The 141,624-nt window shown below is 43.0% G+C and overlaps 5 protein-coding genes and 1 non-coding gene across 8 annotated transcripts; 4 read left to right on the top strand and 2 right to left on the bottom strand.

Annotated features, from left to right (window-relative positions):
• The first annotated feature begins 31,688 nt into the window (after positions 1-31,688).
• Positions 31,689-54,231, top strand: LOC139376794 (collagen, type I, alpha 1b). The gene is made up of 49 exons (XM_071119723.1): positions 31,689-31,944; positions 33,655-33,858; positions 34,559-34,584; positions 35,010-35,045; positions 35,713-35,808; positions 36,488-36,559; positions 37,152-37,196; positions 37,605-37,658; positions 37,996-38,049; positions 38,420-38,473; positions 38,701-38,754; positions 39,027-39,080; positions 39,199-39,243; positions 39,499-39,552; positions 39,832-39,876; positions 40,001-40,054; positions 40,633-40,731; positions 40,994-41,038; positions 41,244-41,342; positions 41,637-41,690; positions 42,022-42,129; positions 43,443-43,496; positions 43,929-44,027; positions 44,272-44,325; positions 44,570-44,668; positions 44,867-44,920; positions 45,117-45,170; positions 45,360-45,413; positions 45,532-45,585; positions 45,846-45,890; positions 46,334-46,432; positions 46,681-46,896; positions 47,101-47,154; positions 47,308-47,361; positions 47,499-47,606; positions 48,147-48,200; positions 48,354-48,407; positions 48,586-48,747; positions 49,086-49,193; positions 49,367-49,528; positions 49,865-49,972; positions 50,309-50,362; positions 50,480-50,587; positions 50,819-50,872; positions 51,194-51,301; positions 51,413-51,704; positions 51,948-52,138; positions 52,302-52,544; positions 52,957-54,231. Exons 1-49 carry the CDS (start codon positions 31,863-31,865, stop codon positions 53,101-53,103), a joined length of 4,377 nt encoding a protein of 1,458 aa, XP_070975824.1. The 5' UTR covers positions 31,689-31,862; the 3' UTR covers positions 53,104-54,231.
• A 1,194-nt stretch (positions 54,232-55,425) lies between these two features.
• On the bottom strand, positions 55,426-66,732 carry LOC139376793 (sarcoglycan, alpha). 2 transcript variants are annotated; one of them, XR_011627961.1, is made up of 12 exons: positions 66,583-66,706; positions 66,064-66,192; positions 64,071-64,219; positions 61,228-61,297; positions 58,741-58,939; positions 57,855-58,023; positions 57,264-57,472; positions 57,104-57,130; positions 56,745-56,924; positions 56,168-56,194; positions 55,968-56,048; positions 55,775-55,936 (listed from the first exon to the last, which is right to left on the bottom strand). XR_011627961.1 is itself a non-coding variant. In XM_071119721.1 (11 exons), the coding sequence occupies exons 1-11, from the start codon at positions 66,617-66,619 to the stop codon at positions 56,042-56,044; spliced, it is 1,203 nt and encodes a 400-aa protein (XP_070975822.1). In that variant the 5' UTR covers positions 66,620-66,732; the 3' UTR covers positions 55,426-56,041. The 2 variants fall into 2 exon arrangements, 1 of the variants encoding a protein (XP_070975822.1); XM_071119721.1 differs by having other exon boundaries at positions 55,426-56,048; positions 66,583-66,732.
• A 2,023-nt stretch (positions 66,733-68,755) lies between these two features.
• Positions 68,756-94,612, top strand: LOC139376792 (neurabin-2-like). The gene is made up of 11 exons (XM_071119720.1): positions 68,756-68,960; positions 69,103-70,700; positions 86,974-87,106; positions 87,436-87,556; positions 87,940-88,044; positions 90,709-90,841; positions 92,022-92,174; positions 92,279-92,332; positions 92,763-92,992; positions 93,250-93,343; positions 93,599-94,612. Exons 2-11 carry the CDS (start codon positions 69,234-69,236, stop codon positions 93,647-93,649), a joined length of 2,541 nt encoding a protein of 846 aa, XP_070975821.1. The 5' UTR covers positions 68,756-68,960; positions 69,103-69,233; the 3' UTR covers positions 93,650-94,612.
• LOC139376791 (histone-lysine N-methyltransferase PRDM9-like) lies at positions 94,594-100,036 on the bottom strand. 2 transcript variants are annotated; one of them, XM_071119719.1, is made up of 7 exons: positions 99,838-100,036; positions 99,437-99,532; positions 99,217-99,315; positions 98,749-99,020; positions 98,243-98,310; positions 97,972-98,162; positions 94,594-97,776 (listed from the first exon to the last, which is right to left on the bottom strand). In XM_071119719.1, exons 2-7 carry the CDS (start codon positions 99,528-99,530, stop codon positions 95,648-95,650), a joined length of 2,853 nt encoding a protein of 950 aa, XP_070975820.1. In that variant the 5' UTR covers positions 99,531-99,532; positions 99,838-100,036; the 3' UTR covers positions 94,594-95,647. The 2 variants fall into 2 exon arrangements, with proteins under 2 accessions (XP_070975820.1, XP_070975819.1); XM_071119718.1 differs by lacking the exon at positions 99,838-100,036 and having other exon boundaries at positions 99,437-99,677.
• Positions 100,037-100,227: 191 nt separating this feature from the next.
• On the top strand, positions 100,228-100,298 carry trnag-ccc (transfer RNA glycine (anticodon CCC)). The gene has a single exon. It is a non-coding gene; the product is annotated as a tRNA-Gly (tRNA).
• A 920-nt stretch (positions 100,299-101,218) lies between these two features.
• Positions 101,219-122,987, top strand: LOC139375666 (F-box and WD repeat domain containing 10). The gene is made up of 15 exons (XM_071117470.1): positions 101,219-101,756; positions 103,567-103,764; positions 104,944-105,189; positions 108,486-108,613; positions 110,119-110,232; positions 110,457-110,563; positions 110,779-110,982; positions 111,263-111,384; positions 112,135-112,289; positions 112,519-112,661; positions 112,777-112,935; positions 119,658-119,944; positions 120,417-120,617; positions 120,764-121,472; positions 121,627-122,987. Exons 1-15 carry the CDS (start codon positions 101,219-101,221, stop codon positions 121,853-121,855), a joined length of 3,540 nt encoding a protein of 1,179 aa, XP_070973571.1. The 3' UTR covers positions 121,856-122,987.
• The last annotated feature ends 18,637 nt before the right edge of the window (positions 122,988-141,624 follow it).

Raw genomic sequence — 141,624 nt, 5'->3', positions numbered from 1 at the left:
TTAAATACTGTGTACCTTTAATTAAAATTTTGTCGACAGACTAGAATACATCAAGAGAACGGGTTTAGAAAACAGGGATCAATGAAAGAATATCATCTACGCATCTTCGTCTCCGTTTCAGCACCAACTGATAGATAAAAAAATACTCTGATCTTGTAGATTATTTAGCCATATTTTAGGGTTAAGAAAGTATGTATGAATCATAAAAAACAAGTTTGGAGAGCACTAAATATATTGATGAATAAAAAATACTGTGTTGTTTGATTCATTCATATTCATTCATATTCAAGTTCAATCAATTAAATATTGGATGGTGTAAAAAAGTGTACAATAGGGGTTGAACTATAGTCCTATAAATCAACCCTAATTTTCACTCATCATGAAGCTGTATGACAACGATCCACTCGTTGTGAACCGTGTGCCAGGCTCCAGGTTTAACCTGCTACGTGTGGTCTGAGTTACATAATGATTCAAATAGGCTACATGACCCAAATTATTGCACAACGTTAGCCTAACATGATCCACTATTGCTAGCGACCCTCAGGAACAACTACACCTGACCTTAGAGATCATTTTTATGTCTCTATTTTGGTTTGGTCAGGGCGTGAGTTGGGGTGGGCATTATATGTTTTGTGTTTCTATGATTTTCTATTTCTATGTTTTGGCCGGGTATGGTTCTCAATCAGGGACAGCTGTCTATCGTTGTCTCTGATTGGGAACCATACTTAGGTACCCTTTTTCCCACCTGTGTTTGTGGGAGGTTAACTTTGTTTGATGGCACATAGCATTGAGCGGCATGGTTTGTTGTGTATGGTTTATTGTTTTTTTGTCGGCGTCATTTGTAAATAAAGTAAAATGTACGCTCAGCACGCTGCACCTTGGTCCTCAGCCTTCAACAACTGTGACATACACGGACGGATATGACAGCGGAAAGAAAGGAAAATGGAATGGAATGAAATTATGCGGAATGGAAGAAAACTAACACTAAAGTGAGTTATAAATGTATGTGGGTATTACTAACAGTGGCTCCCGATAGTGACTAATATTTAACCTGACACAAAATGGAGAAAAGCCAGGGAAAGGGTTATAATTAAAACATTGTAGAACTCAGCAGGTTCAGCCCTACAGCAGCCTATAGCTTGAGTTTCCAAATTGTATCTACGCAAATTGAGGGCAAACAATTAAAACTAATGAATTAAAACTCATAAAAAACATATTTCAACCTATGTGTTGTGTGATAATGGAATTGTTTACTCTATAACCTGTTAATTCAAAGACCGAGACAATAAGAAGACACAGTGGCATAATAAATTCAACCACACCTTTGTTTTATTACAAAACCGGATAGCAACCTCTGTCCAACGAAGTTCATTAAGTATGTTGCATGTACAGTAACAGAAAGTTACATGACCTACAGCATGGTCAAGCAAGATAATGTTTCTGACATTTTCGGTCCGCTAAACAACTATTGCAAGTCGCAAAGAAAACAGGAGCTGCCTCCACTATTCAAGCACCATTTCAACTTCAACATTTCAACATCATCAAATCACCTCTGCTTAATCTAATACAGTGACAACTAAAAGATTGTAAAAACAATTTAGTTCAATCAACGTAAGCTAAATATTTTATTTTATTTTACCTTTATTTAACTAGGCAAGTCAGTTAAGAACAAATTCTTATTTTCAATGACGGCCTAGGAACAGTGGGTGTTCAGGGGCAGAACGACAGATTTGTACCTTGTCAGCTCGGGGGTTTGAACTTACAACTTTCCGGTTACTAGTCCAACACTCTAACCACTAGGCTACCCTGCACGTGTGCGTGTGTGCGTGCGTGTGTGCGTGCGTGTGTGCGTGTGTGCGTGCGTGCGTGTGTGTGTGTGTGTGCGTGCGCTTTCATGCAATTAGAAGAACATGTTGACCCCCCCCCCTACTTGTAGAGAAACGCCAATGTCATCCTCTTACCACTCTGTCATACAGTACATGCTTTTATTTTTGTTGACCTAGGCTACCTGGTTAAAATGCTTGCTCGCTAGCCTAACTTCCATTCATGAGCAACGTTAGCTAGTTAACATTAGCCTTCTACATCTAGCTACATATTGAACTTTCATCCTCTCAGGCCAGGGGCACAACAATGTGTGAATTAATGGTTGAATCTGATTCGCCATTACAATCATTGGTCAGTAGAGAGAATCCCTATCTCCATCCATGGCTAATTCAGGAAAGGGATGATTTTTAGCTAGCTAGCTAGCCACCGGAGGACAATGCAACAATTCAAGTTTTTCTGTCAATGATGTATGCTCTCAATGTGATTTGATAAGAGTGACGCCAAAATCCAAACAGGCTTCCCTTGACACTTTCTTTTTGTGTGCCAGGACCAATCACAGTTGAGCTCGTTCAGTTTAGCTCAACGCTGATTGGTTCATTTTTATACTTTTTTTGTCAAGGGAGGCCAATGCTACGGGCGGCTTCCCTTGGCAGCCATGAATACACGCCACTGCAATTGTTACACTTCCTGGGTCGAGCTAGGATTTCATTTTCATGCAAAAATCACCATGTATTTTCCAATGAGGTTAAATAGTGCACAATAAGTAAAGTGCACTGATTAATTTTACCTGTGAGAATGCAACAAAACAATAATTTTGATAAATCAATCAGGTTCACTGCCGTTACTATTTTTCCCTGTAAATGTTTTGTTACCACAGCTGAAGTCATACAGCAGACCTCTGCTAAAACGGATCCAGCAACATGAAACTAAGTGATTCCAGATGCAGGAGGAATTGAACTCATGTGTCTATGAGAACAGAATGATGCTCTCCTTTCCTTCCTCAATCTGCCATCCCTTTCTCTCACCTATGGTCTCTATTCAATCCGTATCACAGAAGTTGAGGGCTATAGCGTGGTTGAAATGTAAAGGTCATTTCTGATGGAACCGACATATGCAGCGTTTACCATGAATGCAGTTTCCTCTAATGCGGGAACATTGCCTTTAAATGTTCATTCAGGCTATAATACAGAACTTCAGCGCTAACGATTCAATCAAACCTTTTCTCTTCATCACTCGCATGCCTGAACTCAACTTAACAGTACCTGAGTCTGCTCCCTCCTATAGCTGTAGGCATCATGAGGTACTATTAGGGGTCTTTGGTATAAAACAAAAGCAGGAAAACACATGGATGGTAAAGCTGTGTTTGAAACCATGAAGAGATCAAGTTTCAAGAATATGGAATGGAAAAAATGAGACTCATTGGGATGGGGAAAAACTGGAACAAAAGCCAACCAATGACTGGAAATGGGAGAGCCGTTTAAAGGACTAGAAAATTGTTCTATGCTTTTTTCTTCTTCAGCTTCTTGCCTGAATACTGTACTCCAATCCTCTGCTTTAATCAGTAGAAAGTACAGTAACTCAGTGTAACAAACATCATAACATACGAAATAAATCCTACTTAACATGGAATAATAACTAGTAAACATAACAGCTATGTAAGTATTCACAAGTGAGTCACTTTAAATGATCTATAACTCATTTATTGTACATTGAAATAATTCTCAAAGAACCTCAACATGGTAGAAGTACATATCACCCAAACTGTACAGATCACCAGGCCTGGCTGGCCAGTTAGGCTCTAGACTATATCCACAGTAAATCATTCATTCCCTCCAATCCTAATAACATTCCCTCAGTAAAGACAGGGATGGGCAGGGCAGGACAGGGTGCGGCAGGGCCAGGAGGGGAAAGGCAGGGAGAGGCAGAGACTCATTTGGTGTGTGTTACTTCTCCCCTATAGTGAGCTGATGAATGATGTAGAATCATGCACAAGGCAGGTAGAGACAGGAGAGGGATAGAAAGACAGGGGGGGGTGATAGAGCTAGAATGAGAGGGGAAAGAGAGAAGTGGAGAGAGGGAGAGGGAGAGAGAGATTCAGATTTGGAGATGTGGCAGTGAGGGGGGAGAGATGGCTTGTGTATCTCTCTCAGCTCAGGCATGAACAAAGCTAATGAAATGTTTCTCTTTGGGAAGGTCTCCAACTGTCTGTATCTGCATTGAGCTCTGAACTTCTGAGAGGGATGTACAACGGAAAGATTCACTGATGTGGTGGTGAATGGACAACTTTCTATATTAATTCTCCCAAATGAAGATTTGTTATTTGTTAGGCTACATTTCTAGAATGACTTTCCTTCTCACACTCAGCTGTGCGTTTTAGTGATAGTGATGATAGCCAAAGTCAATGCAGGATATGGCTAAGGCCGGGTTTCTTGTTTTAAAGAGGGGCTACTCTGGGAAAGCTGTTTTGTGAAGGAATGCTGTCTGCTCAGTCTCAACATGCTGAAGATTAGAGGGTGCAGGTGTTTATGCTTAATGTTCTCCATTAATGTTCCTACTGGGTCAACAGCAAAGGAGTTTTCTGTGGCTAAAATCAGATACTACCACTGTATGCATAAATAATAACTATACATGCAGGCTAGAATTGATATTTTTCTGCAACATGGCACCCTAATGCATACTGTATATCATAGGCTACATTCTTGTAGTTTAGAATGTTCAAAGATGTGTTTTTGTGAATGTTCACACCCAGACTATAACATTTACTATATACAATTTTCAACGCCCCCCCCCCCCCCAGATGGTCGCTTAGGGATTCTTCCACTGTAGTAGGTGCATTTGAAAGGAGGATAATAGTAGTCATTTGTGTCATTTACAGGGAAAGAGGGAGGGGAGAGGATGCTTTAAATATACATCTCTGGGTGGGGTACTGTAATTCTGAGGTAAAATATTCTGTGCCTATCAGAGGCAAGGAGGAGTCTCACCAAAACCTATGTATCCCAAATGGCACCCTATTATCTAAATAGTGCACTATTTTTGGCTGTGTGGGGCTTGGTAAAATCTATATAGGAAATAGGGTGCCATTTATAATACTAAATAATTTGGTGGATGCTTAAATTTGACGTATTTGAAACAAATGTGTATTGGAAATGTGTTTTTTTGCATATCCCCATGAGAGTGGGGTCACGCCCTGCCATTATCAACAGCAACCCTGGAGAAATTAGGGTTAAGTGCCTTGATCAAGGGCACATTTGCAGACTTTTCACCTTGCGGATTTGAACAATCAACCTTTCGGTTACTGGCCCAACAATCTAACCGCTTGGCTATCTGTTGCTCATTTGGAACTCCGATAATGTCTGTCTAAATAATGAACACGTTGTTATACTTTCGATCCCTTCCAAAGTTCCATTCCTCCTTCCTTCAACTCCACATCTTCATCTGACTTGTATAAACCCAGGACAAAGAGGAGCTATGCTGTGATGACTCATTCCCTGTTTAAAGTGGGCTGCTCAAAAATGTTTTTCCGCTTTCAAATACACATTTGACTGCAGAGTAAAAGTATACTCATAGGCTACATCTTTGAGACAAAAGCATGTCTTTCCTTTGTTTGAACATAACATGTCTGGTTCCCGTAGTCGCTGAAGTGAACATGGAGCATAATTCATGGGACGTAACAATTGTGTAAACATAGGGAGGCTAAAAGATTGTAGGAGAGGAGGTGGGCTAAAATAAATAAAGTTTAAAACATTAATATTTATGTTGAGTCATTATTAGTGGAGCTATTCTCCTAAAAACAGAATAAAACATGATCGACATTGCATAATTATTTGTTGAAGACACAGGAAAGACAAATAAAACATACTAGATAGAATATTTGTTTCTTACACTCTTGACAGTAACAGTGCATGCGTGGCCGTGGATTAATCCAACATCCAAAATGCAACATCCATACAAACTAAAGTTGTGTAAATGCTCTCTTCTGACCCTCCCTTCTCTCTCTCTCTCTCCCCCTCTCTATCTCCCTCCCTGCCCCTTCTCTCCCTCCCCCCTCTCTCTCGCTCTCCCCCCTCTCTCTCCCCCTCTCTCTCTCTCTCCCCCTCTCTCTCTCCCTCCCCCTCTCTCTATCTCCCTCCCCCTCTCTCTATCTCCCTCCCTGCCCCTTCTCTCTCTCTCCCCCCTTTCTCTCTCTCTCTCCCTCCCCCCCTCTCTCTCCCACTTTGGCTCTAAGTGTTGTTTCTTTTTCTCTAGTTCGATCTGAGGACATGTTTTTTCTTCTCTCTATTTGCACCTCAGCCAAGCGTACTCCCTCTGTTGATGTGGCAGGCAGGCCTGAGAAATAAAATGGTGATCTGTATTTGTGTTAGCAAAGCCTCCAGGACAAAAGGTGTCATTCTCTCTTTTCACTGGTGTTTATTTGCATGGCTAAATAGGTGGGTTTAAACAGGTGAAGGCTCAAGAGGCCTCCCTGACCTGCACCTCTAAATATTTTATTGAGCATAGCAATTAAATAGGTGGCGAATTAACTCACTAATTAGGAATCAAAGTCATGGCTGGAATCCCCCTCAATAAGTCAAGTTATTTAAACGTATTGTCACGCCCTGGTCTTAGTATTCTGTGTTCTCTTTATTATTTTGGTTAGGCCAGGGTGTGACATGGGTGATTTATGTGGTGTGTTTTGTCTAGGGTTTTTTTGTAGGTTATGGGATTGTGTTGAGTGAAGTATTCTAGGTAAGTCTATGTTGCCTGGAGTGGTTCTCAATCAGAGGGAGGTGTTTATCATTGTCTCTGATTGGGAACCATATTTAGGCAGCCATATTCTTTAGGTCTCTTGTGGGTGATTGTTCCTGCCTTTGTGTTTGTTGCACCAGATAGGGCTGTTTTCGGTTTTTCACGCTTTCTTGTTTTGTATATTGTTCTATTTTCATCTTTATTAAAGATGTATAAAAATAACCACACTGCGTTTTGGTCCGCCTCTCCTTCACCAGAAGAAAACCGTAACACGTATTCAGTGGAAGCCTTATTTTAGTGAGTGTAGGTGGGCCAGAGGCTGGATCTAGGATTCTGATCTATGCTTAGCGTGTTGCCATGCTGTGATGTAGAGAAAGGAAACAGGCGGCTAGCTTGACCCCATTCAAAGGTCCAGCTGAACACGAAGCTTGGAGAAACTAGCAGCATGGAGAAACTAGTGGCTCATCTAAATATGAGCATCTGTCCACAATCAGAAAACTAGCAATCTTTACATGGCCAATCAGATAATTAGTATCCTCTGGCTTCATCCATTCCTAATTCACAAGTGACTCACTTTCACCTTATCCCTTTTCCAGTTAAACATGTGACGTGGAAACCTCAAATTCAGACATTTATTTATTTACAGTTCTCTTCTTTTTTTTTTTACTCTTGGCTCAGTTGTCAGTCAGTGTGTCTCTCCTCCCATCAACTCCTCCTGTCTCTTCCCATCCCAATCTATCCTCCACTCCTTTCCTCTTATTCCCCTTTGTTTTCCTCTCCTCTCCACCACCATTTCTCCTCGCCTCCTCTCCTTGCAGTTAAGAGTGTTGGGCCAGTAACTGAAAGGTCGCTGGTTTGAATCCCAAGGTGGAAAAATCTGCCATTCTGCCCTTGAGCAATGCAGTTAACCCCCAACAACAACTGCTCCCTGGGGGCCGATGACGTGGACGTCCATTAAGGCAGACCCCGCATCTCTCTGATACAGAGGGGTTGGGTTAAATTCGATCGACACATTTTGGTTGAATGCATTCAGTTGTTGAACTGACTAGGTCTCCCCTTCCCTCCTCTCCTCTTGATTTCTTCTGTGTATCTTCCCTGGTATTTCCTCTGAAGGGTTTCTGGTTCCCAGCTGACAGAGAGAGGGGCTGTTGGCTGGGCCAGGGCGATGGGATGTGGGATGTTTGCAGTGGATCTCTCTGTCTGGTAGGGGAATATGGAGAGACACAGTTGGGCTGCTCCCTAAGTTTTTCTCTCACTCACCAACAGAATACATTTTTACTTGCTCAAGTCAAATGTTTGTCCATTTGGAACAGAAGGTAGGCAAGGGAGGGTGGGGGAGCTTTGCTGGTGAGACACCAAACAAAGACCTCTCCCTCCAGCCTCGTCACCATGACTACACACTGTCCTTATCCCTGATGATTGTCTTCCGTTCCAGTACTGTTTATCTCTTGTGTCCAATTGAAGGGGCAAGTGAAAAACTGTAGCCCGTTTTAAAGCTGTTTATCTATAGCCCATTTTATACCTATTTATTTATAGCCCATGTTATACCTATTTATCTATAGACCATTTTATTCCTATTTGTCTATAGCCAATGTTATACCTATTTATCTATAACCCATTTTATACCTATTTATCTATAACCCATTTTATTTATATTTATCTATAGCCCATTGTCATGCCAGACCTGAGTATTCTTTGTTTTCTTTATATATTTTGGTTCGGTCAGGGTGTGACGAGGGTGGTATGTGTGTTTTTGTCTCATCTAGGGTTTTTGTATGTCTAGGTGTGTGTGACTAGTCTAGGCATATTGTAGGTCTATGGTGGCCTGGATTGGTTCCCAATCAGTGGCAGCTGTTTATCGTTGTCTCTGATTGGGGATCCTATTTAGGTTGCCATTTTCCAGTTTGGGTTCGTGGGTTATTGTCTATGTCATGTTAGCACTCAGTTTCTATAGCGGTCACGGTCGTTTAGTTAGCTAGTTAGCTAGTTAGCTAGTTAGCTAGTTAGCTAGTTAGCTAGTTAGCTAGTTAGCTAGTTAGCTAGTTAGTTAGCTAGCTAGTTAGCTAGCTAGTTAGCTAGTTAGTTAGCTAGTTAGTTAGCTAGCTAGTTAGTTAGCTAGTTAGCTAGTTAGCTATGTTTGTTTAGTGTACTTCGTGTGTTTTCGTCCATTCATTAAAGTATACATTCACACCACGCTCCGCTTTGGTCTCCTCAATACGACGATCGTGACAGAATAACCCACCAACAATGGACCAAGCAGCGTGGTAACGGCCAGCAGCAGCAGCGGCAAAGAATGCAGGACTCATGGACTTGGGAGGAGATTCTGGACGGCGAAGGACCAGGGGAATATCGCCGCCCCAAAGCAGAGCTGGAGGCAGCGAAAGCAGAGAGGCGCCGGTATGAGGAGGCAGCACGGCAGCGTGGCTGGAAACCTGAGAGGCAGCCCCAAACATTTCTGAGGGGGGTCACACAGGGAGTGTGGCGAAGCCAGGTAGGAGACCTGCGCCAACTTCCTGTGCTTACCGGAGAGAGAGAGGAACCGGGCAGGCACTGTGTTATGCGGTGGAGGGCACTGTGTCCCCGGTGCATGTGCATAGCCCGGTTCGGTACATTCCAGCTCCTCGTATCGGCCGGGCTAGAGTGGGCATCGAGCAAGGTCCCATGAAGCCGGATCTACGCATCTGGTCTCCAGTGCGTCTCCTCGGGCCGGCATACATGGCACCAGCCTTATGCATGGTGTCCCCGGTTCGCCAGCCCAGTGCGGGCTATTCCACCTCGCCGCACTGGCCTGGCTACGGGGAGCATTCAACCAGGTAAGGTTGGGTAGGCTCAGTGTTCAAGATCTCCAGTGCGCCTTCACGGTCCGGTCTTTCCGGTGCCACCTTCACGCACCAGCCCTCCGGTGGCAGCCTCCCGCACCAGGCTGTCTCTCCGTCTCGTCCCTACAGGTGCTCCCGTCTGTCCTGAGCCGCCGGAGTCTCCCGTCAGCCAGCCAGGAGCCAGCCAGGAGCCGCCAGAGCCGTCAGCCAGTCCGGAGCTGCCCCTCAGTCCTGAGGCGCTCCTCAGTCCAGTGGGGACTTTAATTAGGGTCTTAGACCCAAGGTCGAAGGCGAGGGTCGCCACTCTAAAGAGGCCCTTGAAGAGGGAAAAGACTATGGTGGGGTCCACGTCCCGCGCCAGAGCCGCCACCGCGGCCAGATGCCCACCCAGATCCTGCCCTATAGGTTTAGGTTTTGCGGCCGGAGTCCGCACCTTGGGGGGGGGGGGGTACTGTCACACTGACCATTATTTGCGTTGTTTGTTTCTATGTTTTGTTTGGTCAGGGTGTGATATGAGTGGGCAACCTATGTTGCATGTCTAGTTAGTCTGTTTCTATGTGTTTTGGCCTGATATGGTTCTCAATCAGTGGCAGGTGTTTGTCGTTGTCTCTGATTGGGAACCATATTTAGGTAGCCTGTTTTGTATTGTGGTTTGTGGGTTATTGTCTATGTGATGTTGCATGTTTGCACTCAGTTTTGATAGCGGTCACGGTCGTCTTGTTATTTTGTTTAGTGTACTTCGTGTGTTTTCATTAAAAATATTTATTCACATCATGCGCTTTGGTCTCCTCAATACGACGATCGTGACACCCATTCTATTCCTATTTATCTATAGCCCATTTGGATGTTTATGGTTTACATGGCTAAAACATGTATGTGCTGTGCCTTGCTAATCAGGTAGACAGAAGTGGAATTTGATGCACTACCTGGCTATCACAAAGTTTAGACTGGTCTTTATGTCAACATAAACCAAACAACTTCAGCCCTAAATTCCATAGAGCATGGGTGTAATTATGACAGCAATGACAGGACCCATACTGTTTATATCATACTTTTCTACCACCACAAATGGATTACAGCAAAATGCCACTGTAGATCCCCATGAAACAGACAGGGTGTGCCCAATTCACCTTAAAAAAAAACTTGCCCTCCCAGCGGGCAAAACTGGTTGCAATGGTGTCTAATGTCTTTAGTGAAGTCATGGTCATGTTGCGGATAGGTATGCACAGGCATGCTGATTGTAAAATGATGTTTTATAACATGCTTTTTCGGGGACTTGTGAATTCCAATTTGAGACACTGAGAAGTTGTTGTGAGAAAGACATTGAGTTCAGGCAGACACGTTTCAGCCTTCGCACTGCCTGTCTGAGCTACTTGGCTGCTGAGTCACAGATGATGTTCTATCTAGTTTCAATACTGCAGTCCAAGGAGCATCTGGTTTTGTCACACATCAAACATTTTCGAGAGTTAGTAAGTCAATGAACTCGCCTCTAGATAGAGGCACTGCAAAATACATTAGGCAGCAGAGAGAGAACAGAACCTGTGAAGTTAAAGAGTTTGGAGTGCTTTCAAGTCTTTTCCACTGAACGGAAATCCTTACCTGTTTTAAAAACTGGAATTGAAATTGTGTATGTCTGCCGCTTGGCATCGTAGAAAACACTGTTAGAAAGTAGCTGCTGAAACAGATAATATCGGCTCAATTTGTAACTTCTTTATGGGACTCCAGACATTGGCATTCACATAAGTGTGAGGTCCTTTAAATCCAAATCTCCTGCTATTCTGATTGGTCAATCGACACTATGGAAGTTTGGATAGCAGCCCAAGGTGATAATATAGCTGTTCAGCTTCTTTAGGGAACAGGGATACAATGCTTGAGCAATTAGAATAAAATAATCCCTAGCTGGCTGTCAACATTAGAATAAACTGAATCAGTATAGATAGAATAAAAGTGGGAGCGCTGTAGACTGAATTTCTAAAACCAGAAAGTTCACAAAATGGCTGCCCTTTAAACATCATCAGTGTATCATCCAACCCTCTGTTCAAACACTACCCAGAGCAGACAGGGAAGGAGGTACCTGGCAGGACACCAGTAATAATAAAAAATGAGAAAATTATATTCAAGGCTGCAATCTGTGTGGTACTAGGCCATAAACCAAGTTACCCAAACCAGTCAGTCCTTCTCTCTCTAAAGCCTCTAATTTGGTGACAAAGTATTTTAGTAGTTTATATTGAATGTGTTCTCTGTGCAGAGTCCACATCACTTGAGGCAATGACCTTGCGCTATTCTCTTTCATATGCCACTCTTTTTGTGTAGTCTATGGTATGCAATCCCAAATGGCACACCCTATTCTCCGCATAGGGTTTGGTCAAAAATAGTACACTAAATAGGGAATAGTGTGCAATTTGGGATGCAACCTATGAGTCATCTGAGACTGATGGGTTGGTTAAATCTGCTCTTTATTTCAGGCGTCTGAATTATAGAGCACTGAGTTATGGGAAATGAGTGTCTCTGTGCTATGAGAACTAAATGGGATTTTCTAAAGAATATGATAGAAGAAGACCATGCCTATCCTCTAGTGCAGGGGAGACATGTCACTTCAAGAAGTGAAAAGTACAGTAGCTCTTCTACTACTTACAGTAGAATCATGTCTATTTATGTTCTGGATAGTCAGCCATTTTGGAACAGATTACTTTTGTGTGAGCCCATTGTTACGTATTTTGCGTATGTCTTTGACCCTGGCAATAGGAAGAGCTAAACAGAAAACGCTCCGTTGATATCGTGTAAAGAAAGTCAGAATTCAAATAAGCAGCCATTCTGTCTTTAAGGGACATTTTAATGACAGCAGTTAACTGAGGAATTGGGCCGGAACGGCCACTGGTTAAAGGGGCAATCTGCAGGTTAAACAACAAAGTGGGCACCCACCACTGATTTAGAAAACAGCTGAGGGATAGAGCTGGAGAAATTTAGCCACTCTCAAATTCATATATAGACCTATGGATGCAAAGACTGACCATCCAGAGATTTAAATGATTTACAGCATTTTCCCCCCCAAATAAAAACAATGGAGTCATTTTTGGGGGGGCTCCTGATGGGGCACGACAGTTGGAACTAAGCTCATGAGGCATAATATATTCTTTGAGAATCGATGGGTATATATCATTATTTAAAAATCCTCCAAAATTGATGTAGCAATCGCAGATTGCCCCTTTAAATTGCAGTGGCCACATTGAATCGTAAGAAATGGAGGTTGAAAGAGAGGACCTAATGTTCAGTCCAGGTGTCTGAGAGCTGAGTCTGAGAATTACAGTTGCATAAACATAGCGCAGGAAATTAAGTGTAACTTGTTTAATATATACCATACATAGCTAAGTACGCACAGCCTCAGAAAGAACCCAGTAAGCAAAATTACATTGAAAATACATATTTTAGAAGTATTTTCCAGACTTTGACATCACATGTACAGTATTTTAGGTGCTGAATGAAAGGTGAAAATACGTATTTTCCAGCCTTCAAAAATATGTATTTTTAGGGATGTTGAAAATAAGTATTTTCCGGACATTGAAAATATATAATTTACAGACATTGAAAATATATATATTTTTTGTCATTGATTCTATGGGCAAATTTCAACTGCTATGCATTCTCAATTAAGTAGGCATTAAATCACAATAATCATTTTCGTGCCTCTTAATGAGGATCGGACCATTTAAAAAAAAAATCTCCTAAAATGACACACCCAAATCTAACTGCCTGTAGCTCAGGACCTGAAACATTGCAGTTAGATTAACAAGAATTGAAGCTTTCTGCCCATATCAGATATGTCTATGTCCTGGGGGGTGATCCTGTAGAGGTTAATAACAAAGAGGACCGAACTGAAGATTGCAAAAAAATATGTATTATTGCTCCCATTTATCACATGGACTTTTTTTTGTTTTTTAAAAAGCTTTAAAGATGTCCTCCAGTGTTTTTTGGACTTTTACTGTTAAAAGTGATATCCCAAGTTTAAATACAATAAAGTACACATACTTACTCTAGTATGCTCTACTGTATTGTACTGTACTTGACTCTACTTTACTCTTCTGTGCTGTGCTCTACTTTACTGTGCTGTACAGTACTGTCCAAAGTTTTGAAACATAGATGTCTATGATTGGTTCATATTTGGTCCGGACCAAATCTGAACCAATTATAAACGTCTATGTTTGGGCTAAATCAAGGCTGGACCGGAATCGATCTGAATGTCTAAATCAAGGCTGGCCCGGACCGGACCTGATCTGAACGTGTAAATCAAGGCTGGTCCGGACCGGACCTGATCTGAACGTCTAAATCAAGGCTGGTCCGGACCGGACCTGATCTGAACGTCTAAATCAAGGCTGGCCCGGACCGGACCTGATCTGAACGTGTACATCAAGGCTGGACCGGACCTGATCTGAACGTCTAAATCAAGGCTGGTCCGGACCTGATCTGAACGTCTAAATCAAGGCTGGCCCGGACCGGACCTGATCTGAACGTCTAAATCAAGGCTGGCCCGGACCGGACCTGATCTGAACGTGTAAATCAAGGCTGGACCGGACCTGATCTGAACGTGTAAATCAAGGCTGGCCCGGACCGGACCTGATCTGAACGTCTAAATCAAGGCTGGCCCGGACCGGACCTGATCTGAATGTCTAAATCAAGGCTGGACCGGACCTGATCTGAACGTCTAAATCAAGGCTGGCCCGGACCGGACCTGATCTGAATGCATATGTTTGGGCCAAATATAGGCCGGTCCAGACCATACGTCTGAGGACCTCTATGATTGGTTCAGAAAAATCTACGTCAGAGGACCAAAAGAAAGACGCCCACAAATACATATTAGCAACTACTTTTGACCAGGGCCCTAAGGTCAAATGAATTGCACATGAGCCTCATATGTGATGAGCCACATGACAAATCATAGTCACAACACTATATTTCCCATGATGGGAAACTTCCATCCATGCTAATTGAGTCAGTGTGTCTCTCACTATGTAACTCAAAGTAAGGTTAAGTCCCAAATCATTTCCTATGTCATGCACTATTTTTGACCAGAATGCACAAAGTAGGGAATGGGTGCCATTTGGGACACAGTCCAATAACATTTGGTAACTCAAATAAACCGTAAAGAGGGTCTGCTGCCTCCAGCCTTGGCATCCTATTGTAGTTCTGCCCACCAATGACCCATCTCCAATCCCCATCCCCCAAGCAACATCTGAAAGCTTTAAGCAACACATTTCCTGGGTGAAATAGGAGGCTCTGCATAAATCTTGGTTCTCGCCTGCCCCTGCGTCACAAAAGAACATGTGGCTGGCACCAGGCGAGCCTCAAAGAGCACCACATGAAATATCCCCCTCACCGGCCTCCATGACAGAATCCTCCCCAAAACAAGGAGAATAGACTAATAAAGAGGACATGGGATCACAGGTCAACGACAGTATAATGTCCAGGTCTGCGTCCAACTAGTGCACTACATAGGGAATAGGGTGCCATTTAGGACACAGCCCAGGTTAATCCCGGCACCCAGAACCAAATCTCTGGTGGTAGGCTATACCACTCACTAGAGGCTATGTTATGACTAGGTTGAAAAGGACCACAATTGTGGATGTTGTGCTGTGCTTTTGCAAACTCTCAGCGTTTCCACAAAGTCAAACCAGTAAAAGGAGACAGTCCAAATGGATCTCATTCTTTACTGAAGAGAGGATTTAGTACAATAAAGAAATAATTCAGTGGATGCAAACATGTGCCAGCAATAACTTCATTTTGATCTCTATTCCCAGTGAGAACAACAGCAGCAGGGAGGAGAAATAGTCTAACGTGGCAACCAATGTTACACTGATCCAGTGGATGGAGGAGGAAGGGGGAGGAAAGAGAACGGTTGTGGCCATTTTAAAATAGGAAAAGGCTTATTCTCTCCCTCCACTAAACAGTGGGTTCAGGGAAGAACACGTATTGAGTTGGATGTTAGGGGAGGGAGAATCAACCGCGGCGCTGAATTCTTTTCCATTGAGGTCACTGCTGCTGCTTCTCTCTCTACCATTCTGATCTACTCAGCGAGCAGAAAAAGCTCCTGGTCTGGTCCCTCTGTAATCTGTTTCAGCACAGAGTTGGGGTGCTGGGCCTCTGTCTGCACAAGCTCAGAAGAGTTTCCGTCTGATGGTGCTCTCCCCATGACCCACAACAGGTAGAGAGACACAGAGAATCTGACTTTTCACAGTATACCCCTTCATATAGGTCTCATTGGTTTACAGTACATTCCTGTACTGTATATACTAGCTTCAACATTTTTACCTTTATTTAACTAGGCAGGTCAGTTAAGAACATGGACTATGTCAAATTATACCATGGCATTGTTGAATACACATTTCTGATTGGCTTGAAGGGCATTATAGGGCGTGCATTATTTCCCAATTATGCACAGTATATTTGCACGGTAGAATTCAATGGCTATAGTTCTTACATGTTCTATGTTTGTGCTGCTTTTGAAAGCAAACGTTGAATTGAAAACATTATTGGCATTGTTGAATTTGATTGTCATAATAGCAAGCTAGGACTGATGGTTTGGTTCGCTAAACTAGCAAGTCTGTTAGGTCACCAAGGCAACTACTGTTACTATCTACTAAACTGTCTAGCTATTTAGTGGATGTTGGACACGTTTCTACCTGCAAATGAAAACATTTCTAGCAGTAAATGTGTTAAATTATAGCCTTGGTATGAAAGGGATAATCATCGAGGGGCTTTGCATTCTCTGGAAAATAATGCAACTCAGTTGCATATAATAATGCAACGTCATTCATTATTTTCCAGACAATGCATAACCCCTTGCTGATTATCCCTTACGTGTTCTCACTGGTTGAATTAGTAACTCAACCAATACATAGGCACTATTCAGGTATATGTCAGATACTGATATTGGTCCATGACATTTCCGTATTCCAGGTGGGCGCCAGCTGACAACATCACATTCACATTTGGCATTCTAGTGAGTTACAGTGATACAAAATTACATGCTATATTTCTTGCTTATTATTTCTTGCTCACACATACGGTTTGCACATGTATGAGCTTGTGGTGCACACAAGTAGACACACAAACTCACTCTCAGAACACAGCAAAATCACTGGTGTACATTTAACACTTAAATTGTAAAAATTACACTATTGTCAGTGTACACGAGTCCCACTGTACTGGTGTTACAATAATACTTTTGAAAGTCTTAAAGCTTTAACTTTGTTGCAGTGTTCCCAATTTTACTCTTAAAGTGTTCAAATTAACTCAATTGTGGTGTTTGCATAGCTCCACTATAGAGTAATACGCAACACCTACAGTGTAAAACATAACACTTGATTTAGAGTAAACTGGACTCACTTTGCTTAGTGCTGACTCTGTTTCACTTTCTCAGTGTAAAAAATGAACACCTGTAGTTTTACAGTAAATCATTGTTGGGTGTTGTTTTAACACTGTATGGTGTAACACCTATTTAGCATATTCCCCATGGTGCCTTTTCTTTTTAAGTAAATTGTAGCGTTAACACCCATGACAGTATGTGTTAGTGACAGAGACTGGTTGTCAGGGCTGCAGATAGCCTAGTGGTTAAGAGTGTTGGGCCAGTAACCAAAATGGCGCTGGTTTGAATCCCTGAGCTGACTACGTGAAAAAATCTAAAGATTTTACCGCAGTGGGCTAAATCAGGGTCACACAGAGTGTTTGTTGGTAGCCTTAAACAAATCTACTTTGAAACAAAAGTATACACCTCACATACATGGTTATGGGCTTAAAAAAAGAAGACACTTGTACTATGTCAGTATTCAATTTTGAGTTTGCATCCCAATATTACCCTTTATATACAGGGCATTTGGAAAGTATTCAGACCCCTTGACTTTTTCCACATTTTGTTAAGTTATAGCCTTATTCTAAAATGTATTAAATAAAACATCAATCTACACACAATACCCAATAATGACGAAGCGAAAACAAGTTTTAGAAATGTTTGCATATTTATTCCAAATAAAAACAGAAATTGAGCTCAGGTGAATCCTGTTTCCATTGATCATCCTTGAGCTGTTTCTTAAACTTGATTGGAATCCACCTGTGGTAAATTCAATTGATTGGACATGATTTGGAAAGGCAAACACCTGTCTTTATACGAACATTCAACCCATGAGTCCACTAAAGGGTGATTTGGTCATTTTACTGCAGGAAAGGGGTAGCTCCTGAATCTACACGAGAAATGCTGCACTGAAAAATTGTCACCGGCCAATTTGCTGTACATGACAGATGGTTCATTTCCCACACTTCCTGCTTAAGAGGGAATACCACCAACACAACACACAGTCAAGGGGCAGGCCTTTTCTCATCATTCATTAACAGCCTCTCGCTGATGTCATGTAAATCTTTATGGCCGTTATGGGCTCTGTAAAAAATAAGTTGGGAGTGAATAGAGACTAACCTTTGAACATTAACCTTTGAACATTAACCTTTGGACTTTAACCTTTGGACTTTAGACATCGAGGCAGAGAGGTATAGTGCAAAACTGGTGATGCACAACATTATTTAGATGGGTGATAATTCCATCCACAGGAGGCTGATGAGAGGAGGATGGCTCATAATAATGGCTGGATGGAGCAAATGGAATGGCATTAAACACATGGAAACCATGTGTTGGATTTATGTGATACCATTCCACTCATTCTGCTCCAGCCAATACCTTGAGCACGTCCTCCCCAATGAAGGTGCCACCAACCTCATGTGACTCCATCTTATACAGTACATACCAGTGCAAACAGTATAGACAGCTCTTATTTATGCTGGTGAACTTTTCTCATTGTTTGTCATTGTTTATGCTGAATCCCACCATGTGAAGTTATGTAATTGCAAAAAGCACTCCAGACTTCTTTCGATACTTGTTTTGATTTCTAATATTTATTGTGAGGATGTTTACTTGTGAGTGAATGCTATTTAGGTTTTTATAAGTTCACTCTGACTGCTGTTGAAAGCCATCTAGGGTTTACAAGACCGATCAGAGTAAATACAAACCATATTTTCACAACAGGAAAATAGACCTGTTAAACTAAGGTTGCTATAACAAAGACAGAAAAAATATTTTTGATTCAGGAATTAATTTACTTGTTCATTGATAGTTTATGTTTCTTATAAATGCATCAATGATTTTAAGCATCAATGTGATATGGTAGATCTGGAACATGTTTTTGTGTGTGCAGTTTTTTTTACATTGCAAGGAACACTGTTTAGTTGAGCCAATCTCAATGGGAAAAGAGTCCCCCTCCAAAGTGCGTTGGCTTAGATACCGGGACAGATGTGTCTGAGGAACCGTCACGCAGCTGGACCGATTGATTTACCTGCTGTTCTGTAGAGAAGCATAGAATAGGGGGCAGAATATGAAGAGGGAAAATGGGAAAGCAGAGAGGGGAGAGAAAAAAATAGTACGCTAACTATGGCTGCCATGTGCTACAGTATCATAACATGCTGTTTCTGTTTGGAAGTGAAGAGAAATATGGGAAAATCCGAGGATAGGGAGGATAAAGTATGCTAACTGTGGCTGCCATGTGAGATGATCACATGCTTGTTTTTGGGCCTTCTTCTCAGTAGCCTGCTGTGAATCAGACTAAACCACATGCCTCTGCTGAGGTAGAGGTATTTCATTTTTTATATAGTATATCAACATGGTAGCAGTCGGTTAATTGAACTTTCCACATGGTAAATTCAAATTCCACATGCTTTTGTGCAGCGCTAACACAAAGAAAGGAAACAAAACCCTTCATATGAATAGCGTGTCTCACAGACTATAAAAGCATCCCTGCACAAAATGAGGTCTTAAAAGGTTGTGGTGAGTTTAGTTTTAGCATGAGGGGAGAGCGTGAGTCATCCGTAAGATGTGCACATTTTCCTCCCAGGGTTCCAATCTTCTCCACTTCCCATCCTGGCTGAGTCAAGGGTGAGGTTTCCCCCATCCCTCTTTCTTTCTCTCTCTCTCGCTCCTTTTTCTTTCTTTTTCTCGTTCTCTCTCTCTCACTTTTCTATCTCCCTTTCTCTCAGTTCCTCTTTCTCTCTCTCCCTTTCTTATTCTTGCCTTCTGCCCTTACCTCTTCTTTCCCCTTCTCTCAGACTATGAACATCTCTCCAGAGCCGCCTCAGGATTTATGAGTGCTTGCTTTACACTGGAGCGTCAGGTAACCGGGGTAACTGAAGAGACTTCCAGACCAGTCTTTCTATGAGCTCATTTCCCCTAATCATTTTCACATACTCACCTGTTGACATGGGCCTCGGTGTAATGTTTGGCCTTGGCGTAATGTACCTCGTCTGAGACGTTTTCCCCCCAGCCTGTACACTGTACTATAAGTTAGGGTTTGCAGTTGAGGACGAACTGAATTCAGTCTAGGAATCCAGACTTAATTTAAACTATCAAGTTTGTAAAAATAAAATAAAAAAAGAAACAGGGAATTTCAAGGCGAGATCTTTATAGATTTCATATAAGTTTTCAAACAACTGACCTCATGCAGAACTTTTTTCATGATCATTAAAGCTAGCTGGACATATAAACAGCAAGACAGCCTCAATAAAGATGATTTGAAGGAATTAAAGGGAACAAACAAAAGATAAAAGGAGTTAGAAATAAACCGTGAAACCCCCTTTTCCCCAGATGTTTCTCTGGCATTGAACCAAGATGGAGATGGACAGCCTGCCAGGGGGAATGGAAATGATGGCTTATGTCGAACAGGCTGAGAGTTTCTGAGTTCCTCTGCATATTTCCAAACCCTGAAACCCTCTGCCTATTTCCAAACCCTGAAACCCTCTGCCTATTTCCAAACCCTGAAACCCTCTGCCACGGATAACAATGACTGCATAATCCATTGATCACATGTAAAAGATACATGACAGCGTCAGCACTCTTCAGGACAGTCTGAATGCCACACAGAAAAGCTTGATTCTAACGTTTTTGGGGCGGTTACATCGGAAAAGCACTCAGCATAAGATTTCAATTTGAACACCTCACATGCAAAAAATGCATTCCTTTTTCTCTCCTCAAATGCTCAAGCCCACCCAAAGCCAGACTCCCCCTATTCTCCGACACAATAGTCTCTCCCTCTGTTTGGGGGGGGGGGGGGGGGTCATAAGTTGGTCATCACTCATATCTGTTGACGGCTGTCTTCATGCTTTGTGCTCCAACGTCTCTCTATGACAAATTAACTAGTTGAACCATCAGTCGGTTCCCTTATAGCAGTGGAGTGGAGGCATTGGATACAATATCTCACCTTTTCATACAAGAAGTCCTTAACTCCCCCAGACCCTTTTTTAGATCAAGAATAATCAGCTGCATGTACAGCCATAAAAATTATGAACAAGTTGGAAAAACTCTTAGCTCTGCCATAGACATTAGGTATGAACAAGTTGGAAAAACTCTTAGCTCTGCCATAGACATTAGGTATGAACAAGTTCCACCATTGCCCAGCTGTGAAGAAGGTTTCAATTGATGAATGTGTCACACTGCGTCCAGACCAGCAACACAACCCCAGAGAAACTGCTCACTGCCTGGTATGCTTTCTTTACCCCTGTGTTTAGTTGTGTCATGCCTGCCCGCAGAGCACCAGAGGCAGCAGCACCAGCCTTGCACATTATCTGAAGTTAGGGAAGAATTCAGTCATATTTTCCATGTACTCAGTGTGTCTGACTCTGAATGTCTGAGTGGTGGTGGAGCGGGAGTGGGATGAGTGGAGAACACAGAGGGAGGGAGAGAGGGCTGGAGGGAGAGAGGGCTGGAGGGCGAGAGGGATGGAGGAAGAGAGGGATGGAGGGAGAGAGGGCTGGAGGGAGAGAGGGCTGGAGGGTGAGAGGGCTGGAGGGAGAGAGGGCTGGAGGGAGAGAGGGCTGGAGGGAGAGAGGGCTGGAGGGTGAGAGGGTGAGAGGGATGGAGGGAGAGATGGCTTGAGGGAGAGAGGGCTGGAGGGTGAGAGGGATGGAGAGAGAGAGGGCTGGAGGGTGAGAGGGATGGAGGGAGAGAGGGATGGAGGGAGAGAGGGATGGAGGGAGAGAGGGATGGAGGGAGAGAGGGATGGAGGGAGAGAGGGCTGGAGGGAGAGAGGGATGGAGGGAGAGAGGGATGGAGGGAGAGAGGGCTGGAGGGAGAGAGGGATGGAAGGTGAGAGGGATGGAGGGAGAGAGGGATGGCGGGAGAGAGGGCTGGAGGGAGAGAGGGATGGAGGGTGAGAGGGATGGAGAGAGAGAGGGATGGAGGGAGAGAGGGCTGGAGGGTGAGAGGGATGGAGGGAGAGAGGGCTGGAGGGTGATAGGGATGGAGGGAGAGAGGGATGGAGGGAGAGAGGGATGGAGAGAGAGAGGGCTGGAGGGTGAGAGGGATGGAGGGCTGGAGGGAGAGAGGGCTGGAGGGTGAGAGGGATGGAGGGAGAGAGGGCTGGAGGGAGAGAGGGCATCCTCCAGCAATGGCAGGTTCCAGAGAAGGAGAAGAAAACTGGACCAAGACAGAGGAAAAAGACCTTCGCTACAACTTGTGTTCAGGCTGAGTTGAGGACAGAAAACACAATGCTTTCAAGAGGTATAGGTTTTTACCAGTATGTGTAATGTCTTCCTAAACCCCTGAACATTATCCATCAAATCTGACAAAATCTGCTCACTAGGTTTAGAGGCAACTTAACCAAATATTCATATGAAATGAGGTTTGTGTCTGAGTGCTGTCTTGATGGCTTATTAAGGATGAAGACCACAGAGGATTAAGGTTTGGAGTCCTCAATACTTTTCCCATGGCCTGTTGGGGAGGTAGCACCACAAGGGGAGGATAATCATTCAAAAGGGAATAGGGTACCTCTTTCTTTATAGGCTATTATTTAAATAACAGCATAAAGTCTTCAAGTTAGTGGTTTTTTTCCATTTGTTTCCATTTTTATGCATTCATTGGTGGTAAATCTGTGATTCAATTATCTGTCAATGGAGAAAGCTCTCATGAAATAAAGAGCTAAGAGATAAGTCATTCCAACGCCAACTAACGACATGGATCCACCACCGTGAGGTGAAATTCATGGCAATACGGTTATCCCAAAATACAATAGAAGCCCCACCACTGGTATTTATGAGTCTGTCCAGAGATATACTCCTACAGTATGATACAGTCCTCTTCCAACATTCCATCCCCAGCTTAAGCAGAAAACTACCACCCTGGATGAAAATGACTAGTATGGAGACGACAAGAGTGGTGCTCCACTACCACCACTCTTGTGGTCCCCTGAAGCCAAACCCATGGGATTTACATGATTACAGTCCATTACGACACCACTGGCAACACAGCCAGCCCCAGGTTAAGTGAGGTGGATTGGGTTAGGTGAGGAGCATCCACCCTGTAATAAGTGTAATTGAGCTTTTCCCATATGCTGCAGATAGACGTACCCTCCTGATAATACTGGACTCTCACTTTGAACAAACTAGTACAGAGCTTGGATGGTTTATTTTCACAGAAGCATTGAACACTCCAGGACTACTAAAACACCATATATTTGACCATGTGACTCTCTCACTCTGAGAGAGAGAGATGAAGAGAGAGAAATGGAGAGAGAAATACTAATGATAAAAATACTTGAATCAGTTACAGAACCTTTTTAATGTGTATAGCATTGCTTACTAGGTGTTGTCCAATGAATTCTGCAACCACTCCCTCTTCAAATCAGGGCTGATTGGAAAAAGCTGTTCAAAAGAGGACATTGTATTATCATTTCTTTGTACTCCCTGACGAAGGCCATGCAGCCGAAATGCATCAGAGTTTTTAAACTTTGTTTCCATTGAACATGCCATTCAAATAAAGGCATTTTAATTCATTATATGAAGAGTGCCTTGGTCCTCCTTTCTTTTTGATGACCAGTTATAGAACCCATTGCCCTTTATGGTTGTGAGGTCTTGGGTCTGCTCATCTACCAAGATTTCACAAAATGGGACAAACATCAAATTGAGACTCTGCATGCAGAATTCTGCAAAAATATCCTATGTAAGATGTAAAACACCAAATAATGCATGCAGAGCAGAATTAGGGCGATACCCGCTTATGATCAAAATCCAGAAAAGAGCTGTTAAATTCTACAACCACCTAAAAGAAAGCGATTCCCAAACCTTCCATAACAAAGCCATCACCTACAGATAGATGGAGAAGAGTGGAGAACGAGTCCCCTAAGCAAGTTGGTCCTGGGGCTCTGTTCACAAACACAAACAGACCCCACAGAGCCCCAGGATCATGAGACCCAACCAAATCATGAGAAAACAAAAATATAATTACTTGACACATTGGAAATAATTAACAAAAAAACAGAGCAAACTAGAATGCTATTTGTCCCTAAACAGAGAGTACACAGTGGCAGATAACCTGATCACTGTGACTGACACAAATTGAAGGAAAGCTTTGACAATGTACAGAGCATAGCCTTGCTATTGAGAAAGGCCACTGTAGGCAGACCTGGCTCTCAAGAGAAGACAGGCTATGTGCACACTGTCCACAAAACGAGGTGGAAACTGAGCTGCACTTCCTAACTTCCTGCCAAATGTATGACCATATTAGAGACATGCATTTCCCTCAGATTACACAGATCCACAAAGAAAACAAACCCAATTTTGATAAACTCCCATATCTGTTGGGTGAAATACCACAGTGTGCCATCACAGAAGCAAGATTTGTGACCTGTTGCCACAAGAAAAGGGCAACCAGTGAAGAACAAACACAATTGTAAATACAACCCATTGTTATGTTTATTTATTTTCCATTTTGGACTTGAACTATTTCCACGTGATATGACATTTGAAATGTCTCCATCATTTTGGAACTTTTGTGAGTGTTAATTTGTATCGTTTATTTCACTTGTGTTTATTATCTACTTCACTTGCTTTGGCAATGTTAACATGTGTTTCCCATGCTAATAAAGCCCTTAAATTGAATTTTGAGAGAGAGAGAGAGAGAGAGAGAGAGAGAGAGAGAGAGAGAGAGAGAGAGAGAGAGAGAGAGAGAGAGAGAGAGAGAGAGAGAGAGAGAGAGAGAGAGAGAGAGAGAGAGAGAGAGAGAGAGAGAGAGAGAGAGAGAGAGAGAGAGAGAGAGAGAGAGAGAGAGAGACTGGACTCAGAGCAGAAATGAGGTACAGCTGTCTGGCTGGCTACAGAGAGTGCAGGACAGCACTGCTCAAGGTCTCTTAGGGTTTCCTTATTACATTCCATGACTCATTTTAACATGACATAGGCCTGAATAAATCTACCACACACCCCACAAGGCTGATAAGGTATAGGAAGATATGAGTTGAAAGCGAAGAAGAAGGCCTGTGCCTACTTGGGGTAGATGGACATTTCGATGCACTTCTCTACTCATTCTTACTCCTGAGAGTGTTGTATTAATCATCTATGTTTACACAGAACATATCTGCTTGTAGGGTGGCTTGGAAAAATAACTGCAGAGATTGTGGAATATGTCGGTTTGTGGCAAGTTGCACAGTATCTAAAGAAAAAGTTGGAGTGTTATCAGGATAACACTACTTAATGTTTTTACGCTTCTATCGCTTCTGACTTCAGAAAGAATAAAGATCTTAGCTACTTCAGATCTATTATGGCAACAATATGTTTTCTTTTACATAATAACAGACATTAACATTTAAAAGTAAACATTTCAGGCAATCATATCCCAAATACAATTTGCCCATTCCTAACCTACAATTTGTCTGGAATGGTTGGGATCACAAAAGATGACTGCCTTCATTTTAGAGGACATAACATGTCTGCATGGAGCCAGGTTAACCCAAAACCTGGGCTCCAAAAATCCTAAATCGTAATGAGCTGGCCATTACATAGTAATCATTATGCATTATGAATCATTTCTTATTCAACTGATACATCGGGGGACTGTTCCGTGCCTCTAGCTATAGATGAACCTTTCAGGGTTCTAAATACGACTTTGTCTTCACAATGATTGATAGTGTCAACCAGATTTTGGCATCACAATTATTTGGAGCAAATCTCGCATAAGCTCCATCCGTTTCAAGTAGAAACACGTGGACAAAGCCAGATGTGTGTGTGTTCTGTGTTGCTGCTTGCTACAGTGTATAGCTCAGAGGCTTGGAGAGGAATGCTCTGTTTTCTGCCTTTAATATTACCTTTAAAACTATGCCTGCTACAGTGCTCCAAAGTCTAATGGGCTTTAGGCTTTAGTTCAGATATTAGGTTCCTATTACAGTATTAAACGTCTTCAAAGGTGCTTTTTTGAGAACACAATTTTATTACATTCACGTCCTGGCTGACTTTCTGTTGTCTTATGTCAAGAGGGAGATGTGTTTTGATAAATAGTGTCTTGGCCACCATTCTCAACCTAGCCTATTCTCTGTAAGGGATGAGTATTGGGTTTCATTGTGGAAAACAGTAAGTCATGTCAGAGTAGACTGTAGCAGTTGCCACTGTGGCATAACGCCTTCTCTCTCACACAGTTACTCTTTGGTTATGACTTCTATGGGCCAATGAAAATATTGGGATTTCCTCTTTCTTCTTAGAGTTGTAAGGATTCTGGGCATCTAATTCAAACGAGGGGGTTTCCTGTTCCTCCTTTCATTAAGATGTGGAGGCTATAAGTCTCCACTGTTGATAACATTACTGTAAGACAGTCATAAAGACGTCCTTCTCCCAAATCCTATTGTCAGACTTTTATTTTACTATAATTCAAAGGTAAGGTTATCTCGTTTCTCCTTTTTAAAGATGTGAAGTCTTCCTCCTACCAAATACTGTAGACTTTTATCTAAAATCCTTCTGGGAGTTTGTGAGGCAGGTATTTTAGCAGTACTTGTGAGAAAAAGGTTGTCCCTGGAGACCATACAGACTGCTGAAACGCCACACTCTCATCCAGTCTGTTTCCATACTGACCACCAGCCTGAACCTTGACACTGTGACCTCAGAAATATAGATTACTATCAATTCAGTCCAACAAAAACACCAAAATCACAAGTTCTGCTTATAACTCCGTCCTGCAGGTCTCCTCCTCGTTTCGCTGGAACGGCAGTGTCTTAGCATCTTTAACGACTATGAATGTTACAGAATAAACTAAAAGAGCAGGGATAGACCATCACAAACTCATCATGCATTTCAGTTGTCTTTCCATTTACTGTAGCATAGCTTTGATGTCCAACGCACTTAAATAAAACATTGACATTCTGATTAAGTGTTTGAAACTCACTGTTCTCACTCCATGAACTTCCGTTCCAACTGAAAGCAAGACCTTTCCCATTGCTCTGGTCCTAAAATTATAAACTTAGTGAGTGATATTAACTAAGAACAGCTGCTTGAGATCACTGTACAACTAGTACACATTTCTGCCCAAATTGAATTTGTTAGTTGAGCCAGACATTGAGTAGTTGGAACAAGCCTGATTTCTACTCCAAGATAGTGACAATGGGACTGCAATAACCAGATATCCCTATTCTGACAGGACACATTCATGATTACAGAGGACTGAAGGACAGACGCAAACACTGTGGGACGGCTGGAAAGAAAGACAGCAAGATTGTGTGTCTGCATTTTTAATTGTAGTTGAAAATACACACGCACACGCGCACACGCACGCACACGCACGCACACACACACACACACACACACACACACACACACACACACACACACACACACACACACACACACACACACACACACACACACACACACACACACACACACACACACACACACACACACAATCATTATCCCTAACATTCTCTCTCTTATCAAAGGAGATTCAGGAAGTGAGTTTGCTTGCATTGTGGCTTGAAACTTCTGCCTCAGGGCACCATGAACCATCTTCATGGGTTATTATGTGTCCTTTGTAAACAATGGCTTTATATAGTAGGCCTGTAGCACGTTAGAAATGAAATTATAAATGTGTAATAGACTGCTTATGAAGAGTATTCACAATATTATCAGGACATTGTACAATACATGTACTTTCTTAACCACAGAGCCACAATGACAGTCAGCACAATTGATCTTAAATATGTGACATAAGATTTGATGAAATAGGTGATAGAATTCAAGTAATAGTACAGATCAACATATAGTACCAGTCAAAAGTTTGGACACACCTACTCATTCAAGGGTTTTTCTTTATTTTTACTATGTTCTACACTGTAGAATAATAGTGAAGACATAAAAACTATGAAATAACACAAATGGAATCATGTCGTAAGCAAAAAAGTGTGAAACAAATCAAAATATAATTGATATTTGAGATTCTTCAAAGTAGCCACCCTTTGCCTTGATGACAGCTTTGCACACTCTTGGCATTCTCTCAACCAGCTTCATGAGGTAGTCACCTGGAATGCTTTTCAAGTAACATATGTGCCTTGTTAAAAGTTAATTTGTGGAATTTCTTTCCTTCTTAATGTGTTTGAGCACATCAGTTGTGTTGTGACAAGGTAGGATTGGTATACAGAATATAGCCCTATTTGGTAAAAGACAACAGCTTAAATAAGCAAAGTGAAACGACAGTCCATCATTACTTTATGACGTGAAGGTCAGTCAATACGGAACATTTCAAGAGCTTTGAAAGTTTCCTCAAGTGCTGTCACAAAAACCATCAAGCGCTATGATGAAACTGTCTCTCATGAGGACCGCCACAGGAAAGGAAGACCCAGAGTTACCTCTGCTGCAGAGGATACCTTCATTAGAGTTAACTGCACCTCAGATAGCAGCCCAAATAAATGCATAAAATAGTTCAAGTAACAGACACATGGCAACATCAACTGTTAGAGAAGGCTGCGTGAATCAGGCCTTCACGGTCGAATTGCTGCAAAGAAACCACTACTAAAGTACATCAACAATAATAAGAAGAGACTTGCTTGGGCCAAAAAACATGAGCAATGGACATTAGACCAGTGGAAATATGTACTTTGGTCTGATGAGTCCATATTTTTGGTTCCAACCGCCATGTCTTTGTGAGAGGCATAGTGGGTGAACGGATGATCTCCACATGTGTGGTTCCCACCATGAAGCATGGAGGAGGAGGTGTGATGTGTGGAGGTGCTTTGCTGGTGACACTGTCTGTGATTTATTTAGAATTCAAGGCACACTTAACCAGCATGGCTACCACAGCATTCTGCAGCGATACACCATCCCATCTGGTTTGCGCTTAGTGGAACTATCATTTGCTTTTCAACAGGACAATGACCCAACACACCTCCAGACTGTTTAAGGGCTATTTGACAAAGAAGGAGAGTGATGGAGTGCTGCATCAGATGACCTGGCCTCCACAATCACCAGACCTCAACCCAATTGAGATGGTTTGGAATGAGTCAGACCGCAGAGTGAAGGAAAAGCAGTCAACAAGTGCTCAGCATATGTGGGAATTCTTTCAAGACGGTTGGAAAAGCATTCCTCATGAAGATAGTTGAGAGAATGCCAAGAGTGTGCAAAGCTGTCATCAAGGCAAAGGGTGGCTACTTCAAAGAATCTAATATATAAAATATATTTGTATTTGTTTAACAGTTTCTTGGTTACTACATTATTCCATACATGTTATTTCATAGTTTTGATGTCTTCACTATTATCTACAATGTAGAAAATAATAAAACTAATGGAAAACCATTGACTGAGTAGGTGTGTCCAAACTTTTGACTGGTACTATATGTTCAGAAGTGTTAATGGAATTGAGAATTAGGTTATTGACAGATGCCTGTCTTCTAATCAATTGTTTGAACAGACAGTCCTTCTCCTCAACTTTCATTTGGTTTTTAACATAACAGACAGTAGAGAAAAACTGTTTAGAGCTACAAAATGGTACCTGCAGAAGGCTGTAAACATGGCCCTGCATATGGAAATGGGGGGCAAACCACCCATAGACAACAGCAGGTGCAGGAAGGACAGAAAAAACACAAAGTACTGCAACTGTATGGATACATGTTGAATCATTTCTGAAATATAATTTATATTTTCTGCAAGGCTTAACCTGTGTCCAGGATACCAGCCCATAGAGTCTATCTTTTGTTTTACAACAGTAGCTCAATAAAGTTTTAATAATAATGCAGCAAAAAATTTCATTTTCCCCTCTGATATGACGTTTTTTCATTGTAATAAGAACGTTAGACATGTTTCTAGGTTGAATGCCCTTAGTGACACACAGCAGAAGAAAACCCGAATGGGAGAAGGAATGAGGTCAGATGTGGCCACGTTTATAGAAGCTGCAACGTGTCCTCTCACGGAGAGTGCAATGAGAGGGCTTTGTAAGACTGCCACATTTTCTTCTCTTCTTGTTCTCTAGCGTCATCGGACACATGGGAGGGGCAACTCAGATTTGGATAAGCTGCATTATGCATGTCATGCAATTACAGTGCATTCAATGCCAGCAGCGATCGTTGTGCTCGATTGTATGCCATTCAACAGTCTTTGTCAAATTTGTGTCAACCATACGCTGCATGTGATGAGTGAAACAAAATCACAAAATGAATGAGCCTTCTAACTCATGAGAATAAAAACAGAATGTTGGATGCACATTTTAGGTATTTAATTTAATATAAGTTTTCTTCAATAGTAACCACTTGAATGAGAGTGTATACAAGTATTCTATTCATTTCTAAACCATCTCAACAACTTCATAAACTCATAACACATATCGTTCAAAACATCAGTATCTCAAGATTCCCCCGGGGCATTTCTATAAGTCATCTATAACTGGGCCACTCACATGCCATATAGTCTATGTCTAATCTCATCCTAATATGATTCAATAATGTTAACATCAGTGCAATCAATCAATACAATGACATGAGGCCCCTGACCCATGAGAGATGGAGGGTTCCCTAGCCAGCCTTGCATAAACAATTAACATCTCTGTGTGTAAAAGTCTGTGCATATAAGTCAATCAACGCTTAAAGTAATTGTCCAGTAAAGATTTCACGTTTAAAAGTTCATATATAATAACTCATACCCAAATAAGGTCCTATACTCATATTTGTGGCCAATGCATAAATTGGAGGAAATAAACAAACACTTAAAAAACCCTACATCATACTTGTATCTCAAACAGATTTCAAAAAAAAAAATGCTTGCTATTTCCTCATAGAGGATGATGTCATCCTCCTGAGGAGGATGAGCTGGCCAATCAGCCTTCTACTTGCATGAATATTTTTTATGACTTGTATAATACACCCACACCATTCCAACACAGAACAGCTTATTTTTAACATACTATTTTAGAAGTTGAACTATTTAACTCAAATTGTAATTAATTGTAGGTCATATTTCATAGAAATCTGGAAACACTGGTGACTTTCTGTGCAATCAGATAATTATTCTGATCTTGCATTTCATGACACAGTCCTGAAAAACATCCCCGTCCAACAAAATCTCAAGATTCACAACACAAAACCAGCTGTTATGCCACATAAAAAAAGTCCTTAGGCTACAACACAATTGAAACAATAAAACACTTAATTGCATCTATCAGATATACAGTGTTGGGGAGTAGTGAACTACATGTAGTTCAACTAGTAATTGAACTACATTTTGCAGTAGCTTGGTGGTAGTTGAACTAAATTCAAATCTAGGTAATGTTTTCAGTAGTTAGTTCATGTTTTATATATGTAGCAGTGTAGCTAACAACTGGAACTACACACTACTTTTTTTTGCAAAATAAAATATGGGTGAATAAGGCAATAATGTCCTCTCATTTTCAACATCAGACCTGCCTAATTCTCACTTGAAACATAGTTTTTGTGTCTACTAGGCTAAATTACACATTCTGTTAACATCTGACTCCAGAGTGATATGTTCTTGCAATTTGGTAGTCTATGACATTTCAGATGTAGATATGATAATATATTACAAAGTAGTTTGGATGTAGTGAACTACTTTCCCAAACTAACTTTAGTTAAGTAAATTATATTTTATTCATTAAGGTTAGCTTTAGTTTAGCTGAACTCTTTCCATTGTAAAGTAATTGTTAGCTTGGTAAAGTATATTTGCAGAGCAACTTCCCCAACACTGCAGATATACAGCAGGGAATATAGCCTTCTGTTTTGGCTAAGAGAAAACAGATTCCAAAGTGTTGATCAAAACGATGGAGTGTTCTCCACACCTTGCCTCAAGTTGAACAAAAGTGGTCAGTGCAAAGACCATCCACCGGTTCGGGTAACCGTTTGAAGATGAAAAAGGAAAAAACCGCACCGGTGTTTGAATGTCCACGTTTTAACCAAAATGTGAACTTGTTTGACACCCTCCTCCCCCCTTGTGAAGGAGGGACTCCTTTCACTTGTACAAGTTATCTTCTGCGCCCAGGACCTCCCCAAAAGTTTGGCATATAAAAACCCAGTTCACTCATTTGTTTAGGCAGTAGGGAGGTTCTGTCAGGGTCTGGATTGGAGTAACAAAGTGCCGGACCCTACTTTTTATGGTTGGAGTCTGAGGAGTTAAAACAGGATTCCCCTTGCCTCAAAGAGTCTACATGTCTAATATTTAGACATGTTCAGCTTTGTGGATATTCGGTTAGCGCTGCTGCTCAGCGCAGCAGTGCTATTGGCAAGAGGTCAAGGAGAGGACGATAGTAAGTATCACTTTATATGAGATTATGGGACACAGGGACGCTCGCAAGAACAATGGATAGCGCGTAAAGGGACCGTTCTATTATGTTTGGGATGATGTAAATAACGCTTACCTACCCTGTGGGACACCTGACGTTATATTGTCAGCAAATATCATCAAAGGGGTTATATCATTGCTTTCGGAGCTCCGAAGCTCGATGCATTGAACAAGGATTGTATATTTTTTTGCTTTCATGGCTGCTGGTTCTCTGGCGTGCAGACACATGTTCAGTGAGCCCCATGCGCTCGTTTTTCACGCGCTATTTCATGTCCTCCGGCTAGGGAAATTCTAGCTGTTGCAAAAACTTGGATGCGCAATGATGACATGATGTTAAAATGGAATTGGAATAAAATACAAATCTACAAACCACTTGAAACAATTATATTACTTATGTTAAATACAAATAAGAAATAGGGAAATGTTTTTCAGAAAAATAATAAAATATTATTGGCATTGACGCCTATCACCAAAATCTAGGAATGATATTATGTACAATGGCAACAACGAATTGTGCCTGGACTGAAACAAACTCCTGAAAGATTAGGCGATAGGAAAGCCATATTCCCCATTAGCCTACTAGTATACATGGAAATGTGTAGCCTATTTAATACACTTCATGGCATCTGCAATAAGAACTTTCCATTGCTTGATTTATAATAACTTTAAACCAGGGAGGCTAATTAAGTGAAAATAGTTGTACTATGACGTCTTCAGGAATGGTCTAGACATCAATTTATCAGATTGGGTGGGTATAGCTAGGGGGTGTGGCTCGGTGGATTATAATGTCATTGTACAGGCTTGGAGCGCAGCTCTGTGGCAGATATTGGAAATGTTGGCTTCATCACCAGAATGACAAAACAAGCCTGGGCCGACTGCCCAAATCACCACACGAACCCTCGCCTGTGTGCCTTGCTTGGCTACATGTAGGATATACAGGCCTGTATGACTTTGGCTATAGGCCTAGGCCTACTTCATATTATTTCGGTTGTAGTTCAAAGTTCAAACATAGGCCTGGGTAAATGTCATTACACATTATGCATGACACGAAGAGTTTCATGTCATTTGGAAACTTTTTTATGTTTTGCATTTTCACCTACCACGTCACAACTCCATTAGACATCCCCATGGCCTTTGGCCAATACTGGTCTGCAAAGGCAACAACCAGTGCAACACTCAGACATTCAGATCATTTATGTCTATAGTTTGGAAAACAATGAAGAGAGAACCCTGTCTCTGTAGGCTACTTTCTCTTAAAAATTCTCTAAATCTATGATATATCAAAAATATTCTCTAGTTGGGCCATGAGCCTGGGATGTTGGTAGGTATAGGCCTTGCTAATCTTATGCCTATGTCATTCATTGGGAGTGGTCTCCTAGGATCCTACATTATTAATACCTGTGGCAGGACTCGAGTTTCACAGCCATGACTGGTTGCTATTTTCGAATTTTTCGTGCATTGTGTCATTCCTATTCAACTAGATTTGGGTCTAACCTACACATTAGAAGAAGTATGCTTAAACAGTTTGTTCTGATTAAATAATGTATCCCATTTTATCAGACATTCAGACAGTATAATTGCAGCAAGCGTTTGCTTTTGAAATGCTCACTTCTGATAGGTCTATTCAATTGCCATGTGACTTACCTTACGTTTCCAAAACTCTCCATCTTCGCAGGCGGATTCGGCAGCTGCTCGTTGGACGGCCAACAGTACAACGATAAGGATGTATGGAAACCAGAACCCTGCCAGATCTGCGTCTGCGACAGCGGAACCGTTATGTGCGACGAAGTGATTTGCGAGGACACAACCGACTGCGCCGACCCTATCATCCCCGACGGCGAATGCTGTCCTATCTGCCCCGATGACTCCGAGAGCGAGGGTAGCCTACCTTTGATGACCACTTACACCTGTGCCTTTTGGTAGCGTTCTGGCGCCCCCAGTGGCACCAATAGGCTGCAACGTTTCCAGTTATAGACAGAGGGGGACAAAGGGAACCGGTCGGGCCTTACACAGCCTTACACGCTGGCCATTACTTAGAATGGACTGTGGATACCTCATTGAGGATAAGCAGCAAAAAAAATCACATCGGATATTACTGTTGCATTTCTTTCCCCCACACCTTCTTTATGAATGGATTAACCCTGTTCAATGCTGGAGATGTGGATGTGCAGATACATTTTACACTCACATCTTCACTAGGCAAGTCAGTTAAGAACAAATTCTTATTTACAATGACAGCCTACCCGGGAACAGTGGGTTAACTGCCTTGTTCAGGGGCAGAACGACAGATTTTGCTCCGGGATTCAATCCAGCAATCTTTCAGTTACTGGCCCAACGCTCTTACCACTAGGCTACCTGCCGCCCCAAGGCAGGTATATAGGCCTAATCAGCATTAGGCCTGTAATGCCTTCACACCCTGCTATATGGGATCCAGCCATACATTAATTGTCAACAGGGTATTATTGTACATTGAGAATCATTGTTTTACAGGATACGTTTTTTACTACAAAGTTCATGGGTGATATTAGTTAATAAGGGGTAATAATAATCTGATCTCTTCCTCTTAATTGATTTCATAGATCCCCAGTTACCAGGAAGTCCTCAGGTATTTATGCACATTTTACAACTAGTATTGATTGTGTTAATTATGTTATTATGTCATGTTTTATATGTGTTATAACACATGTATTATTGTGTTATTATGTCAGTGAAAAATCAAATGATCAATGTGTTAACATTATTGAATAATGATTGAACTCTGGCCTTCTTACAGGCCTCATAAATAAGCCCATATGTTCATTATGGTTCATATTTAATCAAACTGTGATACCTTTCAACTGTGCTGTAGGCCTACCATGTAATCCTCCACCAAAGGTTCAATGCCTTCATTTATGCTAGGCCTACTCTACATGTGTACTGACTCTAGTAGTTCATAGCCCAGTAGGCTTACACCGCTCTCATTGAAGTGTCGTGCAGTGAAACAAGCACTGCAGCACACCTGATTCTCTTCCTCTTGTTGTACATCCACAGGGACCACAGGGAGGTGATGGCCCCAAGGGTGACGATGTAAGTTTTAAACGGTTTATTTTCAGAAATAAAATGAAATCCTACAAACATACATATATATATATATATATATATATTTACTAAAGGTACAGTTTTTCCATGAAAGACATAGGGGGGAAAATCACTAGTGCATTAGTGTCACTGATTCTTTGGACGAAGCATGGCTTTGTGGAAGTGGTGCTTAAGGTTGAGGTTGAGATTTGAATTGTAAATGATTGTAAACACGGGTGGGTATTTCAGAAGGGGAGGAGCTGGGGTTTAGGCAAAGGCTTTGACTTATCTGCTGTTTCTGTTCAGTACAGATTTAAGTACCTCAGCACAGAAAAGCTAATACTATGTCATTTTAACTACTTAACTTATTCCAATCTTTCAAAGTAATGATTGACATTAGTTTCTAGAGACTGGTATGTATTTTTCAAGGATTTGACCTATTGACCTATCAACCTTTGGTGGAACTTTGACCTTTGCATCACAGGTCAAGTGCTCCTGTGGGTGGTAAAATCCAGATGTAGCTTTCTAGCACATGGAGCCCCAGATTCAATAATTTGAGATTTCTGTTTTGTGGGGAAAACAGCAGAGCCAGAACTGCTATTCATGGGATGCTTATCCATCTCTCTGTCTTTGTTACTAAGAACCTATGTATCTGTCTGTCTGTCCATCTCTCCAGGGTCCTGAGGGTGTTCCAGGTAACGATGGCGTGGATGGCCAGCCTGGCCTGCCCGGCCCCCCAGGCCCCCCTGGACCTCCTGGCCTTGGCGGCGGAGTAAGTTACCGCCATGACAAAATCATATCCAAAGGCTATTTCCTGTGGGTATTTACCAGTCACTACCAGTCTAGTACCAGAGTTATCCATATCCATGGTGTTTGGTATGCCTGAGAGGAAATATTAATAGATATCTAAGTTAGAGAGTAGTGAGTGTATCTCCCTGCTCCTTTCAGCACCAGCGGTGTGTGGACAGCTCCCTAGCCTCTAAATCTGGTTTGTGGAGGAGAGGAGTTAGACTAGAGACAGAATACAGAGGCACACAATAAACTGTTATGATTGTTGAGACAGTTGGTAGTAGAGGGAGACTATTCCTCCTTCTTGATGGTGATGATAGTAGTGACTAGCCACATTGTATGATTCATTGTTTCATGTATCAAGCTGCTATTCCCCCCTCTGACTAAGGTTGCATCCCAAATCGAACCCTATTCCCTATATAATGCACTACATTTGACCAGGGTCAGTAGGGCGCTGGTCAAAAGTAGTGCACAATATAGGGAATAGGGTGCCATCTGGGACTCAACCTATGACTGAGTTACAGACAATTTTATAAACAGTTGTAACTAGTTATGAACAGTTGTAACCAGCCGTTTTGTCACCTCTATGCTGTATGCTTTAAGAAACATCCACAACTTAAAGAAATGAGAAAACAATTGATTATTTATTTCCTTTCCTGCAGGTCTTCTCTCCTCAGATGCACCATGGTTATGACCAGAAATCCAGCGGTGGCCAGGCCCAAATGGGACAGATGGTATGAATGTCCTCATCTTGTCTTCCTCTGTGCTGTTTTAGTGATCAAAGTGGAGCCACATTTGCAGGCTAAATTGAGCTAAGAGGTCTGGTCTCAGGCAGTATCAAGCACCATTGTGAACTGTATGCAACACATACTAGATGACAACATTTCTGTTGTCTGGATTCAGAAATGCACAACCATTATGTATGTGGTCTATACCAAGCCTCTACAAAAGCAGTCTTCAGAGCAGTGTTTAAGATATATAGTTTAAGCTACCAATTACTTCACAATGGAAGAAGTTACGCTACACTATAGATACGCACACATCAACTCTAGCTACATGGTATTGCTGTTTTGAAGATCATGGATCCTGTCATGGTTAGGTGACGATTTGCCTATGCAGTGTAGTTTACACTAAGCTGTACAGTACAGTACAACACTTTCAGGTTTGCAGTAGTCCTCTGGTAGTGATTGCTCACAATGATCAGCTATGTATTTTATGCTTTAGATTACAATACCTCACATATTCATCTCAATCAAGGGAGGTAATGTACTGCTACCAATGGTGTCATTTATTAATTGACTAATTGGTTGTTGTGTTTTCCATCAGGGCCCTATGGGGCCCCGTGGTCTTGCTGGCCCACCAGGCAACACCGTAAGTATCCTTTCATTATTTATTTTCATTTTCAACAACAACAACCTCACTCATCTCATGTTTTATAAGGCAAATAACGAAACATTTATTTGAATCTCTTTTTGTTATACCAGGTGTGATATATAGGTGTGAAAATCATTCCAGTTATAACATTTGTTGTACATACATTTATACAGTATACAGTGTAGTATATTTATATTTGACTTAAGTAATATATATCTTATAACAATACTTCTTATAGGGCCGGTTTCCCAGACAGATTAACCTTGATCCTGAACTAAAAAGATAATTCAATGGAGATTCTTCATTGAGCGTTTTTAGGCCAGGAAAACTGGGCCGCATTTCTAATAACAGTAGTGTATATAACCTGTGTCACATGGTTGGATCTGTGTTCCTGTCCTCCACCAGGGTCCCCCCGGTCACCATGGTCCCCCTGGCGAGCCCGGTGAGCCTGGCGGTTCTGTGAGTATCCAAAAATGAGAACTTCCTGTTGATTTAAATATCAACTGACACACATTCTGAAAGCACCACTTCCTGACCATGACCAATAGTTGTAGTAGCAGCCCCCCCATACCCCCCAAAAAGCCCCCCCCCCACACAAACACACACACAGACACACACACTTCATCCAATTGTGTTTACTTTATATTTCACTGAGCCCTGACATGTGTGATGTACAGCAGTTATAGTAACTATACTCATGCACTAGCAACCTTTGCGAACCAACATCGACACACAATATCATCAATTTTGAAAGGACACACACACACATCCACTCATCTTTGTTTGTTCCTTGTAGGGTCCCATGGGTGAACGTGGTGCAATGGGCCCCCATGGCAAGAACGGAGATAATGTACGTCATGTTTTTTGCACAATCTCAATTTTCATTCTATTTCATTCCATTTGTTAGATCTGTAGCTCGAAAGCCATGTTCATTTGTAAAAACAGAACTCAACATAGACTTGTCTAGTTTTCCCCCTTTGCAACTTACACCACAATATTTTCCAAAATGTATATTGTATTGACATGTTATCATTACATACATTTTAATAATATATATAATATAATCATAGTAAATGTATCATCCATTTTTTATACAGTTTTTTATTCCACATTATTATCACTGTTTGTATTAGCGGCAGAATTATTCACAGTGAGAGGACCTCTCTGTCTCTGTGTCTGTCCATTAACCTCTGTCTCCATCCCTCCTCTCTACTCTACAGGGTGAGCCTGGCAGGTCTGGTCGCCCCGGTGAGCGTGGCTCCGCTGGCCCTCAGGTGAGTAGCCCTTTAACCCTATAGATCAAGGGTCAGTAGCTCCTGTGAAAACAGACTTGGTTCATATCAGTAAAGGACCTACAGGGCAGATTTGTGTGTTTGATGAGAACCATTCTAATAGACCAATAAAAATACATTTTAGCTTCAACACTGAAAAGGCAACACTATTTTCTTTATGTCTCTTATGAAGACGAGTCCACAACATTTCTTCTTCTCCTATCCTACAGGGTGGGCGTGGAACCCCCGGAACTCCTGGCCTCCCCGGCATCAAGGGACACAGAGTGAGTAATATAAGGAGGAGGAGGGACATGAGGATTCTCTAGGGTGAAGTTTTTCCTAGGTACAGATCTAGGATCAGCTTTCCCTCCCCAAATCCTTTCCCTAACCATTAGCAGGGGAAATGAATAACTGACCCAAGGAAAGCTACTAAGGGCAACTTCACTCTACTCCCACGATGATATGATGGCCATGACACTACAACTTTCCTACATTACACTCCTAACCATACAGAATAACATCTAACCTAACAAATGCTCTTTGATTTCCTCCTCAGGGTTTCAACGGTATGGATGGCGCCAAGGGAGACGGTGGCCCAGCTGGCCCTAAGGTTAGAAGTCTATCTAATGATATCTATCACCATGTGAGTCTATCATTACCTGTTGTGGAGAACTCATCTGTTCCCTGGTGTTTTCTTCCTATTTTTCTCTTTATCCCTCCGACCACAGGGAGAGGGTGGTTCCCCTGGATCCAGTGGCAACTCCGGTGCTATGGTGAGTATCCCGTTTATATGACAAATACACTTTGATTTAATTTAAGTAAAGCTCTCGTCTCAATAAACACATCAGAGCCCATTAACTCTCAGGAACTTTAAAGATATCAACCTGTAGCAAAGACTAAATAATGTCAGTTTTTTAAACAAAACATTATGGCCCAGTGAAAGTAGCCAGCCGCTGACATTGTTTGGTCATTACTGTACTATCTAGCATTACTGAACTCCCTCTGCCTCACCCTTCCCGTCTCCCCAGGGTGCACGTGGTCTTCCTGGTGAGAGAGGTCGCCCTGGACCCGCTGGCTCTTCTGTAAGTACCACACTGCACTGCCCTCACTTCATTTGATTGATAGATTGTTTGATCACAACATGAATCGCAGAAAAACCTTAGACACTCCAATGACACAGAAAAGTCTGAGACTTGATGTCATGTTGATGTATTGCTGCAATACCCCTAAATATCAACTCCTTTCTTTAATGTGCAGTATGCTTACACTTGTTCACCTGGCCAATATGCTTTCATAAATTGTTCTTATCAGAACCAGAAATAAATAGAATTGATAATAATTTCCCCCGCTTCTTCCTCTAGGGTGCTCGTGGTAACGATGGTAACTCTGGTCCTGCTGGATCTAATGTAAGTATCTTTATTACTGGTGACTAACCTATCAACCTGTCAAAGCAATTCAGGGTACACCATTCAGTGTCATGTGTTGGTCCTGACTATGCGAATTTAACAAGTGTTTATTTGATCTTTTCAGGGACCCACTGGCCCATCTGGTGCCCCTGGATTCCCCGGAGGTGCTGGAGCTAAAGTATGTCATACCCCCCACCCCAACCCGCTAACGCTAACCCTAATCCTCTTGTTGCATCCCAATTCTCCCAAAGTGTGCCCTTGTACCAATCCTCACCATGCATTTGAAAGCACTGGATAGAGGCAGTTTCACCCACATTTCTTACACCAGCCTTTTCCTCTCAAATCCATGATTTAAAGTGAACAAGTACACTCTTAGGGCAGAAGGGTAGAGAATTAGAACCCAGATTGAGAACCTGATCTGATATAGGCAGTGGCCACCAGATGGCATATGTACACCTCGTCAGTACAGATCTCTATTAGAGAGGAAACAATGAGAGGAGTCAGAAGATGAAGTCGTACAGAATATGAATGACATAAAAACAACAAATTATTAATTATCTTCCTACATTCCTATGCACACACACACCCACCCACACACCCACACACACACACACACACACACACAAACACACACACACACACACACACACACAACCCCCCCCCTCTCCGTCCCCCTACACACACACAACTATAACATCCGTCACAAAGACTAAATATCCAGTATCCTCCTAATTCCCTCTCTGCTGCCCCCCTTAGGGAGAGACTGGTCCTCAAGGAGGACGTGGCTCAGACGGACCCCAAGGATCTCGTGGAGAGCCCGGTAACCCCGGACCCGCTGGTGCTGCTGGACCCTCTGTGAGTACTGTTGTGCATGCATATGCTTGCTTATATGATTATTTGTCCTGGTTGTTAAGGCTTATATGTCCTTATCATACATACTGTATATTCTTATCCTTATATATATATATATATGTATGTATGTGTGTATATTCTTATGGTTTCCCTCATAGTGCACCATCTAACCTCTGACCCCTGAAGTTTACTGTAATATAATGTCCCCCCAACCCCTTCCCCTCTCTCTTCCTCTCTTTTCCTCTCTTCTCCTCTAACCAAACAGGGTGCCCCTGGAGGTGATGGCCAAGCAGGAGGCAAGGGTTCCACTGTAAGTATGAGCCATGTGGATACATCAAACTGATTGTTCAGATGATCTATGATAGATTATGTTCAAATTAATACGGGTAATACTTCATATGGAAATGATAATATATGCCATTTAGCAGACGCTTCTATGCAAAACGACTTACAGTATAGTATGTCCATACGGGTACTGGTACACTAACGTTTGTCTCCTCTTGTCTGTCCCAAAGGGTGCTGCTGGTATCTCTGGTGCTCCTGGTTTCCCAGGAACTCGTGGCCCCGCTGGACCCCCTGGATCTGGTGGTGGAAATGGCCCCAAGGGTAACCATGTGAGTACCACTGTTACGATCACTATTTTGTAAATTGGTCAAATAGCATTTAATGTATACGCTCGCTGTGCTGCATTATTTTGTGATGTGCTTGTGCTATTTTGAACAAGCAGTCATGGCGAGTATTGTTTTGTAAATTGGTACAACACAAAATTCAATAGAACACAGTAATTTAATGCCTCTCTATGGGGTATAACTTTTGTAGCACTTCACTCCATTTTGTGATGTGTAATATTGACCAGGAAGTAGTGGTGTGTTACCTGATGTGATTTGTTTGTTTGTTTTCCCTTACAGGGTGAGCACGGAGCCCAAGGCCCCAAGGGAGAGCCCGGTGTAAAGGGAGAGCCTGTAAGTTTGCAATGAACTCTATGATATATCACCTATGGAAACACAATCTTGCACACTGTATTTAGCTTACCATGTCTGAAAACATTTAGAGCCTGTATCCGGGACACAGATTAAACAAGCCCAGTTCTGGACCAACAAGCATCTTCACTGGAAAATCCCAATGAATGCAGCTTTTTGTTCAGGACTATGATCAATCTGTGTCTGGGCCATAGGTGTCTAACCCAGGTGTATAACCTGTTTCTTCTGAAGCTGTTGTTAGACTGGTGAGTTTACTGTACTATGGGTTTGGTCTCATGTCTGACCCCTCCTTTCCACCTCTTTCTCCAACCAGGGTTCCGCTGGTCCCGGTGGACCCCCTGGACCCTCTGGCGAGGAGGGAAAGAGAGGCGCCCGTGGTGAGCCCGGTGGAGCTGGTGGTGTTGGACCCCCTGGAGAGCGTGTACGTTCCCTACCTCTGACTCCTCAGCCCCCTTCTCCTATGTCAGATAACCCTTCCCTGAAGTGCCTCTCCTCATAACAAATGTGTCTCTACATAGACAGATTCATTTTAAAGTGTTTGCGTTTTGTTTTCTCCATATGATTACAGTAAATATGTTTATTTATTTTAGAATATGAAAAACCATAAACCAACCATCAGAGCCTCAGCCACCAGTCTATACTACTTAGAGCCTCCGCCACCAGTCTATACTACTTAGAGCCTCAGCCACCAGTCTATACTACTTAGAGCCTCATCCACCAGTCTATACTACTTAAAGCCTCATCCACCAGTCTATACTACTTAGAGCCTCATCCACCAGTCTATACTACTTAGAGCCTCATCCACCAGTCTATACTACTTAGAGCCTCAGCCACCAGTCTATACTACTTAGAGCCTCATCCACCAGTCTATACTACTTAGAGCCTCATCCACCAGTCTATACTACTTAGAGCCTCAGCCACCAGTCAATACTACTTAGAGCCTCATCCACCAGTCTATACTACTTAGAGCCTCAGCCACCAGTCTATACTACTTAGAGCCTCAGCCACCAGTCTATACTACTTAGAGCCTCAGCCACCAGTCTATACTACTTAGAGCCTCATCCACCAGTCTATACTACTTAGAGCCTCCGCCACCAGTCTATACTACTTAGAGCCTCAGCCACCAGTCTATACTACTTAGAGCCTCAGCCACCAGTCTATACTACTTAGAGCCTCAGCCACCAGTCTAAACTACTTAGAGCCTCAGCCACCAGTCTATACTACTTAGAGCCTCAGCCACCAGTCTATACTACTTAGAGCCTCAGCCACCAGTCTATACTACTTAGAGCCTCAGCCACCAGTCTATACTACTTAGAGCCTCAGCCACCAGTCTATACTACTTAGAGCCTCAGCCACCAGTCTATACTACTTAGAGCCTCATCCACCAGTCTATACTACTTAGAGCCTCAGCCACCAGTCTATACTACTTAGAGCCTCATCCACCAGTCTATACTACTTAGAGCCTCATCCACCAGTCTATACTACTTAGAGCCTCAGCCACCAGTCTATACTACTTAGAGCCTCAGCCACCAGTCTATACTACTTAGAGCCTCAGCCACCAGTCTATACTACTTAGAGCCTCAGCCACCAGTCTATACTACTTAGGCCCACAACCATCTGCATACTGTAGAATACGTTGGCCTCTCAGTGTTTGTCAGTCAAGCCCTGACTTTGTGACATGGTGTACCTGTGCTATGGTCCCATGTGTAATTTTGATCCTGTTTCTTCCAACAGGGTATGCCTGGTATGCGTGGTTTCCCCGGCTCTGATGGAGCTGCCGGTGGCAAGGTGAGTCAATAGTCAGATATAATAATAATAATAATAATAATAATAATAATGATATAATAATAATAATAATAATGATATAATAATATGTGTACAGTGTGTATACGACCAATACACTTTGATTTGATTTTAATAGTTAATAAACCCTCAACTATAAAGCCATAGTCTAAGAAACATGACACCTGGTGTGTGGAGTGAAGCGCCATGTTTGGTCATACATGACCTGAAGGAGTACTGTAAGCATCGTAGCAGAACATTGCATTGAACCTAGAAACACATTTTATTCAGCACATGATCCTTAAATATGCTGTCTGTGTGTGTCCTTATGGTTACCCTCATATAGCACTATTTCACCTCTGAGCCCTGGAGCTTATTGTAATGCTTACCTATCAAAACATGGCGCAGACATCACCAATTGATCTTCCAATGTGATAGGGTGGCCCTGGTGAGCGTGGAGCCAATGGACCAATGGGAGCCCAAGGTGCCACTGGTGAGGCTGGTCGTCCTGGCGAGCCTGGCATGCCCGGATCCAAGGTGAGTGGTACCTGTCCACATCTCTCTCTATTTCTCTCTTTCTCATTGTTAAAAAAATAAATAAAAAAAACGACCATCAATTCACCATGTGACCTTTAACTTTACTGTAAGAGCATGCACAGTTTAGGACATGATATATCATTCACATAGATGTTGTGCAGACTTGTAGTCTTTGAGTATTGTAACCTGTATTCTCAGGTAGAATGTCATCTAATGTGTTTTCTTCTCTCCCTGCCTGCTGCAGGGTATGACTGGTAGCCCTGGTAGCCCCGGACCCGATGGGAAAGTTGGTCCTGCTGTAAGTACTACTGACCTATTCACTGCAAACGCAATGCATACCTAATTACTATATTATTACTATGTATATAATAAACTATATTGGCAAGAGGACATTATCGAGAGGACACGTTTTGTCCTCCACGTCTCTTAGTCGTGATGCAACGACAGTGGATCATGTGGTAGTCATGTCATTTGTTCAATCTGGAAGGCACCAAACCCTTTCATAACCTGTGTGATCCTTCTCTTCTCCTGATGTCCTGTAGGGTGTCACTGGAAACGACGGTCGCTCCGGACCCCCAGGCTCCTCAGGAGCCAGAGGTCAGCCTGGAGTCATGGGATTCCCCGGACCCAAAGGACCTGGTGTGAGTAAACAAACAAGCTAACAAACATACAAACAAATTGACATTAATTTCCCTCCTAAATAGTTGTTACTAACTAATTATTTTCACCATACTATTTCATATACTGAACAAATCTAAATGAATGTTAGGTGTCGTGTGTTCAGTGTGTTTTCTGACACACTGTATAAAATATAAATGTTGTCTGTCTCTTCCGTATAGGGTGACAATGGCAAGCCCGGTGAGAGAGGTGAAGCTGGAGCTGTTGGTGGTCTTGTAAGTAAAGCTATACTTATACCTGAAACAGATAGGATCGATCCTTCATACTGTGTCCTTTATGCGATATGGGCCCAATTTTGGACTGAAGTCCATGTTAAGTCAACTTATATCAAGTCAGAATAGGGCCCTTTGTCTATAGGCCATTTGTGTGTTTTCTTCGGTTTGTAACAGACGCCATCTTGTTTCTGTCTAGGGTGCTCCTGGTAAAGATGGTGACTCTGGTGCTCCTGGACCCCAAGGGCCTGCTGTACGTATTCACAAATATCTTTCTTAGAATGAATGGTACATTTAGCCACACACATCTCCAGTACATTGTCTCCTTCAATATTGGATTGTCTCTTAACAAATTGAGACAGCTTTGTATGAATTCATTCATTAGCCACCCAGACACCATACTTAAACTGCGCGCTGATATAGTTCCCCCCTTGTGTTCCAGGGTTCTCAAGGAGAGAAAGGAGAGGGCGGCCCCGCCGGGCCTAATGGATTCCAAGTAGGTTACCAATCACTAACCTCCACAATCATTACTTGTCTCCATATTCACATTTTCAACCAATAATGTTACATGTTGACCTGAAATCTCAACCACACCTCTCCCATCTTCCCTATAGGGTCTGCCTGGAACTCAGGGAGCTACTGGTGAGCCTGGCAAGGCTGGTGAGCAGGTAAATAGTACCCTCCATCACAGAGGTCCTATAGGTTCTAGATGTAATTCCATGACATTTTGAATTGAAATTGGAAAAGTATATCTTATATACTGCTGGAAAGAAAGTTTTTTACCCAAATGCAGTTGTTGAAGTCTAATCAGCCGCTATCTAGCAATAAATGTCATTATGTGGCTAATGTTGCTATAAAAAGGGCTATAAATACATTTGATTGATTGATTGGTTGATTGACTGATCCTCTCTCCCCTGTCGCTCCACAGGGTGGGCCCGGTGAGGTTGGAGGTCCTGGCCCCAGTGGATCCAGAGTAAGTACAGTACCTTACTGCAGCTCTGAATAGGATCTGAACCCCCAGAAGCTGCCATCTGTCTAAGCTTCCCTCTTCAGTAGCTGTTCCATTACTAAACATGATGTTCACGGTCTTCTCCTCCCCTCCCATCTTCTCCTGCTCCTCTCCCCCCGTCTTCTCTTCTCCTCCTCTTCTCCCCCTGTCTTCTCCTCTCCTCCCATCTTCTCCCCCCGTCTTCTCCTCTCCTCCCATCTTCTCCCCCCGTCTTCTCCTCTCCTCCCATCTTCTCCCCCCGTCTTCTCTTCTCCTTCTCTTCTCCTCCTCTTCTCCCCCCGTCGTCTCCTCTCCTCCCATCTTCTCCCCCCGTCTTCTCCTCTCCTCCAACCTTCTCCTCCTCTTCCCCCCCGTCTTCTCCTCTCCACCCCTCTTTTCCACCTCTTCTCCTCCCCTCTCCTCCTCAGGGTGACAGAGGTTTCCCAGGTGAGCGTGGTGGCATCGGATCTGCTGGCCCCGCTGGACCCCGTGGAGCCAATGGTTCTCCCGGTAACGATGGAGCTAGGGTAAGAGAACACTGGAGAGCACAGATACAGATGACGTCATTGATTAAATAATTCACTTGGTCCTTATGTTGATCCAAGGACTGAGAATTACATTAGGCCCCATACAACCATATCATTAGTCATTTTCTTATTTATTTTTGCACCGCAACAAATATTTTTCTGGATGTAACTTTTTTGTTGATATATTATTTGGCCATAATGTGAAAGGAGTTTTAATGTATGTTTCTCTGTCTACCATATTTGTTCAGGGTGAGAGTGGTGCTGCTGGTGCCCCTGGCGGTATGGGAGCCCCAGGTCTGCAGGGAATGCCCGGAGAGCGCGGCTCAGGCGGCAACTCTGGTGCCAAGGGAGAACGAGGTGATGGTGGCCCAAAGGGAGCCGACGGTGGCCCTGGAAAAGACGGCATGCGTGGTATGACTGGACCCATCGGACCCCCTGGACCCACTGGTGCTCATGGAGAGAAGGTAAGAGCAAAATGCTGTTTGGATGAAACGGTTTTATTACTTAGTAAACAGTGCAATATCATTTGTTGAAAAACTATAGTGTAGCTACAGCCTTGATGTATAACATTCTTTTTTAAAGTATTAAGTATTCAAATGAGGCAAATATGAGATAGTTTTATTCTCATCTGATTGCCACTCTCCCTCTCTTTCGCTCTCTGTGTTTAGGGTGAGGGTGGTCTCGGTGGCCCCCCTGGCCCCACTGGAGGTCGCGGTTCCCCTGTGAGTATCTTCCAATGACATACTACATCTTCACCTGCTTATGACGGTGGTGTAGTACGCCGAATGATGGCACGCCATTTCTCTTTATCACACTGTATAAGCTTTTCATTCCCAACCTCTGACCCTGTGTGTTTTCCACCCATAATCCTCCAGGGTGAGCGTGGTGAGCATGGTGCCCCTGGACCTGCTGGATTCGCTGGACCCCCTGTGAGTAGCATCATCACCCAGCCCGGTCCAGTCCAGAACACTCTGAAGCTGGTCACAGTTCTGTTTCCAGTGGAATCCCATAACCCAGTAATGACCAGACCTGACCAGTCCTTTCCACTTCTCTCTTCCCACTTCAGGGTGCTGATGGTCAGCCTGGCAACAAGGGAGAGACCGGTAACAACGGCCCCAAGGGTGAGGCTGGTGCTCCCGGGCCCGGTGGACCTGTTGGTGCTCCCGGACCTCAGGTATGGCTGTCTGAGGCTGTCCAATCGACCTCCCAGACCCTCCCCCCCAACTAGAACATTTTATAATGTGTCCAACTGATGCATACTTATCATTTGCATTCAAATTTCCAAGATAGATAGAAAAATACATTTTTCATGTTGCTGTTTGTTCCTGAATCAACCAATTCAGGAGCAGTTTGCAAATATACAGGACAAGTTACTTTTAGCTAACAGGGCACCTGTGTACAACATATATATCCTGAAACGTACTTTAATACAGTGACTGATTGAAAAAGTGCTGAGGACTGAATAGGTGATGTGACTGTTAGTTTGTCCTGTGTTTGTTTTTATTTGATTTCATTTCACCTTTATTTAACCAGGTAGGCTAGTTGAGAACAAGTTCTCATTTACAACTGCGACCTGGCCAAGATAAAGCAAAGCAGTTCGACACAGACAACAACACTGTTCTAAATAATATAGTAATGTTCAGTGCATATATTTATTATCCTAGGTTCTATTTATTGTCTTTATGGCCTAACTCCCTGCTGTTTGTGTCCTCAGGGGCCCGCTGGTAATTCTGGTACTAAAGGAACTCGTGGTGCACCTGGATCCCCTGTAAGAACCTTAAACTTCTCCTCAAAGCAACACTTTTAATTGCTTTAAACTGAACAAAAATGTATACAAAACAAATAGTTGTAAAGTATGTGTTTTTTTGTGAAAGCTATTCTGTTATCTCATGCGCGTGTGTGTGTGTGTCCGTGTCCGTAGGGTGCTTCTGGTATGCCTGGTCCTGGTGGGAGAGTCGGTCCTCCTGGTGGAAGTGTAAGTTCACCTAACCAAGGTCCTCCATCTTCTCAACAATCTACCAAACAGTCCCATTCATGCACACTGAAACATATCAAGTTTGGCTTCTTGAGTTAAACATCTTTAACTCACATACTTTTATATTTTAAAAAGTGTTGCTCTGAACAAACTCGCCTCACCTCCTAAATGTTTTCAGGGAGCCCCCGGATCCGCAGGCCCCCCAGGCCCCGCTGGTAAAGAGGGACAGAGAGGTGGACGTGGTGAAACTGGTAACGCTGGTCGCCCCGGTGAGGCTGGAGCCGCCGGACCCCCAGGTCCCTCAGGAGCCTCTGGAGCTAAGGGTAACGATGGTCCAATGGTAAGTCAAGTAAACATATGTAAACAACAACAGCAGCTATAAACAAAGTAGTAAACAGAACAACACATTAAATACTAAAGGGATGAAGGGATATTGGGCCAAAACAACAATTATTATATATTTCAAGCATTACAAAACAAAATAAAAACTATGTACCAGATGGAATGTTAAAAAACAACAACTATAAAACAGAAAAAAATACAAATTAAAATCTGTAATGTTACTTTATTTGTAACATATGTATGTAGTCAAGTTTAAACCATGTTGATGAATCTCTTTATAAAGGCTTGTTCTGGTTCTCCCTGCTGCAGTGAATAATCTGTCATCTTTTTCTCCAGGGAGCCCCAGGAACCCCCGGACCCGGAGGTATTGCTGGACAGCGTGGTATTGTGGGTGGCCCCGGAGGAAGGGGACCCAGCGGTACTGCAGGAATACCAGGAACAGCTGTGAGTGTTCCCATCAACAACAACCCCCCCCCCCCCCCCTGACCATATTACTCTTAACCTCTTATCAAAAGTATTAACTCACAAAAAAAGCACTTTTGTCTTAGCTTTGTCTCTACTCCTAAAGCCTTCACACTTGACACTTAACCCTTGACTTGTCCCTTGTCCTCTCTCAGGGAGAGCCCGGTAAGCAGGGACCTGGCGGCCCCGTCGGTGAGCGTGGCTCCCCTGGCCCCATGGGACCCCCTGGCTTGTCTGGTGCGCCCGGTGAAGCTGGTCGTGAGGGTTCCACTGGTCACGATGGTGTTTCTGGCCGCGATGGACCCCCCGGCCCCAAGGTAAGCTTCCACTATCAAACCACCTGCTACACTGAACCTCTGTTATAAACAACATTGCTGCTGGATAATACATATAAACAGACTATTTGTCTTATAATGTATACACTTACTTCATTTTTAAGTAGAGATTTTCAAGATGCTCAAAGAGCTTTACAATGTAAGAGAGGAAACTCACCTCATCCACCAACAGGAACCTCACCTCATCCACCAACACTTGTCCATATCACTGGCGACATTACCCTGATGGCTCTTTGTCTGTGTGTGTGTGTGTGTGTGTGTGTGTGTTTGTCCGTGTTTGTCCGTGTGTGTTTGTCTGTGTGTGTGTTTTCATTGCAGGGTGACCGTGGTGAGAATGGTAATGCTGGTTCCCCTGGTGCTCCCGGACCTCCCGGTGCCCCCGGTCCCTCTGGTGCTTCTGGCAAGTCTGGTAGCCGTGGAGAGTCTGTAAGTACCTCTTCTCGTCAATTTAGGGGTCGACTATATTAACATTCAGGCCTTAGAATTTTTTTTTTTCATTTTGGACATTTGTTGGACTAGCTCGCAATGTTACCCTGACATACCCTGGGATACATCAATGTTACCCTGACATACCCTGGGATACATCAATGTTACCCTGACATACCCTGGGATACATACCCTGTGATACATCAATGTGCTGTATATGAGCAGATTAGTGAATCACCATTCATTCAGGTATTATTTATATATTTTATTATATGCAGTTATTCTTTACACACTTATCATTATCCTTGATTCTCTCTCTCTCTCTCTCTCCCTCAGGGTCCTGCTGGTCCCGCTGGCCCTAACGGTCCTGCTGGTGGTCGTGGTGGTCTTGTAAGTTTTCTGTCAGCATTTTGGCATCCATACACCTTAACCTAATGCATTGTAAGGCTGTCCGATATTTATTGTCAGTGTTGAATACCTGTTTGACCCCTTGGCCTATCTCTGCAGGGACCTGCTGGTGCTCGTGGAGACAAGGGAGAGGCTGGAGAGGGTGGAGAGAGAGGCCACAAGGGACACAGAGGTTTGAACGGCATGCCCGGTCTTCCTGGACCCTCTGTGAGTATACCAGGCTTATTATATTATACAACTCCTGTCTAATCTAATGCATCATATGTTAAAGTAAGGTGCTACTCTTTATGCTTATGTACTGCTATTTTAAAAGTCTTTTTTATCTGATTTGAGGCATTAAGGAAGCATGCACATTGTCTCTGGGTTGAAGATCTGTTGTTCTCTAGGCTTTACCATGGCTGATCTAATGTGTGATTAATGTGATGTGTCTGGTTCTAGGGTTCCCCTGGTGAGTCTGGGCCTGCTGGACTTAACGGACCTTCTGGACCCCGAGTGAGTGTGACACACACTTCAAGCCCACCAATAGAACATGAATCAAGGCTGATAATACAATATGTCATGTTGTGTTCTTTACCATAACAACACGATTACACACATCAGATTGCGCAGGGATTTCCGATCTATTCCTTTATTAAAGTGATGTTGCCGGTGGAATGGAAGGAATAGGACCCCTAAATGAAGGCAATTGATGAAGGCTGAAATGTCAAGTTGTTAATAGTTGTTTATATAAATAATGGTGAGCGAGTGTTGTGCCTTTTCCTTTTCAAGGGATATGACTTCTAAAGGTGTTGTTGTTTTGTCTCTGTCCTACAGGGACCCCATGGTTCTTCTGGCTCCACTGGCAAAGATGGCATGAACGGCCTGCCTGGACCCATTGGACCCCCCGGACCCCGTGGTCGCAACGGAGAGATGGGAGCAGCTGTAAGTCTCACACTGACCTCTTCCTTTCCTCCACAAGCACACACAGCACACACAGCACACAGCCTTTGAGGCCAGTTTTGACCCCTTTCTATCCTCTTCTTTCCTACCCAGGGTGCTCCTGGTTCTCCTGGTCTGCCCGGACCTCCAGGTCCCGCTGGTGGCGGCTTCCATGTCGCACCGATCTACAACCAGGAGAAGGGACCTGACCCCATGCGAGGAGGAGGAGGATACCACTACCGCGCTGACGAGCCTGACATGATGAACGACCGTGACATGGATGTGGACACCACCCTGAAGAGCCTCAGCCAGAAGGTGGAGAACATCCGCAGCCCCGAGGGATCCCAGAAGAACCCCGCCCGCATGTGCCGTGACATCAGGATGTGCCACCCCGAGTGGAAGAGCGGTAAGTTCCAGGCTCAGTCCAGCCCACCCCACAGACACTGGTCACGGACTAGGCATGCTGTGATCAGTGATTGATTGGTTGGTTGGTTGGTTGAAATTATAAGACACTCAAAACACAGCCAAAAACATCAAAGAGCTAGCAGCCTACATAAAAAAACTCAAAGAATAACTTTACTTTATTTAACTTTTATTTTCATCTTAAGCACCTTGATGGCTTATCTTCTGTTCTTTCTTTAACCCACAGGCCAGTACTGGGTGGACCCCAACCAGGGCTCTCCTCTGGATGCTGTCCAGGTCTACTGCAACATGGAAACCGGAGAGACCTGTGTCTATCCATCCCAGGATACCGTCCCCATGAAGAACTGGTACACCAGCAAGAACATCAGGGAGAAGAAGCACGTCTGGTTCTCAGAGTCTATGGACAATGGCTTCCAGGTATGGACCATTCAGCGTAACCAGGTGACAAAGTGACTCGGTCTTACACTCAAACCTGGATCGCTAGGGACATGGGACTTGACTTGGACTTGAGGTTTAGTGTCATGCCTTCACTACAACACTACCTTCATGATACTAACCCCCATCCTCTCTCCCTCTCCAGTTCCAGTATGGTAGCGAGGGATCCAACCCAGAAGACGTCAACATCCAGCTGACCTTCATGCGCCTGATGTCCAACGAAGCGTCCCAGAACGTCACGTACCACTGCAAGAACAGCATTGCCTACATGGACGAGGCCACGGGCAACCTGAAGAAGGCCCTGCTGCTCCAGGGAGCCAACGAGATCGAGATCAGAGCCGAGGGCAACAGCCGCTTCACATACAGCGTCAGCGAGGACGGCTGCACGGTGAGACGCCTACTACTACTGTCTACTTTTACTGTCCTATACTCTCTTCCGTTATCTTTCAACTCCCTTCTGAGCTCTTCCACTCGCTGCTATTCTCTTCTCTCTTTACTCTCGTATTTAACTGTCTTCTACGGTCTTCTACTCTCCTCTTCTCTCTTCTACTCTGTTGTCTTTATATCGCGCCTCTCTTTTTTGTTTTGTTCATCTGCTATCACATGAGGTGGTGGTGCATTGGCTTCATTTTGAGGTTAGACAGTGTGAAATGCATATTAAGGAACTCCAGATAGATGAAGTGATTAAATAAAAGAGAGGTTATGTAGAGGTTAGTGTGTTATCAACCCCTTTTTACCAAGACTGGTTTTTGGATTCTGACCCATGCTCCCTCCTCTCTCTCTCTCTCTCCATTCCACAGTCACATACTGGCACATGGGGCAAGACAGTCATCGACTACAAGACATCAAAAACATCTCGCCTGCCCATCATTGACATCGCTCCTATGGACGTTGGTGCACCTGATCAGGAGTTTGGCGTCGAAGTTGGCCCCGTCTGCTTCGTATAAAAAAAGAAATGTGGACATGAAATTGTTTTTTTTCTAGCCGTCATCTCTAATTCTATTTTCTATGCATTACCTACAAACTCATTCGGTTGCCAAACAGTTCCACGAGTTTGAAACTACTCTGCTGAAGACGTCGTTTGTGTGTTTTTGATTCTGAATAATTTGTTTGAGGGGACTGCTACTTCAACCGAAACCTACAACAAGCAAGGACACTTAAAAAATAATATTTTGTTTCCACTGGACACAAGAAAATGATTTTAAGTCGTAAAGTGTAAAATCTCCCCTGGAGAAACACAATGAGATACAGGTGACTTTTTTTACCACTGCGGAAGGACAATGAAACCATCAAATGCTATGTACCATTTTCTGGTATTAAATACATCTTAAAAATCGAGTGTCTTGTTCTAAATTCATGACAAAAAAACATCTGAAAGTTCACCTTCACTTTAAATACCTTAATGGCTACCTCAGAGAAGAAGTCCATGTTACCCAACATGTTTCATGAACTCTAGGGCAGATTTTACGCTACAGGAGTATTATTAGAAAGAAAACAACTGTCAAAAGGTGCTATAATATCAACACATGAGGTCCAGTTATTGGTATTTGATAGAGAATTCCTTTCCTGTCATAATTAGCTAACAACCATCGGATCTTTGGTGCTAACAAATCAACACAATGTCTTCCTTGTTGTCAATGTAGTTCAATTGTTTTCTTTGTCGAGTGTTGGTTAATTAACAGTTCCGGAATATGACTTACTGTGGATATAATTCATGCTATGGTGTCTGGTGCAGATTTAAGCAAGTGGTTTTGTTTTTAGTTATATTTCATTACCCCTGCCCCCACCTGATGTTTAAGTGTCAACCCTTTATGTGTGCCTTCCCCTTCCGATTGTCCCTTTCACTGCACCACTCAACCCCCCCATCCTTTCGTTTGTGTTTTGTTTGTTGAAAAAATAGAGTTTCTAAAAAAAGAAAAGAGTAAAAAAAAATCTGAGAAGCAGACACACTTCCATGGTTTTGAAAAAAGAGAATCTGTACTGATGTTGTACATGTATAATAAATCAAGATGTTTTTAATTATTTGGATACTGAATAAAGCATGTGAAGTGGTCTACTCGATGTTTGACATGTCACCTTGGTTTCCTCCATTCATTTCACATCATACCTAAATCAAACCAGCAGCCGACAATCCAGTGACAATGGCTGATTGATTATACAAATGAAATATTTTATATAGGTTATTTTTGGCTGTTGGTAAAATAATCTCCCAAATAGTTTAAAGTGTAACTTCCCTTAAAATCCGGAAATGTGATATTCTAGGCATATTGTCAAACACATCATTCCAAAAAAAAAACCCATGTTGACCCCTTTCTTGGGAAACATAATATTAAGGAATTAACTGTAGCCCTAGTTGTCACAACTGACTTGGTGGGCTATCCATTCCTCCTCATCGAGCCCTGAGTGTGACTTGCGGGACAGATGCAGGATGGTAAGGAGCAATTTGGATAAAAAGTGACGTGCTATTAGGCATAGTTGTTTTGGTTGAAATAAACGAAAAGAAAATTACATCTCTAGTGCTCCAAATTTGCAGCTACACAAGAATTACGCAATAATAAATATTAGTTGACCACAATATACATGACCATCTGCATAGTCAGCCACACATTTTGATTGAAGCTTCTGAGCCTTATCACCGTTTTGTTGGATCCTATAATTAGCAATGTAACCTTGTACTGACCCCTAGTGGAATTCCATGGAACAGTTCTAGAATTACGACAGAGTGGGGCAGGCTACTGTGTGGGCTACTGTCCGTCTACCTACTGCAGGTCTACTATGGAAAGACGTTTTAACATAATCTTCCAAACCAGAGTGCTGCGTGGCAAGACACGTTCACAAGTCCAGTCACAAAACGGAGACATGCTGAAACGTGTGGATGCTATTCTACTACAATGCCCTTTTATGGATCATCTGCATTTTTGTTTTGTATATGAAGCCCAGATGACAAGTGGAGTTTTGATTCTGGTAATATATATATTTTTTAAAGGGAATTTGTCTTCCTAGGGATGATTTGGATCAAATGGAATAGTCGATGCTGCATGCTCCTGTGTGTGGTTCACTTTGAATTGTGTATTTGTTGTAGCCTATTTTTTCTGTTTTTATTGTGTTCCTAATTTGCTTCTCTTTGATAGTATTATGGTAAGTACTGGGCATGTCTTGGCAGCACCCCTCTGAATAAGCAATCAATGGACCAATGTTGTTAAATGGAAACAACATAATTATTACACAGACTATTTGGTGATGGCGCTGACCATTAAAACAATAATACAGTTGGTTAAAGGTTTTTATTAAGGAAAAACATTCAATATATTAATTCTACCTCTACATGTAGGCTATATATCTACCAGGGATTTTGTTTTCAAAAATACATTATGCACTCCATTAGTCCAAACCTATGGCAGAATGAACTAAATCCACTAATGCATAAAACTGTTTAACACACGTTCAGAGGTTACAGTCACTCAACACTCACTCTTACAGAAAACTCACATGATTTCACTATAAATTTCACACGTGAAATCACATTTAAACAGTGTTTTTGGAACACTTCACGTGATCACGTTTTCACATGTTTAACTTTATGTTATCACATGTTACTTTACATCATGTTGTCATATTTTATCACATTGACTTCACATACATGACATTTGATCACATGAAAACATGTGTTTTTTTTGGAACACTTCAAACATTCATATGTGAAATTCATGTGGTTATTCCATAAGGGGAGTCACTCCAAAGTATTTGTAATCAAAGTATAATGTGATCAAGAAAGAGGATAAAGAAATTATAATGTGAAGAGAAAACATCTCAAATCCTACAGCAAACCAGCAGCAAACCCATAATACATTCAGTGGGAGTACAGTATGTCCTGTTTGGATGGCTTCATTTCCTGTTGGAACAAAAACAATATTGTAAAAAATAATCCATGTATGTATTTCATAATCGTTCTTTTCTTGTTGTTGTACAGTTCTACTCATTTATTCAGACACATTTATTTGACTGTGTTACCTGGGTAGTGTGTCAGTGTTGATTTCCCTGCGAAAACAAATGAAGAATTGAACGTTATGGTTGAAATTAATAGCAATGATTGTGCTTTTGTTTTGTTTACTAAACTGCTTATTGATCGTTTAATTAACGTAATAATGTGTTTATAACATACATGTGTTGAATAAAATAAAAAGTAAATTGTATATTGCAATATTAACCATCAACCCCAATATTAACCACCTTTATGCCTGATTTGAAATTTACTGGTTCACATTGAAGTTGCTCCACTAGGCGATGGTATAGGTTATACCAAATATCATAATCCAAGTGGAATACATTTTTATTTAACTAGGCAAGTCAGTTAAGAACAAATTCGTATTTACAATGACAGCCTAGGAACAGTGCCTTGTTCAGGGGCAGAATGACAGATGTTTACCTTGCCAGCTCGGGGATTCGACAAACAAGTTGGCTAAAGCACAGACCAACTAGACCACCAGGCTAGGTTTGAGTAGTAACAGTAGACTACTCACTGCTGGGCCACCAGGTTGAGCTACTGCAGTGAACAATCTACTAATAGTAGTGACAGTAGACTACTCACTGCTGGGCCAGGATGAGGGGGATGCTGGGGCTGTCAGTCTGGAACGGTGAGGCCGTCTCCCCGGTGCGAGCGTTGAACATGGACAGGGTGGAGAGGGGAGGAGGGACCCCACGACACCCAGCCATGCTCCGCAGCTCACTGGTGTTACCATGGATGGTGTGGTGGTGGTAGAGCTGGATACTAAAAGAAAAGACAGAGGGGAGGAAGGTTTATATACATTAGTCAAGTGTGGGGGTGATACTAAGCTTATCCTTGGCAATTATCATTGTCCATCTTCCTTAATCTCCTTGATGGTGTGATGTAATACATCTTCAGTCTCATGTAGTGGGTTTAGATATGTGGAATGGAAGGTTACGTACTCTGGTGTCTTTCCATCTCTTCTCTCACTGCAAATAAAAACAAAACATGTTATGTAACAACTATGAATAGTAATACAAAGTTGCCAAACAGTAAAGATATTTAATAATTGAAGGTTGCTAGGTTTTCAGCCAATCTCAGAGGAGTACAAAAGAAACGTACACTCCCTCTCGTCTGCAGCACATGATGTAGGCCAGTAGGAGACACAGGATGATGGCCAGAGCCAGGGGGACGATCACAGTCACAATGTAGTCTGGCAGGAAGTCTCTGGGAGGGGGGGACTCAGGAGGGTCATAGACCCCCCCAGCATCCAGGATACCTGGGCCCATGGTGGGGGCAGGAGAGGGGATCACTGGTCTGGACAGATCAATCTATGTACAGTAGACACAGGGATGGCAGAGGAGGATACATATTTAGGAGGGAGGGAATGTAAGGTGATGACCGTGTTGATATGCTATTTAATGTTATTTAAATTATTAAAACGCTTGTTCCCACCAATCTACACCTTGAAAATGAATAGCAAAAAACATGTTGGCAATGCTTGTGTGTGAGGCAGATTTACCATTAAATGCAGCTCTGGCTTTGGATGTGTGTAGATTAGCTCACTCTACAAAAATTTGACATAATACCTGCAGGTGATTCATTTCATTATTCATTCAGATAAATGTCACTGTTAGTAATGTTATGTTTACCCCCAAAGTAATCTAATGACAAAAAATGATGTTTTGGATATACCAGTGCTTGTGGACTCACCAGTGTGGACTTGCACCAGGTGACACAGTTGCCTGGGTAGGAGCAGACCTTGCAGTCCCCAGGGATCTTGGCCCTGCCCCCGGCCTCACACTGTCTCCTATGTTCAGCAGTCTGGAGCCTCAACAAGCACTCAGAGAAGTACTGGTCTGAACCCACCTTCACATACACCCTGGGACCCAATGCATGACACTGGCTTAGTTAACAATGACTGTACTGTACCTACTGTATATTATGAAATGTATCATGTGCTGAAAACGTCAATAAAATATTCCCTTGATTTAAATTTCAGTTTGAGTTTGACCTCTTTCATCCCCCCCAAAATGTTTTGATACTGAAAATGCTGAATGTTTTCTGATCATTAAATCTTCACGTTGCATGATTTGACGATTTTTGTTCAGATACACTACCGTTCAAAAGTTTGGGGTCACTTATAAATGTCCTTGTTTTTGAAAGAAAAGGACATTTTTTGTCCATTAAAATAACATCAAATTGATCAGAAATACAGTGTAGACATTGTTAATGTTGTAAATTACTATTGTAGCTGGAAACGCCAGATTTTTTATGGAATATCTACATAGGTGTACAGAGGCCCATTTATCAGCAACCATCACTCCTGTGTTCCAATGGCACATTGTGTTAGCTAATCCAAGTGTATCCAAACATGTTATTTGATGTTAATTTAATGAACAAAACATTTAATGAACAAAAAATGTGCTTTTCTTTAAAAAACAAGAACATTTCTAAGTGACCCCAAACTTTTCAAGGCCTAGTTGGGGAATGAATAGTGTGAATTCATAGTGTACTTCTCCTTCTGGTCTGGGATGCTCTCTGTTGAAAGTTAGTATAGGTGACAGTCAGCGACAGTTGAAATGTGACACTTCTTTACCCTTCGTAGTGTCCAGCCAGAGGCAGAGGGACACGGCCACCTCGGTCCAACGCAGACGTGATGTTGACAAAGTCCAGCCTGTCTGTCTTCCACATCCTCATCATATCCTGCCTGATCTCTTCCTGAACTGTAGAGGGCAGCACCTTCTCAATCTCCCTCAGTGGGATGAAGAACTCAGCCTGGTAGGGCATTCTCTTTGCTGAAAGAAAGGCCAATGGGAGAAACAAACAAACCAGTATTCACTGCTGTCACTGTGTGTATCTGAAATGGCACCCAATTCATTACTTTTGATCAGGCCTCATAGGGCTCTGCTCAAAGGTAGTGTGCACTGTATCGGTCATTCTACAGAACTCGTGTAAATTGGGGTTTGAAAAAAAAATCACATTTGTGTCCTATTTCTCCCAAACTTTAAGCACATATGTCTTCTAACATATGACAGATAGACATATCTACACACTGTTTGTATTGAATATTTAAGCACATATGTCTTCTAACATATGACAGATAGACATATCTACACACTGTTTGTATTGAATATTTGAAATATTTACCTGAATTCCTTACCATCCCACTAAATGTGTCACTACTAGCATAGTGTAAAAGTGGCAGTAAAGGGAGAACCATGCACAGTAGTGATCATTTTGATTAACCTTCTATTACAGATTCATTTTAGAAATCTTATTTGCATACCAAATTAACAAACTTGTTAGTTGATATAATTAATTAGATGCATAAGTAATTCAGTTTTAAAATGTTTAAATTGACCTATCTCTATTTTGGCAAAATAACAGGCGTTTTGGTGTCAAATGCCAATCATAAAGTTAAATACAGGGCTCTAGATGGGACTAACTCGTTTTGGTATAGGCATTGCCATTGAGGGCTTCCACCATTTAAAAGTAGTCAACTGGGTGGGGATTCCTATGGGTTGGGAGGGATCAGCTTATGATCAGAGCGCATTGTCTTCTTCAAATTGGGTTGCTTATGGTTTGTAAAGCAAAGACTATCCAGGAGCCAATACCAATATTTATACCAAGACATTGGTCCCAAGATCCAGACCCAGTGAGTTGAGACCATGACAACTTATAGACCGAATAGATCAAGAGTCCATGGGCCCTTCTTCAATTGTAATAAACTCAAGTAGAGTAAACTTGAGTACAGAACAGTACAGCACAGTACAGCACAGTACAGTAGAACATAGGAAATTAGGGTACAGTAGAGTAGGTTACAGTACAGTAGAATACAGTACAGTACAACATAGTAGAGCACAGTGCAGTATAGTACAGTAGAGTAGGTTACAGTACAGTACAGTATAGTACAGCAGAACACAGTCAGGTAAAGTACAGTAGAGTAGAGTACAGTAGAGCATTATAGACATCTGTGTTTTGCCAAACATATGTCAATGTTTGGGCTTTTGGATGGTTGGAGCCCAGTGCTGGCTATGCATCTCAATACTCTACACTTTTTCCTGAAGTGTGCACTTGTCCACATGGTGGTCCTCTGTAGCTCAGTTGGTAGAGTATAGCGCATACAGCCCGTGCTGTCATAGACTCCATAATGGCACAGATACAAAGATATATATCTCTATTGTGTCAATTGTTTCAGTTGTGATCGTTTCGGTTTGGAGAGTTTTTGGCTGATTTTGGACTTTAAAGAGGTCCCATAGCTAACATATCGTTCATTTGGACAGATGTACATCCCAGCAAACATATACTTTAATCCCAAAACCATACTTTACATATTTCCAACTTGCTCACAAATTCTCTCCAAAATGCTTGCAGTGGCCATAGTGGAGAGGGGTGCAATCCCATCACCTGATATGTGTAGGGTTTAAAGGGACATTAATTCGAAAGTCTTTTAAAGTGTGTTTCTGTGGTGACGTCAAAACTGGGGACAGCATATTTAAAAAAAAAAAAAAACTAAACCACAGGAGCCTGCTGAGGAGAGAACTGCTCATAATAATGTCCAGAACTGAGCAAATGGAATGACATCAAACACCTGGAAACCATGTGTTTGGTACCATTCCACCCAATCCACTCCAGTCAATAACACAAGCCCACACCAACCTTGTGTGAAATAAACAAAACAAATAATTAGATCAGTATCTTTCAATGTTATAATAGAACAACTCAATATGTTCTATTGAAATAATACTGTTAAAAAATAATAATCATGAACTGCTTTATTTTCAAACATAAAGTTTAGGAGTCAGGGTTTGGGACAGCCACCTCTCAATAGATATAGGTGTATAAACAATGAATTTATACTATATCAGTTGAACAATATATATCAGTTGTTATTGCCGAAGTTTGGATACTTTGTTTGGGGCGGGAAAGCAATTTACACCACTTCTGTAGAATCACTCATATAGGGAATAGGGTGCCATTTTGAGCCTTGGTAAAAAAGTAGTGCCATTTTGGATGTTTAGACTCGATAGTATGATGTAATATATTATTTCCCAGAACTGTTCTCCCATCACAGAATACATACCTGGAGGGTCAATCGTTATGATCAGTCTGTCTCTGAATGTGTCATAGCTCCGTTTGTTAGTCACTGTGATCTGAAATGGAAAGAGAAACAGTGAGATGTTAAAGGATGTCTGGGATGTCTTCACACCCCGGCCATCCTACAATCTAAGCTTGATGCCCTCAATCTCACACAATTATCAATGAATCTAACAGGTACAACCTCAAATCCGTAAACACAGGCACCCTCATAGATTTCATCCTAACCAAGCTGCCCTCCAAATATACCTTTGCTGTTTTCAACCAACATCTCAGCGAATCACTGCCTCATTGCTTACATCCGTAATGGATCTGCGGTCAAACGACCACCCTTCATCACTGTTAAACGTTCCCTAAAACACTTCAGCGAGCATGCCTTTCTAATCGACTTGGCCCGGGTATCCTGGAAGTATATTGACCTCATTCCGTCAGTAGAGGATGTCTGGTTATTCTTTAAAAGTGCTTTCCTCACAATCTTAAATAAGCATGCCCCATTCAAAAAATGTAGAACCAGGAACAGATATAGCCTGTGGTTCACTCCAGACCTTACTGCTCTTGACCAGCACAAAAACATCCTGTGGCGTACGGCATTAGCATCGAATTAGCCTCGCGATATGCAACTTTTCAGGAAAGTTAGGAACCAATATACACAGGAGGTTAGGAAAGCAAAGGCTAGCTTTATCAAACAGACACTGTAAAGTCCATGGAGAATAAGAGCACCTCATCCCAGCTGCCCACTGCACTGAGGCTAGGAAACACTGTCACCACCGATAAATCCACAATAATTGAGAATTTCAATAAGCATTATTCTACGGCTGGCCATGCTTTCCATCTTGCCACCCCTACCCTGGCCACCCCAACAGCCCTGCACCCCCCACAGCAACTTGCCCAAGCCTCCCCCATTTCTCCTTCACCCAAATCCAGATAGCTGATGTTCTGAAAGAGCTGCAAAATCTGGACCCCTGCAAATCAGCTGGGCTAGACAATCTGGACCTTCTCTTTCTAAAATGATCAGCTGAAATTGTTGCAACCCCTATTACTAGCCTGTTCAAGCTCTCCTTCGTATCGTCTGAGATCCTCAAAGATTGGAAAGCTGCTGCGGTCATCCCCCTCTCAAATGACTGCCTCGCCTGGTTCACCAACTATTTCTCAGACAGAGTTCAGTGTGTCAAATCGGAGGGCCTGTTGTCCGGACCTCTGGCAGCCTCTATGGGGGTGCCACAGGGTTAAATTCTCAGGCCGACTCTTTTCTCTGTATACATCAATGATGTTGCTCTTGCTGCTGGTGATTCTCTGATCCACCTCTACGTAGACGACACCATTCTGTGTACTTCTGGCCCTTCTTTGGACACTGTGTTAACTAACCTCCAGATGAGCTTCAATGCCATACAACTCTCCTTCCATGGCCTCCAACTACTCTTAAATGCAAGTAAAACTAAATGCATGCTCTTCAATCGATCGCTGCCTTCACCTACCCGTCCGTTCAGCATCACTACTCTGGACGGTTCTGACTTAGAATAGAAATACCTAGGTGTCTGGCTAGACTGTAAACACTCCTTCCAGACTCACATTAAGCATCTCCAATCCAAAATTAAATCTAGAATCGGCTTCCTATTTCGCAACAAAGCATCCTTCACTCATGCTGCCAAACATACCCTCGTAAAACTGACTATCCTGCCGATCCTTGACTTCGGCGATGTCAATTACAAAATAGCCTCCAACACTCTACTCAGCAAATTGGATGAAGTCTATCACAGTCCCATCCGAAGGGCCACTGCGACCTTTATGCTCTCGTTGGCTGGCCCTCGCTTCATATTCGTCGCCAAACCCACTGGCTCCAGGTCATCTATAAGTCTTTGCTAGGTAAAGCCCCGCCTTATCTCAGCTCACTGGTCACCATAACAGCACCCACCTATAGCACGTGCTCCAGCAGGTATATTTCACTGGTCACCCCCAAAGCCAATTCCTATTTTGGCCGCCTTTCCTTCCAGTTCTCTGCTGCCAATGACTGAAGCGAATTGCAAAAATCACTGAAGCTGGAGACTCATTTCTCCCTCACTAACTTTAAGCACCAGCTGTCAGAGCAGCTCACAGATCACTGCACATGTCCATTGCTCATCTGTAAATATCCCATCCAACTACCTCTTCCCCATACTGTTATTCTTTTTCTTCTCCTTTGCACCCCAGTATCTTCACTTGCACATTCATCTTCTGCACATCTATCACTCCCGTGTTTAATTTGCTAAATTGTAATTATTCGCCACATTGACTTTATGTTTGCTTATTCCATGTGTAACTCTGTGTTGTTGTTTGTGTCGCACTGTTTTGCTTTATCTTGGCCAGGTCGCAGTTGTAAATGAGAACTTGTTCTCAACTAGCCGACCTGGTTAAATAAAGGTGTTCTCAACTAGCCTACCTGGTTAAATAAAGGTGTTCTCAACTATCCTACCTGGTTAAATAAAGGTGTTCTCAACTATCCTACCTGGTTAAATAAAGGTGTTCTCAACTAGCCTACCTGGTTAAATAAAGGTCAAATAAAAAATATCTTATCCTTTGACCATTACAAGCTACATACTGTGCCCAGAAATATCCTTCACATTCATGCTTCAAATATGTTTAACATTTTTCAATGCAGAATCATACACATTTCAACCGAGAGAAGTTATAAACTAGATCCTCATGACAGTGTGACTGAGTCCCAAATGGTACTCTTATCCCCAATCTGGTTCTGGTCAAAAGTAGTGCACTGTGTAGGGAATAGGGTGCTATTTGGGACGTAATCTGTGTGTATCTCAGAGCACCCCTAGTTGATGAGTCTGCTCTGTGTACCTCTATCATACTCTTTCCCTGGGCCAGTGGGGTGCCGTAGAGGAAGCCGTTATCATAGTGGTGCCTCTGGGTAAATCGAAGCCAGCCAGGCAGGTCCGGGAAGGACTGCATGTTGCACTTAAACAGCATGGGATCATTGTAGACCCGCCCTGATTTTCAGAATGGGAGAGTGGGAGAGAAGAGAGAAGCATTATGGTTGTTGGTTGTATATCATTTGAACCTTACCGACACCTACCTCATGATACCCGCTGATTTGTTGTATGAATGTCAGTTGGGACATACCAATACATGTATGGAAGCTTTAAGTGTAAAGATATGAAGAAATTACAATAAACAACCAACATTTATATCTATTCATTGGGAAGGCTTTACATTGTTAGATTATTGCTATTAGTAATGACGAGCTTCAACCCACTGGGCACGAACTGGTTGAATCAATGTTGTTTCAACTTCATTTGTCAACGTGTCAGTTTACGTGGAAAAGACATTAGATTTTTTTTAAAGGTTATGAACTGTTGTTTTGAGTATCTACAGTTATCCCTCCAGTCTCACACCCAGGGTTTTAACAACACCCAACCCTGCTTAGCTTTGATATTTTTCAATGACTGTCACCAATGTGCTATCATGGAAACAATTGTTGAAAAATATCCACTTAATAGATTCACTGTTGATATCGAAGTCATTCCAAAGTGTAGGTTCAACAGAGCAAATGAAATGAAACCAAACCTTATCAGTCGTATATCATCAAAGATGCTATTTAGGCCCATATCATTTGGGAAGTCATCAACAGCTGTTATTTCAATTCAACCCAGGATTCAACTAAAAATAGACAATACATACTGTATAGGCCAAGGGCTTCAAGCTTTGGTTGATTTCAAATAGAATCTACATGTTAATAATAAATAAGTTCGATTCAAGTCTCCATCTCAACCAAAAATAAAAGTGCAATAATAGGATTAGGATTAGATCAAATCAAGCTGTATTTAAAGTATATGTAAAGTTTGACTTGATTTAGTCCTATTCTTTCATTTGTAGACAAACTGGATTTAAAACCAGTCTCAGTGGCACAGATGGAGCTGTCCAAGTAGAAGACACATCTCCTTTAAAACTTGATATTTGTTTGCGTTGGCAACCAAACACAACTCCATATAACTTTTGCAATACAGTAAATAGTCTTTTAACAAATTATTTTCTGGATTCAGGTCTCCATCTCATCCAAAAATAGAAGTTAAAGAATAGGATTAAGCCAGTGGCTCAGATGGAACTATCCAAGCAGTAGATACATCTCCTTTAAATGTTGATATTTGGTTATGCTGTCAACCAAACACAATTCAATATTACCTTTGGAAGACAGTAAATCCCCAAATGTTAAGGCTATCTTACAAACTAATGTAACAGTATATACCCAACCTTAAAATAAGTAACACAGCCATGGACATATTTTGAGGATACAGTAACAATAAATGTCTTCTTATGTTCAGGGTCGCAGGTTTGTGGAAATCGTCACAATTGCTCTATTAATCTGCACAGAATCTCAAACAGAATTGATCACTTGTACCATACTTTAATGTAATCTCAACTAACTGTAATCCAGGTAATTTGATTGTGCTATTAGATCAAGCACAGTGAAAACACATTAAGCTTGTTGTATTAAATAAACAAAATACCTGACATTGTATTCCCATTTGAACTTTATAGTGTGCTTTTAAATGGTTGAAAGCTAGATGATAACACAATTAGGTGACAATTAACCAAGAATATGACTTTTTTTTCATTGGAATTTGGTTGTGCTTTTAGATGGTTGAAAACATAATACCAAATTGGAATTCAACAAACTTTTGGCAGTCTTTTTGAGTGGGTGAAAATAGGTTGGAATCTCATTGATTAATGTACATGTATCTACCAAGTATTACCCACGTTGAAATGACGTGGTGTGCCCAGTGGAAAGTTAAACTGTACACTAAGAGGTGACTTACTGAAATTTCAGCCTTACCATAGTGTTTCAGGAAGGGTTCAAATTCATTCTGGAAGGCCTCTCTCTGCAGCTCGAATACAAACAGCTGTCCCACAGGGGTATAAGCCTTGATGTCTGCCTTGACCACTAGTACACTGGTCACACACACTGCGTACATGTAGATAGGAGCACAAGTACCAAAGGATATCACTATTGGATATGGCAAAGTTACATGAGGTTACAAATAGCATGAAACTTGGACAGTGAACTGATTTGCACTTAAACACCATGCCCACAACATTACGCAGCATAGCTGTTAAAACTATATTTTCTGTAATTTCACATGATGTCATATAACTTCAAAATTGTATATATACTGGCAGCACAAATCTCCTCCTCTCCTCACCTACTTTAGTTAATCACTGGTAAGTTCTCTAAAATATCCATCATAAAACATACATTATATTAGCTATAGAAGAAGTGATCTTTGTCAATAATAAAACCGCTTGTCAATGTTGTCATATTCACAATTATAAAGTAACAAATACTTAACCTTGCCTGTTAAAATAAATCTCCAGCCTGTCCAGTCTGCCATCTTGTTTTGAGCTGTGATTGACAGGGCCAAGAGGAGAGGAGGGCTAGGTCACTCCCAGTCAGGCAGGCACTTCAGGGCTATTTCTGACCCACACACTATACAGTAATAACTTCCTGAAGTGTGTGTGTGAGTACATGTGTGTGTGTTTGTCTGTCTGAATGTGTGTGTGTGTGTGTATATGTGTGTGTGTGTGTGTGTGTGTGTGTGTGTGTGTGTGTGTGTGAGTGTGTGTGTGTGTGTGTGTGTGCCTGCATGTCTTTAGGTTTGAGGTATAATAAAAACACTAGCCGTGTAGTCTGCCTTCCCTGTCTAACTGTGTCCCCTAGTCTTCCACCCCTCCTATACAATGGTAGAAAAAACTATACTGAACAAAAATATAAATGCAACATACAACAATTTGATTGATTTTACTGAGTTCAAGTTCATAAGAAAAAAACAACCAATTTTTTAAAATGTATTAGCCCCTAATCTATGGATTTCACATGACTGTTTCACATGACTCACAGACACACAAAAAATGAGCCTCACAATGGGCCTCAGGATCTCGTCATGGTATCTCTGTGCATTCAAATTGCCATCAATAAAATGTAATTGTATTCATTGTTGAACACAATTGACATCGGTAAACCGCTTGCCCACACGACACAATACACGCGGTTTGCGGGTTGTGAGGCTGGTTGGACGTACTGTCAAATTCTCTAAAACGAAGTTGGAGGCGGCTTATGGTTGAGAAATTATCATTAAATTCTCTGGCAACAGCTCTGGTGGACAGTCTTGCAGTCAACATGCCAATTGCACGCTCCCTCACAACTTGAGACATCTGTGGCATTGTGTTGTGTGACAAAACTGCACCTTTTAGAGTGGCCTTTTATTGTCCCCAGCATAAGGTGCGTAAGTGTGTAATGACCATGCTGTTTAATCAGCTTCTTGATATGCCGCACCTGTCAGGTGGATGGATTATCTTGGAAAAGGAGAAATGCTCACTATCAGGGATGTAAACAAATTTGTGCACAAAATTTGAGAGAAATAAGCTTTTTGTGCGTATGGAAAATGTCTGGGATCTTTTCTTTCAGCTCATGAAACATGGGACCAACACTTTACATGTTGCGTTTATATTTTTGTTCAGTGAAGATTGCCATTAATCATATTCAATCAATCCTCCTAATTATCTGGCAATTGTGATTCCACAAAATATATGTGGGGAGAAAATTAATAAAAAATCAAACAAATAAAAGCTATGAAATAGATTAGTCACTCTACTGTTTAATTTCTACTACTGAAACACCCCTTAAAATGTATCTTCTATGTTCTCCAAAAATGTAATTGCTGGTTGATGGGCCTTTCCATATTATTCACACTGATATCACTGACTTTCCAGTGAATTACATCAAATATGTAGCTATGCTACTATATCTAGCCTACACCTTAGACTATGTAATCTTAAACTATATCACGGATCATTAAAAAAAGTAGACTAGGTTAGCCTTATGATGCATTGAAAATGCCACTATGTACCGTATGCGTCAGGGTGTGCACAACATGGCCTATCTCAATGGGAGTCTGCTTCTTGGTTCCATATGTTGTAATTTCGAATAAAAATACATTAATGGTCGTTATGTTAACCGTTATCTGCCTATATATTCTGAGATAGCTCATTTACAGTTTATTCGTAGCTAGGGAAAACGCATTGGACTGACACGGTATGGAGCGCATTATTTAGATGCAGACTACGAGGCATTGTCTACTCTACGCCCTCACAAGAATGTAGGCTATCACCGACTACTGCTAAAACATTGTATAACATATTATCATCAAACGTGTAGGCTAGACAGGCACTGGTGAATGCAGGAAACGACGATATAAAAAGGATACATCATCATTGGACACAGTAATCTGATGCATGCTGGTTTTGATTTCGTCAGGGTCCTAAAGTGCCCAAAAAGTTCCGTGTAAAGAAGATTTCTGTTTATTTGTCTCGTCTACTTGATATCATAATTGTAATTATTTAGAACTCGTGTATGGAGTAGACCTTCACATATATTGATTATCGCTAGGCTAATATTCAAGGACTAAAAACGTAGAGTGAACCCGACCGGTGCTATGACCCAGTTTCGTTCCATCCTCCGTAGCGGTCTGCTTTTACGCGAGCGAGGAGGACCCAGAGCCACAAATCAGCAGTTCAGAAAATCAAGAGATCAAAATGATGATGCTGCTCTTGAAAAGGGATTAAACTGAATAAATCTGTCGTCAGTGGAAAATCCAGCGTTCATTGGGTTACTGTTCCAGTTTTCTGCAGTGATGTTTTTGTAACCAGGGCATTTTCTCCAGGTTTTTCCGTCAGGTTGGTGTTTTAATTACTAGCGAGTTTGACTAATGAATGCATCGTTTTTCACTTTCCTCCATTCCATAGGATTGGGATACTGGATGCACGCGGCCTAAAACAATAACCGTTGTTTTTTTATTCTCCTGCTATTCCGTTCTAGTCGGCACGTAGGTTCACCGTCTCCCCAACAGAATTGACTGTTGGTGAGAACGGACCGATTTGTGCTGACAACCGAGGAAGAGAAAGGGAGAGATGCCGTTGCTGAGCAGCCGTTGTGAAGCTTGACTGATCATGATGAAGACCGATACCTCATCTTCCAAGAGCACCGGCTCTGGTTCGACGCTGAGGAGCCCATCCCCGCACCGGAACGCATACGAGGCGGGGATACAGGCGCTGAAGCCTGTGAAGGACAATGCTGCAAATGGCGATTATATGCAGGAAGGCCCCCGCGGCCGCCGGAGCTACGGCTCCAACGTGCACCGTATCAAGAACATGTTTCAGCAGATGCAAGGCCCAGGGAGCACATCTCCCGGCAGGGAGGGGGAGGGAGGGGAGGACCTGGAGAAGACTACTGAGAGGGTGCGTCTCTCCCTCCCCAGAGCCGGTAGCCTGAATGAGAATGTGGACCACAGCGCCTTGCTGAAGCTGGGATCCACTGTCTCAGAGCGGGTTAACCGGTTCAACCCCAATGCCAAAGCAGAGAACGGGCAGGCTCCCCTAGCCTCATCACCCAGCTACTCCAAGATGCAAGAGACACGGAAGATCTTTGAACAACAGCAGGCGGCACAGCAGCTGGAGCGGGAGAAGCAGGCCGCTGCCACCAACCGGGTCCTGCTGAAGACCGAGCGGACCTCTGGCCTGGGCTTCCATGATGGCAGGCTGGACGTGGTGGCCCGGTTCAACGGCAGCACAGAATCCCTGGACAGCCTGGACACCACCGAGGCCGTGTCCCCCACTGTCTCCCAGCTCAGCGCTGTCTTTGAACGGGCCTCAGAGCTCCGCAACAATCTGCACCGCCTCTCCTCCACCCCTCCACTGCCCTCCCGGGGGGTCAGCACCAAGGTGGGGGTGCAGCTCAACTCCAAAATCATCTCCAAGAGGGCGAACCGTGCTTCTGCCCTCCCAACTGCCAGCCAGGAGGAGGAGGGTGGTGGGGGGCGCAGCCAGCGGGACCTGGATGGGCCTCCCAGAAGCCTCAGGGCTGCCCCCTCATCCTCCTCCACCTCCGATGGCCTGAATGGAGGGCAGAATGGAGGCCACAGTGGCCCGACACTCCCCAAGCCCAAAGAGGGCCGGGATAAGACTGGAACCCAGGCCAAAGCTGAAGGCCAGTCTGAGGATCACTCTGGTGACCAGGAGCCCAGCAGCACCTTAGTGAAAGCTGACATCCACCACATCTCTCTGGAGAATGGGGAGAACAGTACAGAGAGCGAGGCCCAGGTGAGGGAGACCTCTCCCAAGGGCACTAGCAGTGAGAGAGGGAGGCAGGGTGGAGATGGAGTGATGGGCCAGGGGGGTACAGCGGGGGAGGGAGAAGAGAGAACTGTAAAGGAGGATCAGTCAGGGGGAGAACAGGTGGATATCAGAACGTACAGCGCAGTGGGGGAGGACTCTGGAGGGAGCCAGCGGGATGAGGAAGAGGAGGATGAAGATGAGCCTTATGAGCCTGAGTCCAGCTGTCATGAGAAACCTGGTCTGCCTGAAGAGGAGGACCCTCCACCCAGCCGGAAGATCTGCTTCAGCACAGGGCCTATCAAGGTGAGCTCACACTCTAATAGAACATACATGGTCACGTACACACTATTGCACTGCATTCAATTATATTTAACACGGCACAGGCTTCCATCTTTACAACCAGTCCTTTTGTAGTAGTGTTTGACTTGGTCACTACCACGGATTTCCTTCACGCCATACATTACTATACGCTTAGTCACCCCCCCTTCCTCCTCTCCCCCTTTCCCCCTCCCTCTGTGCCAGTAGCCTTGTTCCCAGCCAGTTGCCACTGCCTGCCTGCATTCCCACTGTGCAGCTGACATGGCCCTGAAAGAACCAGTCTGTCGTTCCTTATCTGAAATGCAGCGGGAGCTAGCGGTAGCTCCCTCCCTCTCTCTCTGCAGCTCTCTCTCTAGCTTTCTCTCTCTAGCTCTCTCTCTCTAGCTCTCTCTCTCTAGCTCTCTCTCTCTAGCTCTCTCTCTCTAGCTCTCTCTCTCTCTGTAGCTCTCTCTGTAGCTCTCTCTGTAGCTCTCTCTGTAGCTCTCTCTAGCTCTCTCTCTGTAGCTCTCTCTCTCTGTAGCTCTCACTCTCTCTGTAGCTCTCTCTGTAGCTCTCTCTGTAGCTCTCTCTGTAGCTCTCTCTCTCTCTGTAGCTCTCTCTGTAGCTCTCTCTCTCTCTGGCTCTCTCTCTAGCACGCTCTCTGTAGCTTTCTTTCTCTAGCTCTCTCTTTCTCTCTGTAGCACTCCCTCTGTAGCTCTCTCTCTCTGTAGCTCTCTCTCTGTAGCTCTCTCTCTGTAGCTCTCTCTCTAGGTAGCTCTCGCTCTCTCTGTAGCTCTTGCTCTCTCTCTGTAGCTCTCTGTAGCTTTCTCTCTGTAGCTTGATCTCTCTCTCTCTCTCTCTCCTCTCTCTGTAGCTCGCTCAATCTCTCTGTCTGTAGCTCTCTCTCTAGCTCCCTCAAATGCTCTCTGTCTCTCAGTATGTCTCTCTCTCTGTGTCTGTAAATAATTGTTAGGGAGGAACAAAGAGGCAGAATAATTAGCGTAGCTGCTTTCTTATTGTGTGTCGGGATAATCATGACAGGCTTGACTTGTAAAAGGTCAACAGCAGTGCAGTGGTTGGTTTTATATCGATGGCGGTAATGCACCTAAAAAGATAGGTGTACACTGCCATTAAAATCCAAAGAAGAAGAAGACGGGTTGAGTTATGTTGGTGGTTGGTTCATTCCCATGTGCTTTACTAAGTTACACATGAGGAAGAAGTAATATTGATGATTTCTCTCAGCATGGTAAAGAAGTTATCCTGATATGGCTGTAGCCTCCTTTATCCAGACTTAGCATATTTAATTGCCTGCTTATGGGCCATATACTGGAGATGGCTTCCCATTTTATTCAAACTCATTAGGTAGGTTTATGCTACCAGAATACCTATCCCAATGGGCAATAAACAACAGTTGTCTGGATTTCACAGAGAAGTGAACATTCACACATTTGCAATGTGTTTTCTACAAACCTATATGATATTGATATTGAATAAAAAATGAAACTGATATTGAATTTCCGTATCGTTGCCCATCACAAATGATTCTAGACATAGACGTACGTTATTGTAGACCCCGTAATAAGCTGGAGGCTACATCCCATGTCAGGGCTAGGAGGGGAGAAGTTGATTCAGTGACTCTACTGACTGGGAAGTGTAATGATCCAAGAAGCAGCGTACGATTCTCTGCTCCCCCAGCTCAGTCTCACTGCTCTGTCATGAGCTGTGTCCCAAATGGTAACCTATTCCCTATATAGCACACTACTTTTGACCGGGGCCCACTGTAGGGAATGAGCTCTGGTCAAAAGTAGTGCCCCATGCAGTGCAGAAATACTATTTGAGAAGGTCCGGTCAGTAAAATGTCCTAGGTGTTAAAGGTCCAGATGGATATTGTCATTTATCAGCATAGTAACAAACCCCGCCTTGCAACCCATGTGACCCCAAACTGTTAACACTCCTCTTGTTGGCGGAGAGAAAATGTTGCTTTTTTAAAGCTGAGTTCCTGCAATTCTACTAATTTTTCCATGCATTATTTGTGTTTATATGATACCAGGGGTCAAAGCCCGACTGAGCCACAACCCCCCCCAAATAATATTATTATTTTATTTACATTTTGTAGTCAGGACCCCAGTCCGTATTGACCCAGTTCTGGTTCCGGATCCGGACTGTGGTCCGCCGGTTGAGTATGGGAGATGTAGGGAATGGTCGTTGGTCAAAAGTTGTCCACTATGTATGCATCTCCCTCACTAGCTTTAAGCACCAGCTGTCAGAGCAGCTCACAGATTACTGCACCTGTACATAGCCCATCTATAATTTAGCCCAAACAACTACCTCTTCCCCTACTGTGTTTATGTAGTTATTTATTTTGCTCCTTTGTGCCCCATTATTTCTACTTTGCACATTCTTCCACTGCAAATCAACCATTCCAGTGTTTTACTTGCTATACTGTATTTACTTTGCCACCATGGCCTTTTTTTGCCTTTACCTCCCTTATCTCACCTCATTTGCTCACATTGTATATAGACGTATTATTATTACTGTATTATTGACTGTATGGTTGTTTTACTCCATGTGTAACTCTGTGTCGTTGTATGTGTCAAACTGCTTTACTTTATCTTGGCCAGGTCACAATTGTAAATGAGAACTTGTTCTCAACTTGCCTACCTGTTTTAATAAAGGTGAAATAAAAATGTTATAATAAAAAAAAAAAATGTAGAGAATAGGGTGCTATTTGGTATGTAGACCTGTTCTCTGCTACCCCAGTTCAGTCTCCCTGCCCGGAGGTCTCCAGCATTAACATGGAGAGAGAGAAGCCCTAGCTCTGCCAAGTCAAGTGTGCGTTGATACTATTAAGTCCTACACTCACACATGCAGTGCCAGCTCAAGCAGCTACTGAAACAGCTATCATGACCATCCAAGTTCGCTCTCGCTCTCGAACAGAGTCATGCATCGTCAAATTGTGTTTGACCAATGAAGGAATTGAATCAATGTTGTTTCCATGTCATTTCACTGAAATGACGTTGAACCAAAGTGGAATAGACGTTGAATTGATATCTGTGCTATTTCATAAGTTCTGTTTCAACCAGTTATGATAACCCATAATTCCAGATCACTTCAGTAGAAGTTGTGACCCTATGAGAGTATCAAAAAGAGAAAACTGTGACTTCCTGTAGGGTTTTACATTGGCTCGCCATCTGCGTGGTGTGACAAAGCAGCGACAGCTCATTAGACCTAACAGAGAGCAGAGTGGGTCGGTCTGTGCTGTGGTCTTGTACCCGACAGTAATAACAATAATCTATTGCATTTCTGTCACGCTTTTTTCTAACAGAAATAACACTCAAAGCGCTTTGTGGCTGACTGTCTCCCTGTCTTTTTGATATGTTCAAGTAGAGCTCGGAAAGTAAACCGAAATTTATAGACACCAATCAACCAATCGCAGGAATTTTGCTGATCTCGTTCGGTACAATATATTTCAGAAATGTGAAGTTTGAAACTAAATGTGCTTGCTAATGTGGGTGATAGTTAATGGGATAATTGCTGGCTACGACCATCAAACTAGTGGTAGTAGTTTAAAGGATCATTGATAAAAACACACATGAAGGGTAGAACTTGTCATTCTATTTATCGTCATCGCATCAATTCAAGCTATTTTATCTCAGTATGGATTTTTGTCCATATCGCCAAGCTCTATGTTCAAGAAATCTCAAAGCGATTTGTGGCCGACTGTCAGTCTTTTTGATATGTTCTGTCTACTACTACTGTACACAACAGTGTCTGTCCTCTGAAACCCTCCCATCACACTGACACAGTCCTTCACTCTGTATCAGAGTCTCTTTTGTTATTTGGATTGATATGGGTACAGTGGGAATGCATGGGAGTCAGAGGAAGGACAAATTGAAGGCCCTTTATTTGGTGGCTAAAATGTCATGGTTTAATGACTGCCAGGACTTTGGTCACACAGTATTGTCACTAGCTTTTTTGTTGTTGCTGAATGTCTATCTGTCTCTGTGTGTATTTTTCTTCTGTGTCTTTCTTTCGCTGTTTCTATTTCTATCTCACTGTCTCTCTATCTCTGTGTGTCTTTCTCTCCGTCTCCGTCTTTCTCTCCTTCGCTGGTACAGGAAGTGCTCGTGCTTAGCCATTATTTTGTGAATATTTCCCCCTCATCGTATCTGCGCTCTCTCTCTCTCTCTCACCCAGACGCCCACACATAGGAGTTGTTGTGGTGACAGCCACTGGGGTCTGTGTCAAATGTATTTCTTTTTTTCTCTCTTCTCAAACTGGCACACACAGCATCGCTGGGGTAAAGTTCAGTTCACACTACTGGCTTTGTTCACTCTAACACCCTCCTCTCTCTCACTCCCTCTCTTTTTTTCTCTTTCTCCATCTGTCACCATTCTCCTCTTGTTTTATGATAAGTTGATAAAAATAGCAGCATTGTAATTACCACAGACAGGCCTCTCCTTTGGGGGCTGTCTGCTTGTTTTAAACACAGGAACCTGCTCTCCGGTTCCTCATTTCTTATTTGTTTTATTGTCCTTACTCTATATTACCTGTTTTACATCACTGTATTTCATAACTGTTCTCTCCTATTCTCCTGGTACAAGATGCTTTCAATTATTGATCCTAATGTTGATTGGAGTGATTTGTGTGTGTGTGTGTGTGTGTGTGTGTGTGTATAATCATTTTTTTAAATAATCTCCTTTAAATTTGTACCATGTGTGTAGAAAAAACTATCTGCAACGTACACTCTTTCAACCAGGGACAGAATTCCCCTTTGTCCCTCTTCAACTATCTTTCCACCTCTGTCCATTCTTCACCAATAATCTGATGAATATTTACAGCCTACACAGTGGCATCCCATAATAGTCGGAGCTAGCTTCAGTCATGAATACACATTTGATTGTTTTGTTTTTTTACACTGTCTGCAATTCAAACAAATAAAGAATACAAAAATAGTTTTTGATGTGATTATAGCCCAGTAGACTTTGTTGACTAGATATTGAAATGGGTTGAAAACTTATTTAGCAGGTATGTTTGCAAGCGTTTTTACTTGGACCACAAGGGAAGCCAGAGAGATGTAATGCATCACAATGTGGCCAGGTTTGATAAAACAGGTTCACTGGTAAGGAACAATTGGCCAGTCATCTCACACACTGTACTACCAAGTGAATCTATTGGCCAGTCACACATTGCCCATGAGAGGGGGATGGGGGACCAGACAGATTATCAGCAAGGTCATTCTGTCCCACTTTTTTGGCTGGGCTGCACCATATTATACAGTCTATGGGCTGGACCGTATTATACAGTCTATGGGCTGCACCGTATTATACAGTCTATGGGCTGCACCGTATTATACAGTCTATGGGCTGCACCGTATTATACAGTCTATGGGCTGCACCGTATTATACAGTCTATGGGCTGGACCACCCAACTCAATGCACACCACAGTACAGTCCTGCAGCATGCAGCCTCTGTGTGTCGTTTCTGTATGTGAAGCTAGGGCTGTGGAGGTCATTGCATTTTGTCAGCAGGTGATTGTCAAGCAAATAACTGCCGGCCTCAAGGAAATTGACCGTTAACATTTAGCAGCTCCTGGCTTCCACGCATAGCCTACAAGCCACTGATGCAGACTTTTGGAACATCCTACATTTAAAAAAAGTATAAGAAATCAATTTTAATATAGCCTACACCATCACAATAAAGTCTAAAGAAACATGATATGAAGAAAATGTCATATTTCAGAAGAACAGAATAGCATACTCTGAGTTGACCTTATGTTAGGTCCTGATCTGGCTATGCCATATGGCTGTGGGCTACACTAGTTCATTTAGCAGACAAGATTTGCTTAGAATTCCGTGGCATTATTTTATATTATTTATAGTATGAAGAATACAATCGAACATAAAATAGAAAGGATGTTTTCTCCAAATTAAATCTGAGGGAGTGTGCACATGCAGCTCTTCTGTGTTGAGAGGTTAACTAAGGTACGTGGGACGGTAGCGTCCCACCTGACCAACATCCAGTGAAATTGCAGAGCGCGAAATCCAAAAATACTCAATTCAAATATTTAACATTCTTGAAAATGTGTTATACATCAAAATAAAGCTTAACTTCTTGTTAATCAAGCCGCTGTGTCAGATTTCAAAAAGGCTTTATGGTGAAAGCAAACCGTACGATTATCTGAGGACAGCGCCCCGCATACAAAAACATAAATCATATTTCAACCAGGCAGGTGCGACACAAGTCAGAAATAGCGATATAAAAAATGCATTACCTTTGATCTTCTTCTGTTGGCTCTCCAAATGGTCCCAGTTACATCACAAATGGTCCTTTTGTTCGATAATGTCCTTCTTTTATATCCATAAAAACTTAGATTAGCTGGAGCGCTTCAGTCAATAATCCACTCAATTTCCCTCCATCAAAATGCATAAAAAATTAATTCCAAACATTACTAATAAACTTTTAATAAACTTTTCCAAACAAGTCAAACAATGTTTATAATCTAACCTTAGGTATCCTAATACGCAAATAAACTATAACATTTAAGACAATAGTATGTTCATTACCGGAGATAAATATGAAAGAACGCGTTTTCCTCCACGCGCTTGGAAACACTACAGCCAAAATGGGAGCCACCTAGAAAAACTAAAATTTCTGGGTAATTTTTCCAAAAACCAGCTTAAAACTCTTTTTTAAAGACTGTTGACATCTATTGGAAGCCCTAGGAACTGCAATCCGGGGGACTTGGCCTTATTATTAAAATACTAGCCATTGAAAATAGTGGTAAGCTGAAATGTATTATTTATTTATTATCAATTTATTAGGTTACACCTGCCATATCAGTTCTGTTATACTCACAGACATTATTTTAACAGTTTTAAAAACTTTAGTGTTTTCTATCCAAATCTACCAATTATAGGGGCCTCCCGGGTGGCGCAGTGGTTAAGGGCGCTGTACTGCAGCGCCAACCGTGCCATCAGAGTCCTGGGTTCGCGCCCAGGCTCTGTCGTAACCGGCCGCGACCGGGAGGTCCGTGGGACGACGCACAATTGGCCTAGCGTCGCCCGGGTTAGGGAGGGCTTGGTCGGTAGGGGTGTCCTTGTCTCATCGCGCACCAGCGACTCCTGTGGCGGGCTGGGCGCAGTGTACGCTAGCCAAGGTGGCCAGGTGCACGGTGTTTCCTCCGGCGCATTGGTGCGGCTGGCTTCCGGGTTGGATGTGCGCTGTGTTAAAGAAGCAGCGGCTTGGTTGGTTGTGTATCGGAGGACGCATGACCTTCGTCTCTCCCGAGCCCGTACGGGAGTTGTAGCGATGAGACAAGATAGTAGCTACTACAACAATTGGATACTACGAAATTGGGGAGAAAAAGGGGTAAAATTAAAAAAAATAATAAAAAAAAAAAATAATAAATATCTACCAATTATATGCATATCCTAGATTCTGGGCCTGAGTAACGAGCAGTTTACTTTGGGCACGCTTTTCATCTGGATGTCAAAATACTGCACCCTACCCCAGAGAAGTTAACAAAGAAATGGGTTCTCCTCTATTCTTAATTTAGAGATATTCATGTAACTTTAGTTGCGATACAAACACATGTTTTGATTTTTAATATATTCTAAGGCTGCATGATGCGGCTAATGATGATTTGAGAAAAGTTGAATGAAAGGCATGCTCTCTGCTTTGTTTCTTTCACAGCCTGCACACACTTCATCAATCTCTCATTCACAATTTGACAAGCTCTTGATAATGCCTCGAATTTCCCGGCAGCATCCCCCTAGTGGGGCCATAATGCCTTTTGCGCCCAGTGGACGCTGTGCCCTTGGGCTGAATATAACAATTATAATTGCCGCCTTTCAGCTGCGTATTCCGAAGCACCTCTCACTCACGTCTCTCTCATATCTCAATTCTTATTAGCCAATACCCATAATTTGATTGAGTTCTTCTCACAGGCATCTATCTCCGCTCCGAAGTAGGCTACAAGTGAAGACAGACACATCGGGGGTGCAACTGCGCACGTCCTTTTCGAATTCCGAATTCCGAGGTCCATATTGAAGATTTTAGAAGGACTGTCCACCTTTACTTTTCGTCAGCCAACAAGATGAGTAGGCCCAATGAACAGCAAAAGCCCTAGCCTACGAGACATAAATATTCCAAACATAGTCTGGGACAGTTGTGGGATGCGATAGATCCCAAATTAATACAACTACTCACATCAAAAAAACGTTCAAAAGCAATGATGCTCATGCAACCGATCGAAATGTTTAGGTTGAAATGTTGATAAACTATTAGGCTATTTCTTCACATTATAAGCTCAATAATCCGCACACGGCATAAGGCTAGAAGTGCGAATGTTCCAAAATGCAATCAATTAGCGGGAAAACACAATTTTTATGTAATGCTTTTATTATAAAGGTGCATTTTTATGGTGAAAATGATCTTCCCCAAACTGTACGCCAGTTCAGGCTCAACACCAGTTGCAAAGCGGATTACTGTGCTTAATTAAGAAGTTATTTGCCCATTTTAGTTGCTATACAAACATATCAAAACATATAGGCCTACTGGCTAGGCTACATGAGGTGGGGGACTATGATTGGAAAAATTTGAACAAAAAGAGGCATGCGACATTTCTTGCCTTACTGCACACAAGCTGGGCATCATTCACAAGTGATTAATATATCATTCAGCGCTCCATCACTCTCCTTCTTGGTCAAATAGCCCTTACACAGCCTGGAGGTGTTTGGGTCATTGTTCTGTTGAAAAACAAATGATAGTCTCACTAAGCACAAACCAGATGGGATGGCGTATTGCTGCAGAATTCTGTGGTAGCCATGCTGGTTATGTGTGCCTTTTTTGAGTTGTAAATACATCACAGACAGTGTCACCACCAAAGCACCATCACACCTCCTCCTCCATGCATCACGATGGGAACCACACATGCAGAGATCATCTGTTCACCTACTCTCCATCTCACAAAGACACAAAGATACCAAAAATATCAAATTTGGACTCATCAGACCAAAGGAGAGATTTCCACCAGTCTCATGTCCATTGCTCGTGTTTCTTGGCCCAAGCACGTCTCTTCTTCTTATGGTGTCCTTTCGTAGTGGTTTCTTTGCAGAAATTCAACCATGAAGGCCTGATTCACAGTTGATGTTGAGATGCATCCGTTACTTGTACTCTGTGAAGCATTTATTTGGGCTGCAATCTGAGGTGCAGTTAACTCTAATGAACTTATCCTCTGCAGCAGAGGTAACTCCTTGTCTTCCTTTCCTGTGGCGGTCCTCATGAGAGCTAGATTCATCGTAGCGCCTGATGGTTTTTACTACTGCACTTTATACATTTTCCACATTGACTGACCTTCATGTCTTAAAGTAATGATGGACTGTAATTTCTCTTTGCTTATTTGACCTGTTCTTGCCATAATATGGACTTGGTATTTTACCAAATAGGGCTATATTCTGTATACCACCCCTACCTTGTCACAACACAACTGATTGGCTCGAACGCATTAAGAGGGAAAGAAATTCACTTTTAACAAGACACACCTGTTAATTTAAATTCATTCCAGGTGACTACCTCATGAAGCTGGTTGAGAGAATGCCAAGTTTGTACAAAGCTGTCATCAAGGCAAAGGGTGGCTACTTTGAAGAATCTCATATCAAATATATTTAGATTTGTTTATCTTTTTTTGGTTACTACATGATTCCATATGTATTATTAGTTTTCATGTCTTCACTATTATTCAACAATGTAGAAAATTGTAAAAATAAAGAAAAACCCTGGAATGAGTAGGTGTGTCTAAACTTTTCACTGGTACTATATATGCGGAAGCTTATACCTTTCCAGACCATTCAGATCTGCATACATTGACGAATTAGGGGGAACGGGTGGCAGGCGCATTGGAACTGACTGATTGTTTGTTGGAGCTATCCCTTCCTTTATATTTAGCTTGTTTATGCAGTTTAATTAAGGTTCAATTGTCATCAGGAGACTTAGTGGGATTAGGTGTTTGTTGTAGGTACGTCTGCTTAATTCTCGGAGAGATGTTAAGTCTGTTATACCTGCTAAGATTGTTTCTGCAGTTTGATTAAGGTTTGATTGTCTTCAGGACAGTTAGTGGGAGATTGAGTGTTTGTTGGATGTAGGCCCACCTGAGTGGTTCTCGGAGGGACGTTAAGTCTGTACTGAGCTTGTTGCTGCTGCGGTGTGATTTAAGCCACAAGCCAGCTCTCAGAAACCAATTTATCACACATCTAGTGGGTTAATTGCAACAGATATCCGGTACATTGAAATGAAATGCTCTGAGACTGCAAGTAGCAGATAGTTCAGAACAGGCAGTCTATGAATGAAGATGTTAATAGGACACATAAGACAGCCAATCTCATCACTTTCCATCCCATAATTCTACTTTGGTAGTTGAAGAAAGCTCTGACTAAAGTGCCATTTCAATGGGACATGGGGAGAATCTCAATTGCGTTGCCTTGATTCCTCACTTCCACTCTCCTCGTCTCCTTCTCAAAACCCATTGGGTGAGAATGTCAGAGGGGAGGGATCTCTGACCTTCGCATCCAATGGGTTTTGAGGAGGCCAGGACAGAGGATGCAAAGGAATCAAGAAAAGCCATTGAGATTCTACCATGCATGGAGAGCAAATAGTATACAGTGAAAACTAACATCTTGTAAAAAAGAAAATGTAATAGGAAGAGCGACTAAGAGTGTTATAAAAAAAAGTGTGAAACTCCCCAGTGGTAATGTTAATAGGTTAGCAGCTGAACTTGTGGAGAGACTGTGTGGAGAGGAACATGCTATTTCTGTTGTGAGAAACCAGCTAAACTCACCCGTCAACACCACATCCACACAGCCTATTGGGTTTAAGCCAGATTTGGATTTGTTTTTGGGGAAAGCAACAAGAGGAGGAACAGGGTAAACTGCTTTCTACTAGGACCGTGTTTCCCAAAAAAGGAAAACGTGCACCCTTTAGGGGTCCTGGGGACAGAGGTTGGGAAACCCGGGACCAGGAGGATGTAACCACTTGACCACAATGTTACCCAACCACATCCCTCCCAGCCAAGGGCTGTGTACCAAGTGGCATCCTATTCTCTAGTTCAGGGGTAGGCAACCCTGGGCCTGGAGTGCCGCAGGCACTTCGTGTTTTGGATTTAACTGACCTGGAAGACCAGGTATGTTGAATTTAGGCAATGTACACTGTGTTGATCAAATCCGCTAGTTATTAACCTAGTTTCGACACAATTGGCAGGAAATGCTCAATGCTTCAGGAAGCTTTGTTTCCCCTTCACTACATTTGACCAGGGCCATAGGGACTAGGGTGCCATTTAGGGTGCAGCCAAGGAGCCATTGTGGTAATTGTTGAAAAAATATATAACAGCATGAGGGCATGCCTCTATATACCTCCCATAGTACCAACCTAGTCATTTGTGTGTTGCTGGGGCTTTTTAATATGTGATACATTCCAAGCGGTTTCCCTGTTTGGTTTCCCTGTTCTGACACAAACAGAAGGCGTTAGCTTAGTTTAGCTACTGGCTGCACACACAGCTTTTGTAGGGCGATTGGTGGCAGAGAGGGTTGGAGGGAGGGGTGTTCCTGGCCATCTGTTAGCCACTGTGACCTATTATCTGTCACAACTGGAGCAGCAGCATGTATCCTGCCCCAGCCTCCCCCTGCCCTGCCCCTGCCCCAGCCTCCCCTGCCCAGCCCCCCACCTTAATCCCCATGTTTGTCTCCTGAAAGGGGGAAAGGCTGGCAGGCAGGCTCATGTCGCTCATTGACTGCCACAATGCCACCTTATCTGCCCCGCCCAGCTCAGCCAGTGTTCATCGACTGTGTGTGTGCGTGCATACAGTACAGAAGGGAGGGAGGGAGGATATGAGAGCATCATGTAAGATGATCAGTGTCTGTCTGGCCTTTAGTGGGATACTCCCATATAAGGAAGAAGTAAATCTCTTGACTTTGGAAGGAGAAAGTGTTAGCTTTCTGCGTGTGTGTGCGCCATGTCAGTGTGTGTGTGTGTGCGCCATGTCAGTGTGTGTGTGTGTGTGTGCGCCATATCAGTGTGTGTGTGTGCGCCATGTCAGTGTGTGTGTGTGTGTGCGCCATATCAGTGTGTGTGTGTGCACCATGTCAGTGTGTGTGTGTGCGCCATGTCAGTGTGTGTGTGTGTGCGCCATGTCAGTGTGTGTGTGTGCGCCATGTCAGTGTGTGTGTGTGCGCCATGTCAGTGTGTGTGTGCGCCATGTCAGTGTGTCTTTGCCTTGTCAGTCAGTGTGCAGAGCTGAATCTGCAGGCAGATGATGCAGCCCAACACAAGCAGGTGGTACAGAGTACAGACACATCTGGATGTAGGGGACTTGTTTCCTTTGACACATGTTAATACTCTATACTGCCTGAACTGTAGTTGGTCTCTGGTCACCAGGCCTTGGGGTCAGGAAGGGCCACCAGCTGTGGCCATTAAACTCGAGGAGCGAACTGCCATTTGAGACGGTGGCCAAATCCCAAATTACACTCTACTCCCTATGTAGTGAACTACTTTTCAATGAAATTCAGAAAAGTGGACAAATCAAGTTAAGGGCAATTCTATTAGCACTATGGTGGTGCTTCAGACACAGAACAAACAGGCACAGATACAAGAATAGGGCTTTGGTCAAACGTTGTGCCCATATAGGGAATAGGGTGTTATTTCGGATGCACACAGATAGAGAGCTTTGGGGGACCACTTTCAGTTGTTTTAACTGTTGATGTGCTAATGCCATCTAACTCAAATCTGGACCTCCATGCCAGTTCCACTGCTTCCTGTCATTCTTCCCCTCTAATCAGGGACCTGGGACACCAGGTGGGCTGTACTTAATTACCAGGTAGAACAGAATACCAGCAATAGTCCAGACCTCGTAGGGTAAGATTTGAATACCCCTGTGCTAGTTAGTGCCAGGCTACATCCATTCACACGAAGGCTAAACATATTTTCTGTCTGCTTATAATCCAAATGATCCTAATCCGCCGAGATACAAAGGTAACCTAAATCACACAACCTATTTAGACCATATGCCAAACCCACGCCATTGGTCTACACCAGTCAGAGGTTTACTGGTTTAGGTAGTCATTAACGTGTGTGTGTGTGTGTGTGTGTGTGTGTGTGTTCCTAAATGTATAGCTCTGAGCTGGCATGTACGTGGTCATAGGCTGCGTCGTCAACAGTATACAGTGCCTTGCGAAAGTATTCGGCCCCCTTGAACTTTGCGACCTTTTGCCACATTTCAGGCTTCAAACATAAAGATGTAAAACTATTTTTTTGTGAAGAATCAACAACAAGTGGGACACAATCATGAAGTGGAACGACATTTATTGCATATTTCAAACTTTTTTAACAAATCAAAAACTGAAAAATTGGGCGTGCAAAATTATTCAGCCCCCTTAAGTTAATACTTTGTAGCGCCACCTTTTGCTGCGATTACAGCTGTAAGTCGCTTGGGGTATGTCTCTATCAGTTTTGCACATCGAGAGACTGACTTTTTTTCCCATTCCTCCTTGCAAAACAGCTCGAGCTCAGTGAGGTTGGATGGAGAGCATTTGTGAACAGCAGTTTTCAGTTCTTTCCACAGATTCTTGATTGGATTCAGGTCTGGACTTTGACTTGGCCATTCTAACACCTGGATATGTTTATTTTTGAACCATTCCATTGTAGATTTTGCTTTATGTTTTGGATCATTGTCTTGTTGGAAGACAAATCTCTGTCCCAGTCTCAGGTCTTTTGCAGACTCCATCAGGTTTTCTTCCAGAATGGTCCTGTATTTGGCTCCATCCATCTTCCCATCAATTTTAACCATCTTCCCTGTCCCTGCTGAAGAAAAGCAGGCCCAAACCATGATGCTGCCACCACCATGTTTGACAGTGGGGATGGTGTGTTCAGGCTGATGAGCTGTGTTGCTTTTACGCCAAACATAACGTTTTGCATTGTTACCAAAAAGTTCCATTTTGGTTTCATCTGACCAGAGCACCTTCTTCCACATGTTTGGTGTGTCTCCCAGGTGGCTTGTGGCAAACTTTAAACAACACTTTTTATGGATATCTTTAAGAAATGTCTTTCTTCTTGCCACTCTTCCATAAAGGCCAGATTTGTGCAATATACGACTGATTGTTGTCCTATGGACAGAGTCTCCCACCTCAGCTGTAGATCTCTGCAGTTCATCCAGAGTGATCATGGGCCTCTTGGCTGCATCTCTGATCAGTCTTCTCCTTGTATGAGCTGAAAGTTTAGAGGGACGGCAGGTCTTGGTAGATTTGCAGTGGTCGGATACTCCTTCCATTGCAAAATTATCGCTTGCACAGTGCTCCTTGGGATGTTTAAAGCTTGGGAAATCTTTTTGTATCCAAATCCGGCTTTAACCTTCTTCACAACAGTATCTCGGACCTGCCTGGTGTGTTCCTTGTTCTTCATGAAGCTCTCTGCGCTTTTAACGGACCTCTGAGACTATCACAATGCAGGTGCATTTATACGGAGACTTGATTACACACAGGTGGATTGTATTTATCATCATTAGTCATTTAGGTCAACATTGGATCATTCAGAGATCCTCACTGAACTTCTGGAGAGAGTTTGCTGCACTGAAAGTAAAGGGGCTGAATAATTTTGCATGCCCAATTTTTCAGTTTTTGATTTGTTAAAAAAGTTTGAAATATCCAATAAATGTCGCTCCACTTCATGATTGTGTCCCACTTGTTGTTGATTCTTCACAAAAAAATACAGTTTTATATCTTTATGTTTGAAGCCTGAAATGTGACAAAAAGTCGCAAAGTTCAAGGGGGCCGAATACTTTCGCAAGGCACTGTATGTACGGTACAACGGCTGCTTTGATGCAAGACCTCTTCCGGGTGTTCTATTTGAAAACCTTTGATCCAACTGCACAGACCTAGATACAGTTTAGCCCAGCCAAAGAAATGTGCCTCACCTCAACCTTCCTAGTATTCAATGATGTATGAAAACAGATAATAGTCCATTTAGTTCTCTCAGGGGAGGTTGGTTGAATCATAAGAGCAATGTCAAATCTGACAAGCACTTCACTGTGGTTGCTACGGAGACAGAGACCATGTGATTTAGATGACACTGTACAAGCAAAGAGGTGTGTGTGTGTGTACTGACTACTGTGAGACGGGCACAAACAGATGACGAAAGGTAGCAAACATGAAGACCGTTGTAACAGAGAGGAGGAGGGTTATTCATTGGAGGGAAACGATTAAAAGATGAGGTTATATTGGGGAGTTTGGAGAAGAAGCAAAAGAGGGAGATATAAAAAATAAAAAAAAGCCAGATGAATGAGGAGAGTGAGAGAAGAGAATAGGTTATTGGGGATGGAGAGAGGAGGGATGGAGAGAACAAGAGGAGAGGAATGAGGGATACGAATGGGAGGGTGAACAGTGAGATGGAAAGAGAAGAGAGGGTAAAGCACCGAGCAGGTCCTGTGTAGCTTTAGTAGGAGAGTGGTTATGTGAGGTGCACATGTGACCTGAGCCTCCCTGGAAGACCAGAGAGAAGAGTGGTCGAGAAAGAGTGTGTGTGTGTGTGTGTGTGTGTGTGTGTGTGTGGCAGCTGCAGTGGCCAGGACTGCATTAGAATGCTGAAGGTGCTTATGTATACTGTCATGGGCTAATTCCCAAATATCTCCCTATATAGTGCACTACCAATAGGGCTCTGGTCAAAAGTAGTGCACTATGTAGGGAATATGGTACCATTTGGGATGCAATAATGCTGTTGGAGCTGGGCTAAAGTGGAAGCTCTGCTCTGAAATGGGTCACTATAAATTTTATGAGAGGTGCCTGGGTTTTATACCGGGGTTGATTTGAAGTCTGTTACCTGAATATAATAGCATTTTGGTAGTTGAAACCAGCTTTAACTGAGGCAAATTTGGTGATGGAAATGGTTTGTGTCCATTTTTATTAGGTGAATGACGTGACAGTATATTGCACTAAACACTATGTGGTCACCCTTTTCACTGTGTCCCACCTCCATCCACCCTATCAGAACATAATGGAACTAAGGCCCTCTTCTAACACGGATAGAAACATCCTCATACTCAATGATAAACCTGCAACTACTGCTCAATCAGTAAATCTATCAGCAACAACAAAAATATATTTTATAAAGCCCGGTTTACACCAGCAGCTGTCACAAAGTGCTTTACACATGACCTTCGCAGACCTTCGCTGCCTAGGTAAAAAGTATGTTTAAACAGTTTTGTAATAAGCTACTTTGTGTTCTCTTCATCTGTCAGGTGTTTGCCACCTACCCCAACGAGGACTATGATCGTCGGAATGAGGACGTGGACCCCATGGCTGCGTCTGCAGAGTACGAGCTGGAGAAGAGGGTGGAGAGGCTCGATCTGTTCCCCGTCGAGCTGGAGAAAGGTACGCCTCAGCTCAGTTACCCCATAACCTTAATGTGGCAACCTGTGATTCGAAAAACAACAAAGAACATTCCAGATTGCCCACTTAAGAAAACTCCCCTTCACAGTACTGTAAAGAGGAGTTGTAATCGCCATTCTCTTGAGACAATCAGAGATCAATCCCCTCACTCAATCAGAACGCATCTATCATCCCTCCATCTGCCTTCCAGTTATCCCTTCTCCCAAGAGGGATATTCTGATTTTAAAAGCTATTATGAAACAAAAGAGCATTTCATTTTCATCATGGATTACGATGATTTTATTGTTTTCTCACTGTCTCACTGTCCTCAGATGGGGATGGGCTGGGTATCAGTATCATTGGGATGGGGGCGGGGGCAGACATGGGCCTGGAGAAACTGGGCATCTTTGTCAAGACGGTCACCGATGGAGGAGCAGCGCACCGGGATGGCAGGTACGTTACAAAATGGTGGCCTTCATCTACAGCTTTTCCATCTACACTCCTGGCAGACTTACCTGAACAGGTTCTGCATGATTTAATACATCTAAGAAGCAATCAAGCATGTGAGATGAGCCAAACTTGAATGTCTAGTAGTAGTATTCACATCTCTGTCTAGCTTGCGGATTTTGAAATGTTATTGCTTTTCCATTAATAGGTTTGGAATAATAAAGGGAGTCAATTCGGTCGCATTACGGTTCCTTGCGGGAGCAGGTCTCGCTAGCAAAACAGATTTCTATCTCCGAGACAAACCTGTATGAATGGTTGAATGAAAAAGTAATCATATTATTAGACTGTGGTGCTGATGTTGTTGTGCTGCTTTGTGTTTCTCCACCCAGGATCCAGGTGAATGACCTGATAGTGGAGGTGGATGGGACCAGTCTGGTGGGGGTCACTCAGACCTTCGCTGCCTCCGTCCTCAGGAACACCACAGGCACTGTCAAGTGAGGATATGTTTTTGGCAATAGTGCGCTACTTTTGACTAGGGTCTATAGAGCTCTGGTGAAAAATTGTGCACAATATAAGGAATAAAGGTGCTATTTGGGATGCAACACTGATGTTACAGAGGCTTCTAGTTAACCATTTTTTCATTTTTAGCAGGTTTCTTTTCCTCACCAACTAAACTCAGCAAAAAAATACACGTTTTTTTCAGGACCTTTTTTTCAGGACCCTGTCTTTCAAAGATAATTTGTAAAAATTCAAATTACTTCACAGATCTTCATTGTTTCCCATGCTTGTTCAATGAACCATAAACAATTCATGAACATCCACCTGTGGAAAGGACGTTAAGACACTAACAGCTTACAGACGGTAGGTAATTAAGGTCACAGTTATGAAAACTTAGGTCACTAAAGAGGCCTTTCTACTGACTCTGAAAAACACCAAAAGAAAGATGCCCATGGTCCCTGCTCATCTGCGTGAACGTGCCTTAGGCATGCTGCAAGGAGGCATGAGGACTGCAGGCCATAAATTGCAACATCCATACTGTGAGACGCCTAAGACAGCGCTACAGGGAGACAGGACGGACAGCTGATTGTCCTCGCAGTGGCAGACCACATGTAACATCACCTGCACAGGATCGGTACATCCGAACATCACACCTGCGGGACAGGTACAGGATGGCAACAACAACTGCCTGAGTTAAACCAGAAACGCACAATCCCTCCATCAGTGCTCAGACTGTCCACAATAGGCTGAGAGGCTGGACTGAAGGCTTGTAGGCATGTTGTAAGGCAGGTCCTCACCAGACATCACCAGCAACAACGTCACCTATGGGCACAAACCCACCGTCACTGGACCAGACAGGACTGGCAAAAAGTGCTCTTCACTGACGAGCCGCGGTTTTGTCTCACCAGGGGTAATGGTCGGATTCGCGTTTATCGGCGAAGGAATGAGCGTTACACCAAGGCCTCGAGGTGGAGGGTCCGTCATGGTCTGGGGCAGTGTGTCACAGCATCATCGGACTGATCTTGTTGTCATTGCAGGCAATCTCAACGCTGTGCGTTACAGGGAAGACATCCTCCTCCCTCATGTGGTACCCTTCCTGCAGGCTCATCCTGACATGACCCTCCAGCATGACAATGCAACCAGCCATACTGCTCGTTCTGTGCATGACTTCCTGCAAGACAGGAATGTCAGTGTTCTGCCATGGCCAGCGAAGAGCCCGGATCTCAATCCCATTGAGCACGTCTGGGACCTGTTGGATCAGAGGGTGAGGGCTAGGGCCATTCCCCCCAGAAATGTCTGGAAACTTTCAGGTGCCTTGGTGGAAGAGTGGGGTAACATCTCACAGCAAGAACTGGCAAATCTGGTGCAGTCCATGAGGAGAAGATGCACTGCAATACTTAATGCAGCTGGTGGCCACACCAGATACTGACTTTTGATTTTGACCCCTCCCCTTTGTTCAGGGATACATTATTCCATTTCTGTTAGTCACATGTCTGTGGAACTTGTTCAGTTTATGTCTCAGTTGTTGAATCTTGTTATGGTCATACAAATATTTACACACATTAAGTTTGCTGAGAATAAACGCAGTTGACAGTGAGAGGACATTTTTTATTTTTTTGCTGAGTTTACTACTGCTTTGAGAACAATTAGCTACTGAGAGAGAATAGAGTTGCCTTGATGGACGTCTCTCTCAAACACTTGAATACAGACAGGTTAAATGACTTCATCAAGTCTAATCCCTACTCTATTTTCTTTGTAGTACTGCGTGACGCGAGACTCCGTTAAGGTTTTCTGTACACATTTTCTTCTTAGTTTTGCAGTGTCTTTAGACTCTAGAGAAGACTGTCTAAATGACCACATCCTCCCACATACATACTCTGTAGACCAGGGCATGCAGAGTAGTCAGTCATCAGAGGTCAAATGGGGCCATGATGAAGAGCGAAAACTTCCCTTCGAGATACAGCAACAGAACCACAGACAAAGCTGAAACTCACGTTTGAACCACGGAAGAGCATAAAAAAAACATCACCATCATGCTCACAGCAGGCATCAACACAATTATCATTCTGAAATGCCAGAGGGGTCTATTTGTGGCTGACTGAATGGGGCACCAGAGTCGCCTGCCTGTTCCTCAATCCCCAGCACTGCTTTGTCGTCGTATACAGGCTCATTCATTCATAATTCTGGAACTAGTGATCAGTAGAGCTGTGTGTGTGTGTGTGTGTGTGTGTGTAATTGTTAGTGTTGTGTGACTTTAGAGAGGGCTCATGCATTATAGATCAGTAGACGGGGAAGGAAGGGTTGAGGCAGGCAGGCGGTCAGTTGGGCCTATTCATAAAAATGTCAGCCATGGGAATGGATGGGTGAATGAGGATGGGAACTGTGTTTAGCATTTAATTACCTGATAGTTTACGGGGGGGATTCTAAGGCTGTTGTGGTGGTCTTGATAACTGACTGACTATGGGTACTCATTCTGAACTGCACTACTCCGATTCCTCTTACATAGCTGAGGAGAGTATTACACTGGAGCATATTGGGTCAAGGTTGAGAGGTTATATAATTCAGATTATTTAACCTCTTGCTAAGGGACCATATCATAGAGGTTCCTCTTATTGCAGTCCACATAGAAAGCCATTTTCAAAATCTGTAATTGTATGCAGGTTTCTGATTGGTCGGGAGAAGCCAGGCGAGCAGAGTGAGGTGGCCCAGCTGATCCAACAGACCCTGGAACAGGAGCGCTGGCAGAGAGAGATGATGGAACAACGCTACAGCCAGTACATGGATGACCAAGAGGTAGGTCTACAACCAGTCTGTAACCAACCAGTACATAGATGACCAGAAGGTAGGTATACAATTCGTCTACAGCCAGTACATGGACAACCAAGAAGTACAGTACAGATGGACAGACAAACAGGGGAGTTACTACCAGAACGTGTCCAATAAGAATACAGATGTTTTCTTTATGTTGTGAAATATTTTGCTACTCTGTGGCTTAAAGAACACGACCCTGAACACGGCTAGTTTAGATAGAAACTGACACCTGGTCACTAATTTATTTAAAAAATAATAATAATACGCATTTTTAGATACATTTTTTCCCTCTGTGTGTTCTCTTTTACCCTTTAGGATTAAGATACTGTATGTGTGCCAATCACATCTTTGTCAGAATTGACCCAAAGCCGGTGGCTGTATCGAGTGAGCTGAATGGGCGTGTGTCCTTAGCTATGCTGTTACTGTCCAGTATAGCCTCCAGACAGTATAAACACACGAGTGCTTCCCAAAGGACACCCTATTCTTCCTATGGGCTCTGGTCAAAAGTAGTGCACTAAATAGGCAATAGGGTGCCATTTGTGATGCATAACAACAGGTCAGTTTAGAGAGCATAGGCCAAATAGGATAAATTAAATTCTGTCTCCATAGGACTTCTTTTTCAAAATGAATCAGTGTTTCTGATGTTTTGGCCCCTTCATCTCTGGGTTGTTAGGTTAGAGATTTTAGAGTACTTACAACCCAAAAGGATGATTTTTTTTTTCTCTAACCTCTGTCCAATCAAAATCCTATGAGGATGCAGGACATTCTTATGTTCTCCATCTTATTACGTTGACATGCAGAATGATGGCATAATGGTTGAGGGTTTGTTCTGTGTTCCCTCCCCCAATCTAGGGATGCTCTTCAATTGTGTTATACACCATCTAGTGGCCAGTCTCAGTACCAACCAACCATTTATTATTTTATTTTACCTTTATTTAACTAGGCAAGTCAGTTAAGAATAAATTCTTATAACCATGATGCTGTTATAGTAGCAGCAGGCACAGGCATTTATAAAAATACTGTGAAATGGGATTGATGGAAGCATATTGAATCTATTCAAACCTATTCAAATATGCAGACACTATGGCCCTGTCAATTAAGAGCTGGAGAAACCCCAAACCAAATAGTTACTTTCGGGCTCACCGGTCCTCTCTTTCCCCAGGATGGTGAATATGGTACTGATGAGGAGGAGGATGAGGAGGAGGAGGTCAGCCCCACGGAGCCGTCTGCCATCGAGGTGTTTGACCTGGCTGAGAACGAGGACATCTCTCCCCTGGAGACGGACCCTGAGAAGCTGGCCCATAAGTACCGGGAGGTGAGGGGAAGCATTAAAGATAAAGGGCGGCGTTGCCCTGTTCCTTATATACTGCACTACCTTTTGGACAGATTTTGCAACAACTTCCTTAACTCTCTCCTCAGCTTCAAATAAAGCATGCTGTAACACAGGCAGAGATCCAACAGCTGAAAAGAAAGGTAGGTTAAGTTGTATTATGTTGCTGCTATGCTATGTTGTTGTCTTAGGTCACTCTTTATGTCGTGTTGTGGTGTGTCCCTTTTTCGTGATGTGTGTTTTGTCCTATATTTTTATTTGACTATTTTTAATTCTAGCCCCCGTCCCCGCAGGGGGCCTTTTGGTAGGCTGTCATTGTAAATAAGAATTTGTTCTTAACGGACTTGCCCAGTTAAATCCAGGTTAAATAAATATATATATATATATATATATATATATATTTAAACATTGGGATATATCGTGATTGTTATTAAATGTGATGTCCCAATGTTTAATTGTACAGGACATCTACTACTTAATTAATATTCAGTAGCATTTACGGCCAGTCCGTTTGTCTACATGTGTGTGTGTGTACTTACGCGCATCTGTGTGTGTACTTCTCCACACTCCCAGCTGAACCATGCAGAGCAGGACAAGCAGCGCTGGCGTATGGACAAGAACCAGCTGGAGCAGACCCTGCAGGAGAACAAGGAGCGCATGGAGAAGCTGGAGGGCTACTGGATGGAGGCCCAGAGTCTGTGTCAGGCTGTGGACGAGCACCTGAAGGAGACACAGGCCCAGTACCAGGCTCTGGAGCGCAAGTACAGCAAGGCCAAGCGCCTCATCAAGGAGTACCAGCAGAAGTAAGGCCGGGCCATACACACACACACACACACACACACAGACACACACAGAGGTTGCATTGCTACTAGCGTTAGCGCAATGACATGCTAGCTGTTCCCATAGACTTCCAGTCATGGAGCCATTGACTATCCATTTAAAAGCGCGTCTCTGCAGAAAAATATTTTTGCAGTGGCAACAATTTGGGCCACCGCTGCTAAATTAATATAGGGGAAACACTGAGTGTAATTAGTGTCTCTCTGTGACGTCTCATCTGTAGGGAGATTGAGTACCTGAAGAAGGAGACTCAGCGCTGTGTACAGGACGGGGCCGAGGCATCACTGAAGGAGGAGTCAGGACAGCTCCATGAACAGGTAATAGTGGAGACTGATGGCTGTATGTGTGGCTCCAACACCAAGGTTTGTGTGTTCGATTCCTGCTGGGGCCACCGATACGAAAAATGTATGCATGCATGACTGTCAGTTGCTTTAGATAAGTGTCTGTTAAATGATATATATTTCATTGTGTGCAGCCATTGGGGAGACCATTGGTGAGGCAGAGCATTGGTAAAGTTTCTAGTAGTCTATCATAATACATAACTGTAACCTTCTGTGTTACTTTGGTTGCAGGTAGCAGATCTGGAATGCAGAGTTGAAGAGCTGAAATCTGAACCTTTATAAAAGCCTGGTTTCCTATGTCTCTTCAAGAACATGAAGTGAATACCAGGATGTTAGTGTATTTGCAGTGGACCCAGGGTATTTCTTGCCTCAAACTTTAGTATTGGTTTGCGGTTGCATACGTGTACCCTCAGGCTTTGTATTGCTGCATATAATCTCTTTATCTAACAACCCTTTCAATCCTGTTTTTGTGGTTTGTTTTGTGAATATTTCCCATCTGATAATATTGCCAACGGCTACTGGTTTGTCTGATAGTTTAATCAACCATTTTCTTAACATTTAAAAAAATACTGGCAAGAACTTCTGTGGAGCTCTAACCGTTGTTCCGTATTTGGCCATTCGATAGAAAATAGTGTTTGGGTGAATTAGAAAACCAGGCTTTTGATTTCATGTGCAAAAACAAATTCCCTTTCTTTGTTTTGTGATGTTTTATTTTCTGGGGTTGTCATTTTACAGCTGTAATACTGTGTGGTTTGTATATATTATTTTATTAATACATGTGAAACATTTAACATGTATGCACTAATGGAGTCAAGAGTTGGTGCATATGATAACTTATGTGACTGAGGAAGACGTGTAATTGTAAAATGTTGACACTGAAGAAGATGTAGAATGATTGTGTTGGTGCTTCACTGGAACATAAGAAAATACCGTAGGTTATCCATCTCCTTCTACAATTAGATCAGCAATCCAAACTTTGCAGGGGCTTGTCACTCAACTTCAGTCGACTGCTGCCTACCTCTGAGTTAACAACCGTAGAGCATGTGTATTGTTAGCCAGTCAACTCCGCTACCCAGTAATGGCTACTGATGCGATTCAGTAAGAGCATAGTAAACCCTCAGTAACAACCCCTTAAGTAACTGAACTTACATTAAATAACTCATTGTAAAAAGGACCAGAAGAGAACGTTTCCAAATCTGCTGTGCTACAAAGGGACATGGACAAGATTTGAAATCTGATGTTTTTAAATTTTATTGTGGATGTGTTCAACACTGACTGAATGGGAGACACAAGAACTGGTGATGGAAAGTGTTGGGAAACACAACTGGTGCATGTTCATTAGAAACCAAACAGAATAAAATGGACTGAAACAGGGAGGGACTAGTCCTATCTGGACTTGTCCGTTGTGTACCCTAATGAACACAACCATGGACTTCGAAGGTGATGAAACATCACCAGCAGCTATTGTGCACTCCCCATTCCCCTGACTGTAGCACATGGAATCACTGCCAGGTAGTATTCACCTGCTTCACAGTTTGGAGGGAAACTTACTGTAAAAAAGCCTATTTATGTCAACTCCCATACCAGTGTGTTTGTATAGTTAAGATTACTGAAATATTTGATTGTTTATATGGTAAACGCCATATGTGAGGTATTGGATTAAAGCTGGTAAGATAAGCAATGGAAAGAAAGAAACTGTCTAGAATGGATATTTGTTGAATTTTGGAGGCAAGACCTGGGTGATTTCAAAGACAGTGTTGGATAATTTTATGAAATGAAGAAATATCTCATGAGCATGTTATGTATTTTCATAAGATTTTAGGCTTGTACAGGGCACATGCTTTGCATTGTTTTGTGGAATAAATGGTGAACCGTGATAATGAAGTCAGTCTTTTTTTAAATTCATTTTCTATTTCCCTCATCTTCAGTTTACAAACTGAATTGTCCTCCAGGTACAAAGATACATTACATAACCAAAAGTATGGACACCTGCTCGTCAAACATCTCATTCCAAAATCATGCGCATGAATATGGAGTTGGTCCCCCTTTGCTACTACAACAGCCTCCACTCTTCTGGGAAGGCTTTCCACTAGATGTTGGAACATTGCTGCAGGGGCTTGCTTCCATTCAAACACGAGCGTTAGTGAGGTCAAGCAATAATAAAACACAAATCACATGCTTGTGTTGTAAATAGAATGGTATTCTGATCTGTGAATGTTGCTCTGCTACAGAAATATCAACTTAACCAAGTAGTAAAGTGTGTGGGTGGTGCAGCCCAAATTATGAGTGCATCTTTTCATGGTGTCTCGTCAGGTGATAATTTCGTGAAAACCGTTTGACACACTGATCACACTTGTACAGTTTCTCTCCGTTGTGCAGCAGCTGGTGAGCTTTCAGACTCTGAGGTCGACTGAAGCTTTTCCCACATTCAGGACAGGTACATGGTTTCACCCCAGTGTGTTTTCTCTCATGGCGCTTCAGATCCCCAGACTGACGGAAAGTCTCTCCACACTCTGTACACAGGAAAGGCTTCTCCCCTGTGTGTATCCTCACGTGCACATTCAGCTGTCCAGAGTGGCTAAAACACTTCTCACAATAAGAACAGCGGTATGGCTTCTCTCCCGTGTGAATCCGCTGATGCTGCTTAAGGCTGTAGAAACAAGAGAAACCTTTCCCACAGTCATTGCACAAGTACCGTTTGGCTGTGACTGACTGGAAACACCTGTGAGATTTGAAGCATTTAACATACTTGTAGCTCTTCCCACACTGAAAGCAGAGGTGGACCTCTCCCCCCTCCACGGCCTTCTGCTCTGGCGGAATGAGGCCTGAGCCCAGGCCTGAGGCTTGAGAGACATACTCCTCAGGGTGGTGTCTCTTAACGTGCTTCCTGAGGTACCTCTCCTCGGTGAAGGAGAATTGGCAGTAGGAGCAGGGGACAGCTTCAGAGCTCAGCTGGATGTCCTTACATACTTCTGCCTCCAGGTGGCGCTGTAGACCGGCAGCCTGACTGAAGAACCTTCCACAGCGGGTGCAGCAATAACGCAGATTTTCCTTCGGGTGCTTGTTGAGCTTGTGCTTCTTCAGGGTGGTGTACCGTTTGAAGGTAACCCCACATGTAGAGCAAGAATACGGCGGCGGCCCCACCACGACCTGGATGCACTGATGGGATCTGAGAGACTCTGGGTTGTCGTAGGTTCCCTGACACTCAGTGCAGCTGTACTGGGCCTCCTCTCCAACAGCCTCTCCCTCCATCTCCTCCATGTCCAGAGCATCTGAATCAGGATCTGAATGCGATCTCTTCTTGGTACTGATTTGTCTTTGTTTTGGTGCGTTTGTCTTAGTTTTGGCTTTAGAGGTCCTGGTGGACTTTACTCTGAGGTTCCTTAGTCTCTGAGAGGGAGCTCTTCCAGTTTGGGTCTCTGTAGGTGAATCATTGGTGGAGGGGGGCTCCGGTTCCCAGGCGCTGTCAGAGGGCGGCCGGGGCAGATTCTCCCCTCTGACCTCTACTACTCGACGCTTCTTCTTCGTTCCGTGAACTCGTAGCTGGTGCCTCGCCAGGTCATACCCCTGAGCAAAACACTTCCTGCACTGGGGGCAGCAGTAGGGTCTGACGTTGGAGTGGACAGCTCGCATGTGTCTTTGAAAGTGGCCTTTCTGTTTAAAGCGCTTCCCACACTGAGAGCAGCTGTTGGCCTCCTCACCTCTTTGTGCCGGCTCATCTGTCTGGGGCTCTGTATGTATAGCATCAGAGGGGAGTTCTGGGGATTCAGGTTTATGGGTGCTCTCCCCTCTGACCTCTTCAAAAGCCTGCATTTTGATGACCTTTTCCCTTTGGTCATGGCTCTTCATGTGCTGACAAAGGCTGCTCTCCACAGTAGAAGAGAATGGGCAGTGAGGACACGGGAATAAGACAGAGGTCCCTGTAGGAGGAGCATCGGAGGTGGAGGACTCTGTTTCCTGGGTCCTGTCAGGGGATGGCTGACTCTTCCCTCTGACCTCTTCAGACATAAACTCTTCTATTCCCTGCTTCTTCTTCTTTCCATGAACTCGTATCTGGTGCCTGGCCAGACAAGACAGCTGAGCGAAACACCTCCTACAATGGATGCAGCAGTACGGTTTCACCTTGGAGTGGACATTTCGCATGTGTCTCTGGACGTGGCCCTTCTGCTTAAAGCTCTTAGGACACTGAGGGCACCGGTAGGCCAACTCCCCTACAGAGGACGACGACATAGGGTCTGGCTTTACATTGCCGTTAGAAAGGTGATTGTCAAGCTCACTCAGTTCAGACGCAGGTGATAGGTCCATAGAGTGTGATTTCTCTGTATGTTTTTGAAGGTAGGACTTGGTGGTGAAAGTAAGCTGGCACTGACAGCAGAGGAAAACCTGAGACGACAAATCTGTTCTAAACTCTGAAACAGAGAGAAGAGAAGACGCAAAAGTTAGGTCTTACTAAACATTACTAAAGTGACTGGCATTCTTTCAACCTTTTTGAGTTTCAGAAATGTAATATTCCCTATTATTATTCCTTATACACCCTCACATAAGCCTTCTAGACGCCCAGTGCCTGAGCAAGGTCGTAAAAGGAGACTGGGAACGATAAGTACCTGAAGGGGTGCACTTTCGGAGCCAGATTTGGTCAGAGGGGTCCCTAAACCTTTCGATGAATCTGCCCCCAGGCCAAAACAGGAACTCATCTCCTGGGGGGATGGAGCGGTAGCAGTGGAAGAAAACAATCCCCCTGTACTGGAGTGCTATGAGATTACCCTCCTCTTCATTACGAGCACAGTTAACATACCTGAGACAGAGAGAGAGCGTAATGTGACTTAGACAGACAGACAGACTCTAGAATAAGTGAGGGTACGTCCTACAAGTTACCTCATCCAGTTGGAATGAGTGTCTCGTGCAGCATCGATGTACTCAGATTCACTCTTACTGTTCCAGACCTGAAAAAAAAGAAGCTATGCTTTTTATAGAAAAACATGACAAATAATCTCAGCTGACTCGGCACAACAGTCATAAATAGAGTATAGAGACAATGCTTAAGATTTCCATGGAATAGCACTATAGGTGCACCCAAATATCACCCAGGGTCCTAGGGTTGTGGTCAAGTAGGGAATAGGGTGCCGTAACCGAAACCCAAACTATTGTACAGTATTTTGTACATTATTTAACCTTTATTTTGACAGGGAGTCAAGCTGAGACCAAGGTCTCTTTTATAGATGAGCCCTGCAAATAGAAAAATATACACATATCACTACAGAAAGCAAAACAGATAAAACACATCATAGGAAACAAACACACTAGTCAGTAAAAAGGTCCTAAATCAGCCATCTGAATATCCCTACATATCACAATTGCCCAGTATATCAGTACTCACTCACCTCCCAGGAATAGTCACTTGCTACTGCTCTTTCCCTGGTAGTCACCTCCCCCTCACAGGGGCCAAAGTGCATTCCTGGGGCCACAGCTGGCCCTTGGTTTAGGACCCCCAGGCCTGCCCCTGGGATACTGGACCTGCCTACCACCAGCCCATGGGGTAGGGTGAGGAGGGCCCTCTGGGGTATACCCATTGGAGTGGGAGAGTCCAGCATGAAGGACAGACCACCTTGGACATCACACTGGTCTTTGTTGGAGGTATGACACTCCTCACAATCTGTAAAAATAGAAATACAAAGTGATAGGCCTAAGTAAGCTGGTACAATCATGTGGTAAGCTAAACTGGATATAACATGGCCTTCCACTTACCAACTGTAGATCTAAGCAACTATGATTTGAAAGATGCATGCAAAGATCAATGATGGCCTTGGAATTCAAGATAGTCAGAGTACACAGAATTCGTTCTCACTCACAGAGGTCATGACCGTTGTCATCTAGTAGTTGATGACCCTCCTCTTGGCCTTGTACCACAGTGTTCACCAATATATTCTGGACCAGGCTGTCAGAGAACACTGTGACAACACAGATCCAGTGAGAAAAGGGAGTATATGAGAAATGTTCCTGACACAGAAGTACATGACAATCACTATCTGAAACTGATTGAATTTGGCTACTGCAGCCTGAGTACCACACCTGCAGAGGGGTTGTCTGTAATGATTTGGACTTGGCATCCCTCCTCTGACACACCAGGATCTCCCCACTCCACGACGATCACTTCTTCAGACATCACTGTAGACTCCATATTCGGTTAGTAGGGTAGCAATGACAGTGTTAGCAAGCACAACAGCCATGTATCAGGACAAAACCTTCACCCTGTGTGATAAACTATGGCAAAAGCCATTTGTCCTGATATTATGCCAATTTCACGACTTAATTTAACAGTGCATTAGCGACTAAAGAAAATACAACATCTAAATGTCAAAATGCACAATGTTGTTGGCTAGCAAGCTACATACAAAAATGCTAGCTAGCAATGTGGAATTAGCATTATCTTGCAAGATAGCTAGCTAATGTTCAAAATAATATTGACACACCTGGACAACCTGATCTTCTTGAAACCTGTAATTACTAATAATCTTCGTTATCATTTAGATACTAGTGTATGTCAATTTTGGAAAACGGATTTGACTTTTGAGGAGAAAATTCATGAGTAGCTTCTCCTTCTTCAAGTTGTTTTGATGGCGGACCGCAACCATTCATGGGTAGCTTGTATCGCAATTCCCTTTACATGACCCGGAAGTGAAAATCTTCCACAATGATGACTTGCCTCTAAAATGTGACTTTTTGCAATGATTGACTATGCTTTGATGACCAGAGTATTAGTCATACGCGTTATTTTTTCTTTACAATAACACAATCTTATAAATTAATTTACACGATGAAGGAGATCTTCATATAATCGCAAACTACACTAGCTATCAGCAGCGCCGCTGGTGTAGTGGTATCATGGAAGATTCCCATTCTTTCGACCCGGGTTCGATTCCCGGGCGGCGCACTGATTTTGCTATCTTGACACAGAAATGACTTTTTTTAATTTACACGATGAAGGAGATCTTCATATAATTATGTCAATTTCCATCACCCGAAGAATGAGCACAATATACAAATAATAGTACATGCACAAGACACATGCATACTTGGCAAAGTAACAACAGCGAGTTTACTTGGTTAGTCATCGTCAGAAAAACTGTCTACATAAAAAACAAATCTTTCGACCCTTGGGCTTGCCTGGAAAACAGACGCTGAATTGCATTGAACTCTACATCGGGCAGAAATTGCATTTTGAATCTGGAAAGTTTCCTCTCATGACCCCCTCCAAGCCAGAATTTTGAATAAAATTACATTTGAACGTACTTTACCGGTTGTCCATGCGGTTGGTCAATTTGGTGGTAGGAATATGAGACAATATATCCACAGGAAAGTATAATTATGTCAATTTCCATCACCCGAAGAATGAGCACAATATACAAATAATAGTACATGCACAAGACACATGCATACTTGGCGAGCTTGTGCAGTTTACATGGTTCTGATCATAATTTAATGATCGAAATCTGAAAGCAGTGCTTTGAAAGGTTGATGCGATTATACTTTTCTATATTGTCTCACATTCCTACCGCACAGACAACTGGTAGTGTACGTTAAAATATAAATGTATTTAACATTCTGGCTTGTAAAGGTTGTGACAGGAAACTTTCCTGATTCAAACGCTAATTTCTGTTTTTAGAATTCAATACAATTCAACCTCGGGTTTCCAGGCAACCCAAAAAAAGTTGACAAGCAACCCTTGGGCTAGTCGCATGGCAACAACCAAGCAACAGCGATAAGAAGTTCCAACCAGGTTGCAGTGCAGCCAGTCGGAAACATACCTTTTTTAAAGATTTTGAATTAAACTACGCTTAATAAACCAACGCAATGAAACGCTTTGGATCAAAAGAACAGTGTGGATATAGAGTCGACACAATAGACAGGCTTTGTTGCAAGAAGGAAGATGCGGATTTCAACATCTGTGGAAATTGCCAATCTTGCATCTTCACTTCCAAGCTCCACGATTCGACCCAGTGGATGTCGCGCGCAGGGGACTCGTCCAAAATGAGATTCCTTACTGGCATTCTCGTGCGGTGCCAAAGTGTCGAGATTCTCGAAACCATCCAAAGAGTACTGCAAGTGACATTTGGGAAAGATTTCACCTATACTAGGTCACGACAGAAGTCAAGTGTTTCAGAAGATATGACCACTTGGAGCCAGGACCGAGCGCTTGACACCAAACTTCTTGGGATAGAGATGGTTGACACTTGGGACTGGTTCAGTCGCAGCCACCACTGGACAAAATCCAACTATCTTTTAGGAGTTCTTTCCCTATGCGATACAGGGCTTCTTCACATGCTTGGAAACTTGACAAGTGTGCTTATAGTTAGAGCAAAACGGGCCTTCCTCCAACTTAACGGTACAGGTACTGAAAGTAAAGATTCACCCATTTTGAATGTGGATCTCTGAGCGATGTTCTATCAATTCCCTGTGTCATTTCATGTGTTCATGTATGTATGCTATTGTCGTTCAAGTATGCAGACATTCGTCCTGTATGACGTAGCATTGCGATAAAACCACTCTCACTACACTGGAAGTTAATAGGAATACGACTTTTAGATCGCAAAAACGTATTTCATACATGTCAGATTTCAATACTGGCCGATGTCATAATGCGGGAGGCTGACTTCTCTCGAATGAGCCATTTTTGCGATATTGCTACCTCGAGAAATTTGTAATTTAACAGAGGGTCTAACGTTTCTCCAGTTTGTCTGCTCCTTCAGTCCAGGGTGCATTTCATGGTGCCATTGCGAATATCATACTCCTCTCTGACGCACAGATCTGCAGGTTGAACATGGGGATATTGTAGACTCCTAAATTGTTAGTGAAGTACAATTTGTAGCCGATTTTACAGCTAACTAGCAACTTCACATGCCGACTTTTTCACATATTGACTTTGGTATTATTGTGTATGTAGTTACGCTTGCTAGTAGGTACTATGCAGGTAGGCAGCCCAAAGAGAGAGCATTGCATTGTGGGTGTTGTAGTCGACTTGAGCTGCAACAGATCTCCACAACGATATTCATATGTTGCTACCAACCTTGTCACATATTAGTGTAATGCAACACTGTAAATTATTGGAATTATTGGGTTAATTTTTTCTTTATACTACTAACCCCAGGAATATAATATAATAACTTTTATTTATTGTCTTACTATCTTTCTTTTTATGATATATATATAGATATATAGATATAGATATATATATAGATATATAGATATATAGATATAGATAGATATAGATAGATATATATAGAGATATATATAGATATAGATATATATAGAGATATAGATATATATAGATATATATATATATATAGATATATCTATATATATATATATATCTAGATATATATCTATCTATATCTATCTATATATATATAGATATATATAGAGATATAGATATATATAGATATATATATATATAGATATATCTATATATATATATATATCTAGATATATATCTATCTATATCTATATCTATATATATATATATATATAGATATATCTAGATATATATCTATCTATATATATATATATATATATATATATAGATATATCTATATATATATAGATATATCTATATATATAGATATATATCTATAGATATATATCTATAGATATAGATATATCTATATATATAGATATATATCTATAGATATATATCTATAGATATAGATATATATCTATAGATATAGATATATATCTATATCTATAGATATATATCTATAGATATATATCTATAGATATATATCTATATATATAGATATATCTATATATATATAGATATATAGATATATATAGATATATAGATATAGATATAGATATATATAGATATATATATATATATATATAGATATATATATCTATATCTATATATCTATATATATATATATTTTAAACTCAGCATCGTTGGGAAGGGCCATAAGCAAGCATTTCATGGTAAAGTCTATACCGTTGTATTCTGCGCATGTGACAAATAACATTTGATTTGAATTAGTTTTATGACAACTTACTGACGCCCTCCACTATTTGAGCACCTTTGTAGCCTATATAATGACCACACATGAAATGATATTCCATGCAAAAGTGTGAAAGTTATCTCTATGAATTGTAGGCTAATTTGCAAAACTGCATGTATTTTTAACCCATAATAATCAAACCTCTCTTTTCAGTGCTGGAGGATGAGGATCATGAGGATGACACCTCATCTATCCCAGAATCCACCTACTCTTTCAACTCGCAGGAGAGTCATCCAGACTTGGACCTCCTCATCTGGGCCAGCTCCTTCTATGACCCTGTCAACATGCATCATGAAACTGACATCAACACCATCGATGGAGGCCAGGAGACATGCCATGATCCAGAGCTCTGTGAGTGTTGCTGTTAGAAATGTTTTTGTGTTTTGTTGCAATCAGGAATGAATGTTAGTAACTGTAGGCTTATCTACGGTCAACCTGTAAGGGCAGTGGGGCAGGGTTGGATTGGCCATTTGGCAATTCTGGCATATGCCAGATGGGCTGCACCATTTTTTAGTTGGGTGGGCTGGTTGAAATGTACACACATTTAAAACAATATATACAGTGCATTCGGGAAAGTATTCAGACCTCTTCCCTTTTTCCACATTTTGTTAAATTACAGCCTGATTCTAAAATGTATTACATTATTTTATCCCTCATTAATCTACACACAATACCCCACAATGAAAAAGTGAATCAAAGGTTTTTAGAAAGTTTTGCAAATGTATTAAAAATAAAAAACAGAAATACCTTATTTACATAAAAGTATTCAGACCATTTTCCTATGAGACTCGAAATTGAGCTCAGGTGCATCCTGTTTCCATTGATCATCCTTGAGATGTTTCCACAACTTGATTGGAGTACACCTGTGGTAAATTCAATTGATTGAATTTACCCAGTGACACCAAGGGGAAATGTTGTGATGTTAGTGAATCACATGCAGTCATGTGATTCACTAAAATGAAATGATGACAAATACATTAGTCTGTAGGTCACTCCCATAGAATTCACTCCCACTAAGGCCTACTTTGAATCATTGATATCCCAGACTTACTGTATATGCTCAGTGTGCAATAGCCTGGGGATGAGGTTAGGAGCCCTGTAATAGTAATTAACACTTAGGGTAGGTGTAGAACGAATAAGGGTTAATAAGCAGACAGACAGAGAACAAGAAGAAGCACAGAGTGACAGCAGAAAAGATGCTGAGACTGGGAGGCAAACAAAATGGTGAGCTGGCGGTGTGTGCAGTGATGTGGGCTGGTGTGGATAAAATGCCAGGGCTGAATTCTTGTCCCAGTCCGCTCCTGCAGTGCCTGTGTTAATGAATGGTTATGATAAAAATGTCATATGATAAAAATGTCATGTTTGATTAATAGGACAAATATAAGCACCCAATAAATTATTATTATTATAATCAAAGTAGACTACAACGATCATTGACATTTTGGTTGGTCAAATGTTTGTGCACTCTTCAAAGTTCCCCATATCCAGTCCACTATGAATTTCTGCCTCACTGTGTTTCTTTATTTTCAGCCAATAGCTGCCAACTCCATGTAGCTCCATGGGTGGTGGTGGGTGCCAGCCCTACCTCTGAAGGCCTGCAGGGCTTTGGCAGTGTGTGTATGGGGGTGGTGAAGGAGGATAGTGACACAGACTCCACCTGTTCAGACGACCCTGCTCTGATGGTGGTCCCTCGGTCCTCCACCTCTCTGTCTGGGGTCCGCCGATACAGAGACTTCATCCGGGGTCTCCCTGTTCATCTTGCCAAGAGGATTTTAGGTGAGCCACCATGTACCCCCCCCACCCTCTACCCCTCCAAAACATGTCTAAGCTATCATTCAAAGGACTCTGTGGTGTTACATGAGAATATCTATCCTCAGATGTGTAGTGGAGGGTAAATGTAACTAAACATGCATTGAAAAAAAATGCATTGAAAGTATAGGGAGCATAACTTTTTTCACCGTGATCGGTGATCAGTTAACCCACCTATTTTGTTTACTACTACATCACTGCATATCCCCCTCTCCAGTATTCTACATGAATAATACTGCTCTCAGCAGATATTATCAAATCATATTTGTCACATGTGACTGTGCATAGATAATAAACAGCGAGTAGCAGCAGTGTAAAAACAAAGGGGAGGGGGGGGGGGGGGTGTCAAATAGTCCGGGTGGCCATTTTATTAATTGCACAGCAGTCTTATGGCTTGGGGGTAGAAGCTGTTAAGGTGCCTTTTGGACCTAGACGCTCTGGTACCGCTTGCCGTGCGGGAGCAGAGAGAACCGTCTATGACTTGGGTGACTGGAGTCTTTGGCAATTTTCTTCTGACACGCCTAGTATATAGGTCCTGGATGGCAGGAAGCTTGGCCCCAGTGATGTACTGGGTCATACGCATTACCCTCTGTAGCATCTTACGGTTGGATGCCAAGCAGTTACCATACCAGGCAGGGATGTAACCGCTCAGGATGCTCTCGATGGTGCAGCTGTAGAACTTTTTTGAGGATCTGGAGACCCATGCCAAATATTTTCTGTCTCCTGAGGGGGAAAAGGCATTGTCGTGCCCTCTTCACGACTGTCTTGGTGTGTTTGGACCATGATAGTTTGTTGGTGATGTGGACACCAAGGAACTTGAAACTCTCAACCCGCTCCACTACAGCCTCGTCGATGTGAATGGGTATGTGTTCAGCCCTCATTTTCCTGTGTAGTACAATCAGTTCCTTTATCTTGCTCACATTGAGGGTAAGGTTGTTGTCCTGGCACCGCACTGCGGTCTCTGACCTCCTCCCTATAGGCTGTCTCATCGTTGTTGGTGATCAGGCCTACCACCGTTGTGTCGTCAGAGAACTTAATGATGGTGTTTAGTGATGAACTTTGTCGGCACTATGGTGTTGAACGCTGAGTTGTAGTCAATGAACAGCATTCTCACATAGGTGTTACTTTTGTCCAGGTGGGGAAGGGCAGTGTGGAGTGCGATTGAGATTGCGTCATCTGTTGGGGCGGCATACGTATTGGCATGGGTCTAGGGTTTCTGGGAAGATGGTGTTGATGTGAGCCATGACCAGCCTTTTAAAGCACTTCATGGCTACCAAGATGAGTGCTAGGCTGGTTACCTTAGCTTTCTTGGGCAAAGGGAATATGGTGGTCTGCTTGAAACATGTAGGTATTACGGACTCAGTCAGGGAGAGGTTGAAAATGTCAGTGAAGACACTTGCCAGTTGGTCCGCACATGCATTGAGTACACGTCCTGGTAATCCGCCTGGCCCCGCGGCCTTGTGAATGTTGACCTCTTTCAAGGTCTTGCTCACATTGGCTACGGAAAGCATGATCACACAGTCGCCCGGAACAGCTTCATGCATGCTTCAGTGTTGCTTGCCTGGTAGGCTCGTGTCACTGGACAGCTCGTGGTTGTGTTTCCCTTTGTAGTCCATAATAGTTTGTAAGCCTTGCCTAGTTAAATAAAGGTTAAATAAATAATACAATAAAACAACATCCAACAAGCGTCAGAGCCGGTGTAGTAGGTTTCAATCTTTATATTGACGCTTAGGATTCTATCTCAATATTGACGCTTTGCCTGTTTGATGGTTTGTCTGAGGGCATAGAGGGATTTCTTATAAGCGTCCGGATTAGTGTACTGCTCCTTGAAAGTGGTAGCTCTAGCCTTTAGCTCGGTGCGGATGTTGCCTGTAATCCATGTACGTACAGTCACTGTGGGGGGGGGCATCATCGATGCACTTATTGATGAAGACGGTGACTGAGGTGGTATACTCCTCAATGGCATTGGATGAATCCCGGAACATGTCCCAGTCTGTGCTAGAAAAACAGTCCTGTAGCTTAGCCTCCGCTTCATCGGACTACTTCCGAATTGAGCACATCACTGGTACTTCCTGTTTGAGTGTTTACTTGTAAGCAGGAATCAGGAAGATAGAATTATGGTCAGATTTGCCAAATGGATGGCGAGCTAGAGCTTTTTTCTGTGTATGGAGTAAAGGTGGTCTAGAGTTTTTTATCCTCTGGTTGCACATGTGACATGAGGTAAAACAGATTTTAGTTTGCCTGCATTAAAGTCCCCGGCCACTAGGAGCGCCACTTCTGGATGAGCATTTTCTTGTTTGCTTATGGCCTTATACAGCTCGTAGAGTACAGTCTTAGTGCCAGCATCGGTTTGTGGTGGTAAATAGACGGCTCCAAAAAATGTAGATAAACTCTCGTGGTAGATAGTGTGGTCTACAGCTTATCATGAGGTACTCTACCTCAGGCGAGCGATACCTTGAGACTACCTTCATATTACTCCATACCTTCCCTAGCTGCTAGTTTATCTGGTCGATCATATTGCAGATTCAGTGTGTGCAGAAGTGAACCTGTGCTTGTGCACTTCGCTGACCCCTTATGCAACCTGATATGCAGTGTTTATCTGGCTCTGTTCAGGGACAGCGGTATACTCTGCACTGTCTTCTTTTGTCTAGATTGAAGTACCCGTTGACATTTCCTTGAATCAGCCTCATAGAGAAAGGTATCCGGGCTAAATAGCTATGCCATGGTGATGACTTTGTTTTGCAAGGCTACCCTTTTAAAGATCTATGCCTCTCCTGCTTCACACCTTGAGCTGTTCTCCCTGGATATTGATGAGATGGAAGAGCAACAAACCTTTGCTTAGCAATCAGTACAACAATTCCCTTGGAGGTGTTGTTAAAATGTTGTTATGTAGCCTTCATTTACATTTGAAAGATGTGTTTGCATAATGATGGTCCAATTCTTATATAAAAAAAATAATAATTTTAAAATACCCAAAAGACATTTACCTTTTCAACAACTGTTCAATATTTGAACCACTATCTCTGAATAATTTTCTCATTCCATGCTTTTAAACACAACATGCCTTGTGACATCACCTAGGTTTCCTTGGTGCAGACGGAATAGAATTTCAATCCGAATTCTGTTATGAATAATCGCAAGTAGTCGTCCTTCAATGGACCACATATCGATTAGATCTACAGTATGGACTGCGGCAACCTTTGAGGGATGGCTGCTTGTCACCATACCCTCAAAGATTTAAGTGCAGAAGTTGTTTGTTTCAGGTCTTCTAGACAAGACCTCTCTGTACAGCTGCAGGGATGTCTCCCAACACTGGCGCTACCTGACGGAAGACACTCAGGAGGACCTTAATGCCAAGAAGATGGTGGAGAAACAAGCTACGTTGATGCAGGTACTGTATGGTAACTATTAAAATACCACTCTAAATCCACCAATGACACATAGATTTTTAACATTCGGGACAATAAAGATACTGATTATTGAAGAAAAATAAGTAGCAGGAGCTGCTCTTGAAGGGGAATAGTACTAAAAAAGCGAATGGAAAAAGAATAACTACAAATAAGTGTTAAGTGAGTCTTGCCCTTAAGGCAGAACTGATCGGTTTCTGCTAGATGGGACAGCTGCAAAGTCAAATTTGTCTATATGGTAAAAAAATAAAATAATTAAGTGTTTTTTTTTTGTGTGCTTTTTGGTCTGCATATAAGGTAAGGTTTAGTAAGGTTAGCAGTGGGATTAAGGTTATGGTTAGGTTTCCAATCAGATTTTAGGACTTTATGGCTGTGCTAACTAGTGACCACGATGCAGTCATCTCAATAAATCCCAAATGGCACTCTATTCCCTACATAGTGCCACATTTTGTAACCACCTGATTTAGATTTAATGTGTGCATCGGTATGATCCCCAGAGTATCTTGAGCCACTTTTAAAATCAATCAAACACTCAATATCTTTGCCAAGTGGCATAAAAAAATCAAAGTCAAGGCGCTTGTGTGGGTTTGCAAGTTAAAAAGCTTTTAATGTGTGGGCTAGTTCATTATTAAAATACACCAACACGTTTCAGCTAACGCCTTCACCTTGATGAAACATGTTACTGTATTTCAATAATGATCTAGCCCACACATTAAAGAGTGACTGAACACGCCAATTGGCACTTGTGTTTTTCTGTTTCTCATTAGGAAAACAAGATTTCAGTCTTGGAGATGTGTTTTCTGACCGATTCTGCATTTGGTTAATAATGTTTGTCCCCTTCACACACTGTAGATGCCATACATAAGCTTATTTCACAAAAATAAATATTAAATGAATTTGGACATTTTTGGCAAGGATGTTATAGTTGTGTAATATTAAAACTAAGGTGTTTAGTACAGTGTATATATATAAAAAAAAATTTAAATGCGCAACGTGTTGTTTTGTGCTGGGCAGGTCTGTCTCACTGTCTATGATATTGGATAGAGAGCAATCACTGCAGCTGTTCACACCATTTTAGTAGGTAAATGGACATCATCAAATCCAAACCCAACCTACATTTACCCGTTGTGACACACGGACGTTCCAAACTCCATTTTAGACGAGACTGACTTTATGGCCAAGATTATCCTATTCACACTTTGTAGTATATTTTGACACCAGAATAACTGTTTCTGACTCATATCAATGCCACATAGGCCAATTTCCAAGGGATTCTCTAAAAACTCTTTAAAGGCTTTTTAGCTTGCAAACCCACACAAGTGTTTGGATTTATATTTTTTTATGCCACTTAGCAAATATATTGATTGAATGATTTTAAAAGTAGCTCAAGATAATCTAGAGATCACACAGATGACAGGTTGTCCATTATCATCATGGCATGCTAAGTACATGTTAATATAAACCTGTGTGACTTTTTTCCCCCTCTCAGAGCAACAATACAGGTGTCAGCCCTACATATGCCAAAGTCCGCAAGGTCCTAGTGCCCATCAGGGAGGATGAGAAGCACATGCACCACGTAGAAATCTTCTCCAAAATCAGACAGGTAAACACATCATTATCTACCTTATTATCATATCAATCAATGTCACCACTTATCCCAAATGACAAAACTGCTCCAGGGGATGCTGCTTTCATTGTATGTGTGTGTGTGTGTTTGTGTCTCTTGGGGCTTGTGAAAAGCAGAAGACGATTCTATTCTATTTTCTGATGACTAGAATATGATCCCCTGACGTTTGTACTGGCTATCCGTGGTTGTCTGTCCTACAGGAGAGGGGCTTTGAGGCCATCTATGCTGGCGTTAGAACCCGAGCCATACAGATGGAAGAGAGGAATGTCTACTGTGGAGTGTACAATGTTCTGGTGCTGCTGGACAGGTCGGTAATGGTAACCACAGTGTCTTTGTAACATTATATCACCTGCTGCAAGCAAATAATACAGTAACAAGGCCTATATTTCAAAGTCTGGGAGTGTGTCCGAAATGACACCCTATTCCCTATATAGTGCACTACTTTTGACCAGAGCCGTATGAAAAAGTAGTGCATTGGGGCCATTTGAGACGTAACTGATGTATCTTTGTTGTGGTCAACAGAGAAGACCCCTCCAGGGTGGTGCACTACAGTGGAGGTCAGCTGGTGGCCGTGGGCTCCAAGGACCGCGTGGTGCGTCTGCTGGACGTGCTGACACTGAAGGAGGTGTCCCCGGTGATCCAGGGCCACGCTGGCTCCATCAGGGCCCTGCTGCTCTGTGAGGAGAGAGGACTGGTCATTAGCGCCAGCTACGACCTCAGCATCAGGTAGGAGGATGGTAAAGGCATAGAAATAGAATTACTAGAATGGACATCTCTAGTCAATAAGACCATCATGGTAGTTTGGACCCGTTTTACTCAATTCTATGGGTTTTTGAATTTGGCTTGAAAACACAGCAATGACTGTGATGAAGAATGACTGTGTTTCTAATGCTAAACTTGTGATTTACTGTCAATTGTAGTTGACCGTGCTAATTTAGGTGATGATACTTATTGATTCTTTATGAATGACTGGTTTGATATATTGTATACTGTACATTCACTATAGGTGTTGGAATCTGAAAACAGGCGTATGCCTTATGCTCTTCCGTGGCCACTTGGGTACCATCAACTGCCTGGACCTGCATGGGAATTGTCTAGTCTCAGGGGCCAATGATTGCAAAGTCAAAGGTAAGTAAGTGTCACACGTAAACCTCACCAGCCATGTTGCGCCATGTTGCGTGCGTGAGCGTTTACACATGTTATTTAATCATTTCACCCACACCACTCAATATGTAGTTGACCTTGCTAATTTAGGTGATGATAATTTGTTCCCCTTTAAAAATATGTTCATCTTTTTTATTTTCTAGAGCTTGGTTCTTTCTTTCAATTAAAACATTAATGTAGATGTGTTAGCTTAAGTCAAATTACTACAGGATTTAAACGTTAATGTCACAAAATAACAAGTCTTCAAGAGCTACAGCGCAAATTCTCTGACTGACGGTCTTTTTCCTGAATATGCCGCAAGTTCCCTCCTTGTTGGATATCAGGAAGACACAAACCCACGTGGATGCTTGAAAGACAAACGAGGAATGATAACTAAAGATAACTAACTAAAAAACTAGCTAGGTTTCCCATTTTATCTGTGGATTAATCATTGGAGTAGAAAAACACACCATTTTTTTATGACTCCGGGTCAAAATTCTACAAAGAACCAGATAAAAAGAAGACTATGTATGTCTGGTAAAATAATAACCCAGTGTTCATCTCCCATGACAACAGCAGCTAGCTAGATAAATGTCTATGAATATTTGATGTGTTTCGACCCCTAATTAATATAGTTGGTGGCTGGTGTAGTCAGCATGTCAGGCAGTTTGCTTGTAAATGTATCAACCTTGTTTTGTGTGTTAGTAACTTTGTGTGCTTTCACCTTCACGGCAGTGTGGAACCTGCAGACAGGGCATTGCTATGAGAAGCTGAAGTTCAGGCACCACAACCCCATCCTGTGTGTGAAGATAGACAAGGCTCTAGTGATGAGCAGCTGTGACAAAGGGCTGGTCAAAATGTGGGGTATGGAGACCGCCTCACTCCTCAAGGTAAGATGGTCTGTACTCTGTCAGGTCAATGTCTTCATTGACCTTTTTACACAAAAGGCATCCATATCTATATTTTCAGGAGTCTTATCTAGTGGTCAGAAGAAAAGATGTACAGTAAACTCAAACAAGGGCACATGGAATTGGGTCTCCCATTTCAGTAGGTTTCGATTTGAATGTTTTTTGAGTGAAATGGACACTGTCCTCCCTCACCAAAGTCCCTGTCTTCCAGGTAATCGATGCCCACCAGAGCTCTGTAAAGTGTCTGTTCTTCGACCAGTGGCACATCCTGTCAGGTGGTTCTGATGGACAGGTCATGGCCTGGAGCACCAACTGTGACATAAAGAAGAACCTGATGACCTATCGCCATCCAAAGTGAGCATAAAAAAATGTCATACAAAAAACAAGTACTTTTGTTTTTGGTACTGTTTTTGACTGCTTGATCTCGAGGTTAGTTGAATGCTGTGAGTGTGTGTTTGTCTTCCTCTAGGGAGGTCCTGGCGCTGATCTACCTCTTTCTGCGTGTCATTACCGGCTGTGGGGACGGGAAGATCCGCATCTTCAACTTCCTGACAGGGGACTGCCTGAGAGTCATCAAGGCAGGGGGTCAACACAGCCCTATCCAGTCCCTGCACACACACAGCAACAAGTAAGTACTGTACTGTCCCTGCACCCACACAACAAGTTAGTGATAATTATTTTAACAAGTGAGTAATCATTCATTTAATTCTTACTTTGACAACCATGATTTTACCCAGAAGCGTATGTCTTTAAGACATCTCCCTCTCTTCTCTGCCCCTCCTGGTTCCCTTCCAATCAGTCAACTTCGGTACAAACTACTATGGGGAGTCACACTCTTGCGACTTCGGTTAAAGGATGTAAAATCACGCCTGACGGATTGCTTGACCTTGCTATACCAATTAATAAGATGGCAAAAAATGCAACCTAGACGATGAAGGCTAAGCCGGGTTAGTGTTTGCGACCATGCCCAAATAAATAAATAGATACTCACGATTGTTGTCTTGTATGTCTCGGCTCGGTGCATGCTCTGGCATGCCCTTGCTCAAATCAGTTTGTGTGAAGGACTAGGGGATGTCTGACACTGTTCCCCTACTAGTCCACGAGCAGGTACTCTTAACAATCGTGTAGCATTTTTAAGGGGGCTTGGTGTTTCCGATAGTGACTTCCTCTCCTGAGTGCCCGTACCTCGGCTGTCTGAGTTGTGGGATGCGGAGATGGATTGGCTCTTTGGCCAGAGCAAATGTTTTGTCTGACTGAGTGTGGTGTGTGCGTTGGCTGCCCGCTCTCAACCTGACTCCAGTATGCTCTGTCGCCAGTTATGGGAGGCTACTCGAAGAGAGAGGGTGGCCAGTTTCGGTGGGTACCCCACCACCGCCTGTGTCTGCCTCGGTCAAGCACTGCTTGCCCTTTCTTCCCAGACTTGTCAATGAAGGGTCCGGTCCCACCTCGGTGATCCAGTCCTACATAGACTTTTGAGACCAGGCTAGCTAACAAGCGCTGCATAGCGTGCTAGCCAGGTTAGCTAACTCATCGAGGAGAGCTAGCTAATACTAGCTATTCCTGCATCCGATAGAGTTGCTTGGGTAGCTCTGTTGTTTAGTATACGTAGCGTTAAGTCGTTTGGTTATTCTAAATGGACGGTGCTGCGGTCAAAGATGCTAGCTAGCCTAGCTTAGACTAAAGAACATCCTGGCTAACGTTGGTTACCATTTTTTTTCACTTCCAGTGAATGAAGCTTACTAGTGTTCCCCCGGCATTAGGCAACCCAATTCCTATTTTCAATTTCAAGTTGGAAGGAGTGGAGAAAGCGGGGCTTGCGTGCTCCTCCAATTAGGAAGCAGCCCCCAAATCGCTGGCTCGGGTAACCCTGGAATGAGGGGCCTTAGCACAGGTCTGAGCAACCAGTGCGCCATTCTGCAAAAACATTACTGTGATGGCAGTGCCCCCACGTTTTGTTATGGTAAACGGGGTACTATGTCAGCCATTTCCAGAGCCCTCTGTGCCCATAAGGGCCCGGGCTTAATATAGGCTACTCAGTCTCATGTATTGGAAGCTTGTTCATGTTTAATGCCCCACTGGTACCCCACATTCCATTCTGTTCATGGTGTTCAGGGGGCATATCAATCTTACCAGGATGGGAGACATAAGTTGGACATATTACCTTTCTGTCCACAAGGGGCACCCCTCCCCCATAGTTGGCTCATAATATATAATAATATACATCGCAATCGGAAAGTATTCAGACCCCTTCCTTTTTTCCACATTTTGTTACGTTACAGCCTTATTCTAAAACGTATTAAATTCTTTATTTTCGTCATCAATCTACACACAATAACCAATAAGGACAAGTGAAATCTGATTTGTAGAATTTTTTTCAAATGTATGAACATTATAAAACGGATACCTTATTTACATAAGGATTCAGACCCTTTGCTATACGACTCAAAATTGAGCTCAGGTGCATCCTGTTTCCATTGATCATCCTTTAGATGTTTCTACAACTTGATTGGAGTCCACCTTTGGTAAATTGATTTGGAAAGGCACACACTTGTATATAAGGTCTCACAGTTGACAGTGCATGTCAGAGCAAAAACCAAGCCATGAGGTAGAAGGAATTGTCCGTAGAGCTCCGAAACAGGATTGTGTCGAGGCACAGATCTGGGGAAGGGTACCAAAACATTTCTGCAGCATTGAAGGTCCCCAAGAACACAATGGCCTCCATCATTCTTAATGGAAGAAGTTTGGAACCACCAAGACTCTTCCTAGAGCTGGCTACACGGCCAAACTGAAAAATCAGGGGAGAAGGGCCTTGGTCAGGGAGGTGACCAAGAACCCGATGGTCACTCTGACAGAGCTCCAGAGTTCCTCTGTGGAGGAAGGACAATCATCTCTGCAGTACTCCACCAATCAGGCCTTTATGGTAGAGTTGCCAGATGGAAGCCAGTCCTCAGGAAACGGCACATGACAGCCGGCTTGGAGTTTGCCAAAAGCCACCTAAAGGACTCTCAGACCATGAGAAACAAGATTCTCTGGTCTGATGAACCCAAGATTGAACCATTTGGCTGAATGCCAAGTGTTACTATTTGGCTGAATGCCAAGTGTCTGGAGGAAACCTGGCACCATCCCTAAGGTGAAGCATGGTGGTGGCAGCATAATGCTGTGGGGATGTTTTTCAGCGGCAGGGACAGGGAGACTAGTCAGAATTGAGGAAAAGATAAACGGAACAAAGTACAGTGAGATCCTTGATGAAAACCTGCTCCAGAGCACTTAGGATTTCAGACTGGGGCGAAGGTTCACCTTCCAACAGGACAACGAGACAATGCAGGAGTGGTCTCTGAATGTCCTTGAGTGGCCCAGCCAGAACCCGGACTTGAACCCGATCAAAAATCTCTGGAGAGACCTGAAAATAACTGTGCAGCGATGCTCCCCATCCAACCTGACAGAGTTTGAGAGGATCTGCAGAGAAGAATGGGAGAAACTCCAAATACAGGTGTGCCAAGCTTGTAGTGTCATAGGATTCAAGGCTGTAATCACTGCCAAAGGTGCTTCAACAAAGTACTGAGTAAAGTGTCGGAATACTTACTGTATGTAAATGTGATATTTCAGTTTATACATTTTTTATACATTTGCAAAAAATTCTACCGCCTGTTTTTGCTTTGTCATTAAGTGGTATGTTGTGTAGATTGATGGGTAAAAAACAATTTAATCCATTTCAGAGTAAGGCCTTAAAGTAATCAAATGTGCAAAAAGTCAAGGGGTCTGAGTACTTTCCGAATCCACTGTATGTCATTAAGCAGAAGCTTTTATCCAAAGCTTTATTCGGGAACATTGCTGATTCTTGCCTGTCCCTAATTAGTCCCTATGAGGTGTCTAGTGATGCAGGTTATGGGCCCTGGTTGGTAGCAGAGTCGAGGGAACATGCAGGGTTGGACACGGCCATGCTATTTTGCCACACACAGTCTCTGTGGTTCATATAAACCCCGAAATGAGTTGTCTTTCTCCAGCTCAACGCTTTTTATTCCTGGGAATTTTATTTTATTTTGAATCTCCTCCCTCTGTTACCAAAGAAGGGGGTCCATTTTTCAGAGCTGTCTGACCCATTACCAGGTAGGTTACAAGGTGCTTTTGTTGCCTGTACCTTTGACTGTGGTTGGGTAACCTCCATGATAAAGTTTTTTTCCCTGTGTCTATTTTTATTTGTGCGGACCAGTGCTGGGTGCCAGACGGCACTGCCAATAGGGGTACATCACTGACTGGCATAGCCCTTGTACCCAGGGTGGACCGGGCTTTAGGCAAACCTTGGCACATAAACACCGTTTTTTCAACCCCAAGTTTCACAGTGTTCATGCATATCAAATGTTTTGTTTCTCGCACATGTGAGTTTGATGGAAAGTGTCCCTTCTCCATGTTCAGACACATAGTTGTCAAGAGTGGTGGAAATGGAAAAATAAATCAATCTATCCAAGTCCACAATGTGGTGTTCCGCCCCTTCAGATGGCACTTCACAGGAAGCTCGCTGTCTGCTCCGACCAATGGCGTGCATGCGCAGTGTCGCCCTGGATCAAGCGAACAGTGACGTCAGGGTACTGGCTACAATTTGTTGTGCGTCCCCCATGCTTCTGCAGTGGCATCACGTCAACTGTTCCCGAGGCCTCAAAGCCCGTTTTGAGGGAGGAGATATCCTCCCGTCTCTAGAAGCAGGCAATTTGAGTGGTTCCTATGTCGAAGATCCAGGTTAGCTGGTACAGCCAGTACTTCCTGGTTCGGAAAAGGGACTGGACTTTACCTCCCATTTTAGACCTACAGTACTTGTCCTCAAAAAGCACCTCAGAGTCTACAAACTCAGAATGCTCATGAGCTGCTGGCTATTACAGCCAATTGGCTGGTGGCAGCGGAGTCGAGGGGGCAAGCAGTGTTATACACATCCATGCTACTTTCCTGTATTCAGTCTCTAGGCTTCATAAGAAACCTGAAAAAGAGCTGTCTGACTCCATCTCAGCACATTCCGTTTCTGGGTCTCGAGCTAGACTAATTAGCTTATTGCACTTTTCTATCCCCACGGAGGGTGTCCAGGTTCCAACTCTGCTTAGCCAAATTACATATGAGGCACACAGTGCGTTTTTGCCAGTGCCTACACCTACTGGGGATGATGGCTTCTGTGATGGAAGTTGTTACCGTGGGGCTGTTGTTGATGGGGCTCTTCTAGCGCTGTGTGCTAGCCACTCACCTGGATGCATCTTGCAGCCTAAGCCGGTTGCTTCAGGTGTCCCTGTCATGCCTATGGGCCATGGCCAAGTGCTGGGACACTCTGCTATTGTCAGGGGTCTCCCATGGGCTGCAACTCTATTCGGGGGGTATGGACCCTGGTGCCGAGCACACTGCATATCAATTACCTGGAAGTCCTAAGTGGATTCTCCCTGCATTTGTCGGGCCAGCTTGTGCTGGTCAGAACCAACAATATGTCAGTGGTGGTGTGCATCAACGATCCCGAAGAGACTGTCTCTCTCCCTCCTAACTTTGGATTGCTCCCTATTGCTGGGGAGCAGTGCACACATACTCTCCCTTTGGGGATGCATGTCCTCGATTGCCTCTAGCTCGGGTCCAGATCTTTTATCCAGAAGTCACCGTCTCTCAGGAGTGGAGGCTACACCCCTGGGTGGTTTTCGGCAGGGCCGATGTATATATTTACGAAGCGCGCATTGTCGTCAGTTTTTCTCGATGAGGAAGCGTTGGGGAGGGTGCTCCTGGAGGGCTTGTAGTTTAATTTTGTGCTACTCATAGCCCAAGCAACCATGGTTGGCGGAGATCTATTGGGCAGGGTCCTGTGGCAACTCTCGCTGTGCAGGAATCAACTATTCCAGGCGCACAGGCAGGTTTGACACCCTTGGCCAGAAATATGGGGTCTGTGGACTTGGCCCCTCAGATGTCCACTCTCGTGGTGGTTTATCTCCGAACATGATTACTACTATTCGTCTGCAAGGGCGCCTTTTTCCCACTGGAGGGCTGTATGTGTGCGTGGTAGCCAGACAGAAAGCCAGCGGGTGCAGTATGAAAAGATGCAGGAGGAAGAAATCAGTCCTGCACAGACCTCTACTTTGGTCCCAAAATAAAGGAATTGTTCCTTTTCAGAGCAGGGTCATTCATTCTCCACTTTGAAAGTGTACATGGCGTCTATTTGAGTGTGTCGTGTGGAAATGGATGGCGCCACAGCAGGGCTTGTGTCCTGGCAGGTTCTTAAAGGATGTGCGCCATCTCATGCCGGTTTCTCAACCTATTCCACTGACTTGGGATTTGGGTTGGGATGCTCTGCGTGTGGCCTCCTTTTGAACCAATGGAGTCTGTGGATCTGAAGATCCTCTCCTGTAAAACCCGAGGCTTTGGCCTCAGCTAAAGGTTCCTTCACACGTTATTCGTACATCGTTTCTGTACTCAGTTCGCCCAAGACGACTCGTGTCCAAATGCGGCCTTTGCCCTGAACCTCAAGGCTATGTTCTACAGGTCCTTAGCTTTTGAGACATTTTCCTTTTTGCCTCCTCCTTTTGGTTCTGAAGAGCAACAGAGGTTACATGCCCTATGTCCTGTGCTAGCATTATGCACATACATTGAACGGACCAGGAATGTCCAGTTATGTGACCAGCTTTTTGTCTGTTTTGCTAATCCAGTTCGTGGCAGGGCACTCTTTATCCAGCTGGATTGTGGAGGCTCCCTTGCAAATAGCAGCCAGGGTTACCTAGCGGTGTACGTGCGCACTCAACCAGGGCCCTGCCAGCCTTTTGGCTGTTGTTTAAAGGGTTGACTATAGGAGATATTTGGGCTGCGGCGAGTTGGGCATCACCACAGACTTTTGTGAGGTTTTATCGCTTGGCTGTCACTGCTCACAGTGTGCCACATCTTGTCTGAGTGGTCTGCCATGGGCCGTTTCATTTAGTATCTGTTGGAGTCGTCATGGGGCGTGATTCTATTTCCCCACAGTGTGTTGTACCGAAGTTGACTGACTGAAAGGGAACGTTATGACTATAACTACTGTTCCCTGAAGGAGGGAACTGAGGTACAACATCTGTTTGGAAACACGCCACCCGTTCCTGGGCTCGGTGAAGAGCCGTGTTAAATTGAAGGAATGAATCCGAGTCTCACACTTATCACCTTTGGAAGGTGCGGCTTCCAGCGAGGCGCGGATTACATTGGCCTTGTCAGGCGTGATTTGAGATACTTCAACCGAAGTCGCGGGAGTGCAACTCCCCATAGTGCGTATGTTGTACCTCTCATTTCCCTCCTTCAGGGAACAGTAGTTATTGTCATACTTTGTTTTTCTTCCTCTCTTTCTTTCCACCCTCCGTCTCTCCCTCCCAGTATGGTGGTGAACACAGGGACCAGTGTTCTGATCTACCAGTTCACCAGGGTGCGCTGGGACTACTCCGTGCTGGCCGAGAGGGAGTTCTTTAACGAGTTCAGGGGTACTCTTAAAAGCATGCTCAATAAAGACAAGTACCCCTACTCCTACGTGCGGGCTGAGCGCATGACACAGGTGGGCTCGTCCAATCGTAAGATCTACGACCGTGAGGGCAAGAAGCCGGAGAGGCCCGCGCTGTCCCACCATGCACGCTCTCTGTCAGCCCCCAGCATGCGCCGAGCACAGGGTGAGTGTTTTTTGGGGGGTCTGGTGGCCGATTAGCCTACTGCTAGCCTTAAATTCAACCTGAATATCGCTCCATTATCGCTCGCTTTTATTAACCCCTTGTCTTTCCAGACACCTTCCTCTACCCTCATGATTTATCTCCTGTCTCATCTATGGCCAGACAAAATGCTGAATATTGCTCTGAAATAGTGTGTTATTTCCATTTGCAGACACCTCTGTATTCATTGATTGTTACATGTATGTATGGCATAACAACCATATAATAGTGGTCTACAGAACATAGAGCATGGGATAAAGCACAAACAGACTGGACCACCAGGCTAGGCTAATATCATCCTGCTGTGACTATACTTTGTCATGGTCTCTGACATAGAAATATAATTTCCATGAGGATGCAGTCAAATTGCCATGATCTTAGACACTTTTTCCTCGTTCTACTAATTATATTTCTGTGGTCTCTCTGCTCTCCAAAGCTGCGCAGCAGGAGTCTATGAGGCCGGCCACGTGGAGTGAGCTTCAGGGCCACCGTAGGAGCCGGGCCTACATTGACCTGCAGCCAGAGTTCATCACCAAGCCCCCCTCGGCCATCTCTCCTGGAAGACCAGTCAGCGGACACAGCCAGGGCTCCCAAAGCAGGGCCAGTCACACGCCCAGGAGCGAAACCACTGGCTCAGGTGAGATAGAATGGAATGAAATAGAAGTTGAACATAATTGAGAGAGACAGACAGAAACGAGACAGACTATAGTCCTTATGGCTGTATAACAAAGGGCATGTTTACTATTGATCCTTGTAATCAACCGTATATACACCCTCTCACAGCCAGGGAGCTGTCTGTAACGACTAAGTGGGTGCTGACGCGCAGCGAGAAAGCAGTGAAAGACCGAGTGAAGAAGAGGGGCCCCCATCGGCCCGTCACCCCTCAGCATGTCCTCCTCAAGGTCAACTCCACCCACCAGCCGCAGGGAAGCGACCAAGCCGGGGCCAACATGAACCTCAACGCCCAGGTACGAGACGCCTGGGGCTCCCCTCCACCTCTACCTGTCCAGGGGATGGATCCAGAGCCCCACGCCTCACCATTCCCACCTACAACCCCAAAACAGAGCCCCCAGAGTCAGTCACAGAAGGCCCCAGCAGGACCCAGCCAGCAGGTCTTGCAACATGGCATGACCAAGACTTACGTCCCCCTTATGACCCGCACTCTGGATCTCAACCTGAGGCAATCCCTCGACAGCCGTGAAATCTGTTCCAGCAGTCCCTCCCCAGCTGTGATGCGGCCTCACACCAGCCACGCAGCTTCCACCCAGCGCACGCCATGCCCCAAGTCAGAGAAGAAGAGGCCCCAGACCTCCTGTGGTATTGCGGGTCTGGCGGTGCGTAAGGTGGGGGCATTCACTACCACTGCCCAGTCTAATGTCCAGGCCCCGCAGCGCATGTTCATGAAGGTGAGCAGCAAGTGGCCAGGACGCCACGTGAACTTTGAGATGCCCAATAAGACCATTAGCCAGTACAACCCTCTAGACCCATTCAGGTATGATATGCATAGAATTACACATATAATGTATTTGTTCTAAGATCTCTATGATAGTATACCTTTATGTTGTCAAACTAATTTTTAAGTATTTCTTGATTTTTTTCTATCCATCTATTAATTAATTTGTTAATTTATTTATTAATTCACTCAGGGAGCGTGGGGCCTTCAGGCTCCACACAGACACCCAGCTGGAGGAGTACTTCAGGGTCCAGAACCACCAACTGAATCAGCAGGGGGAGGGATGCTATAGGACCAGGGAGGACCAGGACAGACAGAGGAAGGGGGTCTGGAAGAGGAAGGTCAAAGGTGTCCCTGCCTTAGACTTCCCCAAGCAGGACCAGGTGTATGCCCCCGAGCTGGGCCATGAGATCTACATCTGAGATTGTCTGAGAATCAGCTGGACAGGTGTTTGGCTGGCTAAACCCAATACACACATGGAGCTTTTTGAACTGTGTGACCATGCCAGGGCAAGAATAGAGCCCAGGGCTTTTGCATGTATGATTCTCCCCCTCTTGGTTTGCTGATCCTGGACCTTCTATGCAAGAGTTATTTTTAAAGAGACTATATGCTCCACTATTTGTGTATCATGTAAATATATAGATGCATTTCTGTACTCCCACCAATCCATATATTATTTTTGTAATCTGATGAGGAGATAGCAGATTATTTTCTTTATCTGGTCTAATGAATGATTTTTACTTCACCTGTTTTGTGTCAGAAATGTGTATTTTTTCAAAGTGAGCATATATATATATATATATATATATGTTCCAAACTCAACCTGAATATTGCCCCAGTGTCCAGTAGGGGTCAGTATAATACCATCTGATTGTTGGTCAGTCAGCTCAGAGAGAGAGGTCATAGGGGTTTCCATCCCAATAACCTCTCCTTCCTCCAGAACTGGGCACTCAATCACTACTCCCCACTGAAGTCCACAAGCAATGGGAAAAAGTGAGTGGAGGAGAGCACTTAGATGAGAGAAGGAATTATACAACGAGCAAAGTGATGATGCTGTTTGTATGTGGCTGCAATGAAAGTGAACTGTGCTGGTGATCAGGGGTGTACTCATATCGTCGATTCTGTTGAAAAAATGTTGGCAACACTTTACTTGACACCCAGCGCCATAACACGTTATGACATGGTCATAACCATGTTATAATATGTCATAACAGCTGACATATGTCATAACATGCAACCTACCACACAAGGCAAAACATAACATTACACCATAGCCTACTTGTCAACAGTATGTATTGTATGCAACAGTATTTTCAGAAATGTAACATATTCAATTATCATTGTAATTGCGCACATATTGATGTCATACATGCACCTACCACAATACTCTATTGCTGATTACTGGGACACACGCATGAGCAGATTTCAGGACCAGATTTCAGGAGCAGGACAAGACTAGAGGTCTACCGATTAGGATTTTTCAACGCCGATACCGATTATTGGAGGACAAAAAAAAGCCGATACCGATTAATCTGCCGATTAAAAAAAAAAAAACATGTATTTGTAATAATGACAATTACAACAATACTGAATGAACACTTATTTGAACTTAATATAATAAATAAATAAATAAAAAGAAACATGTTCAATTTGGTTTAAATAATGCAAAAACAAAGTGTTGGAGAAGAAAGTAAAAGTGCAATATGTGCCATGTAAGAAAGCTAACGTTTAAGTTTCTTGCTCAGAACATGAGAACATATGAAAGCTGGTGGTTCCTTCTCCCAGGTAAGAAGTTTTAGGTTGTAGTTATTATAGGAATTATAGGACTATTTCTCTCTATACCATTTGTATTTCATATACCTTTGACTATTGGATGTTCTTATAGGCACTTTCGTATTGCCAGTGTAACAGTATAGCTTCTGTCCCTCTCTTCGCTCCTACCTGGGCTTGAACCAGGAACACAACGACAACAGCCACCCTCGAAGCAGCGTTACCCATGCAGAGCAAGGGGAACAACCACTCCAAGTCTCAGAGCGAGTGACGTTTGAAAAGCTATTAGCGCGAACCCCGCTAACTAGCTAGCCATTTCACATCACATTGTTACACCAGCCTAATCTCGAGAGTTGATAGGCTTGAAGTCATAAACAGCAGAGCTGCTGGCAAAACGCACAAAAGTGCTGTTTGTATGAATGCTTATGAGCTTGCTGGTGCCTACCATCGCTCAGTCAGACTGCTCTATCAAATCATAGACTTAATTATAACATAATAACACACAGAAATACGAGCCTTGGGTCATTAATATGGCTGAATCCGGAAACTATCATCTCGAAAACAAGACGTTTATTCTATCAGTGAAATACAGAACCGTTCCGTTTTATTTAACGGGTGACATCCATCAGTCTAAATATTCCTGTTACATTCCTGTTACATTGCACAACCTTTAATGTTATGTCATAATTACGTTCGCAAAGAGCCAGGTGGCCCAAACTGTTGCGTATACCCTGACTGAGTGCAAGGAACGCAAGAGAAGTGACACAATTTCACCTGGTTAATATTGCCTGCTAACCTGAATTTCTTTTAGCTAAATATGCAGGTTTAAAAATATATACTTGTGTATTTTAAGAAAGGCATTGGTGTTTATGGTTAGGTAAAGGTTGGAGCAACGACAGTCGTTTTCGCGAATGCCACCGCATCAATTATATGCAATGCAGGACACGCTAGATAAACTAGTAATATCATCAACCATGTGTAGTTAACTTGTGATTATGATTGATTGATTGTTTTTTATAAGATAAGTTTAATGCTAGCTAGCAACTTACCTTGGCCTACTGCATTCGCGTAACAGGCAGGCTCCTCGTGGAGTGCAATGTAATCAGGTGGTTAGCACGTTGGACTAGTTAACTGTAAGGTTGCAAGATTGAATCCCCCGAGCTGACAAGGTAAAAATCTGTCATTCTGCCCCTGAACGAGGCAGTTAACCCACCGTTCCTAGGCCGTCATTGAAAATAAGAATGTGTTCTTAACTGACTTGCCTAGTTAAATAAAGGTGTAGAAAACTTGAAATCGGCCCTAATTAATTGGCCATTCCGATTAAATGGTCAACCTCTAGACAAGACATCCTCTTTTTGACTGATGACTGACATAAGGGCATGTACGTGATAGGCCTATCTGGCTTAAATGATTATGATGGTGTTATAAAGTGCATTTTCTTAGTCCAAGCAAAATGACACAGGATGGTCATAATGCATGTTCTACAAAAAATAATAAGAATTCATTACAACATCAACAAAGGAATTAAGAAACAAACTTTCAAACGGAAGGAAACTTCTTGCCAGGGAATTTTTTTATTTTTATAAATGTGGGTTGACACTAATGTAGGTGTCATAACCACCCATTAAATAACCCAATATATGTCACAACAGGTGTAAGTATATGGGTCAGGACAGTGTTATGATCATATTATGACAGGTTATGTCAGCTGTTATGACATATTATGATATGGTTATGACCATGTCATAACGTGTTGTGATGCTGGGTGTCAAGTAAAGTGTTACCAATGCTTCTTAAACAGAAGCAAATGGAGCGAAACGGGTTAAACCTGAATTTGTCCAATAGAAACTGTTTGGACTAATGATTACACCCTAGATCAGTGTGCAAGGCTGGGTTTGAATGTGTCAGTGTCTGTTACCTTGATTACTCCAATTTATCTCTCGACCGGTTATAAACTTTTATTCATAGGCTAGGTTATATCAACCTCATGATGGACATAGGGAACATTTGAGTATCATGTAGTAGCCTAAACCTATCAATGTTACATTGAATATGTGAATGACAGTCATCCAATTTTTTTTATTGTTTTATTTCACCTTTATTTAACCAGGTAGGCCAGTTGAGAACAAGTTCTCATTTACAACTGCGACCTGGCCAAGATAAAGCAAAGCAGTGTGACAAAAAACAACAGCGTTACACATAGGATAAACAAAAGTACAGTAGAAATAGAAAAATCTATATACAGTGTGTGCAAATGGAGTAAGGAGGTAAGGCAATAAATAGGCCATATTAGCAAAGTAATTACAATTTATCAAATTAACACAAGTGATAGATGTGCAGATGTTGATGTGCAAGTAGTAATACTGGTGTGCAAAAGAGCAAATAAAAACAATATGGGGATGAGGTAGGTAGTTGGGTGGGCTATTTACAGATGGGCTATGTACAGCTGCAGTGATCAGTAAGCTGCTCAGATAGCTGATGCTTAAAGTTAGTGATGGAGATATAAGTCTCCAACTTCAGTGACTTTTGCAATTCGTTCCAGTCATTGGCAGCAGAGAACTGGAAGGAAAGGCTGGAAGGAGAGGGTGTTGGCTTTGGGGATGACCAGTGAGATATACCTGCTGGAGCGCGTGCTACGGGTGGGTGTTGTTATGGTGACCAGTGAGCTGAGATAAGGCGGAGCTTTACATAGCAAAAACGTATAGATGACCTGGAGCCAGTGGGTTTGGCGACGAGTATGTAGCGAGGGCCAGCCGACGAGCAAACAGGTCGCAGTGGTGGGTGGTATATGGGGCTTTGGTTACAAAACGGATAGCACTGTGATAGACTGCATTCAGTTTGCTGAGTAGTGTTGGAGACTATTTTGTAAATGACATCGCCTAAATCGAGGATCGGTAGGATAGTCAGTTTTACGAGGGTATGTTCGGCAGCGTGAGTGAAGGAGGCTTTGTTGCGAAATAGGAAGCCGATTCTAGATTTAATTTTGGATTGGAGATGCTTAATATGAGTCTGGAAGGAGTTTACAGTCTAGCCAGACACCTAGGTATTTGTAGTTGTCCACATATTCAAAGTCAGAACCGTCCAGAGTAGTAATGCTAGTCGGGTGCGGGCAGCGATCGGTTGAAGAGCATGCATTTAGTTTTACTAGCGTTTAAGAGCAGTTGGAGGCCATGGAAGGAGTGTTGTATGGCATTGAAGCTCATTGGACATTTGATAACAGTGTCCAAAGGGCCAGAAATATACAACATTGTGTAATAGAAATAAGGCCATGCTCATTGAAAAAATATGAATCCTCCCTAATCTTAAAACGGCACTGACTGCCTTTGAATTTCATGACTGTTTAGTTGGTGGCAGTAATGCATCAGTAGGTTGCCAATAGCCATTTAAAAGACAATAAGAAGGCAGCTAATGGTTAACGTTAGGCAAGAAACAATTACACTATAAAAACGAAGAATTTGTCTCTCAAAGAGATTGAATTAATTAATGGCCTTGGATGGAGGGGGGCAAGACAACTGAAATGTGAAATCTATTAACGCCAAGATAATGGCATTCATTGCCCTTGGCAATCAATCGTTCTCTCTGTCGTGGGTGTTGTTGGCTTTCGCGAGGGGTCGAGCACCGGTACACACTACCAAGTGCACTATTTTTCAGATGTTGACCTACTAGTTACACAGTAATAGCGTCACTGCTATTAGCTTCACGACACACTATGGAACGTCGTTTGGGTCTTTGCGTGTCAAAAAAGATACACGTCAAATAACACTATTTGACTCGTTAAATAAGCTTTAATTTGACAAGTCAAATAACACAGTTCTATTATATAATGTTATGTTCTGAATTTTCACGCGCAAGCAAGCGCCACCACTGCCAATAGCACTGTTAAAGCTGTACAAAAAAGTATGCAAACAAGCAAACACCGGCCAGGAACGATGTGTTTACAATACCGCATTGGTAATAAAACATTATTTGTTCGACCGCAACTTCTAGGGTAGCTAGCTAGCTTTAGCTTGGTACCTAGCTAGCACCGGGACAACCAACCTGAAAACATTGACCAGTAGAAACTGCAGTCATTTTCATTATTCTTAGCAATGATTTGGGAATCCCCGTGAGTAACTATTAGCTAGGTAGTCACTTGTTCGCCTATTGAAATTGAACTTCAGTTCATGAAAATAAATAGCTAGCCAGCTACATAACCCTGTTGCCAAAGCTAACGTTATAAGGCTAGGGAGGCTCGACCTGACCGGTTCCAATAGTGGAATTTGCGGTTTGCCTTCAAAATATAGGTACCTATTTGAAAGTGATGCAGAAGGTTACAATTGGTGGAATCATGCCATATTTAGACTAGGTAATGTTAAACCAGGTTGGAATGTGAAGCAATGAAATGGGGTATCACTCTCTCGGTGACACCCACAGACCACAACTGCGAAGAGTTTACGCTAATATTAGCGTTGTAGCTCTTATTGCCTAACTATGACTGTGTGAAATCACCTTACCAGTCTATTATGTGTATTGCTATTCACATTGCACTGCACAGCTTTACCTAAGGATCGGGGATCAATGAAATGGAATATCAGTCTACTCAATACCCAATATATTTTTTTCCCAAAGTCTTCCTCCGAGTTCAGACTCCAAAACATCCACACCGTATTGTTTTTCCTCAGGAATAGTGTTCAATACACATACGTTGACAATAAATGTTTCTCAATTCACAGTTGTTTCAGAGTCCCGCCATAAGAGCTACGACGCTAATGTTCTCTGGGTGTCACTGAGTAGACTGATACCCCCATGTCATTGATCCACAATCCATAGGTAAGGCTGTACAGTGAAATAAGTATGCCCCCAATGCATTATTGTGATTTCAGATTTTTGTCAAAGACAAATTGTCTTTTGTTGATTTTATATAACAACATTTCAACCTCGTTTAGCATGATCTATTCAATTATGGCATAATTATACTATTTGTATTAATGCGTCACTGTCAATTACATACTTTTATTTTGAAGGCTAACCGCAAAGTCCACTAATCCTTATTGCTAATCCTTATTGTGGCTAGCTTCACATTGATGGGCCCGAACACCATTAATCAAATAAGAACTGTCTTATAAATTAGGGTTATTTTAGAAGATAACACCTAGCTATATACTTAGCTAACTAATCAATGTGTAATAATAACGTAAACAAATTATGAACGCGTTAAATTATTATGTGACGTGCAGTCATATTCAGGTCTGATTGGTCAACAAGCTTATTTGGGAAAGTGATCAGCGCAAACCCTGATAGCGTAGCCGTAGAAAAAGTTGAGCTCTGCTCTACTTGATGTAAATTTCGAGCGAAGCGTTGGAGTGAAGAGATGTCAAGAGAAGGTGCCCGCATCTGGACAAAACCCGCTGTACGGGTATTAAGCTATGACTTTAGCATTATGTTAGTAGCCTACAGAAATCCCCCTCTTCAAAAACCCTTTATTGTCTAAGAAAATTCCGCCTACAGAGATTGTAAACAGATACCTGGTACAAGTTTACTGTGCACTTCACTGCTCTCAAAGTTCAATCACGGCCCTCTCTCTCTCCGATGCCTGTGTGAGGAGCTATAAGGTCATTAGAACGAGACCAGTTGGTTGAATTGTCCTTTCCAACAAACCAAAGCCATTCAATCTGCCACCTGCCCTCTGGCCCCGGTGCCTTTGGGGCATCATTAAAGGGTAGAGGAGGAGGAGATTTGGGGAGGGAAGGTTGGACTCTTCCTTTGACTACAGCAGCAGAACAGCTGGAAACTATAGCGAAGAGAGTAGAAAGAGGTAGAGAGGATAGCGGCAGGAGAAGAGAAGACACCCCCTTCTGAGATGATCCTCATTCAGAGGCAGCCCTGCTGCTAATTTGATTTAATCTGCAGAAAATTGGGGGTTTACGGCAATGCGTCTTCCCCCTCTCCCTTTTCTCCCCGGGCACCGGCTGTGTGAGGTAGCAAGAGGACAAAACACCCCCTGTTCCCCTCTCCAGCTTAGCCCGATCAGGCAGTTCAAACCTCCATTGTTCCCCCAGGTATGGAAGCCCTTGTCTGGGGTCACCAGAGCCACAGGGAAATAACGAGTGTGAAATCAAAGTAAAGGTAGAAAAGAGAAAGTCTTCATGGATGGTGGAATGCCCAGAGACCTTCTGCTCCTAGAGTTGGCCTGGGGGTGGGGTGACGTAAGGGGGAGGGGATGTTGGAGGTTGGGGTAGAGGACAGGGGGGTAAAAGCTTTAAAGAAAGGACAGTTACCCATAGATCTATGGGAGGCTATGGGGTGGAGGTTGGGCCAGAGGATACAAAGAGACTTTTTGGAATAGGACCTTGTTGACCCCATGACATAATCTGCATGGTTTTGCATCTGCATAGACTCAGCGACATAGGCAGATATTTGCATTTCCTATAGTTAATTTGTCAAATCAATTTTCTTATTTTTCATGCTGTTTCGGTGGCAGATTTGAACTCTAGGACTAAGGGCACTTAAGCGAGTGCCTGTCTGTCATGGTTCAGAACATGGTTGACACGATCAAGATCTGAAGTTGTAGGCTATTTGCATGACACTCAGACAGTAGGCTAACCTGCCCCGAGGCTGTGCAGACAGACATCACACATACTAACACTGATACTAACAAAAAATTGAATTGACAACCATATCAAACTTCTGACAAGAATAGCCATTGATTAAGCACTGTTGCAAAGTAGGTAAAAAAAAATGTCTGCGGTTTGGGCCTTTTATGATGTTATTGATTACAAGCTATGGACTAGTGACAGATTGTTCTAAAGAGGTAGCCTGTGTATCATATCCCAGGGACCCATTGGCCAGGGGTTAAGGTTAGCGTTAAGGTAATGGATATGGCTAATAAAGGAAACTTAGTACACTTGAAAAGGTAGGCTCTGAGACACAGAGATATCTATTCAGAATCAAAACCACCAGGGACTGATAACAGCAATGACATCATCACATGGATGGGATCAGAGCTTTACATTTGGATCTATTTGGAGCATTTGATCTCAATATAAGGCTATGGTGGACATGCCAATCAGTCAAGCACTCTAATCCCTGAATAGAATAACCCCAACAGCCAAGCCTCGTTGGAACAGAGCAATGTTTCCATCCTTCCCCGTTCCTTAGGAGTGAGTGTGTTTGTATGTTTGTGTGTGTGTGAGTGTGCTTGTGCGTGCACGTGCTTGTGTGCGAGTGCAAAGCTCAGTGTACACCCAGTGTGTGGAAATCAGATCGTCCTGCTTTGCCTTGGCTACTGACCTCATTCGCAGATAAAGATCACAGGTGTAAGGGGATCTGACCACAACGAGGAGGAAGCAATTAACGGTAACACCACCACCACTTTACGGAACGGATTAAGAACCAGCCAAGCCAAATGGATAAGAGGCAGATCTGATTGGCTGGTTGCTCATTGATTGGCTAACCAGTCAGTGATGGGGGCGGCAGGTAGCCTAGTGGTTAGAGCATTGGACTAGTAACCAAAAGGTTGTAAGATCAAATCCACAAGCTGACAAGGTAAAAATTTGTCAGTCTGCCCCTGAACAAGGCAGTTAACCCACTGTTCCTAGGCCATAATTGAAATTAAGAATTTGTTCTTAACTCACTTACCTAGTATAATAAATCAAATGGACTGATTGTGGTATAACTATTTTCCATCCCAGGCCAGGGCTCTTGATTTAGCCTAGAAGAGTGGGAGGTGAAAGAGAAACCACTGACCACACATCAAGGGGAGGGTGATCAGAAAGGGTGCTGGGAGCCGGTGATTGGTTATGTATAAGAGTGGCTCCATTTGATTGGTTGTATATATTAGTAGCGAGAGTGGCTCAGCCTCCCATTAGTCAGAGGTGATAGGGCAGAGTTGTTCTCCACCGAGCACCAAGGTCTCTCTCATACTCTCTTATCACTGTACATCAAATGAAAGGCATGACTCTCATCTCCTAAATAAAACAAACACAGCTAACACATCTCTCCCCGTCTCTCCCTCTCAGCCCTGTGCCATTTGGGGACAGTTTTAACCGTTTGTCTCTAGAGGTCGCCCTTGCTTCACATATCACCGTCATGGATGTGTGTCTAATTTATATGAAAGCAGTTTTAATAATGCACATGCCAGTTATAAATGATTTACCAGGAGCAGCCCTACACTGCACCGTGTCATTAGTTCCAAATAAAACTGTGTTTTCACTGTCAACCCACTGTCTCCTTGTACGTCCAGTTACTATCAGAGTTTACTGTCTATCTGTGAGTTTTGTACTGAAATGGAGGAACAGGACAGAACAGCATGGCTCTTCATCCACTACGGACCCTGCTTAGCCTGGTCCCAGATCTGTTTGTGCTGAATAGTCAACTCTTATGGTCATTGTTATGCCAAACAGCACAAACATATCTAGGACCAGGCTATATATTCTGCTTTAATCTGAGTTATAATCTATTGAGGGCTGTATGTAAATAGACCGTAACAACAAAAACATTATTTCCAGTCCGTGTAACCAAAACATGAAGTAACAAAAGCAATGGCAAGGGAATTACAATAGCATTGTTCATGCTGTCAAGATGCTGATAATGGTTAAGTAACATATGTTTTACAAGCTATTTCAAATCCAGTTATTCCATTTTCATGAGATGTCGATGTGAATGTGTTCCAATGTGTGCCACTACTACTATTAAACCATAGAAAAGGAGTGGCAGCCCAGGGATTGACCTGTGGTCTCAATAGCTCCCAGTTATAGCCAAGCTACCCCAGACATCTGCAGGAGACAGACAGTGTTAAGTGTCATAATTCCACTATTTTCCGAGACGTAAATAGGGAGTCCGCGTCACAAATGTCACCCTATTGCCTTTTACAGTGCATTACATAGGGATCACTGCACCATAAATAAAGGGAATAGGATGCAATTTGGGACACAGTGGTGAGGGTTAAAGGTCACCTGCATAAAACTTCCCTATTTGGGGCCAGTTGGACATTCGGTGGCTGGGGGGTAAGCAACCAGCAACCTGAAACAAGTGGCCAATTCACACAGGAAAGGTTTTGGGTAAGCAAACTTTGACTCGGTTTCCTGCCCCTAACAGAAACAAGACATTAATTGTAACACAACACTACAGAGGTTCTTCATGCACCAGGGAAGCAGAACAAAACTAACCAAGTGGCCCAGAGCTGCAGCCTGGGCACCTGACAAAGGATTAGAGGTTCAATGTTTTCAATGTTGAACAAAATCGCACCATGGTAGCTAACTCGAATTAGAGGAAGTGAGTAATTGCCAGGAAAAATTTTAGTTTATGGAGGCGATAGCAGAAGTAAATCAACTGAATCAGTCTGCTAATTATGCATACCTTTTTAGCACTGTATATTCTGTGTACTGGTGTGTCAAGACATCCACAAGCCCTGCTATGCATTAGGCTGCAAATGCTAGGCACCTCTTCAATCTTTTTTGAATAGGCTGCTGCAAGTCAGACAGTTGTCGTCAGAATGAAAAAATAAGGGTAGATGATTGGGTTAGAGAGACACTTGAGGTAAAATTCCTTCGCTGTGAGACAGTGTGTGTAGCAGATAACCTCCTGGGGGCCAAGTGGAGGGGCCACATCAATCACACATATCATCATTCAGTTTAAAGTAAGGGGTTCAGAGGGGTTTGATCTCTGAGTATTTTTGCCAAGTCTTCGACAATCATCTACATAAGGCTTCCCTGTCATCTGGTGCCCTGTCTGACCCAGACTCAAGGATTCATCCACTTACCCTAAAGACAGAGTGAAGCAACACTGTTTATTCCCATATGTTTAGAAAAGAAAAGCAACAATGGTGCTTTTTTTATTACGGAGTCTGCTGTGGAATGCCCACTCTAGAAACTTAGTCTACTTTCCAAATTGAACCCTATTCCCTATGTAGTGTACTAGTTTTAATGGGCCCCGGTTTAAAAGTAGTATACTGCATAGGTAATAGGGTGCCATTTGGGGCACACCCATAGAGATTAGTGTGTGACGTGTGTATGTGTATAGGACACAAGGTTAGGCTGTGCTCTCCTCTGGCTTATCAGGCTCTGCCGCTCCTCTCCAGCCCCTGCCCCGACCCCCCGGAGAAAGACCCTGGTGTTATCAGGGGCTGCAGGAGAGCAAACATCTGTAGTTGACATGAGCTCACCGCTAATTGCTTGTTAAATGAGGATTAAGTGCCTGAGTCAGGCTCTGAGGAGTGGGCTGATAAAAACGTCCATTAGTCCCGTCCCAATCTGAGTGTGTGTAAGAGGATGGCATGTCTGAGGCTCGAGGTTAGTGATAATTTAGAAGTGAAACTACAGCTACAACCTGTTGTTGTTTGGGACAAGGTCTGGTGGATAGGGTGATTTAAGATGTGACCAGCAGTAGTTAGCCCAAAGGTCTTTGGTCAAAAGTATTTCAGTAATATATAGGGAATATGGTGCCGTTTGAGATGCAGCCCCTGTTCTTGGAGGGCCAACGGGTAACCAGGCTCAGATATTTCACAGCTCTCTGTCTGTGACTCCTATCATGTTGACACAAGTGTTGTATAAAAAAAACAAAGCAAACATTACACCAGTTGTGTTTTTATGTAGTTGTCATAGGGAATATTGTCGGGAAACAATGATGACCCATTTCAGCAGCAGATGTTTGAGGTCACCAACGTTGGTAGGGTTTCTGAAATTGGATGGAGGGTAAATACATTTGACTATAATATATTTAAAAAAAAATCCACATACAGTATACATGGCCACGTTTCCTATCTGCTGTAGGTTTACAGCGCTGTCAGTCACTGGGGATAAAACAGCTGCATATATTTAAAACAAAATCCATGATAGCCAACAATGACACAATAACCGCTCTTAGAGCCCCTGGATCCATTTTGGATTCTGAGAAACAGTCCACGATCTCTCTCATCAGTGAGTGGTCTAAGACCGCTGAGACAGTCACACACAGCATGATAGGTCTCGTTGCTCTCGTCATTCCCTGATTCATCCACCCCCCCCACCCCATCTTCAGCTGTTAAAACAGCATAAATGATGGCTGTAATTGTTTCAGTGTGTAGCCTGTTATTTTAATGTGCCAAACTGGATGAGTCAGGAATAAAAAATAAAAAAAAAACAGTAAATGGCAAGTATTTTCTGACTACTGACAATCTTAACGTTTTGGCACACATAGGCTTACTTTTTGGGATAGTTTGACTAATTATCAGGTGTTTCCAATTTCTCCACAGTGATATGAAATGGATACCACCACCTAGAATGAGACAGAGAGAGAGGCAGGGCAGGGTTGTCTTTTCACCATGACTGACCGGCAACTATCTGGACAGATTTTACAGAAAGCCTAGGGCTAGATGGATTTGGCTCCTCTATGCTTTTGGGCCTTCTCTCTCTGTTTCTTAATCCTCTAATATTTCTTAACATCCTCTCATTGTGTAACGGGCCCATGCTGAGACTCATCTGTTTGGCTATTGTGAGGATGGCTGAGGTAACAGTTAACCAACAGGGGACAAGGAGAACATAGTTATAGTTATGGTGTCCATATTAGGACAGTCTAAAAGCCGATTTATGGTAAATCTAAAATCTGCCGTGGCCGTACAGCATTCACAGCAATGTGGCCTTCGCAAAAGTCAGAGCATTCATACTTCTTGTGCTTCAGGGAGCCATCTCACTCATCCAATAAATTGGTCTTCACCGCACAACTCGTAGTGATTCAGGCCTAATCTCGATAGCCATTCAGCTAATTACTAGCAAAAGGCTAAACTAAAAAGACAAGACCTTACCTGTTCTGAGATGTTGGAGTCCATTTCCCGGTGCTTGACATAGGAGATCAGCCAGGATAGCATGACGTAGGGGCGGCAGGGTAGCCTAGTGGTTAGTGTTGGACTAGTAACCGAAAGGTTGCAATTCAAATCCCTGAGCTGACAAGGTACAAATCTGTCGTTCTGCCCCTGAACAGGCAGTTAACCCACTGTTCCTAGGCCGTCATTGAAAATAAGAATTTGTTCTTAACTGACTTGCCAAGTTAAATAAAGGTAAAATAAAATTTTAAAAAAGGCTGCATTGTATTTCCACCTGCATCTCCAGCCTGAATCACTCCATTGCCCCCCAGCAAAATTAGGCTATTGCTTGTATGTGTATTTGACACTATGTTGAGGTAAACATGCTTGTATGGATGTAAACCCCAATATATCCAAATTGGATTTTAGTAACCACAGTGTGAGCCTGTTACAATTCAGCAGGTGAGGAAGACAGTTTTAGGGCTACAAGAGGTACTCCTTTAATCTAACAATATAATGCTCATCTTTATAATATATTCTGAAAGAAAATTTAAGAATTAGACTCCTTCTGTATGCCTATATCTGTATAGCAGTAGTAGCTTATCTGACATGTATAAAGAAGTCGATTTCGGGAACATGGCGCCGGCATCTCTCCATCTTCCCCTCGGTCTGTCTAGGGCTAGGCCTAAGCTCGTCTCCCTTACTATTCATTTGTGGACACTTTATGGACACCTTACAAGCCTTTGTAAGCTTTTAGGCCGATATGCATGCAACTGAATGATTAAAAACAAAACCAAAAAAAGACTATAAAGTTTTGAAGACGCTACACTTCGAAACACAACGAATAGTTTTTTGTAATTTGTTACAGGTCGTTTTAAGGACACGTAACTGTGGATCATTTGGCTAATACCACTTGTTTGTTGATGGCTTATTTCTCCCTCTCTTCTACTCTCGGATCCAAAAAAGCATCAGTCTCTTTGGGTTTGTTTTCCATGGTCCTTTTCGGAATGGGTCTGACTGTCCTTGGGTCCATTCGGAAAGGGTCTCCGCTTTTTGATAATTAAATGCATAACGGGTCGGGTGGGAAAGCCACGGATCCATTTCGGAACAGGTCCAACTTTTTGACTATATCAAGACTATATCAAAGCAAATCAAATGGTATTTGTCACATGCGCCGAATACAACAGGTGTAGAACTTATTAATGTGAAATGCTTACTTACATTCCCTTAACCAACAATGCATTTAAGAAAATAGAGATAAGAACATATTTACATAAAAACTATATCGGAAAAAAAGTAAAACAATAAAATAACAATAATGACGCTATATACAAGGGGTACCGGTACTGAGTCAGTGTGCGGAGGCACAGGTTAGTAGAGGTAATTTGCACATGTCGATAGGGGTAAAGTGACTATGCACAGATAATAAACAGCGAGTAGCAGCAGGGTAAAAACGGGGGGGGTGTCAATGCAAATAGTCATGGTGCCCATTATTTTGATTAATTGTTCAGCAATCTTATGGCTTGGGGGTAGAAGCTGTTGAGAAGCCTTTTTGACCTAGACTTTGTTCTCTCTGCTACCGTATGGCAAGCAGTACCGCAGCACCGTCTATGACTTAGGAGACTGGAGTCTTTGGCATTTTCTGGGCCTTCCTCTGACACTGCCTAGTATATAGGTCCTGGATGGCAGGAAGCTTGGCCCCAGTGATGTACTGGTTCATACGCACTACCCTTTGTAGCGCCTTACGGTCGGATGCCGAGCAGTTGCCATACCAGGCGATGATGCAACCGGTCATCACGCTCTTGACGGAACAGCTGTAGAACTTTTTGAAAATCTGGGGACCAATGCCAAATCTTTTCTGTCTCCTGAGGGTGAAAAGGCGTTGTCGTGCCCTCTTCACAACTTTATTGGTGTGTTTGGACCATTATAGTTTGTTTGTGATGTGGACACAAAGGAACTTGAAACTCTCAACCCTCTCTACTACAGACCTGTCGATGTGAATGGGTGCGTGTTCGGCCCTCCTTTTCCTGTAGCCCACGTTCATCTGGTTTGTCTTGCTCACGTTGGCACCACACTGCCAGTTCTCTGATCGCCTATCTATAGGCTGTCTCATCGTTGTCGGTGATCAGGCCTACCCCCGTTGTGTAGTTAGCAAACTTAACGATGGTGCTGGAGTCGTGCTTGGCCACGCAGTTGTGGGTGAACACAGTTGTAGTGTAGCATCCGCGTCAACTGACCACTTCCGTATTGAGCGAGTCACTGGTACTTCCTACTTTAGTTTTGCTTTTAAGCAGGAATCAGGAGGATATAATTAAGATCAGATTTGCCAAATGGAGGGCGAGGGAGAGCTTTGTACACGTCTCTGTGTGTGGAGTAAACGTGGTCAAGAGTTTTTTTTCCCTCTGGTTGCACCGATTTAAGTTTGCCTGCATTAAAGTCCCCGGCCATTAGCAACACCGCTTCTGGATGAGCTTTTTCTTGTTTGCTTATGGCCTTACACAGCTCGTAGAGTACAGTCTTAGTGCCAGCGTCGGTTAGTGGTGGTAAATAGATGGCTCCGAAAAATATGGATGAAAACTCTTGTAGATAGTGTGGTCTACAGCTTATCATGAGGTACTCTAGCTCAGGCAAGCAAAACCTCGAGACTACCTTAATATTAGACATTGCGCACCAGGTGTTATTGACAAATAGACACACACCCATCCCTCGTCTTACCGGATGTAGCTGTTCTGTCATGCCGATGCACAGAAAACCCAGTCAGCTGTATATTATCCGTGTTGTCGTTCAGCCACGACTCACTGAAACATAAGATATTACAGTTTAATGTCCCGTTGGTAGGATGGTCTCGAACGGAGCTCATCCAATTTATTCTCCAGTGATTGCACGTTGGCAAATAGAATGGATGGTGGAGCTGGGTTACCCACTCACTGACTGAATTTTCACAAGGCACCCTAATCTGTGCCCCCTGTATTTCCTTATTTTCTTCATTTGAATGACGGGGATTTGGGTCTTGTCCAGGAGCAACATTATATCCTTATTTACATAAGTAATCAGACTCTTTGCTATGAGAAATTGAACTCAGGTGAATCCTGTTTCCATTGATTATCTTTGCGATGTTTCTACAACTTGGAGTCCACCTGTGGTAAATTAAATTGATTGGACATGATTTGGAAAGGCACACACACACCTGTCTATATAAGGTCCCACAGTTGACAATGAATGTCAGAGAAAAAAACCAACCCATGAGGTCTAAAGAATTCTCTGTAGAGCTCTGAAACAGGATTGTCTCGAGGCACAGATCTGGGGAAGGGTACAAAAAAATGTTTGCAGCATTGAAGGCACCCAAGAACACACATCCTTATTGTGAAGCATGGTGGTGGCAGCATCATGCTGTGGGGATGTTTTCAGCAGCAGGGACTGGGAGACTAGTCAGGGTTGAGAGAAAGATGAACGGAGCAAAGTACAGAGAGATCCTTGATGAAAACCTGCTCCAGAGCACTCTGGACTTCAGACTGGCGTGAAGGTTCACCTTCCAACAGGACTTTAAAATGACCGTAAGCACACAGCCAAGACAACACAGCAGTGGCTTCAGGACAAGTCTCTGAATGTCCTTGAGTGGCCCAGCCAGAGCCCGGACTTGAACCCAATCGAACATCTCTGGAGAGACCTGAAAATAGCTGTGCAGCGACACTCCACATCCAACCTGAGAGAGCTTGATAGGATCTGCAGAGAAGAATGGGAGAAATTCCCCAAATACAGGTGTGCCAAGCTTGTAGCTTCATACACAAGAAGACCCAAGGCTGTAATTGCTGTCAAAGGTGCTTCAACAAAGTATTGAGTAAAGGGTCTGAATCCTTATGTAAATGTGATATTTCCCTTTTTTTATACATTTGCAAAAATGTTTTTTGTTGTTGCTTTGTCCTTATGGGGTATTGTGTGTTGATTGATGAGGGGGGAGAGCAATTTAATACATTTTAGAATAAGGCTGTAATGTAACACAGGTCAAGGGGTCTGAATACTTTCCGTATGAACTCGCAAGTTCTGTTCTTGATGATTTTAAAGGCTTGTTCATGGATTTTGATCTTTTTACCGTTATTTGTCTTGGTTGAACGACTTAACAAGCAAAATCCTGCTCATTTCTTACAAATCTTTCTGGACATTTTTTCTCTCTCACTTGCATATCTTTCTCTCACCCTCTCTTTCACACACACACACTCTCTCTCTCTGTGTTAACGTTTCCAACACTGTCATCTTGGCTGTTTTCTCACTTTGAGTCTCAGTTTTATTGGGTCTTCCCTTGTCACTCGTTAGACTTTTAATGAAACCGATTTCACGCCCTTTCTTCTTCTCCGAACATCTGTTAACAGCTGCAAGGAAACTAATTAATGGCCAAAGAGAGAGCGAGAGAGAGAGGGAAAAAAAAACAAGTTGATGTTGAGGAAAAAAAAAAATACATGAATGGTCACCATTGCCCGGCATGAATCTGTGAGAATTTATGGTGTTCACTGAGTCTGAAGCTATTGGGCGAGATAAAATATTAATTGATCCCTATGCAGCTGCAGTTCCAGTGAATAGTTAAAACCTCTGGGGCTCTGTGTCAGTGCTTTGTTATGTTTCACCAATACAACTAAATAAACATGACACTTCAAGCCATGGTTCAGTTTTTCCTCCATCCTTTTTAAACATTTGGTATAATAACCATTTTTCCTATCTAGGCCAATGTTCTGTGTTTTCTTAATCTTAACTTTATCTCCATGTGAGGAAACTTTTGGATAGTTTTAAAGCGATCATCAAGTGTTGCCATAGCTGTGATGTTGTATTGGATATCCACTATGACAACTCCAACAGAAAGGATTCCAGCAGATTATCTTCAGATAAAAATACCTAATATAGTCCCAACCCTTTATGCTCCACTTTCCCATTTTAATTAATCAGCCAATAAGCATGAAGGAATACATCTCTCAAAACTTCTTTCCATTTGTGATGTTCTGTTGTGCCTTCAAGAGTCTCACGCCTGCTCCCGCTCCCCCTTTCTTGCGCCATGCTGCCCATCATTACGCACACCTGTCACCATCATTACGCGCATCAGCGCTCATTGGACTCACCTGGACTCCTTCACTTTGTTGATTGCCCCTCTATAGAGTCTGTTCCTCAACCTCTTGATGAAAACGTGCACCTTGTTGGTCAGAAATTGACTGTATAAAGACTAATAGTTCTGTACTGTACCATAGAACTCAGTTCTATGAGAGAAAGCAATGATGGCTTTCTCGTCTCTGGCCTGACTAGCTACAGTGGAAAAGCTTGCTTGTCCATCCGATTCATTATCCGGCTCCATTTTACAGATAGGCTATGCAAATTGCAGGGGGGACTATTGCTGGAGTAAACCTGGAGGAGAGGAAAAATGAAAGTGACAGGGGTTGAAAGATATCAGTTGCAATCTGCTGGCTGAGGAGGTGAAGGGCGAGAGTGAAAGCCTGGGCACTGAATACATGACAATTCCACTAAGAGCTTTCTGAACGACGAGCCACTGCGTATGTACACAAGGGTAACCTGATATGATTTGATAAGTTGGAAACGTCTGGCCTCCACTTCTCATTCTGCAACTGTCTAGGTTAGCACACTGATACATTTGACATGGAGACATCAGAAGTGATCTTCTTAGTGAGGTTGAAGCAGTGGCTTTGCCACTTTGAGGCAGCGCATATGTTTCACATCAGCAGGATTCAGTGAAAGGACTGGAAAAGAGTAGGATAAGCCAAGGGAATAAGTTGCCTGTTTCAAAGACCAAAGCCTGCATCCGAAATGGCCTTGGTAAAAAAAGTAGTGGACTAAATAGGGAACAGAACATCACAAATGGAAAGAAGTTTTGAGAGATGTATTCCTTCATGCTTATTGGCTGATTAATTAAAATGGGAAAGTGGAGCATAAAGGGTTGGGACTATATTAGGTCTTCTTTTTATCTGAAGATAATCTGCTGGAATCCTTTCTGTTCGAGTTGAGTCATGTTGTATTGGATATCCACTATCACAGCTATGGCAACACTTGATGATCGCTTTAAAACTATCCAAAAGTTTCCTCACATGGAGATAAAGTTAAGATGAAGTAAATGCAATCATACAGGCGTACATTCTGTTTGATGACACCACAAAACCTCCCATGGCATGCCTTATTACCAGAACATTGGCCTAGATAGGAAGAATCTCAGTGCAGATTGTTATTAGGAGATAGTGGTGGCTCTGCTGTAGTGTTTCCTGTTGTGACTGTAACGGCATTCTTCCTCCTCTTCTGAGGAGGAGTAGCGAGAAGGATCGGAGGACCAATGCGCAGCGTGGTAAGTGTCCATAACGTTTATTTTCAGACAAACTGAACACTATGAAATACAAAACAATACATGTGAACATGAACGAAACCGAAACAGTACTGTGTGGCAACAAACACTCACACGGAAACAAACACCCATAACTCAAGTGAAACCCAGGCTACCTAAGTATGATTCTCAATCAGAGACAACTAACGACACCTGCCTCTGATTGAGAAACATACTAGGCTGAACTCAAAACTCCAACATAGAAAAACACAGACTGCCCACCCCAACTCACGCCCTGACAATACTAAATAAAGACAAAACAAAGGAAATAAAGGTCAGAACGTGACGGTGACACATAA

The sequence above is a fragment of the Oncorhynchus clarkii genome, chromosome 20 (assembly GCF_045791955.1).
Source record: "Oncorhynchus clarkii lewisi isolate Uvic-CL-2024 chromosome 20, UVic_Ocla_1.0, whole genome shotgun sequence".
Lineage (NCBI taxonomy): Eukaryota > Metazoa > Chordata > Actinopteri > Salmoniformes > Salmonidae > Oncorhynchus > Oncorhynchus clarkii.
The sequence above is the reverse complement of the archived record's forward strand: the minus strand, read 5'-3'. Positions and strand labels throughout refer to the sequence as shown.

What these genes read in the sequence shown, in the direction of transcription:
- LOC139376793 (XM_071119721.1), bottom strand. Translation starts at nt 66,619, where the DNA reads ATGGCAGACTGGACAGGCTGGAGATTTATTTTAACAG. An exon ending in AGGGAAAGAGTATGATAGAG is followed by an intron (nt 61,298 to 64,070) that starts GTACACAGAGCA and finishes TTTCCATTTCAG; the next exon opens with ATCACAGTGACTAACAAACG. An exon ending in CTGGCTGGACACTACGAAGG is followed by an intron (nt 58,024 to 58,740) that starts GTAAAGAAGTGT and finishes ATTGGGTCCCAG; the next exon opens with GGTGTATGTGAAGGTGGGTT.
- LOC139376792 (XM_071119720.1), top strand. Translation starts at nt 69,234, where the DNA reads ATGATGAAGACCGATACCTCATCTTCCAAGAGCACCGGCTCTGGTTCG. An exon ending in TCAGCACAGGGCCTATCAAG is followed by an intron (nt 70,701 to 86,973) that starts GTGAGCTCACAC and finishes TTCATCTGTCAG; the next exon opens with GTGTTTGCCACCTACCCCAA. An exon ending in TGGCCCATAAGTACCGGGAG is followed by an intron (nt 92,175 to 92,278) that starts GTGAGGGGAAGC and finishes CTCTCTCCTCAG; the next exon opens with CTTCAAATAAAGCATGCTGT.
- LOC139376794 (XM_071119723.1), top strand. Translation starts at nt 31,863, where the DNA reads ATGTTCAGCTTTGTGGATATTCGGTTAGCGCTGCTGCTCAGCGCAGCA. An exon ending in AGGTCAAGGAGAGGACGATA is followed by an intron (nt 31,945 to 33,654) that starts GTAAGTATCACT and finishes CCATCTTCGCAG; the next exon opens with GCGGATTCGGCAGCTGCTCG. An exon ending in CCGGTAACGATGGAGCTAGG is followed by an intron (nt 46,433 to 46,680) that starts GTAAGAGAACAC and finishes ATATTTGTTCAG; the next exon opens with GGTGAGAGTGGTGCTGCTGG.
- LOC139375666 (XM_071117470.1), top strand. Translation starts at nt 101,219, where the DNA reads ATGAAACGCTTTGGATCAAAAGAACAGTGTGGATATAGAGTCGACACA. An exon ending in AACAAGCTACGTTGATGCAG is followed by an intron (nt 108,614 to 110,118) that starts GTACTGTATGGT and finishes TCCCCCTCTCAG; the next exon opens with AGCAACAATACAGGTGTCAG. An exon ending in CAATGATTGCAAAGTCAAAG is followed by an intron (nt 111,385 to 112,134) that starts GTAAGTAAGTGT and finishes CCTTCACGGCAG; the next exon opens with TGTGGAACCTGCAGACAGGG.
- LOC139376791 (XM_071119718.1), bottom strand. Translation starts at nt 99,545, where the DNA reads ATGGAGTCTACAGTGATGTCTGAAGAAGTGATCGTCGTGGAGTGGGGA. An exon ending in CAAGTGACTATTCCTGGGAG is followed by an intron (nt 98,311 to 98,748) that starts GTGAGTGAGTAC and finishes CTTTTTTTTCAG; the next exon opens with GTCTGGAACAGTAAGAGTGA. An exon ending in CCGAAAGTGCACCCCTTCAG is followed by an intron (nt 97,777 to 97,971) that starts GTACTTATCGTT and finishes TCTCTGTTTCAG; the next exon opens with AGTTTAGAACAGATTTGTCG.